The 144,179-nt window shown below is 44.6% G+C and overlaps 2 protein-coding genes across 3 annotated transcripts; one reads left to right on the top strand and one right to left on the bottom strand.

Moving 5' to 3' along the window:
* Nucleotides 1-24,473: 24,473 nt before the first annotated feature.
* On the top strand, nt 24,474-75,290 carry Pfdn1 (prefoldin 1). Its single transcript, NM_026027.3, has 4 exons — nt 24,474-24,516; nt 27,723-27,889; nt 46,579-46,663; nt 74,509-75,290. The coding sequence occupies exons 1-4, from the start codon at nt 24,484-24,486 to the stop codon at nt 74,590-74,592; spliced, it is 369 nt and encodes a 122-aa protein (NP_080303.1). The 5' UTR covers nt 24,474-24,483; the 3' UTR covers nt 74,593-75,290.
* A 699-nt stretch (nt 75,291-75,989) lies between these two features.
* Cystm1 (cysteine-rich transmembrane module containing 1) lies at nt 75,990-130,345 on the bottom strand. Of its 2 annotated transcripts, none has more exons than NM_001368637.1 (3): nt 130,153-130,196; nt 112,228-112,454; nt 75,990-76,472 (listed from the first exon to the last, which is right to left on the bottom strand). In NM_001368637.1, the coding sequence occupies exons 2-3, from the start codon at nt 112,433-112,435 to the stop codon at nt 76,366-76,368; spliced, it is 315 nt and encodes a 104-aa protein (NP_001355566.1). In that variant the 5' UTR covers nt 112,436-112,454; nt 130,153-130,196; the 3' UTR covers nt 75,990-76,365. The 2 variants fall into 2 exon arrangements, with proteins under 2 accessions (NP_001355566.1, NP_001074834.1); NM_001081365.1 differs by lacking the exon at nt 75,990-76,472 and adding an exon at nt 85,599-85,773 and having other exon boundaries at nt 130,153-130,345.
* Between the last annotated feature and the right edge of the window lie 13,834 nt (nt 130,346-144,179).

Raw genomic sequence — 144,179 nt, 5'->3', positions numbered from 1 at the left:
TTCCCCCACCTGATAGTCAATCAACTGATGTGCCAAAAAACGGGTCATCGGGCCCTCGGTCCCAGGGCCCTCAAAGATATGGGAACCGGTTTGTCAGGACCCAGGAAGCAGTCAGAGAGGCGACCCAGGAAGACCCACAAGGGTGGACCTGCGTGCCGCCTCCGACTTCCTATTAATGCCTCAAATGAGTATTCAGCCGGTGCCAGTGGAGCCTATACCATCCTTGCCCCTGGGAACCATGGGCCTTATTCTCGGCCGGGGTTCACTCACCTTGCAGGGCTTAGTAGTCCACCCTGGAGTTATGGATTGTCAACATTCCCCTGAAATACAGGTCCTGTGCTCAAGCCCTAAGGGCGTTTTTTCTATTAGTAAAGGAGATAGGATAGCTCAGCTGCTGCTCCTCCCTGATAATACCAGGGAAAAATCTGCAGGACCTGAGATAAAGAAAATGGGCTCCTCAGGAAATGATTCTGCCTATTTGGTTGTATCTTTAAATGATAGACCTAAGCTCTGCCTTAAGATCAACGGAAAAGAGTTTGAAGGCATCCTTGATACCGGAGCAGATAAAAGTATAATTTCTACACATTGGTGGCCCAAAGCATGGCCCACCACAGAGTCATCTCATTCATTACAGGGCCTAGGATATCAATCATGTCCCACTATAAGCTCCGTTGCCTTGACGTGGGAATCCTCTGAAGGGCAGCAAGGGAAATTCATACCTTATGTGCTCCCACTCCCGGTTAACCTCTGGGGAAGGGATATTATGCAGCATTTGGGCCTTATTTTGTCCAATGAAAACGCCCCATCGGGAGGGTATTCAGCTAAAACAAAAAATATCATGGCAAAGATGAGTTATAAAGAAGGAAAAGGGTTAGGACATCAAGAACAGGGAAGGATAGAGCCCATCTCACCTAATGGAAACCAAGACAGACAGGGTCTGGGTTTTCCTTAGCGGCCATTGGGGCAGCACGACCCATACCATGGAAAACAGGGGACCCAGTGTGGGTTCCTCAATGGCACCTATCCTCTGAAAAACTAGAAGCTGTGATTCAACTGGTAGAGGAACAATTAAAACTAGGCCATATTGAGCCATCTACCTCACCTTGGAATACTCCAATTTTTGTAATTAAGAAAAAGTCAGGAAAGTGGAGACTGCTCCATGACCTCAGAGCCATTAATGAGCAAATGAACTTATTTGGCCCAGTACAGAGGGGTCTCCCTGTACTTTCCGCCTTACCACGTGGCTGGAATTTAATTATTATAGATATTAAAGATTGTTTCTTTTCTATACCTTTGTGTCCAAGGGATAGGCCCAGATTTGCCTTTACCATCCCCTCTATTAATCACATGGAACCTGATAAGAGGTATCAATGGAAGGTCTTACCACAGGGAATGTCCAATAGTCCTACTATGTGTCAACTTTATGTACAAGAAGCTCTTTTGCCAGTGAGGGAACAATTCCCCTCTTTAATTTTGCTCCTTTACATGGATGACATCCTCCTGTGCCATAAAGACCTTACCATGCTACAAAAGGCATATCCTCTTCTACTTAAAACTTTAAGTCAGTGGGGTTTACAGATAGCCACAGAAAAGGTCCAAATTTCTGATACAGGACAATTCTTGGGCTCTGTGGTGTCCCCAGATAAGATTGTGCCCCAAAAGGTAGAGATAAGAAGAGATCACCTCCATACCTTAAATGATTTTCAAAAGCTGTTGGGAGATATTAATTGGCTTAGACCTTTTTTAAAGATTCCTTCCGCTGAGTTAAGGCCTTTGTTTGGTATTTTAGAAGGAGATCCTCATATCTCCTCCCCTAGGACTCTTACTCTAGCTGCTAACCAGGCCTTACAAAAAGTGGAAAAGGCCTTACAGAATGCACAATTACAACGTATTGAGGATTCGCAGCCTTTCAGTTTGTGTGTCTTTAAGACAGCACAATTGCCAACTGCAGTTTTGTGGCAGAATGGGCCATTGTTGTGGATCCATCCAAACGTATCCCCAGCTAAAATAATAGATTGGTATCCTGATGCAATTGCACAGCTTGCCCTTAAAGGTCTAAAAGCAGCAATCACCCACTTTGGGCAAAGTCCATATCTTTTAATTGTACCTTATACCGCTGCACAGGTTCAAACCTTGGCAGCCGCATCTAATGATTGGGCAGTTTTAGTTACCTCCTTTTCAGGAAAAATAGATAACCATTATCCAAAGCATCCAATCTTACAGTTTGCCCAAAATCAATCTGTTGTTTTTCCACAAATAACAGTAAGAAACCCACTTAAAAATGGGATTGTGGTATATACTGATGGATCAAAAACTGGCATAGGTGCCTATGTGGCTAATGGTAAAGTGGTATCCAAACAATATAATGAAAATTCACCTCAAGTGGTAGAATGTTTAGTGGTCTTAGAAGTTTTAAAAACCTTTTTAGAACCCCTTAATATTGTGTCAGATTCCTGTTATGTGGTTAATGCAGTAAATCTTTTAGAAGTGGCTGGAGTGATTAAGCCTTCCAGTAGAGTTGCCAATATTTTTCAGCAAATACAATTAGTTTTGTTATCTAGAAGATTTCCTGTTTATATTACTCATGTTAGAGCCCATTCAGGCCTACCTGGCCCCATAGCTCTGGGAAATGATTTGGCAGATAAGGCCACTAAAGTGGTGGCTGCTGCCCTATCATCCCCGGTAGAGGCTGCAAGAAATTTTCATAACAATTTTCATGTGACGGCTGAAACATTACGCAGTCGTTTCTCCTTGACAAGAAAAGAAGCCCGTGACATTGTTACTCAATGTCAAAGCTGCTGTGAGTTCTTGCCAGTTCCTCATGTGGGAATTAACCCACGTGGTATTCGACCTCTACAGGTCTGGCAAATGGATGTTACACATGTTTCTTCCTTTGGAAAACTTCAATATCTCCATGTGTCCATTGACACATGTTCTGGCATCATGTTTGCTTCTCCGTTAACCGGAGAAAAAGCCTCACATGTGATTCAACATTGTCTTGAGGCATGGAGTGCTTGGGGGAAACCCAGACTCCTTAAGACTGATAATGGACCAGCTTATACGTCTCAAAAATTCCAACAGTTCTGCCGTCAGATGGACGTAACCCACCTGACTGGACTTCCATACAACCCTCAAGGACAGGGTATTGTTGAGCGTGCGCATCGCACCCTCAAAGCCTATCTTATAAAACAGAAGAGGGGAACTTTTGAGGAGACTGTACCCCGAGCACCAAGAGTGTCGGTGTCTATGGCACTCTTTACACTCAATTTTTTAAATATTGATGTTCATGGCCATACTGCGGCTGAACGTCATTGTTCAGAGCCAGATAGGCCCAATGAGATGGTTAAATGGAAAAATGTCCTTGATAATAAATGGTATGGCCCGGATCCTATTTTGATAAGATCCAGGGGAGCTATCTGTGTTTTCCCACAGAATGAAGACAACCCATTTTGGGTACCAGAAAGACTCACCCGAAAAATCCAGACTGACCAAGGGAATACTAATGTCCCTCGTCTTGGTGATGTCCAGGGCGTCAATAATAAAGAGAGAGCAGCGTTGGGGGATAATGTCGACATTTCCACTCCCAATGACGGTGATGTATAATGCTCAAGTATTCTCCTGCTTTTTTACCACTAACTAGGAACTGGGTTTGGCCTTAATTCAGACAGCCTTGGCTCTGTCTGGACAGGTCCAGATGACTGACACCATTAACACTTTGTCAGCCTCAGTGACTACAGTCATAGATGAACAGGCCTCAGCTAATGTCAAGATACAGAGAGGTCTCATGCTGGTTAATCAACTCATAGATCTTGTCCAGATACAACTAGATGTATTATGACAAATAACTCAGCAGGGATGTGAACAAAAGTTTCCGGGATTGTGTGTTATTTCCATTCAGTATGTTAAATTTACTAGGACAGCTAATTTGTCAAAAAGTCTTTTTCAGTATATGTTACAGAATTGGATGGCTGAATTTGAACAGATCCTTCGGGAATTGAGACTTCAGGTCAACTCCACGCGCTTGGACCTGTCCCTGACCAAAGGATTACCCAATTGGATCTCCTCAGCATTTTCTTTCTTTAAAAAATGGGTGGGATTAATATTATTTGGAGATACACTTTGCTGTGGATTAGTGTTGCTTCTTTGATTGGTCTGTAAGCTTAAGGCCCAAACTAGGAGAGACAAGGTGGTTATTGCCCAGGCGCTTGCAGGACTAGAACATGGAGCTTCCCCTGATATATCTATGCTTAGGCAATAGGTCGCTGGCCACTCAGCTCTTATATCCCATGAGGCTAGACTCATTGCACGGGATAGAGTGAGTGTGCTTCAGCAGCCCGAGAGAGTTGCAAGGCTAAGCACTGCAATGGAAAGGCTCTGCGGCATATATGAGCCTATTCTAGGGAGACATGTCATCTTTCATGAAGGTTCAGTGTCCTAGTTCCCTTCCCCCAGGCAAAACGACACGGGAGCAGGTCAGGGTTGCTCTGGGTAAAAGCCTGTGAGTCTAAGAGCTAATCCTGTACATGGCTCCTTTACCTACACACTGGGGATTTGACCTCTATCTCCACTCTCATTAATATGGGTGGCCTATTTGCTCTTATTAAAAGGATAGGGGGAGATGTTGGGAGCCGCGCCCACATTCGCCGTTACAAGATGGCGCTGACAGCTGTGTTCTAAGTGGTAAACAAATAATCTGCGCATGTGCCAAGGGTATCTTATGACTACTTGTGCTCTGCCTTCCCCGTGACGTCAACTCGGCCGATGGGCTGCAGCCAATCAGGGAGTGACACGTCCGAGGCGAAGGAGAATGCTCCTTAAGAGGGACGGGGTTTCGTTTTCTCTCTCTCTTGCTTCTTGCGCTCTTGCTTCTTGCTCTCTTGCTTCTTGCACTCTTGCTCCTGAAGATGTAAGCAATAAAGTTTTGCCGCAGAAGATTCTGGTCTGTGGTGTTCTTCCTGGCCGGTCGTGAGAACGCGTCTAATAACAGGTGGGTGGAGGAGCACCCTCATAGAGGTAGGGGAGGGGGGATAGGATAGGGGGTTACCGTAGGGGAGACTTAGAAAGGAGAAAGCATTTGAAATGTAAATAAAAAATATCCAATAAAAAAGTCAACTTTCTTTTACTCTCAGTTTATATCTCATGTATGCTTGAACCCATTGTGTAGATGAAGATGGCCTTGTCCCTCTGATTATCTCACCTCTGCTTCCTGAGTGCTGAGAAAACGGGCATGTGTTACCATGTCCAGTTTATGTTGTCCTGAGCATGGATCCTAGGAGTTTGTGATTAGGCATAAGCATTTTACCAACTGAGTTATATACCAAGCCTCCTGTGTAAAAGTGATACCCTAACCTTATGCAAATGGCTTTGTGACCTTCACCTGACCAATTAGAGCATCCCATACCTCTGGTCACCGTACCTGGTTTAGAAATAAAGGTGGGGACCAAGGCAGGCCAGGCTGTTCTAATACTGAGATTCTTTGTGAAAGGAAGGGGACATTGTCTCTTTGGCCTCACTTTCCAGCAGAGGCTAAAGTTTTCCAGTGTTTATCTGTACTTATTAGTGGTCACATAGATTAATGATTAACAGGCCTGGTGGTGGTGGTGGTACACACCTTTAATCCCAGCACTCGGGAGGCAGGCAGATCTCTATGAGTTTGAGGGCAGCCAAGTAAGTTCTAGGACAGCCAAGGCTACACAAAGAAACCCTGTCTCCAACAAACAAACAAACAATTAATAACAGAATTGATTGGGCTGGGGCCTATTTTATCTAAGTCCCTTCCTTTATTACTAGGTATTACAGTCACACACACACCCTCTTTTAATTAGCTCCTTCCAATTTTAAATACCTTTATGTAAACACTTACAACGGGGGTGGGGGTGGGGGGGAGGTAGCAGGCATCTCAGTGCGTTCTTGCCTGACATGCAGACGGCCCTAGATTGACCCACAGCACTGTAAAACTAAAACAACAATGAAAGTTTGAGGTGGATACAGGCATGCTCTGAGGGAAAGCCTTCATCGACTGTCTTAGATCCAGCCCCAGTAGAGGAAACATGAAGTCCTCCCTGCTGGTATGCGCTTGTGCCTACTGATAAAAGATGTGTAAGTGCTACAGTTTTGTCCAGATTTCATCTCGACTCCATGGCAGTCCTTTGCTTGCTGTGATGGACCAAAGCCTTTCTGCTGAATATCCTGGCATGACAGAGGTACGGCTTCTCCATCAGGCTAAAGGGATCTCTGCTGTATTCCTTCCCTCCATTACTGGCTCTCCCCTCTAGCAGGTCTCATCCCCTCACTTTCTCTGGAGACCAGTGGGCTCAAATCCAGTCTTTGTTACGGCCGCTGCCCACCTTCCTCGCTTACACAGGTTTAATCATCAGGGCTGATTGATGACACTTTCTTTGGAATTGTCACAAACAGATCACGTGGCAAGATGCCAGGGAAAGGCTGCCGCCAGTTCCTGCTGCTGACGACTCACTTCCTCTCCTTGCAAAGTTTCCTATGACTGTTTTATTTGGTAGGAACAGTGACAACCCCTTTCCGGGCTGTGACCTTGCCAGTCCCAAACTTACTTTGTTAGCTGGAAGGGCTAACTCATGTGTCTTAGCCATGTGTCACTTGGGAAGGGTCCTTCCTCATCTCCCTTTCTTAGAGCTTCAGAGAGTTACCATATAAGCTCAGAAATGTTCCCAGCCCTTGCTGTTCTAATCTTGGGCACACTGTTGTATGGAATTTAGTTTCATAAGTACAGACTGCCCCATTCTTTTTTGGGGGCGCTGGGGGGTAGAGTGCTAGAGATAAAACACATGACACTGCAACTGGCTTTAAAAAAATGGATTCTGGGAGTCAAATTCATATCCTCAGGGGCTGGAGACATGGCTCAGTGGTTAAGAGCGCTGACTGCTCTTCCAGAGGTCCTGAGTTCAATTCCCAGCAAACACATGGTCGCTCACGATCATCTGTAATGGGATAGGATACCCTCTTCTGGAGTATCTGAAGACAGGGACTCTGGTGTGTCTGAAATACATAAAATGAATAAATAAATCTTTAAAAAAAAAGAATGAAGGGTCAAAAAACAAAACAAGAAGAAAAAATAAAAAGGAACCAGGAGGTAAGTGTTTCTAACAGCCATAACTTCAAGTCACTGAAAGCAAACCGAGTGTCCCAGGCATGGTTCTGAAGACTCAGCACAAGTCAGTCGGGTTAATCCCCACAATGACCCTGGTAGTCACGATGCTGTTTTGTTCCGATTTTTCATATGGGGAATCTGAGGTACAGAGCAATAAATAACCTGTTTGCCAACATGTATGGCAAGCTGCCTGGCCTGCAAGCTTCCAGGGAGTCTCCTGCCTCCACACTCTAACTTGCCACAGGAGTGCTGAGATTTCAGACCAGTGTTACTGCATCCCACTTTATGGGAGTTCTAGGGGACCAAACTGAGGTACTCATGTTTTCTCAGCAAGCACCTTACCCACGGAGCAATTCCCCGGGACTAGAGTGCTTTAACCATTATACCACACTGCCTTTTCCTAAAAGCTCTGGGAGTTGTAATGGGAATTTTTTTTTAAAGGTTTTTTGATACAGGGTTTCTCTGTGTAGCCCTAGCTGTCCTGGAACTTGCTTTATAGGCCAGGCTAGCCTCAAACTCAAGTAGATCCATCTGCCTCTGCCTCCCCAGTGCTGGGGCTAAAGGAGTGTGCCACCACACCCGGCTAACTATTACATAGAAATAATAGGAAAGAAGCTGAGTGTGCATGCCTGTTGGATTGCTACTGGTGCAAAAAAAAAAAAAAAAAAAAACAAAAAAAAACAAAAACAAAAAAAAAACAAAACAAACAAACAAAAAAACCCCACCATAACCAAAAGCAAATTAAGAGGAAAGGGTTTATTTCATCATACTGGTTACAATCCGACTTCCAGGGAAGTGAGAGGAGAAACTGACGGCAGGAACTGATGCAGAGGCCACGGAAAGATATTGCTTACTGGAGGCTTGCTCAGCCTGCTTCCTCACACTACCCAGGACCACCTACCCAAGGGTAGCACTACTCACAGTGAGATGGGCCCTTCCACATCAATCGTCAATCAAGAAAGCGCCCTACAGGCTTGCCACAGGTCATTCGAGTGGGGGCATGTTCTCAATCGAGGTTCCTTCTTATCAAATGACTCTAGCTTGTGTTAAATTAACATAAAACTAGCCAGTGCAACCTGTAAGGTCAGCGCTTGGAAGGTGTAGGCAGGTTCAAGGGTTGCCTTGAGTATGGAACCATCTTGGACTCTGAGAAATCCTAACTCAACAAAACAACAAGCCATTATATATTGGCAAAGAAGTTATTTCTCTCTCTCTCTTTTTAAAGTAATGCTGGTCAAAATTTGAAACTTATTCTAGTTTTGTTTCCATTGCTATGATAAAATACCCTGACAAAAAGTAAGTTAGAGGAGGCAGGGTTTTATGTCTGCGTACCATTCCAGGTTACAGTTGGTCATTGTGGGACAGGCGGGAGCTTCAAAAGCAGAGAGAAGTGGATGCTTGCTTGCTTCTTGTGGTCAGCTCAGTTTCTCTGCTTTGTTGCGGCTGCGGCTGCCGCTGCTGCTGCTGCTGCCGGCTGCTGCTGTTTGTTTCAAGATAGGGTCTCACTATGTAGCTCTGGCTGTCTTGGAACTCACCCTGTAGATCAGGCTGGCCTGGAACTCACAGAGATCCACCTGCCTTTGTCTTCTGAGTGCTGGGATTAAAGGTGTGAGCCACCACACCTGGCCCACATTTTATATTATACATAATTTGGTTTTATTTTAGGTGTATCTGTGTTTTGTCTGCTTGCATGTCTGTGTAAGAGTTTCTCCAGTTACAGATGTTGTGAGCTGCCATGTGGATGCTGGGAATTGAACCCAGATCCTCTGGAAGAACATCCAGTGATCTTCACTGCTGAGCCATCTCTCCAGCCCAGTTTCTCCACTTTTTAAAAAATGTTTTTTTTTTATTGTTTTTACTTTATGTGTACCAGTGTTTGCCTGCATGTATATTTGTACATCTTGTGTGTGCTTGGTGCCTATAGAAAGCAGAAGAAAGTGTTGGATCCCTGGGAACTGGAGTTACAGACAGTTGTGAACCATGATGTGGGTACTGGGAATTGAACCTGAATCATCTGTAAGAGCAGCAAACACTCATAACTCCTAGCTATCCTGGAACTTGCTTTATAGACCAGGTTAGCCTCAAACTCATGTAGATCCACTTGCCTCTATCTCCCCAGTGCTGGGGCTAAAGGACTGTGCCGAAATGCCCAGATAAGATCTCCATCACGCCAATTTTACAAAGTTAAGAACACCCTGCCTCAGGGCAGTGGTGGCTCACACCTTTAATTCCAGGACTTGGGAAGCAGAGGCAGGTGAGTCTCTGGGTTCAGTGCCAACCTGTTCTACAGAGTGAGTTCCAGGACTCCAGTGCTACACAGAGAGAGCCTGTATGAGGTGGGGGTTGGGAATTGGTGGAGAGACTACCCCACCCAAGGAGTGAATGGCTGCCCAGAGAGAGCAGGGCCTTCCCGCATCGATGAACATAACTAAGACAGCCCCCACAGATGCACACAGGCCAACGCAATCTAAAGAACCCCTCATTGAGACGCCCTTCTCATGGGATCCTGGGTTCTGTCAAGTTGACAATGAGAGCTCACCATCACAGACTTTGTGTATGCTAGACGAGTGCGCTATTACTGTGCTACCCTGCTTTACATTTTATTTTGAGACAGGGTCTCAATAAGTTTCCTAGGCTAGCCTTGAATTTGCAATCCTCCTGTCTCAGCTTCCTCAGAATCTTGGGTTTACAGGCCTGTGCCACTGGGTTGGCTTGTATAGTTAAGTGTTGTTATTGTTGTTCTTATTAATAATAGTAGTAGCTCTGTGTGTGTGTGTGCGCGCGCGCGCAAGTGCATGGTGCCACAGTACACAAATGGAGACCAGAGAATAATTTAATTTTCAGGAGTTGTGTCTCTCCTTTCCTCTTTGCTGAGGCAGGATCTCGTTTGTTTCTACTGTACTGCTAACTCCAGACTAGCTTGTCCATGAAATTACAGGCCAGTTTCCTATCTGTCCCCCAGGTTTCTGGGTCTCAGGCAGCTCTTTTTGACATGGATTCCAGAGAATGACAGGCTTTCACTGCTAAGCACTTGTACATGCTGAGCCACTCTGCTGGCCCTTACTTAATAATTTTAACTGATGTAGAAGCAGTTTGTTAAGGCAAAACCAAGCAAGAACTAGTCCAAACCAGCATGGGATGTTTGAAAATCTGATGACTCCTGAAGACTGTCTCTTTTTTACCTACCACACTTCTGGCCTCATGGTGTCTGGGTGGCTGCCACAATTTCTGATCTGGGAATCATGCTACATAAATTACCTGTGGTAACCTTTAAAAGGGTAATATGGCCAGTGACTGCCCTGCTTACCACCCCCTATGCTGTCAGTGACAAAGGAGAACTCCAGCTCTTTAGTTTGACTTGGAAGACCCTCCAGCTCCGGCCCCTAGCATTGCTGTGTCCTCTGCATGTTAGAGATAAACGTGTTCCCTGATGTAGCCACAGCCTCACTATGTAGCCCAGTCTGGGTTAGAACTTCTCTTCAGAAAAAAAATGCATTACATCATTGATTTATTTTGTATGTGTGTACATGTGTGTAACATGTGTAGTGTGTGTGTGTGTGTGTGTGTGTGTGTGTGTGTGTGTGTGTATGGGCAAATGCATGCACCATGAAACATATGTGGAGGTCAGAGGGTTTGAAGGAGCCACTTTTCGCCTTCTACTGTGTGCTTCCATGGGTTCAAACTCAGGCTCCCTGCTTTAGTGGCAAGTGTCTTTACCCACTGAGCCATCTCACCAGACCCCCACCTTGTTGATTTTTTTTCTTTTTCTTATTTGCTTTTTTGTTCTTGTTTAGTTTTTGTTGTTGTTGTTTATTTGGTTTTGTTTTGTTGTTTTTATATCTATTTATTTGGTCTTATTTATGTGTTGATGTAAGTGCGGAGGTCAAGAGGAACTTGTAACAACCATAGATTCTCTGCTTCTACTGTGTGCATTCCAAGGACCAGACTCAAGGCGAAAGGGTCAGCAGCAGGCACATACAGAGCCATCTTGCTGACTCTCAGGTGTTTTCTGTGCCACTGAGTTCAGCAGTCAGCTATTCCTCATGAGTCACTATCAATGGCTCAGTGGAAAGAAGGGGTCATTTGCTCTGACATTCTCTGAACCTTTCCAGATCGTCCCGTTCTTTGATAAGTCCTTCAATGTCACACCTTCCACATCTGTCACACTATCCGGAGCTCAGGCCTCCTGATTCACTGGCATGACATTTGTGGCTTCCATAGCTTTATAAGAAGAAAACTCAGGAGCCTTGGAGAGTCACCAGAGCACTTGTGGTTCAGCTTCATTATCATCACAGAGCTGCAGGCTTTCTGCTGGCTCAGTCTCCAGGCCACTACAACAGTATGGATTTTATGCTGCCAGGCCCAGTCTCTGTGCACATCTCTTCCCTTTGAAGCCATGCAGAAGGTTTGCCTCTGTCCCACCTTATCTGCTCAAACATAAACATGGCTGGAAAATATCATTACTATTGCCATAGACAATTTTAACTTTAATTTTTTTCAAACCTTATTTTTACTGTGTTCTTTTTTTTTTAAAGATTTATTTATTATTATATGTAAGTACACTGTAGCTGTCTTCAGACACACCAGAAGGGGGAGTCAGATCTTGTTACGGATGGTTGTGAGCCACCATGTGGTTGCTGGGATTTGAACTCTGGACCTTCGGAAGAGCAGTCGGGCGCTCTTACCCACTGAGCCATCTCACCAGCCCGTGTTCTTTTTTTTTTTTTATTTTAAGATTTATTATTATATGTAAGTACACTGTAGCTGTCTTCAGACACACCAGAGGAGGGCATCAGATCTCATTATGGATAGTTGTGAGTCACCATGTAGGTTGCTGGGATTTGAACTCAGGACCTTCGGGAGAGCAGTCAGTGTTCTTAACCACTGAGCCATTTCTCTAGCCCCCTCAAACCTTATTTTTAATGATGGTTCTTAAATGCTTTAGCCTCCCTTTTAGCACACCACCCATCAGAGTTAGTGGGAAAGAAAGGATACAGGGAAGTGGACCTGTTTAGAAAGGTTCTTTGGAGCAACTCCAGTCTGTGTTGTCTGGAAATTGGCTGTTCAGTTCATAGGTCGCAGCAGCAGCTCGATTCACTCGCAGACACTTTATGGATATATTAATAGACCAGTTCAGTGGAGTAGGGACAGCAAACATGAATCAGCAGCTGTGGCACTACCTAGCAGAGACAGCCAGTCCTCAACCTCAGCAAGAGTCAGCAGAAGTGACCAGGAGGAATGCCAGGAGGAGACGTCCTCAGCTGTGCCTCCTTCAGTGAAGCAAAGATCAGCAAAGACATGAGACCCACACACATTGCACAGCTAGCTCCATAAGCAAGCCAAGCTCAGCCTCCATCACTGCCCATCGAGTCCTATTTATACTCTCCCCAAACATGACGTATACTCCATGGGTCTTGTGTGAGCATGGGCCTGTCTCAGCTGACATTCTGCCAATCAGCTTGAGTTTGAGGAAGCAGCAAGAAACTGCGGCACACCGCCAAAAGTTTTTGGGTGCAGCTCTCTCTATGGAGTTTTGACAAATGCAGCTCAACTACAAAATGTAAGGCAGGCCAATACATTCATGTCGTTAACAAAGAATCCTTCAACAGGTTCCTTTCACGTGCTTGCTTTAGCAGAACATCCTTTCACTGGTGGCTGCTTCAGTTAAATGTTCCTTCATGTGTTTGCCCCAACAAAACACCATACAACCAACTTTCCAAAGAACCCTTAAGTTTCCACTTCAGGCAATCATGTGCCTGGTTAACCACCACAAACTCTGTTACTGTGAAAGAGAAATGGACAACAGATGTAGTGGAAGTGATTAGTTTCTGCTCTAAACTTTTCCTTTATGGAGTCATTTCCTAGTTCACCACGCTTCTTTATTTTCACAGCTTTTGAACTATCTTCCCAGGACTCATTTAGGATGAGAGTAGTTTAGCTGAGTAGTAAGAGTATTTGTATTTTAGTTACTTTTGTGACTGATAAAAGAAAGTGTTTAATTAGCTTACGGTTTCAGAGGGTGAGTCCATGACCATCATGGTGGGAAGCATGGCAGAAGGCAGGCAGGCAGAGAGAGATTACCTATAGGAGAGGTAATTTCCAGGAGGTAGAAAACTCAGGGACCATAAAAAAGGGGTTCCCAGAAATCTTGTCCTTTCAGGGATCAAATGCAGTGCCTGGTTCATGCTAGGCAGGCCCTCAACCATAAGCCACATAGATCCCTAGACTTACCCAGGAGTCTTGCAGGAAGGAGAAGGATATTCTTAGAAGAATCAAAGGCACTAAGACAAGAGAAAGAGATTATCATGGCATAGTGCTGTGATTCCAGCAACCAGAAGGCAACCAGGAGGGTGAAGAGTTCAAGGCCTCCTCAGATTAAGTTATGCTTTCCAGGACTATCTGCTATCCCAAACTATATGAGATACTGTCTCAAAAAAAGTAAAAAAAGAGCCATCCAGATGACTCAGTAAGGGAGGGCTCTTGCCACCAAGCCTGACGACCTGAGTTGTCCCTGGATTTCAGGCCTGCCACCATCAATGCCCGGGCAGTCCATCTTCCTTTTATCATTAGACAACAACTGTATTAGCTGCTGGCTTTGTTGCCATGACAAACTATCAACAAAAGCAATTTAAGGAAGTGTTACTTTTGCCTCACAGTTCCTGGGTGCATCCGCAGTCAAGAAGCAGATAGAGATGAATGCTGTATTCAGCTCATGGTTAAGTCCAGAACCAAAACTTATGAAATGGAGCTACCCATATTTAAAATAGGTCTTCCCATCTCAACTGACCTTCTCTAGATAATCCCTCTTAAGCAAGCCCAGACATGCGTTTCCGTAGTGAGTCTAAATCCCATTAAGTTTTCAATCAAGATTCACTTTTGCAGATACAGCTATTTATTTATTAATTTTTTTCAGACAGGGAGAAGAGAAGGAGGAGGAGGAGGAGGAGGAGGAGGAGGAGGAGGAGGAGGAGGAGGAGGAGGAGGAGGAGGAGGAGAGAAGTGGAAAGATTGGAACACTAAGAAGAGAGGTGAAACTGGAGACTTACAGGTGGAGATGATTCTGGAGTAGCCTACTGTGAGTAGCTTACCCTGCCACATGAGGCCTTGGTGAAGTCCTGGCCCCTGCTGCCACTGAGGGCTGTGTCCAGGTCCATGGTCTTGTGGCAGTAAGGGTCTGTGTCCGTATCACCACCAGAGGCCGTGAGGATGTCCCTGGTCTGGGCTGCTGCCTGGGACCATGTTGATGTTCAAGGGTTATGCAGAGCTGGCCCTACCCCTTACCAGCTGCAGCATTCAGGAAAACTGGCCCTGAACCTCCCCTGGACAGCACAGTAGAGCTGGCCCTGGTGACAGGAGCATGAGAACTGGCCCCACCACTAGTCTGCTTTGTGATAGTGTGGGTGAGAGAGAAATGTCCCCTCCCCTGACATGTCCCTTGCTACCTGCCACAAGTGGTCCCAAGGTCATGAGATGGGAGAGCTGGCCCAGTCCCTCTCTGGCTGCAGCACCTTGCCCAGGCAGTACAGTAGAGCTGGCCCTAAGGGCATGAGAGCAGGAAAGCTGGCTTGCTGGCTCTCCTTGCTGACTGTAGCTTTGGGTGAACTAGCTGGACAGTGCTTGAGAGCTTGCTCTGGTGATGTGCGTGTGGGAGAGCTTGTGGGCTGATCAGCTCAGCTACCACCCAGGCCTAGATCCAGGGGCTTGAGTTGGCTCACCCCAACATCTACATCATCTAAGAACAGCTGAAGCACGTGAAGGGGCTAGTGCAGAGCCAAAGCTGCAGGATCTCCATGGCACAGGGCAACAACAGGATATCTGAGAGGAGTCCTGAGGAGGATCCAGGATGGGTAGTGCATCAGAAGCCAGAGACCTCAAATCAGACTAATGATATATTACAATGAACATTTGCAAGTAAAGATGTATGGACAAAAGGGTATACTGTGGGACACACTGTGACATACTATAGCTTCTACAATGATATGCTTTTTTTTTTCTTTTGGGGAAGAGGTTGTAATGGCAGAAGGTGGATACAAAGGAATGGGGAAATAATTGGGATTGAGGTGAAATTCACAAAGAACCAGTAAAAGTTATAAAAATATTAATTTTGTTTTTATTTATGTGTTTGTGTGTGTGCCTGTATGAGTTTACATGTGCTATGTGTGTGTGTGTGTGTGTGTGGGGTACCCTTAGAGGCCAGAAGAGAGTAACCCATCCCTTAGAACTGGAGTTACAGGTAGTTGTAAGCCACCTGGTGTGAGTGCTAGGAACCCAACCCAGGTCCTCAGACTTCTGTCTTAGTTACTGTTCTATTGCTGTGAAGAAACCATGACCACAGCAAAAAAGAAACATTTAGCTCACAGTCAGCTATTGGATGGATCACATGGCCCCCAATGGAGGAGCTAGAGAAAGTACCCAAGGAGCTAAAGGGAACTGCAACCCTATAGGTGGAACAACACTGTGAACTAACCAGTACCCCCAGAGCTCGTGTCTCTATCTGCATATGTAGCAGAAGATGGCCTAGTTGGCCATCATTTTCCCAATGATGAGAGGTCCCTTGGTCTTGCAAACTTTATATGCCCCAGTACAAGGGAACACCAGGGCCAAGAAGTGGGAGTGGGTGGGGAGGGGAGCAGGGGTGGGGAGGGTATAGGGGACTTTCGGGATAGCATTTGAAATGTAAATGAAGAAAATACCTAATAAAAAATTGGAAAAAAAGAGAAACATTTACTTGAGGGCTGGCTTACAGTTTTCGAGGCTTAGTCTATCATCATCATGGCCAGGAGCATGGTGGTACCTACAGAGGCATTGGAGCAGTGATTAAGAGCTATGTCCTGATCCACAGACAGAGAGACCCTGAGCCTGGTATGGGTTTTAGAAACCTCAGAGCCCACCTCCTGTGCCATGCTTTCTCCAACAAGGCCATATCTCCCAGTCCTTCTAATCCTATCAAAGAGTTCCATTCCTTGGTGACTAAGTATTTGAATGTATGAACCTATGGGGGCTGTTCTTATTCAAACTGTCACACTCAGGAAGGACAGTGTGTGCTCTTAACTTCTGACCCATCTATCCAGCCCCATCTGTTCATTTTAATGTGTTTCTTTACTATTCATTTAGTACTTTGAGTTTTTAATTTTTTAATTTTTTACTTTAAAATGTCAAAAATTACATTAAAAGGTTCTCTCTCTCTCTCTCTCTCTCTCTCTCTCTCTCTCTCTCTCTTTCTCTCTGTGTATGTGTAGGCAATGAAGTTTGTGAGGAGGTCAAAGGACAACTTTCAGGAATTGGTTCTGCCAACTTGTCAGTTTTGGTGGCAAGCATCTTTAGCTGTTGAGATATCTCACCACCCAGGTGTTTTATTGTAAAGACAAGAATGAAGTGAAGTAGGGAGCTGGGACCCTACAGCATTTCCAGGGGATCTGATATCTGATGCCTTCTCTGGGGCACCAATACAAATGGTACACATAAGTTCACACTAGTACACACATGCATAAGAAAAAAATAAAGAAAGGAAGGAAGAAAGAGAGAGAGAGAGAACAGATAGGGAGAGGGAGGGAAGGAAGAAGGAAGGAAGGGAGGGAGGAAGGAAAGAAGGAAGGAAAGAAGGAAAGAAGGAAGGAAGGAAGGAAGGAAGGAAGGAAGGAAGGAAGGAAGGAAGGAAGGAAGGAAGGAAGGGCGGGCAAGCGAGCTAGGTGTGGTAAGTGTCTTTAATCCCAGCTCTCCTGAGACAGAGGCAGGTAGATCTCTACGTTATCATAACCAGAGCTACAGAGTGAAGCCATGTCTCAAAGACAAACAAAAAGAAACAAAATTCTAGACTTATAGAACATTTAATAAGCCTTACCTCAGTCAATATTATTTGTAAAATTCTTTGTGGATTTATATTACTACTATTATAGTACTATTGTTCTATTGGTATGGGTGTTTTGCCTGCCTGTATATCTGTGTACCATGTACATGCAGTGCCCACAGTGACCAGAAGAGGACGTCGGATCCCATGGAACTGCAGCTGCAGAAGGTTGTGCGTGGTCATGTGGGTCATATGGGTGCTGGGAGCCTGGGTCCTCTGGAAGAGCAGTCAATGTTCTTAACCACTCAAGTATCTCTCCAGGTCCTGAAGGGGGAGGGGGAGGAGGAGAGGGAGGGAGGGAGGGAGGGAGAGAGAGAGAAAGAGAGGCTGACACTGAACCTCTGGTCTTCTTGTCTCTACCTCCTAAGTGCTGGAATTATAAGCATGAGCCAATACTTCCTGCTTCGTTTAAAATTTAATGCATTTAAATTCTATTTTGTGCTTAGTATTTTTATAATCAAAGTGTAATACTAAAAAGTCATTTGGGCCGGGCAGTGGTGGTGCACACCTTTAATCCCAGCACTTGGGAGGCAGAGGCAGGTGGATTTCTGAGTCGAGGCCAGCCTGGTCTACAGAGTGAGTTCCAGGACAGCCAGGGCTACAACAGAGAAACCTTGTCTTGAAAAAAAAAACCAAGACAAAAACAACAAACAAACAAATAAAAAACAAAAGTCATTTGATGGGCTGGTGAGATGGCTCAGCGGGAAGAGCACTGAAGGTCCTGAGTTCAAATCCCAGCAACCACATGATGGTTCATAACCATCTGTAATGAGATCTGACATCCTCTTCTGGTGTGTCTAAAGAGAGCTACAGTGTATTTACATATAATAATAAATAAATATTTGAGCCAGAGGGAGCAGGGCCCAAGCAAGCAAACAGGCCTGAGCAAGTGAGCAGGGCTGGAGTGAGCAAGTGGACCAGAGTGTGCAGAGGTCCTGAGTTCATTTCCCAGCAACCTCATGATGACTCACAACCATCTGTACAGTTACAGTGTACTCATATAAATAATAAACAAACAAACAAATAAATCTTTCTTTAAAAAGTCATTTGATTTGGAAAGGGTTTCAAAATAGAAGTACTATCTGATATAGAAAGTAGAATAATTTAAAAAAATCGACAATTCTGTTTTATGTGTGTTGCATTATTTCTAGATGTGTTAAAAATTAGACCAAGAGAAGCTAATAGATAAAACTAGAAAACTATATTGATGTGTGTTTATATCTCAAATGACAGGTATTAGGTGACTCTCTTTTGGTAGTGGGGTGGGGAGTTGAGATGGGATCTCTCTATGTGGTCTTGGTTGTCCTAGAACTCACTATTTAGAACTTAAGTGCTGGTATTAAAGGCATGTGTCATTGTTCGTGGTGTCACTGCTCCTGGCTATTATTGGGCTCTTGACTCTACTAATTATTGCTAGCAAAATTATGTCCATGATATTTTCTAAATTTTCTGTAGTTATGAGTCTCTGTAAAGCTATGTATATTGATGCTCCACCACTGTCCAGCACTTGGGAGTCCAAAGTACAGGACCAGAGTGATTGTAAGACCTATAAGTAAGTAAGTAAATAAATAAATAAATAGATAGATAGATAGATAGATAGATAGATAGATAACTGAATAACACCCCCACACTATAGGGATGGGGACTATCACTCAGTAGCAAGGTACTTGCCTACAAGTCAAGCCCCAAGCACCATACACAGTCACTCATATACATACCACAATAACAACAAAACCCTGTAACCCACAAAGTAACCTGGCACGATGGCACAGGTCTGTAACCTTAGCACTTGGGAGGTGGAGGTGGGAAAGTCAGAAGTTCAAGGCCATTCTTAGTTATATAACAAGCTCAAGGCAGCTTAGATTATGGAGACTCTGTCTCAAAAACAAAACAAAACAAAACAAAACCAACCAAACAACCAAACAACCAAACAACCAAACAAACAACCAAACAAACAAAACATAAAATAAGGGTTGGGGTTTGAAGAGGTTGATAAAGTGCTTGCTATGCAAGTTTGAAGACCTGAGTTCAAATCCCCAGAGCCCATGTAAAAAGCCTGGTGCAGCAGTGTACATCTCTAGTCCCAGTGTTGGGAGGCATAGATAGGCAGGTCCCTAGAGCTTGCTGGCTAGCCAGTCTAGCTTGTATTGTCAAATTCAATGAGAATCACTGATTCAAAATATTAAGTGGAAAATGATAAAAAGATACCTAATGTTGATATTTGACCCCCCCCCCAGCCCTCAACATGTACAGACATGAACACATATAAACATACAGACACATGTACCAAAATTCAAACCTAGAAGGAGGAGGAGGGGGAGGAGGGGGGAGAAGAAGAAGAAGAAGAAGAAGAAGAAGAAGAAGAAGAAGAAGAAGAAGAAGAAGAAGAAGAAGAAGAAGAAGAAGAAGAAAGCTTTTCTCTGAACAAAGAGGATAAGAGAAAGAGAAAGGAGAGAGGGAACTTTCTCTTCTCCTTCCTTCAAGCTAGACTGTGGACATCAAAATGGCAAGAAATCTTGGATTACTTGGATCTGTGTAATACAGAAGGGGCCTGGGGCTCATATACTTGTCTTAGACTGTTTACATGTGCATGGCTGATGGAGAGAGACAGGTTCTATCTTAAGTAGTGATGATTTTGGATCCCTGTTACAGCAGCTGAATCAGCATTATATACTAATGCTGTCTACTCACGATGGTGAGAGTTGTTACTCCTGCCGAGTAGACAGACACTACATACATGGTTTCCCCACCTTGGAGGAAAGTTTCCAGTACTTTGACTAGGTCAAAAGTCTTTTTGTTTTGAGTTAGGGTTTCACCAAATAGTCCAGGCTGGCTTATATAGTTGGCCTTGAACTCACTGTATAGTCCAGGTTGGCCTAAATGCAAATTTTTCATGTGTTGAATGCCACTATACATGGCATTTTTAAAAAAGAGCTTTATTGAGCTAAACTTGACATATAACAATAATCTGAATATATTAATTTAATACATTCACATTTGGGAAGCCAACTCCATAATAAAGCCATAGTTTCAGCTCTCATTACTATCTCTTTACTGGCCTGTTGCAACACTGGTTGTCTGGTTTCCACTCTTGATTTCTCCATTTCATTCCCCATTTAGAACCTACACTGTTCCTTTGAAAATGAGATCATATCAATAATTCACTTGAAATTATTTAGTGGCTCCCGGGGCTGGAGAGACGCCTTAGTTCATAAAGTGAGCAGCATTATCTAAGCATGAGGACCTGAGCTCAGATCCCACAGAACCCACAGAAAAAGGTGGTCATGTAGGCACGGTATGTAACACTAGTGCTGGGCAGGCAGAGAGAGGTGGAGCCCTGGAGATCACTGGCCAGCTCATCCAGCTAAATAAGGAGACTCTTCTCAAACAAATAAAATAAAATAAAATAAAATAAAATAAAATAAAATATAAAAAACAAAAGGCTTGAAGTTGAGAGAAGACACCAACATCTGTGCCCTCTGCACACAGGTACACATAAGCCCATAAGCACATCTGCACACACCAACAGCTACACTATACATAGACTCTCACCACACACATAGAATATAACCCCACAGTATACACAAGAAAATTAAAAAATAAGCAATATGAAATGTTATAGTGGCTTCCAATCACACTCAAAACGAGGTTCTAATCTGGCCATGATCTTATCTCATTCATCTCTCTGCAGCCATCATCTGCCATCTAGACTCATTTATTCTTTGTTTTTATTTTCCAATATGCCAACCTTGCCCCATTTTAAACTGTGTGAGTGTATGTGTGTATGTGTGTGAATGAGTGAACGCAGAAGACAGAGGACAACTCTGGGTGTCATTCTGTAGGTAACACAGAGAGAGGAGTGGGGAGGGAGAGGGAGAGGGAGGGAGAGAGGGAGAGAGGGAGGGCAAGAGTTTTTAACCATGGATGTGTGTGTCTGTGCGGGCACATTCTAGTGTCTATGAAAACCAGAGGCATTAGAGTTCCTGCAGCTGGAGTTGCAAGCAATCATGTCTCCTGATGTGGGTGCTGGGAATTAAACTCAGGTCCCCTAAAGTGCTGAGCTGCCTCTCCAACCCCCAACTTTTTATTTCTTCAAGAGAAAGTCTCTCACTAGAACTTTCCGAATAGGCTTGGCTGGCCGGCCAGCAAGTCTCAGTACTTAGGTTGTCTCTACTTCCCCAAGACTACGAGGCTCTGATTAATTTTTTTTTTTCCATTGATTCTGGGCACCAAACTCAGGTTCTTGTGCAGGGCAAACATTTCACCAAATGAGTCATTGCCTTAGTTCCAAATTCTTCACTCTCTTGATTTCCTCTGTCTGGGATGCTCTTTCGTCAGTTCTTTGCTGGCTGCTTTTAATTTTTTCAAGTCTGGCTTCAAATGTTTCATTGTCCTGAAAATGTCCCACCTTTAAGTGACTCCCACCCACCTATATTTATGTCTATATTTTAAGTGTTCTATGTGTATGTGTATTTTGCTTCTGCTGATGGAGGCCAGAAGAGGATGTCAGATTTCCTACAACTGGAGTTGTGAGCTGCTGTGTGGATGCTGGATGCTCTTGGCTTATTCAAATAAACACACACACACACACACACACACACACACACACACACACACACACACAGATACACATATGTGTGCGTGTATGTGTATGTGTGAAAGAGACACAGTCTCGTGCAACCTGGCTGGCTTTGAACTCTCGATCCTCCAGCCTCTACCTCCCAAGTACTGGGATTACAGGTATGTGCCACCATGGACTGACATATACTTATATGATTTTCTTTTTCTTGTTTGGCTTTCTTCAAGAGAATGTTGCTCTGTGAGGCCAGGGGATTGTTCCTTTTGATATGGCTATATTTTGAGGGCTGAGACAGGGCTCGGCATATATTTAATAAATATTCATTAAACAAATAAAAAATGTATTGCTGAAGGCTGGAGAGATGGTTCATTGGGTAAAGAACTTGCTGCGTGAGTTTCAGAGTTCAGCATCCCAGCACCCACATAGGAAGCTGAGTGTAGGCTCTGTCTGTAATCCTGGTATTGGGGGGAGAAGACAGGAAGTTCCCATGGCTCACTGGCCAACCAGTCTTGACAGTCAGCCAGTTCTTGATCCAGTGAAAGACTGTCTCAAAAAAATAAGGTGGGGAGTGACAGAGGACAACAGCCAAAGTCGACCTCTGGGTTTGAGTCTTGGAACCCACATAAAGAGCGGGGTACAGTGAGCCAGCAATGCTGAGTAGGCCGCACTGCGACAGAAACAAGAAAGACTTTGTTTCAACCCAAAGTTGTCCTCTGACCTACACACACACACACACACACACACACAAGATAAAAAAAAGTCTGGAACACATACATTTCATAAGGTTTTTGGTAGATATAAATGGAAGCCATTTACAAAGGTGTTTCTTTCATTCTTTTTTAAAGGTCTATGTAGTCCTGGTTGGTCTAGACAGAGATCTTCCTGCCTCCATCTCCTTAGTGCTGGGATCAAAGAAAATCCTCACAAGAGAGATCCAGCAGACATCCTCAGTGAGAGAAGACACATCCAGAAAACCACAGGCCCAAGGCATTGTAAAGAAAGATGACAGTACTCACAATGATTATGCTCTAATTACACTCTGAATCAAGAAGCATCATGGAATTATGGGAAAGAGCAGATAGGTTTGAAAATGGCCAAGTGGAAAAATTTTTTTTCTGGATTTTTGAGGCAGAATTTAACTTTGTAGCCTTTAATTTAACTTAGCTGGGCTACGTAGAATTTTTTAAACAGAAGCTTACCAGAGCATGGGAGCACATGGCTAGAATGATAGTGTTTGGGTGGCTGAGGCAGGAAGATGAGGGGCTTAAGGCTAGCCTGGGCTACAGAGGGAAATTCTATCTCAGAGGAGCAAAAACAGACACTAAATTAAAAAAAATTAGAGTTTATAGTTATTGAAGTAAAAACTCAACTGAAGAGTGAAATGACAAATGAGATAGCACTGAAGAGACTGCTTAAATGAGTGGGGCGAGTTATAGAAAGCCATGGTGTCGCTCGCAGAGATAGGAAGGTATGAAACATAAAGCAGAGGCTGAGAGACATGGACGCCTCAACATACTTCAAATCAAACACTGGCTGCACGGTCTCCAGAACTACATATGCCCTGAGATGAAAGAAAGAAGTATGTTTGTGTGCCAGAATGACAGAGCCAAAGCCAAAACAGATCTCCGTATAAGATCTCAGTCTGTATCCTGCCCCTGTCTCTTGGGGTGGTATTCCTGTTTATACACTGGCCTGGTATCACTACCGGACTGCCCTTACATTCATGGTGATCTTTCTGTCTCAGTTTCTCCAGTGCTGGGATCATGGGAAAGGGGCACAGTGCTTGACCCTCGTCTATTGTTTTTGAGTTTTTGTTCTTTGAGACAAGACTTACGTCGTCTGAGCTGAGCCCTAACTCTCTATGTCATTGAGGATAACTTGAACTTTTTAAATTTACAGATTTATTCTTATTCTCTTTAATTTTGTCTACGTGTGTGTGTGTGTGTGTGTGTGTGGGTGGTTAGAGGTCTGCATTCTTCTGGAACTGGAGACACAGGTCGTTGTGAGCCATCTAACATGCGTGCTGAGAGTCGAGCTATGGTTCTCTAGATGAGTATATACTCTTTAACTGCTGACCCACCTCTCCAGGTCCTAATTTTCATTTAAAATTTGAATGTATTTAGTGACTGTGTGTTCATAAGCAAGTGTGGGGATACACACATAGAAGGGAGTCAGAGGATAATTTGTGGGAATCATTTCTCTGCACCATGTGGGTTCTCAGGATTGAACTTTATTTCCTTGTGGTGGCAAGCACCTTTATTCCCTGGGCTGACCTGACCCTGAACTTCTGATCCTCCTGCTTCAACCTACCTAGTGCTTGGATCACAGGTATGCAACGTCATACCTGTTTAGTGCAGTGCTGTGGTTTCAATTCAGAGTTTTAAGGATGCTAGGCAAGCACTCAGCCAACTGAACTACACCCCAGCCAGGAATCTGATTTCAACAAACATATGCGACTTGTCTTGAGAAGCCCTGTGTCTAGATGATATAAGAGGAGGCTTCAGCAAAATTAAGTTCTTTTTGGTTGAACCGTACTTCTAATGGTCTTACAGGCATGCCTGAAGCTGGGGGCTTTATACATCCCTAACAGACAGGGACTGAATGAATGGTTGATAAGCTGACCCTCAAACCTGTTTCAATTCTGCAGCCCAAATGCAGATGTTTGTCTAATTGTATGTGGAAGATAAGACCGAGCCACATCTCAGCAGTTACACGTTGTTTATCAAGTATAATCAGAATTTCAATGTTCAGGGTCACTTGTCTCGTAGCAGAGTGGTAGAGTAGGGTAGATAGATTAGAGTGAGAAATCCGGGCTAGTGGAGGTTCACTTTTGCGCAGGCGCAGAAAGAAGCCTACTAATAAAACCTGAAAACGCCCTTCCCCCACCCCTTTCCGGCTTGCCTCTAGCGCAGGCGCAGAGAGTGCTCCAATATGGCCGCCTCCGTGGATCTGGAGTTGAAGAAGGTAAAGGGGGCTTTTCAGCAGACAGACCCTTCTGTTTGAATGATGAAGCGAGTGAGGAGGAGAACGGGGGCGGGAGGGGGTGAGGCTCGCGTCTCGCTGGAGGAAGGAGACTGTAGGGGGCGGGGTCTGGCCTCCCGGAGCCCTGAGACGGGACCTGTTCTGCTTCAGGTGGAGCCTCTTGGTGGCAGGAGCTGCTTCAGGCGGGTGGGTTGGGTTGCTGGGTCACGCGCGGGCTGGGCTGCAGTGTGTCCTTAGGTTGGAACTTCAGAGACATCTCTCTGTGTTTTGGAGCCGCCGGGACCCCAATTTCCTAGCCTGAACTGAAGACAGCGTCTCACAGTGATGCCCGTCACGGTGCTTGCAGGAGGCGCACCTGCAGTTTGGATTCCTCATTTGATTTGAAAAACTCCAGGTTCAACCTTTGCTTTTAGGTCATTTATTCTATACCATACCTTCCCCATCACCTTTGTAAAGAACTCACACACCACCCCTGCTCCCCACGTAAGCTTTCCAAAAGACCTTTCAGAGGAATTGGATTAGTATGGTTATTGTTATTTTGTTCAATTCATTGCTTAGAAATGGTTTTTTTTTTTTTTTTTTTTTTTTTTTTTTTTTTTTGTGACAGTGTCTCACTCAGTGTGTTCTAGAGACTTACTATGTAGCCAGGCTGGCCTTGAACTCCAGGCAATCTTTCTGCCTCAGCCTCTTGAGTTCTGGGAATTACAATCTTGAGTCAAAAGCCAGTTTATAAATGGGTTGTTATTTGGAAACATTTTTTGCTACTTAACAGTCTGAGAACCCTGACTGTGCTTTCCTTGTGGAGAGTTAGTTATAATTAGAGAGGGCCCTAGAATTCATTCTGCTAAAACTTACTTTTCTAAAGAGGGAAACTTCTAGTGTCTTTTGGTTTGTGGCTTGTTTGGTTTGGCTTAGTTTGGTTTGGTTAGGCCCTGAACCCCTAATGCACTTTAGTGCTGTTGCCTTCTGAATATTAGGGTAACAGATGCGTGCTAGGGTCCCTGGCAAGAAAAGTCTTAAAAGATTGAGCCTCAGGCAGAAAAATGGGTCAGTGGGTGAGACACTTGCCAGGCAGCCTGGCTGGTTAAGTGCTATCCCTAGAATCCATGCCGGAAGGAGAGAACTGCTCAAAGTTGTTCTCTAATGGTTTAGAGGCACAACGAAGTTCACTGGTCCCAAAGCACACACACAATAATAAACACATCTTTAAGACCGAGTCTAGGATTTGGTATTATTGTGGCCTTTTTTTTCAATCAGTAGGTTCTTTAGGTGAGAAACATTTTTGAAAGGTGTGTGTGTGTGTGTAGACATGCTTGCAAGGTGCTTCGTGGAGGTCAGAGAACAACTTATGGGAGTTGCTTTTCTCTCTCTTATGAAGTGGGTCCTGGGAACTGAACTCTTGTCTGGCCTTCTAGGCAAGCTGAGCTGTCTGCTGGCCCAGATTCTGGTCTTGTTTTTTCTAAGAGACCGAGTCTCATGTAGCCTGGGCTGGCCTGGAACTTGGTTATGTAGTTGGCATGCACCCCCACCCATTTTCCCCAGTGCTAGTATTTGCACCCAGGGCTTCCAGCATTCCCAGGACCTCTCACTGGGACCTAGGGATTGCCACTTTGGCTAGATTGTCTGTCTAGTGAGCTTTAGGGACCTTTTTTCCCCCTTGCCTCCATGCCTAGCATTAAACAACAGAAGAAACTTGTATTTTTATGTATGTATCTTGCCTGCACGAATGTCTGTATACCATATGTGTGCAGCCCTCTCAGGCTAGAAGAGGGCTTTGCCTCCCCTGAAACTGTAGTTAACAGGTGGTTGTGGGCTGCTATGTGGGTACTGGGAACCAAACCTGGTCCTCTGCAAGAGTAGCCAGTGCTCTTAACCCCTGAGCCATCCCATCAGCTCCCAAGCTCAGCTTTCTTTGTGGGTCCTGGGGAGTGAACCCTGGGTCAGCTGACTGAACTGTTTCCCTAGCTCCTATAAGTAACATCTTAAGTAGCTGCCTCTGGTTAACCTTTGCCTAAGCAATACAACAGCTGAAATAGCTGTTCCTAATAAAAGACGCCACTTGTTATTGTTCTGGGGATGCTAAGTATGTGGATCTTGCTTTTTGCCATTCTTGTCTTGAAACATGTAAACTTAGCCTTATACAGCATTCTCTCATGCTATAAATCTCAGCCTTTACATTTTCTCTTTCTCTCTTTTTCTTTTTTGAGACAGGGTCTCACCATATGTCCTGGACTTGCCTGGTACTCACTATGTAGGTAGACCAGGCTAGCCTTGAAATCACAAGAGATCCTTCTGAGTGCTGGGATTAAAAGTGTGCATTTCTATGCCTGATATGTAAATCTTAGCTTTATATATAAAGCTTTATATAAAATGTTTTCTCCTTTTATCATGTGAGTTCAGGTTCTAGGGCTGGAACTCTGGTTGTTAGGCATGGTACCTTTACCTGCTGAGCCACCTCATGGACCTCTGTTTGTCTGTCCACCCATCTATTTATCTATAGATAGATTAAAAAATAATTTTAAAATGTTTGTGTGTGCATATACAAGTGTGCTCAAGTGTTCTCTTACTATGTAGTTCCCAGGGATCAAACTTAGGTTATCAGGCCTGGTGGACAGTGCCGTTCTCTGCTGAGTCAATTTCACTGGTCCTAAAAAAAAAAATATCTTTTGTGAGACTAGGTGTCTTGTAGCTCAGCCTGGTCTCGAATATCTTACAAATCTGAGTCCCAAACAACTCCTGAATCTCCTGCTTCTGACTCCCAGTTGTTAGGATTATAGGTGGGAGACACCAGGTCTGGCTCTACAGCCAGGATTTTGAAATAACGTGGGTGTTTTGGATTCTAGTTATGCAATGCAGATGTAGTACGTTGTTTCCTGCTTTGGGTCTCTGGGTTTATCTCCTGAGTATTTTATTTATCCCTTTTATTACTCTCTGGCTACTTGATAAATATGGCTTTTTTTTTTTTTAATGCACATTTGTTTTTGTGTTCATATTGGTCATGCGGTCTATGGATAGGGTCAATGAATAGGGTACATTTAGAATTTGCATAGTGTGATCATTCTGTTGACTTTTATCTATGCTTATCTTGGTAAATCTTACAGCTTTGTCAAGTTAGCATGATCTGTTTTAACAAATCTAAATTTGACTTGAAAGTTTAATTTCCTAAATCAAGCACTTGTTTTTCTCAGGCCTTCACAGAGCTTCAAGCCAAAGTTATCGATACTCAACAGAAGGTGAAGCTTGCAGACATACAGATTGAACAGCTGAACAGAACGAAAAAGCACGCACACCTTACGGACACGGAGATCATGACGCTGGTAGATGAGACTAACATGTACGAAGGTGTAGGAAGAATGTGAGTAAATCAGCGCACCCTTCACGGGGCTCTCTTAGGAGAGGCTTCAGGGGAATTAAATGGCAGAATGGTTTATTTTCAAATTGGGTTACTTAAAAAAGAAAACTTGGGTTAAAATAGAGAAATAACTTGCAAAAGCTATCTTTAAAAAAAAAAAAGGCATAAAACCCCAGGTGTGTGTTTTAAAATTTTATGTTTTTCACTCTCTCTCACTCTCTGTCGGGGCATGGGTATGTGTGCCTGTGCCTGAGACTTCCCTGCCCACCCCACCCCACCCTGCCCATGCCCATGCCCATGCCCATGGAAATGTTAGATCTCTTGGGCCCAGACGTAGGTGCTTCTGAGCCTCGTGATATCGGTGCTGGCAACTGCACTTGGGTCCTCTTTCTGCAGGAGCAGCTAGAATCTTTAACTGCTGAAAGCTCTCTCCAGCCACTCCCCTTTCAAAAATATTTTTCATTGACTATGTATGCATGGTATGGCTGTGTGTTGGTCTTTGTGAGTGAGTGCAGATGCCCACTAATTTATGCTTTGTACTAATTATCAATATAATCTATTAATGCTTTATTTTAAAGCATTCTAAAGGAGTGGAAATAGAGACAGGTTATTGAGAAAGGAAGAGCACTCCTGAGAGTGGGCATGGGCTAGTGAGCAGGGAAGGGGCTGAAAAGCCCTGTTTGTTGACATAATTAACCACTCACGTTACATTCTTTCTATCAAAAACATATTCTTCTCATGAGAGAGATCAAGTCGTCTTTATGTTTTCTGAGAACATGAAGACTGGGAAAGCCCTTGTGTACGGGCCACATTCCATTTCAGTTAGCTAATGGGGAAGAGCTGATTGTCTTTAAGGTGGAGGGGAGGGGCTCTGTGTTTGGCCTTTGGATGTTATGGACTAGGTGGGCCTTTAAGTTTGGAGAGCTTTTAGTTAGAATGGAATTTGACCTCCGTCTTGGGATGACTTCTTTTGTGATTGACTGGGAGGAAGCATAACATGTGTAGAGTTCTGTAATGACTTTAGAATGACATCATGACAAGGTGACCCTTCCCGTGACTAATTTATTCTTTCTGCTGAGGAGTGATGGTAAAGGTTGGAACCGCAGATATTTTCTCTTCAGTTCACATGTTTTTCATTTGGTCTTATTTTAAGAGAACGAGAGCCCCTTTTGTGAGTTCTTGTTTTTAATTTTGAGATGTTCTGTTTCTCAGTCTGGCCTCCAACTCTGTGTAGCAGAGGGTGACTGAACTTCTGTCCTCCTGCCTCACGTCACCAAGGGCGGGGATTACAGGTGCTGTTCAGTATTAGCTCCAGTTTGTGAGGTTGTTAATGGTACAGAACAGAATGGGAACCAAGTAGAACCCTTGATTGTGTGTCACGTAGCAGGAAATGTTGGCATTCACTGCAGGGTAATTTTCATCCCTTAATTTGAGTATCCTTGGGTCTTAAAACAGTGATGCCAGCCTATTACTTGGAATTCACACCATTACTTTAGCCTTTGTTTATAATAGCTAAAGTTATAAAGTTTTTGTTTGTGATTGATTTGTTTGTTTTTTCCAAGCTGGCCTTGAACTCAAAGGGAACCACCACCTGCCTCTGCGTCCTGAGTGCTGGGATTATATGTAGCGCTCCCCCTGACCCCCAACGCTTTGTTGATTTATGAGATGGGGATTCACGTGGCCCAGGCTAGCTTCCTGCTAGCTTCTCAGAGACCTTGCCCATCTGACCTTCCATCTTCCAAGGGCTAGGGTTACTCTGTGTACTTCATTGAAAATAATGTTCTCAATTTTCAAAAAGTTTTAAATTTTAATTGTTTTATGTTTGATTTTAAGAATCAAACCTAGGGCTTTGAGCATGCCAGACAAGTCTTCAGCCACTAAGCTGCACCCCCATCCCTAAAGTTTTATATTTCTTTAGAATAATGACATTTAGTAAGCATTGTGCATAAGTTGTGGGAGTTAGTTTTCTTTTTTCATATTGTCCAAAATTCTACAAGTAGATTGTAGTTCATGCAAAGTATTACAGAGTTTAAAGGCTTACATATGGGTACTTAATGGTAGAATGGTATTATTTTATATAAATTATGTTTCTTAAGAGAAATGTGCAGTTTTAGAGTTTTGGATGAGCCTTGGTTTTAAAAGGAGCTTTGAGTTCTGCACTTGGTTCAGCGTGAGCTTGCCCTGCATTGTAGGGCATGTGAGGTGAAATGCTTCTGTCACTTGGCCAGACAGAGGATTGGTGCCGCGGGGCTGGAGAGACTTGCTGAGTGCCAGTCTGGTCATGAGGATGTTGCCTCTCTAGATGCTAACCCTGGAATGCCTCCTTCTGAGTTTATGGTCTTGAGTAATCTGGAGGAGTCTCATTGTTATTCCAGCCTTTCCCTTCCCTTTTAAGTACTACGTGAGAATTCTGACCATGTGACTTTACCCCATAGTTTATATTTTGAAACAAGATTTTAAAATCCAAAACCCTGTTTTGTTTTCGAGTCTGCAGTAGATTTTTCTACTTTTCTTTTGACCCACAATTAGCAACATTCCTCTTTTTTTTTTTTTTTTGGTAGAATAGGTTTCATGTAGCCCAGCCTAGCCTGAATTTTTGCTCACTTGTTCTTTCTACTCCCAGGCCTGCTCACATCCATTCTTCACCATGCCAGAACCAATCATCCCTCACAGACCCTTTGCTTATTATCCTCAGTCCTTATAAGGGAAAATCTACTCTTGTTAGCCTCACACTCATGGTCAGATACTTCGTTTTTAATTGACCCATCCAGCCTCAGGTCCTGCAGCTTCCTGCTCGTAGATTTAGAGTAGCACAGACATCTCATCCCGTGGTCCTTGTTTTTGTTTTATCTGTTCAGGAGGATTTTGAGACTTTATATGGTTTTTAAATATGTTTTGGCTGATTCGTGATGTCTGTCATGGAGGGCGGGAAAGAGACCCAGCACACGCACCACACATTTTTACCCTTGCCACATGGTTTTTGCTTCTTTGGTTTTTTTTTTTTTTCATGTCATGTTTTGTGGGGGTTTTTGTTTGTTTGTTTGTGTGGGGGGATCTTTGGTTACTCCATTTTTGGCCTTCAGCATTTCTCTTTCCCTTGTGAAATTCTCATCCTTCAAGATATGGCTTAGATCTTGTGATGCCTTTGGAAGTTTTCTAGATGTACCCATCTTTCCTTCAACAATACCAAGGCTCTTTGTTTTGACTGTCAGCAGAGCGTGTCGAGTGTGTCATGGATCTCCCCAACCAGATCGACTCCCTTGAGACCATTACACCTATCGCTTTTGGTTTCTCCACTCTCAGAATAATGTTTGGCACAAAATACATGTTAAATAAATACATATTGACGTGAGTTGAATCTGATTGTTTTTCAGGCTAAAATAACAGCATTTTTTGGGTTCTTTTTTGTTTGTTTATTTGACATAGGGTCTCAGATAGCTTAGGTTGGCCTTAAACTCTGTAGCAGAGAGTGGTCTTGAGTTTCTGATCCTCTTAGAGCCTCTGTCTCCGCATGCTAGGATTATAGGCCTGCACTGACATACCCATCTTCTTGATTCTTTAGAGAAAAGTTATGCTTCGAAGTTATCAGAGGTTCAAGAATTGATTTCACAACCCTATTTTAATTCATGATTTGGCCAAGATGGAATTATAAAAGTAATATATAAAGCTACAAGTGGTGGTAAATGCCTTAAATCTCAGCACTGGGGGGCTGGGCAGGAGGATTGTTGAATTTCAGGCCACTCTAGCCTACAGAGGAGTTCCAGGCCAACCTGGTTACATAGTAATACTGACTCAAAACTGACAAACAAAGTAACATTATGACTAAAGTAGAGGAATTGTTTCTTAACAGAATTACTTGATCTGACTTGATTAATCTGACTAATTTTCAATGCCAGTCAGTTTTAAAGTGTCAAAACTCACAACAAAGAAATCCCTAGACCTCCAGAAAGATGCTGTGGGCACAGTTCTTGGGGAGAACAAAGGCTATTCTGTACAGTGTAATTTCAGTATAATCCTGTCTGCCTCTTTCCATCCTCACATAGCTGGAAGACAGATTTCCTTTTTTAAGGTTATGTATGTATTTAAGCAGATCTTTGCAAGCCCACATGCCCTTCAGCTTATATTTAGAGAGAAGTTTGATAGTGTTAAATAACTTCTGTGTGGCTATTTTGGGGTTAAAGTAAGGGAAGCCAAGCTGTGGGGTCAGAGAAGATGGATTGCTCTCCACTGTAAGCCCCAAGCTTCATCGCTCAAAGCTGTGTCTGTCCGTCTTTTGGGTCGTTGCCAGCACATTTTCGTTCTCTTACTTCATATTCTTCGGAGAGGCTGTTATGTAGCCTGATACTACTACCACCGATTTCTAGTTCTGCTGCCTAAGCTGTTTGTGAGCTGATCTCACCGATCCGCTTTGAGAAGCGTGATGAAAGTTACAACTGTGGGCTGGTCTGTCTGGCTATTTGGAAGTGTTTGTCTTTGCATCTTTCTATCGTGCAAGGAGGGAATTCAGATTTCAAATAAATGTAATGTGAATGTTTCTTCTCCCCCCCCATACAAAACAATTTCTGATCATGTGAGTTTTCCTTTTCACTCTGTATAGTACAGGATGAGAAATTAAAAAAAAATAATTTTAATGTTTTGATAAGAATTGTATTTAAGTACACATAGATAACATTTAACGGTGCTAGTACTTGAAAAGACTGTTTTTACAAATAATAGGCATGTTTCTGACCTCGATTTGATGTGAGGACTGTCCTAACATTTTGTTGAGCAGCGCATAAATAACATTTCTAATTTTCAAAACAGATAAATTGGCCTTTTATTTTTATTTTTTTAACATGGGAGCAACTTGAGTAGATTAGCCTTTGAGAAGAATGATAAGTCCCTTTTTAAAGCGTGACTAAAAATAACTTGGTGCCATATTTAAACCAATTTAGAGGTATGCTTCCATTCTGTGGGTATTTTTTTACATTTAAGGAACTAAGAATGAACAATGGTATAAATCTACCAGCTGGATAAGCGTCTAGCAATGCAGAGGTTGCTGTTGGGGAGTGTGGCTATTTCTACTTGTTGAAGTAATTTTATGGTTGATCTTTGTTGGTTGCAAGATCCAGAAGTACAAACTTAAGTTAAATGCTGCATAGGTAGAGGGTAAAATAGTAGGTGCAAGATAGCCAAGCGCTGCTCTGTGAGAAGCTCTCAAGCACATTTTCAGCTAATTAGGATAAAGAAGTCTGAACTCTTCAGCACAGCTCGGTCAACTTGCCCTCTGTTTAAAATCATGATGTCCATGCTGTTATCTTACTTGCTAGTGTGACTGTTGACACATAATTTCACTTGTGACATCCCTTAAAAGTAGGAGGAGTAGTTAGTTCATGTAGGTTAAGCATCAGTAGAGATAGCAGTTGTGCATCTGAAGTTTTCAGCCCTTTTACAATATCATGTATCTATATAAAGTTTATCTTCCAGTTACGTGAGGTAATTTTAAAGCTGAAGAAAGTTGTATTTTATTTCCAGGAGATTAGGAAATAATATCTAGAAAGCGTAGCACAGCAAACATTGTTGGCATTGTTTATACTGCTGTTGGTACAATAAACATAGCTGTACTATTGCTCTCATAAGAATCAAGTATGTTTGTTTATTACTAGTCTTAAAGATTTGTTTATTTATGTATTTAGTCTGTGTGTACAGTCTGCACACCAGAAGAAGGCATCAGTCAGAGCCCATGGAACTACAGTTAAAGATGGTTGTGAGCCTCCATGTAGATGCTGGGAATTGAACTCAGACCCTCTGGAAGAGCAGCATCCAGTACTCTTAACTGTTGGAACATTTCTCTCAGGCCTAGATTTAGATATTTAAATCTAAGTGAAGGTGGGAAAAAAATGTATAGAATACTTTTGGTGGGAGAGCCCTATTATAAATGCAAATTTACAAGTTCCTTTTGTATTCTTTTCATGGGAGTAACTTGTATTTTTTAGTTTAGAAAGCAATGTAAAGATAATGTTCCTTCCTTCTTTCCTCCCTTCCTTCCTTCTTTCTTTCCTTATTTTTTGTGGGGGTTGTGTTTTGAGACAGGGTTTCTCCGTGTATTCTTGGCTATCCTGAAACTTGCTCTATAGGCCAAGCTGGCCTTAAACTCATAGATCCACCAGTTTCTGCCTCCCCAGTGCTGAGATTAAAGGTGTCCACTACCACTCAGCTGCAAAGATAATTTTCAAAGGTAGTATTTTTATTTTTTACTTTAAAAGATTTTTATTTTTAAAAGAAGAGAGGTTCTTGCTGCTCGGCTACTCTTACTAATAGAACAGGACTCACCCTCCTTATGTTTTTATACAGAGCCATTTAAAGCCATTGCTGTCATTGCTCACAGTTCTGAGGGAAAGAAAAACAACACTTCCTGTTGTGTGGGGAAAATGACTTCAGTTTTGTTGATGTGGAATATGTATAGAACCCCAGATGGGCACATCTCCCTCCCAGATTTAGGACTCCAGAGAGAGGGGACCTTTGAGTAATCTTAATTTCCTTAAGCTGTCAACCACTTAAAAACTTGATGCTCATTACGACTGTCCTCCTGCTGTGTGACATAATTGTTTTTAGGTCACAGAGCTTAGCAGACGTTTGCGTAAGTCTTACATCGTCATGTTTCTTCTGCAGAAGAAGTCTTTAATAATTCCTTCCTGTCTTCCCCTCCCATGTTTCCCAGAATGTAAACATTCTCACTGAAATACAGGAAATTAATTTTGAAAATGTGCTAATTACAATCAATTGTTAAAAGGAAAAAAGTCTCTTAAATAGTGCAAATGTGCTAAAATATATTTTCACTTAATATATCCTTGTTATGAGGTTACTTATTTTTAGGCTTTAACTAAACTTACTTACTTTCTTTCTTTTTCTTCCTTCCTTCCTTTCTTTCTTCTCTTCTCTTTTCTTTTTTTTTTTCTTTTTCTTTTTGTTTCTTTTTAAAGAATGTAATCCATTTATTCTAGTACTTTGCATCTACAATTCCTGACATCAACAGACCTGCTATAGGGGCTGGAGCGATGGTTCAGTGATTGGGAACACTGGCTGCTTCCTCTTCCAGAAGACCAGAGTTCAATTCCCAGCACCTACATGGTAGCTCACGACCATCTATAACTCCAGGGGACCTGATGTCCTCCTCTAGCTTCCATGAGCTAAGGCGCGCACACAGCGCACAAACACCCATACAGGCAAAATACACATAAAATAAAATAATTAGAAATAGTTTTTTAAAAAGACTTGGTATATCTCCCACAGAAAGGACTAAACATAGTTTGCCTCTGTTGCATGAAGGTAGCCGTTATTCAGCAACCTGACAGCAACATGGTGAACCTAAGTTGATGATAAACAAGAGTCAGAATAGTTAACTGGGGAAGGGGTCAGATACCACTGACTTGAAACAACCTGTGTTACTTTGTTACTGAGAAATGATGTTCTAGTTAACTTGAGACAAACAGTAAAATTTAAGTTGTACTAAAGGATTGTCTGATTTTAACTGCTACTTATGTCATTGTGATAAATTTAGGAGCAGTTTGCTGTCTAATCTGTTTGAATGAGATGGCTGAAATGCTTATGTCAAGGACTGTTTAATGAAATGCCCAAAATGGACTTGAAAGAACCGACTCAGTGCACGAGGCTTATACCACTGCATGTACACATAGTTGGTACACATGATTTGTTACTTGTATCAAAAATTGCTGGGCTCTAGGAGTGATGGCACAGGCCTAATTACCAAGTGATGGTAATCCATTGCTGGGTACATGGAGCTGAGACAAAAGGATTGATTCTGAGAGGAATTCTTATTACCTCTCTCTTCCCGTTTTAAAAAGTGTGTGTGTGTGTGTGTGTGTGTGTGTGTGTGTGTGTACCTTGGAATTACAAGTGATTATGAGCTGCCTCATGTGGGTAACTAGGAACTGAACTTGGGGCCATTGGAACTGCAGCAAGAACTTCTAGCCATTGAGCCACTTTTTTCTAAAAAAAAAGTGATTATTTTCCTTACTTAGTGTCTTGTATGTGGGAGCACACTTGGAAGTCAGGACAACTTGAGTCACTTCTCCCTTTCCACCATGTAGGTAGGTCCTGGGACGCACACTCAGGTGGCCAGGCTTGGTGGAAATCACCTGCTGAGGTCTCCTCGGCTTCTCTTGTTTATCAGTTACTGTGAAATGGAGCAGATGTTTGGAAGACATTATCCTTTTGGCTTCAGAGTGGACTTAAATTACTCTGATACCAAAGCCTTGAAGCATCTAGAGCCTGGTATTAAAAACATCTCTAAATAGGTAAGAACTCATGGCTGCTCTCTGCCCATCTTTTTATGTTTGCTGAGACTGAGAGAGTTAGATGACAGCGTGCAGTCTGTTTTTTGTTTTGTTTTGCTTCATTTTGAGACATGTTCTCACATTGTAGCCTAGCCTGGGTTGGAGGAATTCATTATGCAGATGATGCTAGTTTCCAACCGAGGTTGATTTTCCTGACTTAGACGTCCAAGATCTGGAATTGCCACACCAGCTTCCAATATGCAGCCTGGATGGTTATGAATGACTCTTGACGGGTCTTAAACTGTTCTTGATGACTTCCTGTCATCAAATTGGTTGGCTTTCTGCCTATATATGTTCATTAATACTCATATCCTTGATTATCTGCCTGTATATGTTCACCAGTACTCATATCCTTGATTATAGTTTTCTAGAATTACATTTTAACCTACTAGAAAAGTAAAGATTACATTTTTAACAGGAAGGAGCCAGCTTTCTTACATTTCCCTCAGCATTTGAGGTTTGATGAGGCCAGAATAAAGTGGTGAACATCAGAGGTGATTATTTCCCAGAATGCTTAGAACGCCAAATAGTGACCCAAAATAAACGTCTGTTTTAAAATAGATTAGCGTACTACAGCTTCCATTTCAGGAGTTATGGTCTGACTTAAAAATAGACAGTGCTTTTTAAATTAGTACAAACTGAACCTTGCAGTGCACATTACCTGTCCCAACACAGAATGTGCGTAGGTGGGGTTGGGGTCCTCAGGAGCTGTGGACATCTAGTCCCTGGAGTGTACTCCCCGCCCTCACCTGACCCCTCAGGGAGGAGTCCAGCTGCGCCTGCACTTGCGCCTGCGCGCCTGCACCTGTTCTTTCTCCCTGGCTTGACTTTCCTCTAGACCCAACCAGCATCCTTCTCACTCTCAGGCTGTTTTCTTTTCCTTCACATTCGTAAATACTAGATTGACCCTGGGCTTACCAGTTAGATTTTCTCCCCTCTCGCCTTTCTTATATTTAATTGTCTTCCCGGTCCCTCCCTCCCACCCCCTCTGAGATAGCATATCCTACATAGCCCAGGCTGACCTTACGTTTATTATATAGCTGAGTATGACCTTGAAGTTCCATGTGTGTATTGTGTGTGTGTGTGTGTGTGTGTGTGTGTGTGTGTGTGTGTGTATGTGTAGAGCAGCAAATGCTCTAAACCACCTGAGGCATCTTCTCAGCCATCTCCTCAGTTCACTGAACCTGGAATGCACCAGTTCGGCAAAATTAGTTAGCTCCAGGGAGCCTCCTGACTGCCTCCCCAGCCCTAGGATTGATCACAAGGTGTGCACCTTCAGGCTTTTCACATGAGCACTGTGGATCTGTACGTAGGTCCTTAAGCTTGCAGAGCAAGCACTTTACCAGCTGAGCCATTTCTCAAGCTCGGACTTTAAACTTCTGATTCTCTTGGCCTCTACCTCCTAAGCTCTGGGGTTACAGGCATGTGCCACCACCTGGTTTATTCTATTGGGAGATTGAACCCAGGGCTCTTTGCATACCAGGCAGGCCTTGTAATGGCTCAACAACATCACCAACCTCCAAATGCTTTCTTACATACTGACAAGTCTCACATTTTTATCTTTAACTTGGACTGCATTGTGAATTTGTTTATCCAGCTGTCTACTTAGCATCTCTGTTGGTGGTTTAATCGGTATCTCAGAATTAACTTGGCCAACATTAAAGTTCTTGCTCTTTATGAATAAGCCATGTTGCTCAGTCTTCCTCATTTCAGCCAATGGCCTTTCCGTCCTTTCACTGCTTGCAAATCTTGGAGCCTCTCCCTCCCACCCCACTTTACATTTGGTCTGGCAGGTTTTAGGAGCGTTACCATGTTTACAGAAGCGCCGTCAGCATAGACAGGTTCCTCGTTGTTTTGCCGTACCTTTTTTTTTTTTTTTTAAAAAAAACTCATTGTGTGTCTATTACTAAGTAGGCCATGTTGCTAAAATTACTTCCCAGGAGGAGACATAAGCAATGTCTACCCCTTTTCCTAAGGCCCAAGGACAGCTTAGGCACAATTCTGCCCAAGTTCACTCTGGAGAGCCAATGAGTTTATTGGGGTTATCTACAGGGGTGTGAGTGCCCTCCTCCTCAGCAAACTGCACCTGGAAAACCTTTTTCTAGGAATGAGTGTGTCCTTGTAGCTGCATAGATGGAGCCCCCTCCTCTTGTCTTCCCTGGTCTGTCTAATGCTACTCAGAGGCCATGTGCAATCAAATGACAGAGTTACATACAGCCCGCAGTAGGTGGCTAGATACTTAGGTGAGATTCTTCTACCCTCCCCCTCCATGAGGTGGGATACAAAGTTAACAGGCCTAGCTGGGATAATCTTTTTGCCAGGGGTTACAACTGAACTCTCTAAGATGGCAGTTGATATGCTTGGAGGACAGTCACTCATAGCAACCAGGCAGGTCTCGAATTTAGAGGTTCACTTTGTCTGCCTCTGGAGTGTGGGGACTAAAGATAAGGAAGACTCACTGTGTAACTCTGGCTGGCTGGAAGTTGTAGTTCTCTTGCCTCGGGCCCGGAGTGCTGGGATTAAATGTATTTGTTACCATACTTAGGTAATTAATTACTATGTCTTCACTTGGTGAAAATTAGGATTCATCTTAATGAGTGTTTGTTAGTGTATGTGTGTGTTTGTGTCTATGAGATAACTCAACCAGAAAAGTTCTGCCAAATAAGCATGAAGACCTGAGTTTAATCCCTTGAACCTAGGTAAAAAGATGGGCATGCATGATTGTATATACTTACAGTTCACTAAGGCTCTTTAGTCAGTTGGCCTAACCTGATTGATGGGCCCCAGGTCCCAGTGAGAGCTCCTGTCTCGAAAACCAAGGTGGAGTTGGGGATGTTGCCTCACATCTTTAATCCCAGTATTCTGGAAGCGGAGGTAGGTTTGAGGTCAGCCTATAAAGGAATTTTGAGGCCAGCCAGGGCTACATAGGGAGATCCTGTTTCAAACAACAAGGTAGTTTAATAGAATAGCATCTTGTTTCCCATGATTTTGGAAGATCCTGTCTAGAAAGTCATTCTGTGTAGTCTCCCCTCCCCTAGCCTGAAACCTGCTTGCTCAGGGGTGGAGCTTCCTGCTCATTCGTTCTGCCACGCCCACTGCTGGAACCTGCGGAGCCACACACGTGCACCTTTCTACTGGACCAGAGATTATTCGGCGGGAATCGGGTCCCCTCCCCCTTCCTTCATAACTAGTGTCGCAACAATAAAATTTGAGCCTTGATCAGAGTAACTGTCTTGGCTACATTCTTTTCTCTCGCCACCTAGCCCCTCTTCTCTTCCAGGTTTCCAAAATGCCTTTCCAGGCTAGAACCCAGGTTGTGGTCTGCTGGCCGGACACAACAATTCTGTCTCTCTCATTTATTTGGGGTAGGATGTCCAATTTATAATGGGGGCTAGAACCCACTGTGTATCCTAGGCTGGCCTCATATTTGTAGCAGCCCTCCTGAATCAGACTGTACAAGTGCTGGGATTACAGGCGTGAGCCGCTCCCACCAGGACACCCAAATTGTACCAATGTGTTGAAGTGCTTTCTGTTTACCTCTAGAAGTTTAAGAGTGTTGGGTCTTTGATGGATCTGGATCTTTGATGTCGTTTTGTATGGGGGAAATGGGAATCACCTTTGATCTACTGTGTTCATGTTTCCAGTTTTCCCAGCGCCATTTCCTGAGTAGGTTGTTCTTCCTCCAGTGTATACTTTTGGTGCCTTTGAGAACTAGTTGGTTATAGAGAAGTGGGTTTTAGATAAGTTGCTTGTTTTTTGAGACAGGGTCTATGTAGCCAAGGCTTCCCTGGAACTCACTATATAGCCAGGCTGTCTTTAAGCTTCCAAGTGTTGGAGATGGAGCCTGCTGTCTTGTCCATGCTGGGCAGGACTGCACTCTGACACATAGCTATGTCCCAGTCCTTATACTTCTCTTGGTGGAGGAACTATTTGTAGCGTTCCTATGGCATATGTTTGCCAAGATAAATATCCTCAATTTTAGTTTGAATTTCTTTTATTTTTGAAGTATATTTTCACCTATGCTGGTTGATACCAATTTTTTTTAAGCTCTTTGAAAATGTCACACCATTGTCTTCTTACATAGCTTATGTTATAATTCTTATCTCTAATGTGTCATTCTCTGGGTGCCCTTAAGACTGTCATTATCTTTGGTTTGCAGTAGTTTATACTTTGTCCAATTTTATGTGTTTATGTGTTTTCATTTTTTGAAACTGGCTGGGACACCGAGTATCTGAGAGTGGTGGTTGGTTTGTTTTGCTTAAGAAAGTACAAGTTCAATAGAGCAGTGGTGGCGCACACCTTTAACCCAGCACTCGGGAGGCAGAGGCAGGCGGATTTCTGAGTTCGAGGCCAGCCTGGTCTACAGATCAAGTTCCAGGACAGCCAGGGCTACACAGAGAAACCCTGTCTCAAAAAAAAAAGAGTGCAAGCTCATGATCTCTTTATATGTTTTCTCTCTTTTCCTCTGAGGTCTAACTACATTAGAGAACTTGAGGCTTGTGTGTGTGTGTGTATGTTTTAGTTTTCTTTTTTTTAACTCTACATAGATAAGAAAAGGTTAATTATTTTTATTTATATTTATGTAAATGTGCATGGCACATGTGTGTGTGTGTGTGGGGGGGCCTGCAGAGGCCAAAAGAGGGAGTTGCATTTCCTGGAGCTGTATTGTAGATGGTTGTTAGCCAGTGTGGGTGCTGGGAGCTTAGCTCGGGCCTCTAGAAGAACAACAAGCGCTCTTAACACTAAGTAAGGCATCTCTCCATCTCTCCAGCCCCTAGGTTAAGTACTTTTCTTTAAAAAATTCAGATATGTAGGTGTGTGTGTGTGTGTGTGCGCGCGCACGCGGGTGCAATGTAGATGCATGTGTGCAATTTGTACATGCTGTGCCATGAGTACAGAAGTCAAAGAACAACTTGGAGAGTTGGTTTTCTCTCCACCTTTATGTGAGTTCTGAGGATCGAACTCCGGTCCTCGGGCTCCAGAAGCGACTTTACCTGCTGAGCTGTCTTGTTGGCCCTTGGGTGCATTTTATTAGCCTTTTTTTTTTTTTTTTTTTGAGACAGGGTTTCTCTGTGTAGCCCTGGCTGTCCTGGAACTTACTTTGTAGACCAGGACAGCCAGGTCTCGAGCTCAGAAATCCTCCTGCCTCTGCCTCCCGAGTGCTGGGATTAAAGGTATGCACCACCACTGCCCGGCTTAAATAGTTTTGTTTCTTAAGATTTTTTTTTTTTCTTTTTTGGTTTTTTAAGACACAATCTCTCTGTGTAACTTGGGTTGTCCTGGTAACTTGCTGTGTAGGGAACTCAGAGAGCTGCCTGCTTGTTTCTCCCAAGTACAGGAATTAAAGGCATACACCAGCATTGCCCAGCTTAGATTAATTTTTATTGCTTTAAATTTTGTCTATGGGTGGGTAAATGCACATGTGTCAGAGGCCAGAAGTGTTGGCTCCTCCTGGAGCTGGAGTTGCAGATGGTTGTGCGCTGTCTGACGTGGATGCTGAGCATCAGACCCAGGGCCTTTGCAAGAATGATATGCTGTCGTCTCAGCTGGGCCATCTCTCTGGCTCCTGCATATATATGTGTGTGTGTGTGTGTGTGTGTGTGTGTGTGTGTGTGTGTGTGTGTGTGTGTGAAGATTATATGTATGAGTTATAGATGGTTGGTTTTTGTTTGTTTGTTTGTTTGTTTTTGAGACAGGGTTTCTCTATATAGCTCTGGCTGTCCTGGAACTCACTTTGTAGACCAGGCTGGCCTTGAACTCAGAAATCTGCCTGTCTCTGCCTCCCAAGTGCTAGGATTAAAGGCATGCGCCACCACCACCTGGCTATAGATGGTTGTTAGCAACCATGTGAGTGCTAGGAATCAAATCTGGGTGCTGTAGAAGAGCAGAGAGTGCTGTTAACCACTGAGCCATTGCCCCAGCTCCTGGTTATATATCCTTTTATGTTTGTTTTTGTCTGCTTGTTTTGAAAGAGGGTCTCATTATGTAGCACTGGCTGTCCTAGAATTTACTATATATACAAGACTGGCTTCAAACTTAGAGATCTGTCTGCCTCAGCCTCCCAAGTACTGGGATTAAAGACATACACTGCTATGCCTGGCTTGATTTTATATATATATATATATATATATATATATACACATACACACACATATATAAATTATTTATTCATTTATTTTATGTATATGACTACACTGTTGCTGTCTTCAGACACACCAGAAGAGGGCATCAGATCCCATTACAGGTGGTTGTGAGCCACCATGTGGTTGCTGGGAATTGAACCCAGGACCTCTGGAAGAGTGGTTAGTGCTCTTAATCTCTGAGCCATCTCTCCAGCCCTCAATTATATATTCTTAAAAGATTTTTTTTTTTTTTTTTTTGAGACAGGGTTTCTCTGTGTAGCTCTGGCTGTCCTGGAACTCATTCTGTAGACCAGGCTGGCCTCAAACTCGGAAATTCACCTGCCTCTGCCTCCCAAGTGCTGGGATTAAAGGCCTGTGCCACCACGCCCTACTAAAAGATATTTTTAATTTGGTTATTTTACTCACTCCTAAGGTAGTTTTATTGTGTGCTATAAAGAGGCAAATTTATTTTTTTAGTACTCTTAGGCAAAAGGTGGAAACCCTTTGGGAATCTGCCATGAATAGAAGATTCTTCTAGGTGTACTCTCTCTCACCTGTTTTACCTGCTGTTTTCCGTTTTCCTGTCAGTGCAAATACTGAAGACCTTCAAATTTTCTCAGGGATGCCGGGCAATAGTGGTGCATGTACCTAGCAAACTGCGTTGTCACTGGTCCTGAGTTGTATTTCTGGGAGGTGCACAGTACTTTTGCTCCATACTGAATGATAAGAAGTGAAGCGCATCTGTCAGCCCCATAGTGTGATATAAATCACAGCCTGTGGGGGTCCTTGTAGACTGGGAAAATCAGAGAAGTGTGTTATCCAGGTGACATAATTGCAAGTAAATGAGGAGTAAATGCAGAAGGTCACATGGCTTTGCAGGGCCACAGGACATTGGCTTTCAGGTGAAAATGGAGGTCCTTTTCGAAGCCATGACTCTAATAAAGGTTATGTAATCCCAGTTGTCACCTGTACAGTGGCTGCTCATCATTTGTCACAGGAGAATTCTTTTCCTTGTTTTTTTTTTTTTTGATACATTTTTCAATTGCATTTGTTTATTATCTGCTTGTTTATAGAAACAATTAGGCAGAGAATCTGTGAGATTCTCTTCTGGAAACTGTGTATTTTGTATTTGTGATAATATGACTTATGATACATTTTCTCCAAATAATTCACTGCCTCTTAGATCATAGATAACTCATTTGCTAAGAACCTTTCAGAAGTCTTAGCTTTTGGAAGTTTTTCTAATAGCTCTACAGAGTCTGTGCCATACTTTGAATTGAGGGCTCAAACAACTTTCCATACATTTTGTGTTTGAATTGACTTATAAAATACTTACCTTGTTTAAAACCTGAATGACCGAGGTGCTCGAGGTTCACAGTAGTAGGCTGGCTGGCTCTGGCCTGTGAGGTTGGCCAGCCTGACACGGCGACCTCAGGGATGCGTGGCCATGGACAACGTGTTTCTGTTGTTTACTGTTCTTGCTTTCTAGTGACTTTATTTTTTGCTCAAGGGATTTAGTATCCGTTCAGATAACTTTCCTTTTAAAGGCCACATAAAGTAATGACTTGCCCTCTAATCTTAGCCTTGAAAATTTCCCAGACACTAAGGAAGCTGATGTCTAATGGCCTATCATTTGAGAGTACTACTCAGTGGTAGACAGTCAGTGCTGTTTGAAAATTGTGCATGAATGCAATGATTGGCCACTCCTGGACCTTGCCTGTGTGATGCTTCTCATGTCACGTCATTAAGACCCTGTGTAATTCAGACAGCTCTTCGTGAATAACATTCCCTGACTCTGAAAGAGAAAAACCCTCAGTGTGACCCAGCCTTACCTGAAATAGCACTTGTCTCTCTGGTCCAGTAAGAATGTTTAGATATGATGGATTCTATAGGGAAAGACCTACAATTAATTAATTAATCATTATTATTATTACTTTTTATGAGTGTGAACCATCTTCCCAGGATAGAATGAAGAATTGTCAGTTTTGATAGATTTAGGGCTGGAGAGGTGGCCAGGCACGAAGAGCACTTGCTGCTCTTGCAGAGGACCCTGATTCAGTTCCCAGCACCACATGGTAGCTGTTACCATCTTTAACCCCAGTTCCAGGGTCTGATGTCCACTTCTGACTTCTGAGGACCCCAGAAATAGATGTAGTGCACACAGGTAAAACATCATGCGCATAAAAGTAAAATAAATCTTTAAAAGAAGATATATCTGGGTGATTGACATCATGGATGAAGGAGTGTAACAATTACTGGCATGAAAGAGTTTGTGGGACTGTATTAGTATGTATGGTAAGGTGTTTCATGAAGGAGAAGATAAGTTTTTTCTTATTTGTCAGGTCACCAGTTGCTTTGGGAGTGCCCATTTTTTCAGTATCCATGGTAACGGTTTCTTGGTGAGAGGCTACCTAGGCATCATCCTGTTGTTTCTTTGAAGTTGGCAGAGGAAAATCAAATGTTGATACCTCAATTTGTTTGGCTTTTCTGTTAAAAGATAATATTTAGTTCTTTGCTGCTGAATCCTTAAGTGTAAAGAGGTGAAACTGTCAAAAATTACATATTTGAGATTGTTGGGTTGTAGCATTGAGTGGCTCAGTGGTTAAGAGCACTGGCTGCTCTTCCAGAGGACTCGGGTTCAATTTCCAGCACCCCTCTGACACCCTCACACATATACACATGCAGGCAAAATAACAATGCATATAAAAAAATAAATTACCAGGGCTAGAGAGATGGCTCAGAGGTTAAGAGCACTGAATGCTCTTCCAGAGGTCCTGAGTTCAATTCCCAGCAACCATATGGTTTACATCTATAATGAGATCTGATGCCTTCTTCTGTTGTGTCTGAAGACAGCAACTGTGTACTCAAAATAAATCTTAAAAATAAATAAATATCCGGGTGTGGTGGCACATACCTTTAATCCCAGAACTTGGGAGGCAGAGGCAGGCGGATTTCTGAGTTCGAGGCCAGCCTGGTCTACAAGGTAAGTTCCAGGACAGCCAGGGCTATACAGAGAAACCCTGTCTCAAAAAACCAAAATCAATCAATCAATCAATCAATCAATCAATCACCTTTAAAAAGTAATCATAATTGTTACTTGAAATCTATTTTAGCCTAGTTAAATAATCTTGAAAGTTGTTTGAGTAATTGGAGATTTTCCATGGTTCCAGAAGAGAAATACTTCATTCAATTCCCTTTCTTGAGGCTCTGAAACAGTTTGTTCTTCCTTTTCCTGCAGCAAGAATTATGAATTTAATGTCACAATTCAGTGTTAATACATTAAACTTCCCCCTATTTGGACCCTCAATAGCGGTAAATAATGTGCCTGACTGTGAAATGGAAAAAGTTGAAATTGTGTGTTTTGAGCTCTGCAGAGGTATTATACACTGGGAATAGTAATAAAAGACACTACAGCTTATGTGCCTTTGTGTGAGGAGCCCATGTGGACACTAAGGCATTGATCTTAGCACAGTGCTCGATTGTGACTTTAAAGGTCAGGAGTTACTGCTGTTACAAAAAGCCAAAAAGATGGAAGGACGCTCCAATTTACAAATACTGCTTTAAAAAGTCTACACAAAAAGACAACTCAAAGTTACTGGAAAGTTTTGTAGCTTATATGTTGACTTTTTAATACTTTTGCCACTATTTCCTATCTGTAAATATTTTCAACACCAGAATGTCCTTTAAATAAGAAAGCAGAATTTATCTTTATCTCTGTACTTTTCCTTGGCCAATAAAGTGTGAAACCCACCATGGTTTCCAAAGTTTATTTGATAGAACAGGTTTTTTTTTTTTGTCCTGAATCTAGAGGACATCCTCTTTTTTTTTTTTTTAAAGATTTATTTATTTATTTTGTGTATATGAGTGCACTGTGGCTGTACAGATGGTTGTGAGCCTTCACGTAGTTGCTGGGAATTGAATTTAGGACCTCTGCTTGCTCCAGTTGGCCCTGCTTGCTCCAGCCCAAAGATTTATTATTATAAATGTGTATACTGTAGCTGTATTCAGACACACCAGAAGAGGGTGTCAGATCTCATTATGGATGGTTGTGAACCACCATGTGGTTGCTGGGATTTGAACTCAGGACCTTCAGAAGAGCAGTCAGTGCTCTTACCCCCTGAGCCATCTTGCCAGCCCGGCCATCCTCTTGACTGCCATGTTAATTGTGGTTTTTAACAACTGGTTTTGAATACAGTAGTCATGTGGTTTAACTTTCAACTCTTTTGTTTTCTAGGTTTATTCTACAGTCCAAGGAAGTAATTCACAACCAGCTGTTAGAAAAACAGAAAATAGCAGAAGAAAAAATTAAAGAGCTGGAGGTATGCCCAACAGCAGCCATAACGTTTCAGGGGACAAAATCGGTAATCCTGCTGTGTTATACGAAAGGAAAACATGGCCAGCGCAAGTTTAGGTCAAGTTTGGTTTTATCTAATTTGTTCTAATTATGTTAAAACTGTGCAACAGCCATATCTGTGACAGTATTTGAAGGTAAGAAACAAAACTCTTGCTGGACAGTGGTGGCACATGCCGTTAATCCCGGCACTCTGGAGACATGGGCAAGCAGGTCTCTGTGAGTTTAAGGCTAGCCTGGTCTACAAAGAGAGCCCCAGGATAACTAGAACAGGACTACTCAGAGAAGCCCTGTCTCAACAAAGAAACAAACAGAAATAAAACTTTTTTTTAACTTGACAATTTTAAAGATAATTTGTTGATCTGAATATATTTTCTCTGCTGCTTTTTTAAAAAATTATTTTATTTTTTTATGTACATTGGTCTTCCACCTGCATGTCCGTGTGAGGGCGTCAGAGCTTGGAGTTACAGACAGTTGTCAGCTGCCGTATGGGTGCTGGGAATTAAACCTGGGTCCTCTGGAAGTTTAGTCAGTGCTTTTAGTGCTCTCAACCACTGAGCCATCTCTCCAGCCCCCTCTGCTGTCTCTTAGTGGACAGTTTCTTTAAAAAAAAAAAGTCATAAACAAAAGGATAAATTCAAAAAGTCATAACGAAAGAGTAGTGCCTTGTTTAAGTAGTGGACTATGGCTGATGGGCAGGCTCACAGGCACTAGTGAAAGCTTCTCGGGGCCTTCCTATACTGTTGTCTTACTTGCAGTTCTTTTGTCTGAGATTCGGGTTCTAGACAGTGACATGGTAAGAAGCCATAATTAATAAACAGTAAAAACAAATTACTAATTATTTAATATTTAATAAACAATCAGAGGGATGCTGTATGTTCCAATGGGGAAAACAAAACTTTAAAACTTGGGTAAAAGAGGCTAGACTAGGAAACTCGTTTATTATTACAGTTTCCTCATGTGCTGGAACCTTTGATGGGATTTTCTTTGGAGCTTTGGAAAAGGGTTTGTCCTGTATGTCACAGAGGTTACATTAGATCAAAAAATTGGCTGTTTCTTAGGCACCAAGATTTCCTGTGATCAGGGTGGATACATCATGATCTCATAGGCCACGTGATTTAATTTATGTCAGTACTACTGAGGCAGTGGTTTAGACTATGACTCAACCCTCGGCTGGATCGGGGAGACAGCCCATCTAGTCTGAGGGGCTTCCTCAGAGCCACTGCTCTAGAGTGGCCTTGGACTATGTAGTAGCTAAGAAACCTAAGGGTTTCTTAGTTTTATTTTAGTTTTTTTTTTAATTAGATATTTTCTTTATTTACATTTCAAATCTATCCCGAAAGTTCCCTATCCCCCCCCCCCCCCCGCCCTGTTCCCCTACCCACCCACTCCCACTTCTTGGCCCTGGCATTCCCCTGTACTGGGGCATATAAAGTTTGCAAGACCAAGGGGCCTCTCTTCCCAATGATGGCCGACTTATTTTAGTTTGACTGATAATTTTTTTTTGGTGACAGGAATTTTCTGTGTAGCCCAGGCTGACCTGGACCTCACTTTGTAGATTGAGCTGGCCTCAGATTCACAGATCTGTCTGTCTCTGCCTCCCAAGTTCTGAGATTAAAGGTGTGCACCACAACTGCCCAGCTTGGCTGGTAACTTAAACTAACTTAATATATTTGTGTATTAGAAAGATGCAGTGTAAAATAAATAAAACAGAAACCCTAGGGAAACAAGCCTGCCAGCCTGTAGCACCCAGTCGGGTGTCACAGCCTCTGTGTCCCCCAGCTGCTCTAGAGGAAATAGCCTTCCTGCAGCTTTCACTCAGGAAAAGTAAAATATTTGAAAGGCCCAAATGAAGCCTTTTCATATAGGTTAAACAAAAAAATGATTTTTTTGCAGCTAGGCAACAATCCAGCAATCCACATGTCTGCCTGTCCAGCCCCATCGTTGCCGGTGGACACCAGCTTACCTGGCTTTTCCACGGGAGCTGGGGATCTGAACTCAGGTCCTCATATTTGTACGGCAAGCACTTTACCAGCTGAGCCATCTCCTCAGCCCCATTTGGTTATCATTTCATGCAGACAAACCAGAACCAAAACCATTAGTACAAGTTTACATTTTGTTGTGTTATGGTTTTGAGACTGAGTTTTCTTTAGTTCATACTGGTCTTGAACTTGCCACGTAGCGACCTTGAACTCCTGAACTTCCTCTCTCTACTTGTCAGAGTTTGAGATTGAATGTGTATGCCAACTTCCTGGCTTTTGAGTACTTTAAATGATATATAAAGCTAGATTTAAAACTGTTAAGCAGTGGTTACTATCAGGAAATTACTTAAGCCATACAGATAAAATTATTTTTTTCAAAAATTTATTTATATGGTGATAGGGCATGTACATGCTATGGCTTCTGTGTGGAAGTCAGGAAAACTTGCAGGAGTTAGTTGTCTTCTTTTGTCCTGTGGGACGTAGAGGTTGAACTCGGGTCATCAGGCTTGTTAGCCCCAGATTTATTTTTTCATATCATCTGTGTTGAATAAATTGTTGAATAAGTATACATGACTATTTTATGAAAACATTAATTTGTGTGTGTGTGTGTGTGTGTGTGTGTGTGCTGTGACACTTGGGTGGAGATCAGGAGTGACTTCTGAGAGCTGGGTCTGTGGTTTAGAGATCAGACTTAGGCGGTCAGGCTTGTGTGGCAGGGTTATACCCCCTGGTCTTATTTTTTAGCTCTTATACCTAATTTTCAAAGGGGCTGGGTTTAACGGCACACACCTTTAATCCCAAGAAGGAGGCAAAGGCAGACATATCTTTGTGAGTTCAAGGATAGCTTGGTCTATGGAAAGAGTTCCAGGACAGCCAGGGCTACATTGAGAAACCCTGTCTTGAAGGAAATAATTTTCAAGGGGTTTGGAGAGACATTCATGAGTTAAGAGCATGAGTAGGTCCTGCAGAACCTCACATCAAATAGATCACTACCACCCATAACTTCTCAATTATAGAGATCCTCCACGGGCACCTGCATACAGGTGGCGCATATTCTCTCTCTCTCTTCTCTTCCCTCCCTCCCTCCCTCCTTCCCTCCCTCCCTTCCTCCAAGGCAAAATTGCCACAGATGATTTTAGCATATTGTTCAGTTCTAATTAACGCTAGGGAATTAATTAAGTCCATAGAAAACTACTAGGGCGAAATAGTCTCTACTTTAGGGTGTTAAGATTCTTTTTCAGGTCTTTAGTTTCACATGTTATTTATATTATAAAAATAATAAATATGTACTATAAAAAGCAAAAAAGTTAAATGGAAAAAAATTAAACATAAAAATATAATCTTCTTGTTTTCTTGTATTCTTCCAAGTGTTACATGCACAATTTGCTATATATTATTTCAACTTTGTTCAGTATAAGTATTTTCACACATAATATGCATATATACATATACATTAAAAAAATATTCTATGTCACTTGATAATTATCACTAGCCTTCTGGTCTAACACTGTAAATTTGTATTTGGTTTCTTGTTTTGCATCTCTCTTACTGTTGGAGGCTCTTATTGCCTCTGCATTCAGTTATTGCCCAAGCCTTATGTCTGCATTAGTGTACAGACAGGCTTTGAAGATATCCCAGATTTTGGTAGTAATAAAGATGCATTATATTACGGCTAAAATGATCTTTTTTTTTTTTTTTTGGTTTCTCAATACCTATGAGAGTTGTGCTTACATCATACTTTAGGGCACACACACACACACACACATATATATGTATATATATGTATATGTACACATATATAAATACATAGCATATATACATATATATGTATATGTGTATGTATATATGAGTGTGTGTGTATATATATACATTGTGTGCGTGTGTGTGTGTGCACTCGAGCTATTATCTTTTTACTTAAAATTGCATATGCCTTAATTTTAATTTTAAATGCTTTATTGGGGCTGGAAAGGTAGTTCAGTGATTAAGAGCCCTTGTTGCTCTTGCAGAGGACTCAGGTTCAGTTACCAGCACCCACATGTACCCACATAGCAGCTAACTTCAGCCTGGAACTCCAGTTCTACACTCCATCTAACCCCTGTGGTCACCAGGCATGTATGTGGTACACAGCCATACATGCAAGCCAAATACCCATACAACATAAGATAAATGAAAAAAAAAATTCGAGACAGGGTTTCTCTGTGTAGCCTTGGCTCACTCTATAGACCAGGCTGGACTCTGCCTCATGAGTGCTGGGATTAAAGGCATGTGTCACAACCGTATGGCAAAATAAGTACATGAATAAATGAAAAAAAAGTGAAGAAAAATGAAAAAGTAAATGAATAAAAAGATTTAAGAATGCTTTATTGTAGCCGGGCATGGTGGCGCACGGCTTTAATCCCAGCACTCAGGAGGCAGAGGCCGGCGGATTTCTGAGTTTGAGAGAAACCCTATCTCAAAAAACAAAGAACAAAAAACAAACAAAAAAAAAAAGAGCTGAGAAATTACTAAAAATATAAAACCGACTCTGAGGTGTGCATGCAGTAACCATGGAGACTCACACACCTCCCTTTAAGTACCACTGCCCACTAAATTGACAGGTGAAAGACAAATTCCTAAATACCCTTACAGGAGATCCCACAAATCTCTTATCAGCTAACTGAATAAACAGAAGAAAAATCAGAAGCAGAAAGAATATTATAATTAATGTGAGTCTATGCAAGTACACAAGTAGGTTTTAGGCTAAAAGAACAGTCTATTATTGTGTGCAGTTAAAAGAACATAAGCATTTTGGAGTAGCCCTGGGGAGGCATAGGCAAGTGGATCTCTTGAGTCTCTTGAGTTCAAGGCCAGCCTGGTCTATACATCGAGTTTCAGAACAGGCAAGGCTACATAGAGAAACCCTGTCTCGAAAAACCAAAAACCAAAACCAAATCAAATCAAAACTAAAAAAGAACATAAGGATTATTTCAGGAAAAAAAAATAGGAGCCTGTGGTGACTGCTGTTAAAAACAGGGATTACCAAACAAACCAACCAACCAACCAACCAACCAACCAACCAACCAGGGATCACAGGCAGAATGGGAAGTGCACACATCTCATGTCACTGTTTCATAGCTACTGCATTTCCTTTATATACTTGTTCTTTTAAAAACAGTTAGTGTGTGCGGGAGGGTGCACGCCTGTCTGTGGAGGGCAAGAGGACAACCTGTAGGAAATGGCCTCTCCTATACTGGGTGGGTCCCAGGGATTGTCATTTATCTTGGCAGCAAGCACCTTTCCTTGCTGAGCCATCTCACTGACCCCAGCATTGTCTAACAATCCAAGGTTTGTTACAGGGCTGTGTTGGGCATGTGTACTGTTAGCACTTCTTCGACATTGTAGGCTAACTTCTCTGTGACACACTGAAGTAATTTTCAGGATACTTCAAACTTTCTCATTATTATTGTATCTAAGCTTGATAACCAGTTTTTTGTTTTGTTTCTTTTTTTTGGGGGGGGGGTTGTTTTTTGTTTTCAAGACAGGGTTTCTCTGTATAGCCCTGGCTGTCCTGGAACTCACTTTGTAGACCAGGCTGACCTCAAACTCAGAAATCTGCCGGCCTCTGCCTCCCGAGTGCTGGGATTAATTCTCAGTTCTTCTTAAGGAAACACCCCACTTATTTCTGGTACCCATTGTTGTCAGAGTTCTATGTCCGTCCATCTAGTTGTTGTTAATTTGTCTTTTGTCCCTTGCTGCGTTTTACAGGTGTCCTTTCAGGATCTCTGGCTGCGGACTGTTGACTGGCCCTTCTCTCTGGGTTATGTCCAGTTCTAGGCACATCTGTGTGCTCTTTTGCCTTTGCCATTCCCTTCTCTTTCCAACAGTTTCCACCCTTCCCACCACCCTCACTGTTAGCTCAGCAGTGACAGAATGAGAGTGAGGAAATAGAGGCTTCTGACTCAGGGCTACAGTATTAGGGTTGTTGAAACACTTCCCTAGCCCAGGCTGTGAGTTCTGAAAGAAGAAGAAGAATGATTTGAGAACTGGATATGAGGAGTTTGTGATGCTGTGCTTGGCTTAGCTCTGGTCCCTGGTGAGAACATGTTTTGAAGGAATTCCCATGATTAAGGAAGTTTTTCTCTGCCCATTGAGGGTCATTTTTTCCAGAGCACAGGTGGCACCTGGGTGGCTGTCCAGCTTTGCCATATTTCATTTTTGAGCTGGCGTTGGTTGTGATGGCTCTGTCTTTGGAGGTCACTGGAGTGTTTTCAAAACATTAAGACTGAGGGCTGGGGCTGGTGAGATGGCTCAGTGGGTAAGAGCACCCGACTGCTCTTCCGAAGGTCTAGAGTTCAAATCCCAGCAACCACATGGTGGCTCACAACCATCTGTAACAAGATCTGACTTCGTCTTCTGGAGTGTCTGAAGAAAACTATGGTGTACTTACATATAATAAATAAATAAATCTTAAAAAAAAAAAAACCCTATCTGTTTATTGTAGCACAAACTAAGGGCTTTGCTTAGACTTGTTTAAAAAAAAAAAAAAAAAAAAAAAAAGACTGAGGGCTGGAGAGATGGTTCAGTGGTTAAGAGCCTGCACTGTCTTCACCAGGCTGAGTTCAGTTCCCGCTGCCCTCGCAGGCAGCTCACATTGCCTGTAACTGCAGCTCGCATGCACTGGCACTCAAATGCACTCCTCCCTCCCCATACACACATGCTTGAAAGTAAAACAAGTCTGTAAAGACTCCACACAACTCTAGTAATGGAGTTCACCTATTTCAGCTGCTCATATAACTCACTTTAGAACCCATTACACTTTTAGTCTATTTATTTTGTAATGAGATACAGAATTGACATATGTATTAAACATAGTTTAGTGGTTATAAAGAAAATACCCATATAATTATAAGGCTGAGAAATCAAACATGGTCAAGACACCAGAGGTATCACAACACGTTTGTTTCCCATTTCCTGGTTATACTACCATTGCCCTGCCCTCCTCACCGGCAACCACTACCCATACCCCAACCAGTTTTGTTGTCGTTTGAGAGAGGGTCTCACTATATAGCTCTGGCTGGCCTGCAACTCACTATGTAGATCAGGCTGGTTTCAAACTCACCGAGACCCTCCTGCCTATACCTCCTGAGTTTTGTACTTTTCTTTTTATTCCCAAGACAAGGTTTTCCACAAAGTCCTGGCTATCCAGCTTCCTTTGTAGACCAGTCTGGCCTTGAACTCAGAGATCTGCTTGCCTCTGACTCCTAGTGCTGCAGTTAAAGCATGCACCACTATACTTAGCTTGTTAGCTTTTCACCACCCTATCCTTTGAGAGAACTATTTCATTTTTCAAAAAAAGATTTATTTGGGGGCTGGAAAGATGGCCCAGCATTTGCCGCTCTTACAAAAGACCCAGGTTCAGTTTCTAGTATGTCAGCTCACAACCATCCATAACTCCAGTTCCAAGGGGTTCTGGCATCCTCTTTCAAACTTCAAAGGCACCAGGCATGCATGTGTTACACATACATGTGCACAGGGGAAACACATATAAGATAAAATTTAAAAATTTAAAAAAGTTTTAGTTTACTATATTAGATTATTTGTGTGTATGTCAGCTTGTGGGTGTGTGTATATGTCAGTGTGTGGGTATGTGTGTATGTCAGTGTGTGTAAGTGTGTGTGGTGTGTGTGTCTGTGTGTGTATATCAGTGTGTGGGTATATGCATGAGAGTTGCAAGTGCCCGAGGAAGCCAGTGTCAGATCCCCTGAAACTGGAACTCTAGGTACTTGGTGGTGCTGGGATTCAAATTTGTTTCAGCTAAGCCATCTTTCCAGCCTCAACTATTTTCACTCTTCATGGGCCCAGAGAGACAGTTGAGCCATTAAGTGTGCTAGTTGCTCTTCTAGAGGATCCAGATTTAATTTCCAGTACCCACATGGTGGCATGTAACTTCATTCCCAAGGGATCTGATCTCTTTTGGTGTCTGTGGGCACATGATACATAGGTATACATAAAGGCAAATCACCCATGCACATAGAATAAATATGTTACTACCTGTGAATGTATCCTAAAAATAATGTAACTTACTCTCTTCTTGGACTTTATAAACAAAGTCACTCCGTATTCTCTTTTGTCTTGTTTCTTCGTCGGTGCGGTGCGTGCAGTGCGTGCTTGTTTCTAAGATGATTTGCTTATCCTCCCTGGTGTCTGGTATCACGTTACGTAGACGTGCTAGCAGACAGCCCATTCTCATCCGTGCAGACTCACAGCGTGACTGCTTATAACATACTACTCTTGCTGAGGAGGGCCTTCACTCCAGCACAATCTGAGTCCAGAAATATTAAATGTGTCATAAATTAATTCCACAAACTTCTAGCTTTCAGGGGTAACTAGATAGGAGGGAATTTAATGTGTGTATTTCTATTTTATTTTATATTATTTTATTTTATATACAAAGGCTAAGTTCCCAATTAAGGAGAATTTAGATGTGACTAGTTCAAATGGACTGTTCCTTTTAACAAGATAACTCTTTTTATGTATCTGTCTGACAGATACACTTCATAGGTATTTTACACACAACACCTGTGATTCACTCTGTTCCCTGATGGTGTACCTTTATTTTACAGTTAAGGTAAAAAATTTGCAGTAATTGCATGTGCACTGCAATGAACCCCGAGATGAGCTTCCTGCATCTTAATGCATGTTGTGTTTTTTCCTCTCAGATCTAATTCTAGGGAGCTTTGTGTCGTCCTCGAAGTGTTTGAGCCCCTATCAGATCTCCTTTTGAGCACTTCAGGGAGTTACTGACTGCAGCCTGGGCTGTTACACACTGTGGCCACTTACGAGTACAGGAGCCCGACCTTCCTCAGCCCTGTGCTTGAGAGGTCTTCAGATAGCTCTCAGGCTGCCTAGAGGCTTGTTTCTTGTGATAAGTTACACTTTCAGTTTTCTTTCATGTTAGTGAGCAGCTCCCTGTGGTAATCGCGAGTCCGTGGACTTCACTTACCCAGTTCTCATTCTCTCAGTTGCTGTTCTTGCAGGGCAGGAGATATCCAGCTTCAAGTGAGAGATGCTGGCCAAGCCGGGGCTTGGTGCACATCGATAGCCCTACCACTGTGGGAGGCAAGAGCAGGGGATCAGAAGTTGAAGGTTTGCCTTTGCTATGTGAGTTACAGGACAGTCAGGGCTATGTGAGATCCTGTTTTAGACAGACAGATGGACAGACAGACAAAAAGGTACTGGCCAGAAAAGCCAGAGTGTTCAATACTTACTGTGGGGAAGGGCACACCTGTATTAATAAGCGTGTTCATGGCATGACAGCATCTCCTTTCATATTTTTGTAGCAGTCACTTAAGTCAAAGAGATGTTCATATGCTTGAAAGTAGTTCCTACGAGGGCTGGAGAGCTAACCCAGCACTGAGAGTGCTTTCTGTTCTTCCAGAGCTCCCATGTCAGATGGCTCACAACCACAGCTGCCTAACTCCATCTCCAGGGCACCTGCCTGTGTTCACACGCACGAACTCACACAGAGACACATACACACAATTTCTTTATAAATCAAGTTTGTCCTAACCATCACCAGTGTTTAACTGCACTTGCACAAGTCAGCATACACTGGAAGATGCTTTATTCATTTGTAGTACTTTTATGGGCTTACAAATTACACAACCCTTAGAATATTGGCATGTTTGTCCCTGTATAAACTCTGATAAAGAATTAGGTTCGACTGTACCTGTATATTTTATAAATTATATCTTGTCAGTTCATATTGGTTTCAAGTGATTTGCTGATGTAGATGACTCTGGTCTTTGAAGCTTTATTCACCATTTTAATTTCCTGTGCCATTTAAAAAATGGTTTTGTTATATTTCATTTATTTATTTTTAAAATTTATTTATTGGTTTTTCAGGACAGGATTTTTCTGTGTAGACCAGGCTGGCCTTAAGCTCAGATATCAAACTGCTCCTGCCCCCAAGTGCTGAGATTAAAGCTTGTGGCACAGTGACCAGCCCTTTTCTTCCTCTATATTTCATTTATAAATAGAATGTTTCAGGCTGATTTTTTTGTTTGTTTGTTTTTTGAGACAGGGTTTCTCTGTGTAGCCTTGGCTGCCCTGGAACTCACTCTGTAGACCAGGCTGGCCTCGAACTCAGAAATCCACCTGCCTCTGCCTCCCGAGTGCTGGGATTAAAGTCGTGCGCCGCCACTGTGGGCTCAGGTTGATTTTATGTTGCTAATTATGATTACATGGAAGAGGCTCTCCAGTCTCACTTCCTTTCAAACACTTGCTGCCTGCAGAACTCCTCCTCTACTCATTAAAGGCTTCTTTTGGTTTGTAATCATCTTACAAGTGATAGTTTCTAAAATGAACACATATATTCCACTCCTTTAAACAATTATAAAATTATCGCATGTATTTATTTATCTCTGTGTGTGTACTTGCGCTCGTGCACTTGAACATTGCTGTGTGCACGCTGAAGTACACGCATGCAGAGCTCAGTGGATGACTGTGGAAGTCAGTTCTCTCTTTCCATCAAGTGGGGTTTGGTGCTGAAGTCAGGCTTCGGCTGCAGGTGCCTTTGATCACTGGGCTGTCTCACTGGACGGCCAGTCCTGACAGTTTTTTGAGGTGGGGTCTCAGTGTAGCCCTGTTCCTAATGAACTTGCTTTGTCACTGAGGCTGTCCTTGATCTCTGGGTCTGTCTTGTCTTTCCAAGTGCTGGGGTTGCAGAGACTCAGCACCACACCCGGCTTCTGCCTTTGTTTTTAAGAAAACAGACATGAGTATGGACCAGTGCCCAGTGTAGGAAACCTTATCAGTTTCCACTCGGGTTTTATAGTGAAACACTATTTTTATATGTGACTCTAAAGGTTAAACTGTGATGCTGCAAAGATGTGGAAAATGAGTCTTTCTTATGGTTAGAGGAAGTGATAACTTTAATGTTGTCTTTTGCTGGTGGTATCTGATAATCCCCCTCCCTTTAGCTATTCTGGGCATGTTTAGTTGTCAGGCGTTGTCCACTAAATTGCTAAAAATAACAAATAAGGGGAGTGTGTTCTAAGGCCTTCCCCAATGAGCTGCACAGTGTGACGTTCAGTGTGGCTCCTGGGAAAAGGCAAAAGGAACCTGGTTCCATTCTCCCGGAATGGATTTTATTCATCTGTTTGTTTCAAATACCAAGCAAACCATTGTTTGAGGCTCCCTTTTCTCACACCCCAGAGCACTTGGGGACCCACAGCAGTGGGCTCAAAATGCACACTTACTGTTGTTGCTAAAGGCTAACCATTGCAGCTGTAGCCTTGTGCTAATGGCTTTTGATAGTGGGGGGAATGGAGACAGAGGAGAGAGACAGAGAAATTTGAGAGGACAAAGCTATTAAACAATGAGGGTTGGTAATTTGAATGGGAAAGTGAATGTGTGGAAAAGAAATGTACTTAGCCCCAACCAGCTGTTTTGAGTCAGGTTGTTTAAAAAAGCTAACCACACATGTGACTCCAGTACACCTGCATTTAATTTAAAAATTTAAACAATGTTTATTTTGTGTGTGTGCACGTGCCCACACGTGTGAGTGCATGCACAGGCCCCTGCTTGTGGTCATTCGTGTGTGGTGGTTAGAAGACAGCTTGACAGACCTGGGTCCTGGAGACCGAGTGTCAGGCTTAGTAGCAGGCTCTTGGCCTCATTGAGCCAGCTCCATGGCCCATCCTGACTTTGGTTTTAAGCCACAGTGCTCACATGGAAAGCTGTGCCTGGTTTGTCTCTGGAGCTCCGTTCTCCACTCTGCATATTTGTGAAACTGTTGAAGGATCCATAGATGTCTTTCCTGTCCCTGCTGTGGGTTCCAGTGCTGGCTTGTGTGAAAAACAAGTAGACTTTCTTATGCTTCTATTGCTCTGCAGTTTTTCTTGATTTACCTGAGGACTTTCATGGGTTTTCATATTCTCAGGTTACTACCGTCTCCTCAGAAATCATTTTGTTGCATAATTCCTGCTTTGATCTGGGATGAGGAATTGTCTGAATTTGACTGATTTAACACTGGGGCCAAAAAATGGATTGTTTTCATTTTTTGGATGGAGGGCTTGGACATGTCTGAGGAAAGTCTAGTGTTCATGTGAAGCTGTGTGTGTTCGTGTGTGTGTGTGTGTGTGTGTGTGTGTGTGTATGCTGGGAATTGAACTTACAGCCCCACATATGCTAGGCAAGCACTCTGCCACTGAGCTACATTCCCAGCTAGGGACTGTTAGTTTTCAGTCCTGACCTGCAAATACCTTTTCTTGCTTTCCCTTACTCGCTCTGACCCTAGAGCTAGCCACGCCTAGATGGCTGAGGGAAGTAGGTTTGCTCTTATGTGGGTATGCAGAAGGTGAAGGTTGACATCAAGTTAGCTCTGAGCTGAATTATGTTCATGGGACCACCCTGCAGGGAGGGAACAGCAGAAGACATTTAGAATCTCTTTAGGGGCCTTTGACCTTCAGGCATCTTTCCTTTTTTCCGAAAATGCCCACCACAGATTTTACTGAAGACATCGTAGATATCATAGGCGTAGATTTGTGTTTGATGTGTTTATTGCGGTAAAGGCTCACTTTGTTGCCCAGGCTAAACTGGAAAATCTCTGTCTTCCTGCCTCAGCCTCCCATGTGTTAGGATCCCCCACCCTGGTAGCAGAGTTTCTTATTTCATGCATTTAAAACAACAACAACAGAGCAAAACCAAATACTTTTCTCATTATGCAATCACACATAAACATTTTTCTTTATGATTCGAGGATATACTAAGAAAAACTTGAGCGTTCAAATAACTTATTTTACTTTGAAGATCTTAGCCTGTCATAGATGCTCTTTGCTGTGATACACCCAGTATTAATACATGACCTTATGAACTCTTGGAGTAGGATGTAAAAGAACAAGAACCATAACTCTCACTCATTGCTGTCTTGGGTAAATTACTGCTTCTTAGCCCAACACACACTTGTGTAAACAGTTACTGGAGTGAAAGTGAGAGTAAAGAAGTTTCCCACAGGAACGGAACCAGTTGGATGTCAGATGAATATCAAAGTCTCGCCTTTTAAAAAATTAAATATATATCATTTTCATATATCATATATTATATATGTATATATATGTGTGTGTGTATATATATATTTATATATCCTTATTGATGAAGATGAGGTTGAAGAGGGTGGCATAATTTGCAGTAATCATATGGCTTCTGATACCACTCCAGAGTTAGGCGTATAGGCGAAGGGTAGGAAGGACAGTCACAGGTCAGCAGAGGTAGACAGACCCTCTCAAACGCAGAAGGAAAACGTGTGCTTTGCAGATGAGCCTTTTCTCCCATGCCAGCAGTTTCTCAAGACCATAACTAATGGGAGTAGGATTAGGAAGAAAAGCATGTCTTATAAAACATACCGACCCACATATGCGTAAACTATTCAGTACTGTGTGTTGCACATTAGGTTATTATTTATGTATGATATTAGACAGACACCCGCTTTCTGTTGTTTTGTTTGTTCAGAGACAGGGTCTCAGTATGTAGCACTGAGCGTCCTGGAATTCGCAATCTAGACCAGGGTAGCCTCGAACTCAGAGCTATTGCCTCTGGAGTGATGGGATTAGAGGTATGTGCCATTTTACCAGCCTTCTCACACCTGTTTACTGATCCTGCATATCACCATAAAATGTTTATAAAAGTTTTTTTTTTAAATTGGAAAAGAATCACAATGCATAGATATGCAAAATTTAGTCAATGTCAGGGACTGGGGATGTAACTCAGTGCTGTTTGGTCAGCAGTGCCATTTAGACCAGGTGTAGGGACACAGGCTTGTAATCCCAGCGCTCAAGAGGAAGGTCAGAAATTTAAGGTCTGTCTTGGCTAAGTAGTGCTTTTTGAGGCAAACATGGGTTATGTGAGATCCTGTCTCAACAAACGAACATGTGGTCACCACTCAGAAAGAACAAATGAAAACTTTCCTTTTCTCCTTTGGCAGTGCTGGAGAGTGAACCATGGCCCTCTCGCCTACCAGGCAAGCCCCTGCCACTGAGCCACATCCCAGCCTCTGCATTTCCTAATGTTTATTCACTACTCTGGAGGCAGAAGTAGGCAAATCTTTGTGAGTTGGAGGCCAGCCTGATCTACATAGTGAATTTTAGGCCAGCCAGCCAGGGCTACACAATAAGACAAAACAAAATGACTTTAAAAATCCAAACAAGCCCCCTCCATACACAGAAGCCTACACCACCACCAGAACCCAACCGTACTGATGAGATTGGAGTCTCCTTGTTTGCCAGAAGCAGCTACTGTGAAGGTGCTGGCTGCTTTCGTGGCATATATGCGTGGTGGATAACATGCCACTCACATATTTTAACAACTTAGGTTTGTTCGCTCAATAGCAGGTTTCACAGTGCTAGCTACTACATAAATAGATGTAGCTCGTTGATTCTACACGGTTGTAGAAAGTCCACAAGAAAAAGTCATTCTCTCTATTTTATTTGAAGAATCGAGAGTTGATACCATAGTTTACCCCACATAAGTGTGGCCATGAGGCTTTAAGACTCTTCCAAGAAACATGAACTCCTGGACCAGGAGGACTGACTGGATGTGGGCATGAGGACGTCCATGTGATATCTGCTGCTCTGATTTCTTAGTGGCCATGGGCAGTAGAGAAAAACCATCTCATGAATTGGTGTATTTTTTTCATAGTTTGGAAATAAAGATTACCTGTGCTTTGCAGTGCTAGAATCATTCAGAGAAAAGGAGGGATACCAGAGTGTCTGTGTGTCTGTGTGCACGTGCGCATGTGTGTGCACGTGCGCATGTGTGTGCTTGTGGAACTTGGTTCTGTCCCACTGTGTGGGTTCCAAAAATCTGTAGTCGCAGGCTCCTTTCTTTACTGAGTTCTCTGTCAGTCCAAGATGCAGGCATTCTGGTGGAATGCTTGAATTTTCTAGGATTTTTGATCTTTTTATAAAATGATAATTGGCTTGAAACATCAGCTCTCAGAAGAGATTGTGCGTGGTTTCTATGTGGCCTACCACCTAGGGGTTGAAGAAAGGACAAAATGGAACCACCCCTTGAATCATGTTTGCATAGAGAATTGTGCCAAGGACTCTTTTATTACTCTTAAGTCATTATAAATTTAATTGGTATTATGTCAGTACTTAGATCAGAACTAATAGCACATGAAACTCCAATCTGTTTACACCAGTTCCATGGTAGCAGGGGTGGGTGTGGAGTTGGGGACAAATAACAACTGTGACGTTTGGTCCATTGAATGGTTTCATCATAGTCTGAACTCTGCATCAGTCACCGTGGACGGAGAAGTTATGATGTGGACCCGATCTTCCCGTCAGAGCACTTGGCTGTGAACAAGGTCCTGCATGCTTGTCTTGCCTGGAACGTTAGCTTAGAGACTGAGCAGTGTTTCCTGGGATAATGCCCACAGGTATAGCTGTGAGCTTCCTTCCTTTCCATCTGAAGCAAGAGCCAGGGTTTTTGGAAAGCTTTATAAATAGCCCTTTGATATCGGAGTGGATTTGTAGTCTCCACTTCTGCCCTCTGTTGACCCACGCAGACCAGCCAGGCGGTGCCTGTGACTCATGCAGCTGTGCTTGCCGTGGCTTTGAGCTTGTTTTCACCGGCTCCAGGTCCATTTATGGGTTTCCGCTTGCCGTATCTCTATTTTTTCAGTTGTATAAATATGTTAACTCCATTGGAGAGTAGTAGTGAGATCACAGCCTTGATTGTCCGTTGGCTCTCTGAATTCCATAGTAACTTGCTGCTCTGAGTGCTTAGTACTTCTGTTTAGAGCATTAAGGTAATTTTCAGAAATCAGTGTGTCAGCCTCTCTCCCCCTGGCCAGTCTGTATATGAATCACTTAAGTTTCTGGGTGGGCTGCGGGCCAGTTGAGGTACCACTGAGCAATAATCTGCTAGAAACTTCCTCTCTGCTGTACCTGTTTTCAGACAGAGGCTGCAGCTTTACCTGTGTGGTGCATCAGTTTGCGGTTACTTTTTGTAGTTGAGTTAAAATGCACTTAAAGCTGTTGTGTAACCACCACTTCTGCGCCCCAGAATACTTGCTCCCCTGTGACCTTCCCCCCAATTCCATCTTCACACGGCAGCCCATCTCTTTCTGACTCTAGATTGTTTTTTTGTTTTTTAATTTCACTACACTTTTATGTATTCATTAATGTGCATGCACATGTATATTGTGTGTGTGCACTCATGCCTTGCCGTCTCTGTGGGGTCAGAGGACAGCTTTTGTGAGTCTGTTCTCGCCTACTGTGTGGGTTCCAGGACTTGAATACAGGCTGCGTCGTGCTTGGCGCGCCAGCCCAGCCAGCTTTACCTGCCGAGTCACCTCCGCGCCCTGGGTTGATGGATTTTGATTTTTGTGGAATGTGGCTTTGGGGGTTAGTTTAATTGAGGTCAGGGATAATTTGTCAGTCTATCCTTCCACCCTGTGAGCCTGGGGACTGAGCCTAGAACATCTGGTTTGCCTTCTGGATGGTGCAGTTACCCTTGGAGCCACCTTGCCAGCCCTTTTGATTGTTTTTTAATTGCTCTTTTGTTGTTGAATTGTAAGAAGACTGCAGTTCTTCATTTATTTGTAGCCAAGAGCTGGGAGCTGGGCCCCAAGTCCACATACCTGCAGGAATGAGTCCTACCCCCAACTGAGCTGAGTCACTCACACCCCCACTTCTAAGAATGTGAGGTGTTGGCTTTGCTTCCTCTTCCTGCCTTGGCACACCCTTTTCGTCTCTGCTTTACTGGACCTTTGGTCCAAACACTTGATTCTGGTTCCTTCTATGACCTAAAGGCAGGAACTCACTGGCTTTATTATTGCTGCTAAAGTTTGATAGTCCCTCTGTCCTTTTTACTGAGACCATTGTTTTCTTTAAAAAAAACCTTTACAACAGTTTCTGTGTGTATGTGTGCCTGTGTACTCGCATGCCATGTATGTGAAGTACCCAGAGAGAAAAGGGTGTCTGATCCTCTGGAGCTGGGGTCACAGGTGGCTGTGAGTCACCAGACAGTGTGGGTTCTGGGAACTGAACTGAGGCTTCTGGAGCAAAGTACTCTTAACTGCTGGGCCCATGAGCCCCTTTTAATACTGGAAAAATAAAAGTAATATATATTAAGAACATTCTTGATTTATTAAAATGAATGTCTGCGTTTTCCTTATTACAAGCAGGTGCTCCTATTTGTCCCCTTGAAGGGACTTGAGTTGTGACGTGTAGGCATGGTCAGCTGAGAAGTCACGCTGCGCCCACTCGGTGAGATCCATGGGCTCTCAGTGGTTCTCTGCTGACCTCAGCAGTTCTCTGCTGACCTCCTTGTATGGAATGGGCTTCTCAGCCTTGGCCTTGTCGGGTCTCTGAGGATATTGTCTTGGCTGCTTTATTTCCTGAACCAAGCATTTCAGCCTCCCAGCATTTGCTAGCTGTAATTATAGTCATGTGCTGAGCAGGCTGGGGAAGGCCCAGTGTCTCACTGGAAAGATCTTGACACTTAAAATATTACCTGATTTCTTTCATGAAACTTTGGGGTCAGTCCTCAGGGTAGAAGATATCCTAGAAACTGGATATGGCACCCCTCCCTTCCCCCACAGCCCATCTTCCTTCTCTGCCCCCCTTCCCTCTGCCCTCCCTCCTTCTCCTTTTGTTCTGTTCTGTCTTTTTTAGACAGGGTCTTGATATGAGGCCCTGGTCAGCCTGACTTTCTAGCTTTCTGCCATGGCCTTCCTTATACGTGTGTGTGTGTGTGTGTGTGTGTGTGTGTGTGTGTGTGTGTGTGTGTGTGTGTGAGTGTGACAGAGAGAAAGAGAGAGAGAGAGATTGATTGATTTCTCTTCTTTTAGTGGTACTGGGAACTGAATTCAGGGCTCCACATGTCCTAGGCAAGTGCTGTGAACTACATACATTACATAGCCAACCTCCCAAGGTAACAAGTTATCCAAGTTATACTCCCTAACTCCCCAGCTTTCTGGTTTTGTTTGTTTTGTTTTGTTTGACAAGATCTCTCTATGTATCTCTGCCTAGCCTGGGACTTCAGTCTGTAGCTCAGGCTGGCTTCAAACTCGGATTCTCTCGTCTGCCTACTCAGTGCTGGGATTAAAGGTTTGCACATTCTTCGTTTGTTTCTGTGGGTGCACACACGTGTTCAGCGGCTTTTGTGCATGCACATGTGTGTGTGGAGACCAGAAGTCAGCCTTCATATTTTGAGACAGGATCTCTCCTGGGTCTGGCGCTCACCCAGGAGATTGAGTTGGCTGGCCTGTAAATAAGGACCCACCCGCTCTTCCTCCCCAGGTCCACATCAGGCAGTTTACTAGCCGAGCTATCTCCCCAACCCTAAAAATTACATCTTTAGCCTAGCTATCCTTCATGACTTCAGATCAGTCTAATTTCATCTCCTATCATCCTGGGTATGTCATAGGCACCTTATACATAGTAAAAATAAAATTCATAATCTTTCCTCCCAGTCTTGGTCCTGATCCTAGAGTCCTCAGCTCAGTAAAGGGTGACACCAGCCAGCCAGCCTGCAGGCCCAAGCTAGGCGAGTTGGTTGGGAAAGCATTTCTGTCCGTTCTTCTTCCCTGACATCTGATCCTAGTGCAGGTTACAGCGAGGGACTTGGTGAGGTTCTGTGGTTGCTCTTTCTCCTCGTATTTCTTAAATCCCTCTGCTTTTCTTTATGTGTTCATTGTTCACTGTTCGATATTAAGGTGCTGTCTTTTGTTTTTGTTTGTTTGTTTTGGATACAGGGTTTCTCTGTGTAGCTCTGGCTGTCCTGGAATTTACTATGTAGATCGGCTGGCCTCGAACTTAAAGATCCAACTGTCTCCATCTCCCAAGTGCTGGGATTAAAGATACTCAGATTTTTGTTTGTTTGTTTGTTTGTTTGTTAAAGACTATTGCAACAACCTCTAACACAGTGGTTCTCAACCTATGAGTTGAAACCCCTTCCACAGGGATAACCTAAGACCATCAGAAAACACAGATATTTACATTATGACTCATAACAGTAGCAAAATTACAGTTATGAATTAGCAACAAAAATAATTTTATGGTTGGAGGGTCACCACAACATGAGAGACTGTATTAAAGGCCACAGCATCAGAAAGTTTGAAAACCACTGCTTTAATAGATTTTCAACACTTACATGTGTGTTCTATAATCCTGTACTTAATAACATCTCAAAACTGCAGATCTCAGACAACTGTATTTGCACATCACAGACAACTGGACCAGATGCTTAGCCTCAACGGCAGCTGCCCTGGAACCACTGGGCCTCTGGGGATAAAGCGACCTATCTCGAGCATGCCTGTTGTCTGGTCACAACGCATAGTCCCTTCTGTGAGAAGCTGAGTTTTCATTTTGGGCTTTAGTGAGAGGAGGTGCTGTACTCACTAGAGTTTAAAATCTAGTGGCTTCACGACAAATGTTGAAGCAGGAGGACCACTGTGTGTTCCAGATGCCCAGGTAACTCTCCTGTCTCTGTTGTAGGAGTGCCAGGGTTGTAGGTTCAAGCCAATCTGATCTCTTTTTTTTGTTGGCTCCCAGGGCTGTCAGCTTATGTGGCAAGTGCTTCTCCCTGTTGAGCTGTGTTGGTGGCCCAGAGGAAACATTTTTCAGTATTTCATTTTAATGATTTTTCTTGCCAAAATGGATCTTAAATAGCCTAGGAAGAAAGAAACGTAGCTGGGAGTGGAGTTTCTGGGAAGGCACACAGTGATTCGGTGCTTAAGTAGGAGGCTGGTTTTGATTCCTGTAGACACGGGGACACTGTCCGTTCTTACAGTGGGGAGAAAGGACAGGCACACCACAGGTTGCTTCGATTCCACAGCAGAAAGCAGAGTAATTACTACATTTCCCCATTGGTGAGCTGAGAGACAGTGGAGTATAGTTTGAGAATCAGAGACAAAAAGTGTGAACTTGTTTTGGAGTGTGAACAGGTGGATAATAGGGTTGCTGGCCACAGAGTGTCTTTTGAGGGCTATGGTCCGTGGAGTGTTTTCTTCCAGCAGTTCCTAGCCACTATAGGCATGGATAGGTTTAATATACACTGGCATTTTGACAGATAGATGCAACAGGGGGAGAGGGTAAAGGAGGAAAGTGTGTGCATGGAAAATAACCTTTTTTTTTTTTTTTAAAGAAAATTTACAAATCCTTTGCTAGTCTGTGGCAGCTAGGCTAGGTAGGTAGGTAGGAAAGGGAAATGGTGGCTGGCATTCTGGACATGGTAGAGTGTGGTGTCAGACATACAGAAGGTCGAGGCTGGGCTGTTAGGAGCAGGCACAGGAGCTGTAGCTGTGCAGTCCGGTGGAGCGCCTGAGCTGGGTGGCTGATGAGGAGCATGGGTTAGTGTCAGTGCGAGGGAAGGCTGAGAGCCCAGGGAATGAGGCTTACCCGGGCGGTTGGGAGTGGGGTGCTGAGAGTCAGACGGACACCACGATCGCCGAAGGAAAAAGTGGGCAGAGCTGTTCTGTGAGCTGAGTGAGAGAGCGAGGGGGTGGAAAAGGAGTGAGTGGAGACTGTCGTGTCTGTCAGCTCTCACTGAGTCTCTACCACCCAGGAGAGAGGTTAGCAAATCACAGCTGCTGAAGGGCTGGCCTGTGTCCCTAAAGGCCAGCTGTGCTGCCCCTTAGATCACAGCACTGGTCCACACATTGTCGACGGCGTCTTCTTTTGTTCCGCAGTTGCAGACAACCCCATAAAACCTAAACTATTTATTGTCTGGCATTGCAGAGGAAAAACTTACTGATTCCGATTTGGACAGTGGCTCCCAGACCTCAGCAGGTTTTGGAATCACTGGGTGGCTGTAAAAACACAGATTACTGGAATCGACCCAGAGTTTCTGATTCAGTGAGCGGTTGGGGCATTTCTGGCAGCCCCCTGCCGATGTTTACTTCTGGGGTGGGAAGCACAGGGTTTCGTCTCTTCCTAGTGATGGTTCTTTGGCTGAGCTTGTTGGTGCCATTTGCTTTGGACAAGCTGTCCCCACTGCCTCTGCACTCCTGTAAGCCTTCCTTCACCCTTGTCCCTCCCGGGGTATCTGATAGCCTGGGTTTTTGTACAGCTTAAATGGAGGTTGTCAGGGAAGGTAGCCTTGGAGGTCACATAGCCCCAGGGAGCCTGAGGGGGTAGCCTGGGGTTTGGAAGAAGAAAGGCGCTAGAGCAGTATGGCACTTTGTCATGGTGGATTGAGTTGAACAGGGAGCAGGGGATCCGGCTGGCTTGGTGTGTGACCCACACATGGGTGCAGCGTCAGCTTCTCCTCAGGAAAGCCATACTGTCTGCTTACTGAACAAGTTGCAGGCTCCTGTCCTTCAGCACAATAGCTTCCTTCCAAAGGCGTTCCTAACATAGCTTCTAGAAGATGCAGGTACTGGACCCTGCTGGGGCAGCTGCTTGCCTTCTTTGAGCTTGTCCCTCCCTCAGTGCTGTAGTTGTGCAGTCCCCATGGATCCTGGCATCTTCGGTGGGAGTCGCAGATGGTCATTACCTGTTTCTCACATAAAACCCTGACTTCCTGCCTTTGTGATGTTGTCTTCATCCGTTCAGGTCATGGACGTCCTTGATGTGTCAAAGATGCTCCCACCGGCTGCAGAGGCCTTTCATTCTGTCTCCTGACTTCCTGCTTGTGCCTTCTGTCTGTTCCTTTTGCTTTCTCTCCCCCTTGCCTTCCACATTGGTTTCCTGTCTGCCAAGATAGACTCCCTTACCTTTTTAGCACAGCTTGGCCTTTTTCCAGCCTCACTGTGGTGGGCAGCTGCCATGCCACCCTGTGACCAGCTGCACTTCTAAAGACTGAGAATAATCAAGAATCTGTGGCCGTGTTTGTGTGTGTGTGTTTGTGCATGTCCGCCAGTGTGCGTGAGTGGAGGTGGAGGCCAGAAGTCAACATTGGGTATCCTTATTAGTTGCTCTCTACCTTATCCTTTGAAGCAGGGTCTCTCAGTGAACCTGAGGCTTGTAGATTTGCCTGACTGACTGGCCAGGGGTCATCCTGTCTCTTACTCTCTACTGCAGAGATATTAGGATCCTGGTGCTATCTATATGAAGTATGTGCTGACAATCCATACCACCAGCTGAGCCATCTCTCCAACCTTTTTAAAAATTATTTCTTGTTCTTCCTCCTCTTCCTCTCTTCCTTCCTCTTCTTCCTCCTCTCCCCCTCTCTAGTCTTTGTTTGTTTGTTTGTTTGTTTGTTTGTTTGTTTGTTTTTGAGACACGGTTTCTCTGTGTAGTCCTAGCTGTCCCGGAACTCACTCTGTAGACCAGGCTGGCCTTGAACTCAGAAATTCACCGCCTCCGACTCCCAAGTGCTGGGAATAAAGGCATGGGCCACCACGCCCAGCCCTTCTAGTCTTTTAAATAACAATCAAGTGCTAGGTTCATAGGCATAAGCCACCATGCTTGTTTCTTAGACTTTTAATCTGAAATGTCAAGGGACAGATGAGGATGAAGTAGCCTTGCCTTCAAGTTTTCTGATTAGTAGGAAAACTTGAAGTTGGCAGATCCCCGGATTCACCACAGGAGAAAGTGTGTTGGCTGTGGTAGGACAGATTCAGAGCCGAGGGTCTCTGAGAACAGGAGTCTCCCCAAATCTCTGATGCAGAAGAGTCGAAGACGGTCTTGTCTGTTGCCCCTGCAGCTTGAATTGGAGGCACAGGGCTGGCTGGAGGCTTTGATCCACTGTGTCTTTCCTCTCTCCATATCTCCATTTTATGTTTTACTTTAATGTTTAAGAGTCTGTGGCTGAGGGAAAATTGAGAGGCATAGAGAGGAGAGATGTCAAAACCCCCGAGGGGAGAGGATCAGAGAAAAGAACCTGATAGCTATAGTGGTGCTGCACACATAGTCCCAACACTTGAAAGGCTGAGGCAGGAGGGTTGTGAGTTCAAAGCCATCTTGGACTAAAAACCAACAAACAAACAAACAAACCAAGCTACATGGTATTAGAAAGAAAGCCCTCAAGCCCTTTTTTATACCCCAAGGCACAATAAGCAGGAAGGAAAAAAGTGCAGGTTTAGGAGAAAGTTCCTAAGAGAAAAACCTGGAGAGAGTCATGGGTGAATTACCTCAAGAGTCTAAGAGACTGTGTCATGTCGGGGAAGTTGTGGGTACTTGAACCCTGTCCCTCTGATGAGACTGAAAGGCCAGTCTCAGATGTCCCTCTGTGGGCAGTAAGTTCAGCAGTGGCACCTCCCTAGCTAGCTATGCTGAGCCTCTCAGGAAGTCTCAGAAATTCTTAATCAAAAGACGGTCCCACAAGAATGTCACTGTACCCAGAGCTCTGTGGTTTGATGGCCCGAGAGAATTCCCTAGGGAAGGGTTGTGAAGGGAACTGTGTGCCAGGCAGGTGACAGCTGCAGTCAGGACAGCACATGCCTTTCCCAGGACTGCTGTGGGAAGGTGGGTTCAGGGGTCCCTGGAGCTTACAGGTGACCACTGTCTGTGTGCAGTCCACAGAAGCAGAGGCTCTGGCACCAGATGGGGTAGTTTCTTACAGATCCCAGAGTCTAAACTGCAGGAACTTGAAAAGGTTTGCTTTATAGCTATAGCTGTTGACCTGCTAAAGCCTAAGGGCCTGCTCTGTTGTAAGATCAAGGCTCTGAGGTCTCTGTTGATATCAGAGAAGTTTTAGTTGTAAATCTATATATATCCAGGCGCAAACAGGAAAGCTATTGTGAAGAACAATCACTCTCTGCCTTTGCTTCCTCTGGTGCATGCTCCCTATTTATTGAACTTGGGAGGGAAACAAAAAGAACCAGTGAGTGACCAGTACTCCCAAGATGCTCTTCCGTGAATGCACCACTTCAACCAGCATGAGCTGCTGCTATGCAGGGGCTGGCCACCCTGGACTCTAGCACCCAGGCACAGACAGAACCAAATTCTGCCCACTAGACATTTCCTTCTCAGATAAGGTGACACTTGAGAAAGGCCTGGAAGAGCTGGTTTGGGAAATGATTAGGTCATGGGGGTAGAGCCCTTTGGATGGGATTAGTGCCCTTATAAGAGACCAAGGAGCTCATTTCTACACTTCAAGAATGTCTGTGAGCCAGACAAAGCCAACCAGCCTTAATCTGCATCGGTCATGGCCCTAGCCTGCAGAAGATTTATGTTTGGCTTTAGCAGCCCACAGACTAAGTAGCTTTGATTTTTACTCTAAGATGGAAAGCTGGTGGAGAGAAAGTTTTGAGTGTAAAAGGAAGACCCCAGCCACAATGAGGAGGTCAGGAGAAGACAGTCACTTCATGAAGGTTCTGGATACGTTCTGAGACAGGGCTAGCAAGGTGTGACAGACTCACCGATGGTGCACAGTGGCTTTGTCCAGAATCAATGCAAGAATGGAGCTGCTGTCCCAGAAAGGGGTGGCCCTGACTTTGTAATCCTTTTAGGAAGTAACTACAGAAAGTCAAGGGAGAAAAGGTTAGCTAAATCTTGGTTCCTTCATTTTCTTTATCCTCTGTGATGGTTTCGTTTACATTTTTGGTTGGGTTTGTTTTCTCACAGTTGTTTTTGAGAGAAGTATGATTCCAGCATAAAAATGTTTATAGAGACATTTGCCAATTGATGTGGCCAGAAGTATAGGATCCTTTAGGTCCAGAAGAGCCTTTGGTATGAAGTATTTGTAGACACATCTCTTCTCATGTTCTGTGTTGATTTCTTAGCTATAGTCACTACAAATTCATACGTTTAAAAAAAATCTTTTCCCATTTCTTGGAGGTCAGAACGAAGGCCAATGCTTCTTTTGAAGGGCTGCAGAAAGAATGCTTGTTTAGCTCCTCCAGCTTTCTTACAGTCCAACCACTCAAGTGTCTACTTAGAGCACACATGCCATTCTCTCTCTCTGCCCTTCTTTATACCACCTGCTTTCAAGGACATTAACTGCACTTAGACTCCATGATGGGATGGAATCTGGAGCCTTCTGTTCCTGATTAAGAGTTTTCAGGGGTAGCAGCAGGGATTAGAACTTCAGGGCCCGTTTTGTGAGATAGTTTACCTCACAGCAGTTTACCTCACACAGTGGGTTGGATATCATTTGGGCTTAGTTATTCTTGATGTAGAGACAGGAACTATTGAAATACTTAGAAAACCTCCATTATTGAACTATTTATTTATTTATTAATATTTTTTATTAGGTATTTAACTCATTTACATTTCCAATGCTATCCCAAAAGTCCCCCATACCCTCCCCCAACTCCCCTACCCACCCACTCCCACTTTTTGGCCCTGGGGTTCCCCTGTACTGGGGCATATAAAGTTTGCAAGTCCAATGGGCCTCTCTTTCCATTGATGGCCGACTAGGCCATCTTTTGATACATATGCAGCTAGAGTCAAGAGCTCAGGGGTACTGGTTAGTTCATATTGTTGTTCCACCTATAGGGTTGCAGAACCCTTTAGCTTCTTGGGTACGTTCTCTAGCTCCTCCATTGGGGGCCCTGTGATCCATCCAATAGCTGACTATGAGCATCCACTTCTGTGTTTGCTAGGCCCTGGCCTAGTCTCACAAGAGACAGCTGTATCTGGGTCCTTTCAGCAAAATCTTGTTAGTGTATGCATGTTTATTTATTTTTAAAGAATTGTCCACTAAGTTTATTTAAAGATTTAAACTGATGGTACATACCTGTAATCCCAGCCCTTGCAAGACTTGAGGCAAGAGGACTGCTACAAGTTCAGAGCCATCCTAGGCTACACAATGGAGTACCAAGGACAGTTTAGGTTACACAGGAAAATCCTGTTTCTAAAAATAAAAGCCAACCAGACAATGAGTCTTAAGGAAGATAAGCTAATTTACACTATCTTTTAAAAAAATATCTTTCCATACCGTGTGCACGTGTACTTTGTTTGCATATATGTATGCATATTATATGTGTTCCTGGTGCCCAAGAACATCAAAAGAAGGTATTGGATCCCCTGGAACTAGAGTTATGGATGGTATTGAGTTATGATGTAGGTGCTAGGAACTGAACCTGGGTCCTCTGCAAAGAGCAGCCAGCCAGTGCAGTGCTCGTAACTGCTAAGCCAGGTCTCTAGCCCCCAGTCTGCCTTTGATTGTTTGTTTGTTTGTTTGTTTGTTTGTTTGTTTTAAACTTGAAGACCTTGGGTTATACTAGTATAAAATTCATGAAAGAGTGAAGAAATGCTCTGGGATATTGTATTGATGCTAAGGATTATAATCTGCATTTGTTTGGAAACCTGGGCAGGATGAAGTGGCCCTTGCTGATTTTCTAAGTTTATGTTTTTGCCATCTTTGTCAGCAGTTTGTCAGACCAAAAGCACCAGACCCAGGTCTCTGAGCACTAGCTATGGCTGGGAAAGTCCTGCTTCCTCTACCAGCAATGTCAGCACCCAGCACTTCTCATGAGGCTGGGTCCAAGGTGCCCAGGTGGCATGTGGCACTATGACTGCTATCCTGTGTGGGCACATTCTTCAGTGATGATCCAGCAGTCATCAGTATGTGCCTCTTAACTCACAAGTAAACTCTCTGGGCTGTTTATCAAAGGAAGTTCAGTCCCCAGTCTATCACAGTGATAGGCCATATCAGTGTTAGCAGTGTACTTAAGGAAAATTCCATAGCAACAGTACACAGTTGGGGCCTGATGGCTTTTATGGGGCTCTTGGTGTTGTAAGGAAGTGGGTGCAAGTTGGCAGATGGGAAATGAGTCAGGGTAAGGTCAGGTTAGAGATGGGCTCACAAGAGCTGGTACAGATTTGTGTTTTGCTTCTGCAGAGTGAGCCTTGGAATGCGTGGTTTGACACCTATCTGACCATAGTGGGAGAAGTTTAAGGCAGAGACTTATAGACCATACATTAGAGCTTTGGTGCAAATGAGCACCTTGTAGATAGGCTCTTTTCCCGTCAGTACCTTCATGTCCCAAGCAAGCAGGTCCGGAAGGTCTGTCAGCAGGTTGTGATGCCTCTAGAAGGACAATGATGTGTGGCCACCAGCCCTCCACTGGAGACTTCCCCTGGGCCATATAGGCACCTTTTGTGAAATGTGGAGGGCACCAGTGGCACCTGGATCAGCTGTAGCAGCCCCAGTGCAGGTCCCTCCATCATATACATGGGAGTGGTTCCGAGTATTCTTTGAAGACGGGTACTATTCCTCTAATGGGCACTGTCCTGCCTCCTAAGAGGGAACACAGCCACAACTTTGTTCCCAGGGCAGGAGCCTATGGTAAAGCCACCATGCTTTTGGGATGAGCACAGGACAAAAAAATGTATATACATCATTTCCTTTGACTAATCTTTGTGGTCCCAGCCCTGATGTGGCTTCTGAAAGTAGTTGTTTCTTTGTGGAAGTTGAGAGTTTTACTTTAGGAGAGAAGATCAACTTCCACCAGCCTGCTTTTCCCATGTGTCACTGTTCTGGGTTGTGGCAGCAGCAGACTCATTAGAAAAGCAGATTGCAGCCTGACTCATCTGCCTGCCTGAGTGAGACGTGCAGTAGACTGGGCTCACGGATAGTGTGGTGCATGCTGTCTGCTCTGTACACCAGAGGCTATGGGTGCCTGCCTCAGACCATAGAAAGCCCTCAGAGGAGACAGTCCATTGTAGGGCAGGAGCTTTGTCCTGGAATTTCCTGGCCTTCATTTGTATAATGTCATGTACTTACTTTAGGGGAAAAGGTGCTATGGCCTGCCCTCTACAGGGCCTTTGTGCTCCCTATACCTGGCCAGGTCCTCCCAAGGTCTGAGCAGGATGCTGTAGACAGGTGAGCTTACCTGTCTCTTATTTGGTAGCATGTCTGCTATCACTGTCCACGGAGGACACCAGAACCTGTGGCTGTAACGGCTATCTAAACCTGCTCACATTGGTCCTAACCCTTCTCTCTCATATTACAGCAGAAGAAATCCTACCTGGAGCGGAGCGTCAAGGAGGCTGAGGACAACATCCGGGAGATGCTGATGGCGCGGAGGGCACAGTAGGAGCTGCTGGGAAGCGCCTTCCGTTCTGATCCCTCACATCCTGTCACGGCAGGGGCTGTGCAGGGTACTGCCCTCCCTCTGCCCAGCAGCCCCATCTCTCCATCACCCTGAGCCCCTCAGGTCCCAACTGAATGTCTGCCAACCCCTGCTCAGGACACTCTTCTTTCCTGGGGCAAGCCAGGAGCTCTCAACAGAGGGAGGACTGGAGGGCAGATGGAGAAAGCTGTCCAAGCCTGTCACTAGGCATGTGGGTTAGACCAGGTTAGACCAATAAAAAGCTATGTCTTTACTTTATGGCATGTGCTTTTCTCCACCGGAGGAGAGAGAGGCAAGTGTCTCCCTCAGCTTGTGTCCCTTTTTTCCTCCCCTTTCTGTCCTGGGCCTCTGTGTAGAGCATGGAGGAAGAAGACGACAAGTTGATAGGTGTGGTGGACAGAGGCACAGTTGGCTTCAGGGTTCCTTCCCTGTTTTCTCCCCAGAATTCTAAAACAAAGTTCAGTGGCGAGCAGCATCTCTAGGCTCTGGTCCTGTCTGGCCATGGTGCGCCCGTGGCCCTGCCTCCTAGTGCTCAGGACAGCTCATTCTCTGTGCAACTTTCAGGAACTTTACTGCAGGTCAGTTAAACACAACTGTTACTGAAAACTAGATGTAAACTTAAGTATTTAGAACAAAAACTACTAGTAAATACTCAGAACTCCTCCCTTCCTGTTGCCTTGCATTTGGCCATTAGACAAACTCCTGGGATAGTTGCTGAGTGCAGCCAGGGTGTTATATGGTCGTGGGCTTTAATTGGGAGCACTGATCCAGTGTGTAAAGATATAACATTGTTTCTTGAGACATGAGTTCATCTAGCCAGGTTCAACTTTCACTTTCTAAGGGATGGAAGTACACCCACCCCCCCACGCCCCCCCAACCCTGCCTGCCTTCCTCTGCTGTTTTAGATGACAGCAGGCAAGGCTGCTCTGTAGCCAAGGAGACTGACAACTAGCAACACCCTGTGGCCGAATGTGAGAAGAACAGGTTGGTTAACTAGGAGTGTGGGTGGGAACAGGAAGAGCCTCTGAACTGTTTACTCTGTGATTATAGACTCTGGAGAGCAGCCCTGGGCAGTCCACAGTCACCCAGAGGTCCCTTTCCCAGGGCCTGAGCAAAAGCGAGTCTAAGTGGTGTTGGTAAATATGCCTGCCTGAGCCATCTTTGACACTGGGTCATGGACTGCGTACTTTTAGGAGGCAGCCAGAATAGAAGAAAAGCTCCTCTTTGTGAGTGGATAGTAGGTATCACATGCTGACCTGCTCACATCTTACGAGCCTTGGTGGATGGAATACAGCAGAGTCTGGGAGGTACAGAAGCACAGCCCCATGGTGAGTTACATTACCTGGAGTAAGTCACACAGCCAGATTTTGGACAGATTTATTGAAACATAAAGGGTATGAGCAGAGAGATCTAGTAGTGTGTCACATATTGCCATTACCTTGAGTGTATAATTTAAACATTATAAATATATATTTCATAACTAAGCCTTTGGCCAAAAAAGTAAATTATTTAGCACATTTTTTAAAGATCAGTAAGAAATGAGTTTTGAACATTAAAAAGATCAAGTCACTGAACTAAATAGCAGTAACCCTCACTAATCTAAAACTCCATAGGACAGAAAGTAGAGGTGTCTGCGCAGAGCTAGCCACTTTATAGCAATCAGAAGAGATGGGGCCAGGCACACTTATCGGAGGTGGCACAGAGCGGCCAAGCGGAAGAGCTGGGCTCATCAGGTGATCAGGTGAGCATGTCCCAGAGGCAGCAGCAACACAGAGCAGTCCAGCAGGCTGTGAGGCAGGTGGATGGGCCCAGGTCGTCTCTTCTTTGGTCTTCCACCACATACACTGGAAAAAGAAGGAAGGTGAGAGTGAGATGGGTCTGGTATACACCTCAGGCCTGCAGTCGCCTCCCAGGAGCAGAGAAGAGTGACAGGAGTGGCGCTATGCAGCCTGTCTCTCCTGTGTTTGCCCAGGACGCACAGAGGAAGGCGGCCTCTCTCCTCCCATCACTCAAGAACAACCTTCCTCCTCCTGGGAATGAATACAAGGGACACTATAGAATGACTTAACCAAGGCAGTGAAGCTGGTGACCCTTAAATAGCTGAGAAGCCAGGAAGCACTGTCCCCTACACTACATAGGGGTGTGTGTGTGTGTGTGTGTGTGGTGAGGGGACACTCCTGCAGATTCAGCTAAGCCAAGCAGAATTAAAATCTGTATTTTAAAGGAATGATCTGGATTAAAAAAACAAAACAAAAAAACCCCACCAAGCAGTGGTGGCACATGCCATTAATCCCAGCTCTCAGGAGGATATCTAAGTTCCAGGACAGCCAAAACCCCACAGAGACCAAACAACAATACCCCCTCCCCCGAAGAATAAAAACGAGTGATACTCAGCTGCAAATTACACTGTAAAGCACATGGGGCAGGGAATGCAGACTGCAGGAAGCCTTCAGAATGGAGCTGCAAGTCTGAGCCTACATTTGATAACACCTCCATTACTCTTGCCCTAGGGGCAAGCTTAGAGCTTAGAACCCTCATCAAATCCATACCTTCAAGCTTGCACAACAGAGAATTTGTGGATTTTATGAATCAGACCAGCCGTGCAAGTTGGCCTTCAGCTCTAGTCCTGTGTTTTCTATTTACACCTTAGCAGCTCTGGGACTGGTGTAGGAGAGTGCCCTGGCGTATTAGGGATCTGGGACTGGTGTAGGAGAGTGCCCTGGCGTTTTAGGGATCTGGGACTGGTTTAACCCTAGACCGCTCAGTCTCCAGCTTTTAGCCATCGGGGAGGTTGCTCACCATGCCAAGACTTAGTGAAAAGCCCACCGCATAGTGTCATCCAGCCCTCGCTCTCCCTGAGGGGCAGGCACTGGGCACAGTCCTGCTGCCCCTCCTGTGAGACCCAGTGGACCTTGAGCTTGCTCAGCTACATCAACACAAATACCAGGTCCTGCTTCCTTCACTGCAGATCAGCCAAGGTCACTGCTGCCAGGTGTCGTCTCACCAGTGCCTGGAAACCTCCAGCTCGTCCCTCCCAGACTGCTGATGGAGGTTAAAAGATACCCAAGGCACCCATTTCCAGAAGACGACAAGTCTTCCAAAAGCTTTTCTGACTCCCCCTCCCTGTCACAGACGCTAGGAGGATGGGATAGGGACAAGATGGGGTCTGAAAGTCTCCTACCTGCCTCTTGCTTTCAAGTTAACCAAAGCAGCAGTAACTGACCCAGAAGTAAGTTGGAAGAAGGCCTTCCAGAGCTTCACAGCATGGGCCTAGAGATGGTAAATCTTCCAACAGCATCTTCTAGACACCCACCTGCTCTCGGGAGAAGGCTTGCATTTCCAGAGGGTGTCTTTACTGACTGCAAAGCCTGGTCTCTGCCTCAGGACTCTCTATCCACCCAGGAGCCTCACGGCTCTGTATTCTATGTTGTCACTGTCCCTGTCACCTCTATAAGGGAATATGCCTTCAGAATTCTCACACCTTCCCACTATCAAATCAGTCATGTATTCTGTACTCGGTGGGCAAGTCCTGAAGCTGAGCTGAGAATGCCAGCTGGTCAGATAGCAGGTGCTGCCAGAGAGATGGCTCTAGCCAGATGTTCTGTACCCGGTCAGATGGACTGTCCTGGTAACTGCCTTTTACAGCTTGTTCAGTTGGAGATCCTCCTTGGAGATCAAGTGCCCCCCTGTGGTCAGACTTGGGACAAAGGCTCAATTCTAGGTCCTGTGCTTCTAGGACTTAAAAAACTGGCTTCCATTCATTTCAATCAAAGGACTAACCTCATTTATTCACTAAGGTCACAGGGGTTATTCTGTTTAACCTCTAGTAGGGGCCTCTGTATTGGTCCCAGGCAAGAGGGTCTGTGAGGCTCTATTCCCAATGATTAGGCTAGGGTGACATCAGATCTAGGCTCCCTTACTGCTTTGCCTCTTTTGTTGAAGCCATCCTTCCAACTTGAACCAGCTGTCAGTCTTCTTGGCCCCAGCCTGGTAGAGAGTCTTCAGAAGGTCAAGGACCTAGAACTGTGCCACCTGGGTGTAAATACAAGAGTTGGTGGTGGGGTAGGAGCGCACAGGGTGGGACCCAAAGGTCAGAATGGCCCCAGAAGCCTTGGGTGCAGAGCAAATTTGGGAGGACTCAGATGGTTATTATAGGCAGGGCCTCTTGTCTTTATGCTAGATGGGCCATGCCAGGAGGCACACAGTCTCCTGTGACCAACTGCCTATCCAGCAATCCCCGGGGTTTTCCTCCAGGCCACCTGACATATCACACCAGAAGTCCGTTGGTTCCAGGATAGTCCCCAACCTCACAGGCTTCATTTACAAGGTTAGACAAGTAGGACAGGGCAGGGATGAGTCACCAGAATGTGAGTGAAGGCTTCAGGTGATGTCAGCGTGACATCTGAAGCCTTCACTTGCTCTACTCTGACCTTCTAAATGATTAATCAAAGGCTCTGGTATGCTAGAGTCTCCAAGTCCTTGTGCATGCTTGTGAGTACATCTGAACAGTCTGGCCTAAGCACGGAGGAGGCCGGGTGGGCGGGTGGACAGGAAGCAAGAACCTTCACCAAGAAGACTACACTTTGAAGCGATGTGTTCCAGCCCAGAGACAGGTTTCCTAGAAGGGTTTGTCCTCTACTGTCAGGAGCACACAGGCAGTGTCCCATGAGGAGTGCCACTAGTGGAATCTTGGTTGCCACCACCCCACATAAGGCATACAGACAGACAGATGGCAGCTAACTAGTCTTCCTGAGGTTACAGAAGATGCCAGAATGCTTCTCAACCATGTAGACCAAGAGGCAGATAAAAGGAGAAATCTTAAGTGTTATCATTATAGAGCCTCAAAACAGGATGGCTTGTACCTCTCATGCAGGCCAAAGGGGCACCCCATGGAGGAGGATACTCAGGCCAGTGACATTATTTATTGCCAGCACAAAGGTGCCCCATTGCTTAAGGTACCTGCTCAGCCCACAGCACAAAGCAAGCATGTGAGGGAGGGTATGCGTGGCCACAAGGACTGCAGTGGGATGCCCCCCCCCCCCCCAAGAGCTCAGCTCAGCAGCTTGTCAGTAATGTCTCCTCTAGATGCCAAAGGCTGAGGGTGGGAGAGGTTAGGAGACCTTCCACATGCAGCCTCAGCCAGGTTCCATGACCACAGAGCCCTTCACCCGCTCAGTCTGGCTGTTCTCAGTCCCTGTGTCTTTTCCACTCTTCTGTCTCAAGCTGCTCTCAGAAGCTTCACCTCTAACCTCATGAGCTCTTCAATGAAACTGAATCATGAGAAGCCAGGTCTCCTCAATTACTCTCTCCCTACTTCATTGTCCCAAGATTCTCGGAGGCAGACCAGACAGAGCCGGAAGGTAGTTTCCCACTGACTGGGACTCCTCTGACTGCCTGCCACCACTTGCTTCCATGGTCATGGACTGGTGTGGGGAAGATAAGCACAGAAATGGGCCCTGTCCCCAGGCTCAACAAGTGTAGCCGAGAGGCTAAAGTAAACTAGAGAACCCCGGGGTCATCCAGGTGAGCCCCAAAGCAATCCTGCCAGGGCTCAGTCACCAGGTCAGCTTGCTAGTTAGCACTCTGCACTCCCACATCTGTGAGCACCAGTTCTGGATGAACAAAACAAAGGCAATGGACAGTACAGCACCGAGAAGCCCAGCACATGAAAGGCTACACTACACAATGGGGCACTGTCCCCAAACTCTAAACCACAACTGGGTGCATCTGTACAAGTATCGCTGGCCTAATATCTAGGTCTGCACTGCCCCCTCTAGCCATGCATAGGGACAAGATTGGTTAGAGTCTGAGGCAGCTGTGAGCCTCCAAGCTGGAGACAGATGCCAAGTGATGTGTAGAACTGAGATCGCCTTGGCCATGTTAAAGATTCGGAGTGTCAGAAAGTCTGCTGAGACTATATAGTTAGTTAAAGGCAGATCCTCACCTGTTCCTTCCACCCTACTGCCTCCTAGACCTGGGCTGTGCACATCAGTCTGGCTACAGTACAGGTGCCATGGGAAATGCTGTTGTGGAGGGAGAAGCCGATCTCCTTCCTGTGCCTCTGGTTCCCCTTTGAAGCTAACGAAGGACAGCATGTTGGTCAAGATCTGGCTCCCCAGAAAATTTCCTCTAGGCCTGCTGACCCTTCAAGGAAGCTTTCCTCAGCTGCCCGACTCCTCGTTGCTTGGTTCTCTGAGAATGATGGTGGTTATGCACATATGCTCCAGTTCCAATCCTGACTGCCACTGACGCACTAATAACATGGAAGAAGTCACAACTCTGACCTTATAACCAGAAAGTAACACAGACAAAGTGCATTATGAACAAAATGAGGTGAGGTGTTTGGTGGGACCTGGTAGGACACCACAGGAACTAATAGGTGACACCCTATAGGAGAAATCATGAAAATACAGGTTTCCTTTTTCTGGGTCTGTGAGGAAAGGGGCTTCCAGCAATTCGTATTAAGACATATTTATAATAAGTGTAGTTTCATGTGATTAAAGGGTGATATAACAGTCTAGGCACAAGGTGAAAGGAGTGTGTGTGTTGGGGGAAGGGACACAGACAGATAACAAGAGATGATCAGGGTAGCAGGCAGATGCACACAACTTTAGCTGATGGGATCCTGCAGGGATCGGGAGGGTGAAATACTCAGACATTTATTTCCTTGGATGAAAGAAAGGGGAACCTCAGACAGATGCATGGCAAGGCAACATCTTCCTGGGTGTGTTGTCTACAACTATCACTAATGCAGATACTAAGTTCTAAAGAAAACAGGAAACTGATCAATTGATGTCAACATTTAAGGATAAGGAGATGGCTCAGGTGGTAAACTGTCACACAGTTGTCACACATGAGTCCCATCCCCAGCATCCCTGTACAGAAGCCAAGTGTGATGGTATGTCCCTGTAATCCTAGCACTGGTGAGGTGAGACAGGGCAATCTCTAGAGCTCACTGGGCAGCCAGTCTAACTGAACGGGTGAGCTCTAAGTTCACAGAGGAACTTTGTCTCCAAAAGAGAGAGAGAGAGAGAAAAAGGAGGAGGAAGAAGGGAGGAGGAGGAGGAGGAGAAAGCAGCAGCCAATACTGGCTTCTGGTCTCCACATACAATGTAGTATGTGAACACACATCTTTAAAGGTCATTACAGAGTACAGGGTAAAGTGCCTCTAAAGCACTGTCCCCCAGAGTCCCACCTGACTACGAGCATGTGGAGGCCAGCTGTTCTCTATCCCTCTTCTAGTGCGACAGCGTGCACGTGGAGGTCAGAGAACAATGTGCAGGAGCTGGTTATTTTCTTCCACGGTATGGCTCCTGGGAATCAAACCCGAGCGGTCAGGCTTGGCAGCAGACTCCTTTACCGCCTGAGCCTTCTCACTGGCCCCTCTACCTGAGTTTTTGGAAGATAAGGTTTCACTGAACTTGAAGATCACTAACTGGTTATCACTAACATGATAAGCGGGTATTTAAATAGAGAAGTTAAGGAGGGACCTTTTGCTAGGAGTTGACAGGACTGAGTAGATGTCCTGGACCTACTCTTCTATAGCAGGGGCCCGCAGATCAATTATGGGACCTCTTTGAAAAGTCTCCTGCTGTTCTACTAAGAATCAGATGAAGTTATGGAAACTATTGCCCAGGATGCTGTGGAAGAAAAGGCAGTATGAAGACAGGTCAAAAATGAAGGTTCTCAACATGAAGAAATGTAAAGTTTCCTCCCCGAGTTTCTCAAGCAGCATTCAGAGGGTCTTAAAACACTGCACTGTTTGTCTTGACAGCGCTATTGGAGAGTGGAGGGCCCTCCGGTTTAGCACAGGGCTGGCTGGTTTGCATGCAGATCTTGGCTTTGCAAATGGCAGCAAACATCATTGATAAGGCCCTCACACTACGCCACACCTGGCGCACAAACTGCCTGAGACTCTATATCCAGATATGCTTATAAAATGAAAGGCCTTTTGACATAAGTAAAACAAAGAATTCATTCTGCTTTTGTATTTCTGAATTTTCCATGCTGTTGGAAGAAGGAAACAAGCCACAAAGAGAATCCCAAATGGCCGTTTCCTGCTTGGCGAGCACTCAGATAAGCCCCAAGGGGAAGAAATCCTTAGCAAATAGTGCTTCCGTTTAGTGAGACAGAAAACCAGAGTCCTTTGATCCTGGGGCCAGCCGGGACTTCATGGGAGGGGACAGGAGAGCAGCAACTACTCAGTACCTTCTGGACCACAGCTGGCACTCAGGTCAGATTAGAGGAACCGTGAGTGGGAACCAGGGAAGACATCGCTGTGAGGATCAAAGAGGAAGGAGTCAAGTATGGGAAGCTACAAAATGTACTCTAGTGCTCCAAACCCAGCGTGGGGGCCACTACAGCCGACGACAGAGATCAGTGTCTCACATCACATATATATCCTAATGCAGGACTTATGTTGGTTTTTGGAACAGGGTTTCTCTATGTAGCCCGGACAGGACTACCACTCACGACTGAAACCAAACTGGCCTTAAACTCACAGAAGCCTGCCTGCCTGCCTGCCTCTGTGATTGGAAGCTTGTGCCCCCACACCTGGCTCTAATGCAGTTTTTAGAGAAATAATTATGGGTGTGTCTGTTAATCAAAGCTGCTCATGTTTCCTGCACAGCAGTTCTGTGTCCTGACAAGTCCTCATGAACCTCGTGTGCTGGCCCACATCAACAGAAACAGCCTCATCATGATGGGGCCTCAGCTCCAGTCACCACACACAGCAAGTGAGAGCAAGAACATACACAACGCTGGAAAGACCCTAGTTAAAGACTTGTCAGGCTGGGGTCTCGGCCAAGGCGACACAGTAAGACCCTGCCTCAAATAAGAAAGAAGGCCAGGCTCCACAATGATCTAGATCAAATGCAATTCCAATAAAAATCATAAGACATATCATTGATAAAGTTTATGGAAATACAAAAGAACTGTGATATTTAAAACAAGATTCCCTATAAAGTACAGTAGTCGACAGTTAACTGTACTCATGATTAGTGTCTATGTCTCCTTGGATCTAGGGATACAGAGATAACAGAAAAAGGCTAGCACAAACATGGCTAGCTGGTTCACAGATATGCAGAGCAGGCCCTGAAAGAGGGGGGTGTTTTCCATAAAGAATGTTGAAAAGAACTGGGATGCAGAAAATAAAACAATTCTAAATATCTTTTTTTTCTTTTTCTTTTTTTTCTTTTCTTTTCTTTTTGTTTGTTTGTTTGAGAATAGCCTTGGCTGTCCTAGAACTCAGAGGGTATGTACATTACACCTGGCCCCATCCCAGAACTAAAACATTTTATTTTAAAAATTAATTTAAAATGGGTCATGATTCTAAATATAAAATAGGAACATTTTTAGGGAGAAATTTTAAAATCTCCAGTACTTGGGGTTAGTTTCTATAAAAGAAAAATCAGTAACCTGGATTTTTATCAAAATTAAAAGCTTTTACTATGTAATACAGTGTTAACAGGATAAAATAGTAGACATATACCTATAATCCCAACATTTGGGGGATAGAGGCAGGGATGTCAGGAGTCCATGGTTATCCTTGGTTCCATAACCAGTCCAAGGATAGTTGAGGCTACATGAAACTCTCTCTAATACATATCCACAGGGGAAAAAACAAAACAACCACCAAAACAAAACAAAACAAAACCCCAAGAGTCTGGGTTGGGGGATGGTTCAGTAGTTAAAAGCCCTGAGGACCCAGTTTAGTTCATAGCACCCACATGGTGCTCACAACCATCCATAACTCCAGTTTCAGGGGACCTGAAGCTCTTTCTTCTGACCTCGGTGGGTACCAGGCATGCACACAGTTGCATATACAGACATGCAGGCAAAAACAGTTACATGGAAGATAAACCTTTTTTAAAAAAAAAAAAAAATTTTTAAAGTTGGGCATGGTGGTGCACACTTTTAAATCCAGCCTTAAATTCCACAAGCAGATCTCTGTGAGTTCAAAATCAGCCTATTCTACAGAGCAAGTCACAATACAGTCACTCAGGGCTACATAGAGACTCTGTCTCTAAGAAAAGAAAAATACCTCAAGACAACCAAACAGATATACAGCAGACCTGTGGTCACAGCAATATAGTCTCTGAGCGTGACTGGATTCCTTTTCCAGTTAAAGAATGAAAAGGAGCTGGCAGAGTGGATAATTACCATGCCGTTTATATATGGGAATTTGGCTAATGGCCGGTCTCATCTCAAATTAATGGGGAGGAGGAAAGTAAATCCTTGTGAGTTTGAGGCCAGCCTGGTCTACAGAGTTAGTTCCAGGACAGCCAGGGCTACACATAGTAAGACCCTTCCCCTGCAAAACCAAACCAAACCAGGATTCTCTAAAAACCAGTAGGAAAAGACAAATTCATAGGAAAAAAATGGTCTTAAGAATATATACAAGGGCCGGGCGTGGTGGCGCACGCCTTTGATCCCAGCACTCAGGAGGCAGAGGCAGGCGGATTTCTGAGTTTGAGGCCAGCCTGGTCTACAGAGTGAGTTCCAGGACAGCCAGGACTACACAGAGAAACCCTGTCTCGAAAAACCAAAAAAAAAAAAAAAAAAAAAAAAAAAAAGAATATATACAAGGGACCAAAGAGATGGCTTAGTGGGTAAAGGCACATGCTACCAATCCCAATGACCTGAGTTCAACCCTAGGATCATGTGGTGAATGGAGAAAACTAACTCCTGAATGCTGTCTCTGACATGTCTCCACATGTGTGTCATGGCACAGACTCGTGTGCTCACATACACCTTAAATATATAAATATATAAAATTTTATACACACACACACATGCATACACACACACATATAAAATGCATATTTGGGAATAATAGTTCAAGGTTAATGGTAATCTGGAAGGAAAATGAGAAATACTATTTCACACCCATTTACAGATGCTAAACTTTTAAAGTCTGCAGATGAGGTTTTGTGAGTTTTTTCCAAAGAAAGAAAAGAATTGGTCTTGTGTAACACTAGTTGTTTATTCAGCAACAGGAGCAGCGGCTGCGAGAGAACTGGGTCTTGGCTACTCAGTCCAAGCTGTCCAGGAGGCAGCAACAGCAGAGCGCAGCCCAGCACGCGGCCAGGACTGCCTGACACCCGGCATCCGTGTTCGTCTTCCTTTCCCGTTCCAAAATGTACACTGGGGAGGGGCAGGCGGGGGAGAGAGAGACCAGTTAAGAAGGCGCTCAGAGCAGTGGTGGTCTGGCAGCACTTACCACACTGTAAGACTTACACACACAAGACCAGGGCAGGGCAGGGGCCACTCCAGTGCCTGGCACACATCAGAAGTTGTCAGACCACTGTTTCCAATCACCTCACCTTCATAAGTTAGGAAACCCCACCCAGCAACCTCACTTGATATTGTCCAGTTTACAACAAAAATTCAGTGAGTGAGCCAACTTACAGCCCTTGTCCTAAGCCTGGTGTGGGTGGCACTGGAGAAGCTGTGCCCACTCTCATTTAATCCTCACAACCATGTTTACCACAGCCACGTGGTGACAGGAGACATTTTCATACACCTTTATAGTGTGTGTACGCGGTGTGGGGAGACAGCACTTGCAGGGAAGGAAATCTGTAGGGATGCGCTATAACTACTTAGAATGAGGGGAAAAGTGAGTATACAGAATGTATTTTGGAGTCCAATCAGCTAAAGTAAGGCAGAGCATACACCAGAAAGTGGCAGAGAATGCTAGCTATTAAAGAAAGCTAGGTAGGCCTTTGTGGGGCCAATAGAGTAAGCATGAGGGGATACATATCTTTATGTCTTTACATTATACGGAGAGTGTAATCCACGTTTCTGAGATAATATGAGAAACTTAAATGCCAGAGTGTGGGGGAAGAATAGAGGTTTTTACTTCCCATTTTCCACTTTTCTTAAATCTGTGTGATTGAAGCCACACTCAAAGGTGCTTCTCTACCCAAAAAGGAAAGGAGGGAGGGAGGCAGGGAGAGAGTCAGCTCCAGCAGGAAGGTACCCATCTGACTATGGCTGCCTTGAACCCCTCACGTCCTCTCACTGACAGTCACTCACTGCCTCCGTGGCCCTGGCCTGGCCTGCTTCCCAAGTCACTACCATAAACTACAAGTCCCACTCAGCCCAGCTCCAGCCCAGGCTTCCAGGCTCACCTCGAAGCCACACCCAGCAGTCTCTGACCCCTGCTCCCAGCTACTCAGTAAGCCTAGTTCTAGTCAGACTCCTCAGACCTTGCTGCCCATGGGCCCTGAGAGAATGGAAGGACTCAGGCCAGGCAGCAGGAACCAGGCCAAATTACTGACCCTCCCTCTAAGAAGCTTGTGCCAGTGCTAGAGCTGGGCCCCCGTGAGTACAAACACAACCTCCCCTGTTGGTCTGATGCTACGTATACAAATGCTGAAGTCTGAGCTCCAAGATCTGCTTGCTGTCTAAATGAGTGCATCCTCGTGGATACCAGCTTTTAGTGTGTAAACATTGCTCCCCGATTTAAAGCTGACTAATAAAAGGCTAGAGCCTGTGATTAAGCAGGAAGAGAGGAGGGCAGGACCTGAGGATCGAGTAAGGAGAGGCTCAGGAGAGACGGGGTAGGGGGGAGCGGGGGTGGGGGCGGCAAAGGAGAAGAGAGAGGAGGAGGAAGGAGAGGGCATTCTTATGAGACTGGAGGGTCATGAGCATGTGACCAGGAGAAATGCATCCTGAGGGCAGGCTGATGGAACAGAGGCAGCCCAGGCAAGACTCCAACAGCAAGTACCAAGGGGCACACAGTTTGGATACAGGTTAGAACAGCATAGAACCTGACGGGTCTAGGCATAGAGCTTGTAAGTAAAATACCAGGTTTCTGTGTCTGTTCTATGGGCTAGCTAGAGTAAGAAGGTAATTCCTTTACACTCCCCTAGATGCCAAGTTTTCTGTTGAACGCTGCTCCCTCCCCAAAGCAGCACTCATTGTTATTACCACACAGCCCCAGCCTCACCCTCAGGGTTTTTCTAGGGAGCTGAAAGCTCAGCTGATCTGGGCCATGGATGGGGAGGGCACAGGAAGCAGTGAACATCTGGGAGGATTCCAGGTCCTGGATTCCCTTTTCCTGCTCACTACAATATAACCAACACTATGTTCATCTCAACCTAAGCAGAGTCCCTGCATCTCAACTCCAGTTACAGCTGCTCTCCACTGCTGCAGGCCTGGGTCTTCAGGGGTACACTATCAGGACAGAGCCTACTCACTTTCCATCCACCAATGCTGAGGATATATATATCTGCTGCAAATATTTCCTTTTGACATTTCTTCTAGGTGGCCCTCCAACATCTGGAACACTAGGATACAGGACTGCAGTCTCCAAGTCAGCACAGCTGCCTGCATCCCCGACTCAGCCATCACAATTGCCATTACTGAGCCCAGGCAAGGAGGTGCTGTGCATTAGCCAGCATATTGTGGTCTGATTTTATGGAGGAAGAAACTGCTTCAGATAGTCAGTGTTTCCTCCCAGCTAATCTGCAGGGAGCCCACACTTAACTCACCAGCCAATCACACATTTGATCAACAACGCCTAGGTTCCCTGTCATAGCACTTTTTCCTTTGCTGCCTGAACTATTTAGACTCCATGGATCCCACGGGTGTGGAGGGCCTCAGATACCTCCAAGTCAAATGCCCTTCCTTGAACTTGTAAGACTTTTATTTGACCTCTGTCCCCAAGGCAGAGTTGCTTAGCAGCTTGACAAGAGTGTATAGCACTTAGAGAATTTGCAGCAATCACAGAAAGTATTATAAATGTCCCCTCTTCATAAGAGTAAAGGAACCTAACTATGGGCACATGTACACTGTAAAAGCAAGTACTAGGCTGTATGAATTTCATGTATAAAACTGTTTCAGGCACTAAGGACTGTATTTGGTAGTGTGGAACTCTGTAGATAGAACTCTGGTCTCTGAAAGCTGGATGATGGCGCTGCTCTGAGGCAGCCAGTGTTTATATCAGAGATTAAAGGCATAGTCTGCCATGCCAGCATCCAGCATGGCGCACAGCTACGCCTGGCAGTGTGTGCACTGCCATACCCTCGAGTGGCTCACACTAGCTCTCTGAGTGTAGAGGACATAGAAGTATCTGAAACAGTATGTCCTGTGTCTCACCCTGCAATATGCAAAAAGGCGGCCCCCTAACTGTGTTCTTGAAGATGCCCCTGTCTCTCTCTATCTCTCCGCTCTTCTCCTTACCTCAGGAACCTGAGGTGCAGCAGGAAGTAGTAAGCAGGGTAGGGGTGACTGCCAGGACTCTGCTGATGGGCATTCAGATAAAGCAGAAGAGACCCTCACTATCTGACAACTGTATATTTATGGATGTGACATTCTACTATTGAGTTCTGGCCCACAGTCCTTGGCTCCTAACTCCTGCCCAGAGGCAAACCACAGAACCAGGACTCCTCTCTCCCCTAAATCAGGTTCACAAAATCCTAACCCTTCCCCACCTCTCTGTGCTGGAACTGGCTATTAAGAATGAACTCCCTTAAGGGATGGGCATGATGACTCATACCTTTAATTCCAGTACTTGTGAGTTCAGTGCCAGCCTGGTCTACAAAGTGAGTTCCAGGATAATCAAAGCTATATAGTGAGGCCCTGTCTCAATAAACAATCAAACAAAAACCAAAATAAAACAAAGGTGAATTCTCTGGCTTACCCTGAATTGGGTCAGAAGTTCTTCCTTGTTCCCTAAGGGTCCTGCCCAACAGCCCTGGAGGGAGGAGTGCTGTACTGACAAGCCACGATGGCTTCCCCTGCTCTATTTGGGTCCTAGCTGACCCTTTAGTCCAAGGGTTCTCAACCTGTGGGCTGTGACTCCTTGGGGGTCAAATGACCCTTTCACAGGGGTCAACTAAGACCATGGAAAAACACAATATATTTACAATTCATAACTAGCAAAATTACAGTTATGAAGTAGCAGTGAAAATAATGCTATGGTTGGCGGTCAGCACAAAATGAAGAACTCTATTAAAGGCCACAGCATTAGGTCACTACTGTAGTCCAATCATGGGTGCCTGTGCAGTATCTCCATAAAACATTCCAAAGGGCAGAGTTTGGGCCTTCTAGTCAGCTCTAATCTGATGGCATTCCTGGAAATGTCAAGACCTGGAGAGGGCAAAAATACAACTTTCTGCACTCTTGTGTTCTATATCACTTTATCTATGTCTTTTGTACTGGCTTTTATAATAAACCAGCAAACATAAATTCCCTGAGCTACTCAAGCAAACAAATAACCTGGAGGAGGGAGTCATGGGAACTCGTGTAAGCAGCAAGTTGACTGGCAAAGCAATAGAGACTGAGACTGGCATCTATATAGAAGAGCACATGGAGAGACTGAGCCTTCAACCTACAGGGTGCCTTTCTGGGTGGACGACTTGAGGAGTGGCTCAGACGATGCCCAGGCTGGCGCCTGGTGCTACAGAACCAGATGTTTGCTTCTTTGATGGGGAGACTCCCCAAGCTGTTGTTTGAGGTCACAGAAGTCTTCCTTATTGATGAGTAATAAGGGGATAAGGGAAGGTACAAAAAGGGCCACTTTGGATTTCCCGGGCATCCTAAAGGGATGCTGTGTTGCTTTTGCCAACCTGACACAAGCTGAATCACCTGGGAAGAGGGGGCCTCAGTTGAATTGCCTGGAATGTAAGCAAGTCTATGGGACGTTTTCTTGGTTGATGGTTGCTGTGGGAGGGCCCAGACCACTGTGGGTGGTGCTATTTCTGGTCAGGTGGTCCTGGAATGTATAAGAAGTCTGGCTGAGCAAGAACTAGAGTCTGAGGTAACAGGAGCAGCATCCCTCTAGGGTCTTGCCTAGCTCCCCTCAGTGACAGACTATGATCCAGACATAAAGACAAATGAGCCCTTTCTTCTCCAGAGGCTACATTTGGTCTTTATTACACCAGTAGAAAGCACACAAGGACAGTTGTCCTCAATCCAGGTCATAAACCTCAAGACTTCATGTCTCAGTTTTGTTGGAGGTACTACGTTCAGGATTTTAGAATAGTAATTTAATAAAACATATTAAACTGAATTTAGATATGCAATCTACTTCCTAGCCAAGTAACCCTGGGTAGTTAATAATCTCTCTTAGCCTCAGTTTCCTCTGTCATAAAAGAGGGATAATATTGGCGATCTGCAGCCCAGAAAGTTGTGCTGGCACATTGTGACTCACTCAGTAAACAAACTGAACCAGTACTATTCGCATGACTGTGAGTTTTCAGACAGGGCCCCTCTGGATCAAATGAGGAATGATCTTGCTGTGTAGCCCAGGCTAGCCTCAAACTCTCAATCCTCTGGCCTCAGACTCCCAAATGCTGAGATGACAGCCATGTGCCACCATGCCAGACAAAAGTATGCTTCTTACAGGCAGATCTAGATAAAAAGACTAAGAGGGGCTCCCCTGGACTCTGGGGCAAAGCTTCTGAAATAAACAAGAGGTCAGGAGGCAAAGCCACATGCTGTTCTAGAATCAAGGGGCCCCACATAAGTAGCAAAGAACAGTTCGTGTGTGGGGGAAGAACTGCCACTCTGCGGGAAGAGACAATGGACCAGGGCTGCTGGACTGTGGGAGGAGAATGGAAGAACCTTGGGTTGCAGGTAGCCTTGAAATCAAGCTCTTGCCTAGGTATCTTCCCTTGCCCCAGTGCACACACATCCCCACACAGTTCTTGTCCTTTTTTCCTTTGGAGTCTAGGTCACACTTTTAGGAAGTCCAATGCTTAGAAGCCCAGCGAGGTCCAGGTAGAGTACTTCCAAGGCAGTAGAGGGGATCTTTACATACTGAACCTGAAACAGAGGAAGCACTGGTAGGGAGGCAACGGGGACTATAGACATAGGTAGTCAGTCAGGCCCATGCCCAATAGAAATACGCCTCACCCCCTGAAGGCCTGGATCTCCTGGGCACTGGAACAGGAACTCTGCTCCTCCCATGGTTTCATCTGCACCTGCCTAGACCACCTGCTAGGTCTCCCCTCCCAAAGATACAGAGTGGGCAGGAGCACCTGTGAGCAAGCACGCCCATCCACCTCCAGGAACTGGTCTGGCTGCTTATCTGTTGAACAACCCTTCTTTTTCCTTTCCTTGTCAAAAGCATATCCTGTCAGGCCCAGGAAAGTCAGCTCCCAAACCACCTGCCTGGCTCATTAACTGGCTCCTGCCAAGGTGATGTCAGAGTCTCAGTTCAAGGTCGGGTCACCTTGTGAAAATATCATCCTTACCCTCTGCCCCATGAAACCTCTGATCCTGAGAGTTATCTGCTTGTCCTCTATAGCATTCCAAACACACTCAAGACAACAGCAGAGTACAAAATCCAGGCCACAGTCCTGACAGGTCCCTTATCTAGCTCAACCCTGCCTGATGCCCCTTCCTTCCCTAGTTCAGCCCTGCTCCTAACTTGGACTGTCCTTATTCTTCTCAGAATTGATATTGGTGCTTTGTAGTGAATGCCCAAAGATGAAAATGTCTTGTCAACAAAATATCACTTGATTATCTTCCTTTCTCTACAGCCATGTGCCTGAGAAAAGTCAAGGAAAGTCTCTGCTTTGCCCCATCCAAGTCTTGACAGCTCCTTGGAGGACCTTCTGCACCTTCTCCAGACCATCAAGGCTCTTTCAGGCCAGCACACTCTCGCTTGCAAGCAGGCAAAACCAGCCTTATCAGCTGAGCTCTGAGGCAGAGAGACAAGTCAACATCAGATGAGAAAGGATGACTTCAGACCAGCCCAAGCTGCTTAATACATCGGCGAGAGCAGAGTGAGCTGGAGTCAGAACGCTATCGCTGGTGATGCTTTCCTTTTTCTGAGTTCCTTGTTTACACACTGGCCCCACGAGGCCGGAGATTCAGGGAAGGGTGCCAGGAACATGGGCCAGCAGGATCTTTGCACCATTCACATGGGCTGCATGGCCCACAGTCTCGGTCCTTACCGTGTCTGTGGCTATGCAGAAGAAATCTGAGTGGTTCATTTGTGAGTCTAGAAAATTTCTAATTAACAAAGAAAACACCAATGGCCATTAAGACCTCAGCTTCACACAACTAGCCATCTCTACTTCCTGCAGTAATGCCAGCCAGACAAATACAGAGACACCCAGGCCCAGGAAGCTTTCCTGTTCTATACATTACAGCTGCAGCTGTATAAAGCCTACTCTCAAGCAGGTGTGTCATTAGCCGGTGCAACCAGTTGGGTGGCAATTCCCAGGAACTTCACAAGTGGACCATTTTCCTAGGGAATATCTACATGTAATTCCACTTATGTTCTACAAGAAGCAGATGAAACAAAAGCAGATTATCAAAGCCAACAGACACTAATGTGCCTACACAAGGCTGCTGAGAGTCCTTGGGCTTCAGCTGCTCCTGGGTTCAAGTCTCAAAATGGAGCCATTTCTAGGGACAAGCCCCCATCCCCAAAAAAACCCCAGCAGGGTTCTACTTAGCCCAAGGCTACCCCTGCAGTTACAAGGAACTCACCGACTCATGAGCTCTTAGTGTAAAGTGATATGTAAAACTGCAGCTGTAGCCTGTTATGAAAGCCGATCAAATATCAACGTGTAGTGTGGTGCTGAGATGCCCTCTCAGGGTACACTGCAGTCTAAACTTAGAAGGGAGTGAAGCCGACTTTGGTGGTCTGAAAGTCAAGCCCTCAGTGGAGAAAGGTAATTCATCAGCAGCTAATCTTTAAAGACATCTTGCTTTAATACTCTCACCCAAAAAACCGACTGCAAGGACCTGAACAAATATTGTATACCAGTGATTATTATTCACACTATTTGAAATCATTTACAATGGCTGAAAGGTGATTACAACTCAATATCTACCAATGAATGAATAAACTAAATGTGGACTATATCTTCAATGGAATATTACCCAGCTTCAAAAAGGAAGAAAAAAGTGGATAAACGCTAAAGACAAACCACATGAAGTCAGCCAGTCACAGGAGGGCAGATACTATGATTATTATGATCCCATTTATCTGAATTACAGACTAGTCAAATCCACAGGCAGAAAGAGGAATGGGGTTGTCAGAGGCAGGACAAAGCGGGGCATGGGGATCTTATTCAAGGGGTGCCAAATTTCAGTTTGGGAAGAAAAGACAATGACCGAAAAACAATGTGAATGCAGCTAACACCAAAAAGCTATGTCCTTAGACATGGTCAAGAGAGCAGATTTTATGTTATGAATATTTAACTACATACATCCTTTCAAGGATACTGAGTGATATCAAAATCTTCTTCAGGCTCCTACTGATTCATGAGGCTTCCGGGGCTCTTCAACATTCAGGACACCAGAGCTTAGTTCACAGCAGTAAAGTTCTTTAAGCTGGTGGCACTGGGACATTCTGTTCCAGCAGTAGCTGCAATTCTCCTTAGCTTGGACTCCAGTCAGCCAGAGGCATGTCACGGTTACCAAAACCCAAGTCTGCTCTCCCTGGGTGTCTGCCTGCTCTCCTGGCCTGTAGACTCTCCCAGACTGCTCCCTCCGAGTGCCTCTCACACCCAGGGCTCCAGGAGAAACCAGCGGTGGTTCCTCCTCAGCCTCCCACCTCAATGCTCACTTCTCTTTTCCTGACACAGCCAACCCTGGAGTAGAGTCCAGAAAAAAAGAGACTAACACAGGGAGCTCGCAGAACAGTTGGAGGGAAGGAATGAAAAAGCTGCACACAGGCGCATGCTAGGATAGGGAGAACCAACGGGTAACACAACTGAAACTCTGTATCAGGACAGGGTCCTCCGCAGTGAGCTGTGGGAGGATGGAGGTCAGTCCTGTCTCACTGTTGACTGGCCCTGGCGAAGGACTGGAGATGCAGCTCAGTAGTAGTAGAGTTTGCCCAGCCTCTAATGTAGGTGGCCCTAAAAATAAAACTTTTACAATGATTTTAGAGAGCTAATCAGAAATCAGGGAAGCCGTTGGTTTGGGGGGTTTTAGTACTAGAACTATAGGAAAAGGGGAAATGGAGAAGGTACTGTGAGGAGAGCCAGCTCTTTGGAACCTGCCCAAATGGGCCGAACCACCAAGGAGGAAGCCGCTGTCTTACCTGCTCACGCCCAGGCACAGAAAGGTACAGGCCGCTGTTATCAGCAATGTCAGCCTGACTCATACGCAGTGCCAGCCCCATGAGCCTCATTCAAACATTATCTGCCACACTCTCCAGGAGAGCAAACACCGCCATATCATTTCTACTGAATGCAAAGCATGCTTTATCTTAGGTATACAGACCACAACTGGCTTCTACCGGGAACAGATTTCTAGGTTACTAATTAACAGCTCCCACAAATGTATTTATGCAAAAACACCCCAGGCTGTTTTCTTCCTTGACCAACAGACATAATTATATGACAGTAAAAATAGCTGTTTTCTCCTGAGTGCAGTTAGAGCCCTGAACCCAGTGAGTTCTGAAGTCAAGAATGAGACAGGATGACATTGTCACTGAATGTGAATGTGGTGACATGGCCCAGCGCTCACTGGGAAGAACTGACTGGTTTGTGTCTTCTCTCTGGGGACTGAGCACACCACCTGGAGTTAGAGGATGAGGTTGTCTTTGCACATCTGGAAAGAGCAGTGTCAGGTGCTCTCTTGGTCATAAATGCTGTTTTTCTAACTATGACAAGCCAACATCCACCTGAAGGTCAATGACAAAGGGTCCTGCAAGCCAGTCTCTTTCTCACATAGACACACTTCTGCGTTAAAAGATAGACCACAGGTTTCCCAGTGGAGAAAGGGAGACAGGGGGTGCCAGACTTTGTGACTGGAACTCTGCTAGCCTGGGAGACAGAGCCAGCATTTAGAGAAATACCTTTCTCCCATGAGCAACACTATCAGTCTGGCCAGCTTGTCACTAAGGCATTCAAAAGATCCACTACCATCACATTCCCACTCAAACAGGCAATAAAACCCTGAAATAAACTCTTTTCAATAAAACTCTGAAATGGTTTGGCCTTGGAGGTAAAGCATACACACTTGGAGCCTCTGCTCTGCCAGGAAGGCTAGGACACATTTGATTTTTCCCAAACCACTGAGTAGAGTTCAGCTGCCCAAGGCAGAGTGGGTTTATTTATAGTGCCACCATTTAGAGAAACTGGAGACAGACAGAAGCACTCTCAGAGAACTCTGGAAGTCCACCATACCAGACTCTCACCCTAGGGAACACTCTTGGACAGTCTGCAACATTCCACCATCTATTTACCTGTATACAAGCAGACCAGTATCTCACCTGGCAACCAGCCCTGTCAAGGAACACAGTGCAGAGAAAGGAGAGACAGCGGAGGCAGGCACCCTACACCCACCATCAAGGTCATTCTTAAAGCAACAGTTTCTCCCAGCTTTAGTTTCCCCATCTGTAAGACGTAGCTGTTTCACTGAATACACATAGGCCAGTGTTCGGTACGCAACAAGTGTTCAGGTTACATTAGCAGCTAATGCTGCTCCCCAGACAGACACTGAAAGAAAGCAAGGTAGAGCCCCCTGGGGCTGAAATAACTGGAAGCACCATGGGCATTATATAAATCTGGTAGAGCCTATACATATATTATATATCCTATATAATAAACTAGGGCGCTTCTTAAGAACCAACAAGAGACAAGGGAATGGATAAAAGAGGTATCAATGCCTGCGACTGGGTGACGATCCAGAAAGGTCAGAAGTGTTGCCTTCCAATTTAATAAAACGCCTAACCACAGAGTCATCCTTACCACTTATGCCCACAGTACCTGAAGGCCAGAGCTAGCTGACACCAAGAACCCTGTAGTACCCCTACCCGACCACTCATGACAGGGTCGTGAAAGGGGCAATGATCTTCTTTAGGAATTCCTTTTGATCTTCAAGAAAAGATCTGGTGAGCTCCCAGCTCCTGGTTCTACCTGGATAAAACTGTTCAGGACTTCAATGCCATTGATCACTCTTTGCCCACAACCTGCCAATTCAGTAGGCCTAGCACACAGAAGACACCAAATGAATAAATGAATAAGCAATTTGTTTTATGCTTACAACTGCCACTAGAATACCTATTCAAGCCTCACTTGAAAGCAAGCTGCGGGCTGGGTGTGGTGGTGTACTCCTTTAATCCCAGCACTCGGAAGGCAGAGGCAGGCAGATTTCTGAGTTCGAGGCCAGCCTGTTCTACAGAGTGAGTTCCAGGACAGACAGGGCTACATAGAGAAACCCTGTCTCAAAAAAACAAAAAACAAAAAAAAAAAAAAGAAAGCTGCAGGTACAGATTTAGCAAGCTGCTCTCTGAAGAACTATAAATATTAGTAAAAGCAACAAAATCAACCAGCCCCAAGTACTAAAAGAAGACAGTTAATCATAAAACTTTTTTTTTTGTTTTGAGACAGGGTCTCATTAAATAATCCAAGCTAGGCTCAAACTCACAATCTCCCTGTGTTAGTCTCGGGAGTGCTTGAGATGGCAGGCATCTGCCACACAGTCCCTGCCGTTCCTCCTATCTCAGCTCAAAAGCTTTAAACAAGATCTGGGTAAACCCCAAACTTCTCAAAAGGGGCTGATGGCAATCCCTGGCATCCGAACCATCACTTTAGACTCAGGAGGATAAAGCAAGCAAACGGAGCTGAGAGCAGAGGTGCTGCTTAGCAGTTAGCCAGGGAGGGCAGGCCTTGAACCACAGAACACCTTTCCATGGGACTTTTTGGAACATTTTCTTCAGTTCTATAGCCCAGAATGTTCCTGCCCACAGCCATGGGAAATTTACAGTTACTCAAAGGCTGACAGAGGGTCCTGGACAGGATTTTTTGGGAGACCTCAGTATAAACCAACATCTATTCCTGAATACTCACAGTCTCTGCGGCCCAGATGCAGCCAAGGTAGGCCTTGACAATTTAAAGTGTTAACAGAAACAAGAACAACAGAACACCCAGCACACTCTTATGCAGTACAGGATTAGTCTAAAATATATCCCCTGGATAAATACCATGTATTAGATGAATTTCAAGAAGAACTGCATCATGGACTGATGAGATGGCTCAGCTGGCCAAGGTGTCTGCTGCCAAGCCTGATAACCTGAGTTCAATTCCTGGGACTCCCATGGTGGAATGAAAGTGCTTGCTGGTCACAGCTCTCTACCACTGACCCAACCTACGCTCTACCTTTGTCCTGACTCAGGAAGATACAACTGTGTACCTTACAGTGTTATTTTAAAGGATTTATTTTTACTATTTTAACTGTGTGTGTGCATGTATCTATATACGAGTATATGCATGTGAGTGCAGAGGCCCATGGAGACTAGAGGCTCTTCATGTCCCTAGAGCTGGAGTTAGGGAGGTTGTGAGCACCAAGTATGGGTGCTGGGAATGGAGCTCAGTCCTTCAGAAGGGCAATACTTGCCTTTAACCACTGAGCCATTTCTACAGAAAATTATTAATTTTTAAGTGGCTAGTTTTCTTGGTGTAAGAACCTAGGTATAACCAGAGGCCGAAGCTCTGACTGTTAGGAGAGCCAACTGAGCCGGGCTTTAGAAGCGCCCAGCTCTTAGGTCACGGATGAGTCTGGATTTGGCCTTCACACAGCCACTGTCTGCCGGGCTGAGTCCTCACTCAGTAGTGCAGACGCCAGTCCTTGCAGCCTAATGATAATCATCCTGTGGCTAATCCCAAATTTTAGATCATCTCAACGTTGGAGAGCCACAACAACGGTGGAGTGCAGACTTTTGAAAAGGGACCATTTCCTGGGTAGCCACTTGTCCTGAAAGTGACTTCCATAAAAACCCACGGGAGACTTCAGCTGTAAAGAGGTTTTCCTCAGGTTTCCAGTATGGCTAACCACAATGGCCGCCGGGAGGATGGGGCTAGGTGGCTTTGGGCATTGTGCCACATGGGCAGCTGGTGTGACAGGAGCTACACTGCCCTGTGCAACCTCTGGAGCCTAGCTCCTCGCAGTGTAGCTAATGCCTTACTACAACTCAGAAATAGCTCTATAGGGGAGATCCCTGTCATCCTGGTGTCCCCATAACTAATGACTTGAAGCCCTGGTCTTACTCAGGAGGGTGAAGCTTGCAAAGAGACATTCCAACAGGGAGTGCTCAGCTAGTCTTTCTGAGACTGACCCACTCCATCCCACCCACAGCTTAAACTTCCTCAGCTGCCTCTTGCATAGAGCAGTGTTTTCTCTGACTCTTTTCCTTGCCCCCCAAACCAGTGTCGACATTGTTTCTTACTGGCCCAATACAGAAAGCTCTGTGAAAAGTGAAGCGTGCATGATCATTCTGTTTCAAAATGAGGTAGAGTGATAGTCGAGCAGAAAATCCAGGCTGTACATGGATGAAGGGGGCCAAGAATTCAATGACAAACTTGTCTCAAAGACTCAGCCTGCTTTCAGCCAGCAGGCACTGGATATACCCACCAGCCAGCCAAGGAAAGGAATATGCATAAAGCAGTTGTTATTCCACACTCCATTACCTCTGAATACTGGGCGAGCCAAGCCAGCCCTTCAAGAAAGAGACACAGAGAGATCCATCTGCCTCCGCCTCCCAAGTGCTGAGCTTAAAGGCGAGCACCAGCACACGCTTGGCTAAACTGTCTTAGCATAACCAACAGGTCCACACGACTTAGCTCAGTTACCAAGGAGACGACCCTTAAAGTTTGGACCCTAGGTGCTGGACCTAGTTGGTGCTAAGTCCCTGAGAGACTCCTAAAGGTCATTCTCACCTGACTTTGGGATGCTGTCCCCTGGGTGTCACCACAGGGAATTCATCCACAAGTCCTTTTACAACTGTGTGCTGTTGCTAATGCTGTATTTAAAGGCTATTGAAACCAGAGAGAAGTGGGTTCAAATCGGGCTCACCCAGCTACTATTGCAACAGACCATAGGAAAGTCATTTCCTTTTCTCTCTCCCTGGGACTGCTGACAGGGTTAAGGAAGATAATGGTGACAAAGTAGGTAAGAAAGGTCTGATGAGACACAGCAACACTTGTGACCAGCCCTGAGTTACAAGATACATGTACTGGCCAAGAGCGCTGATTGCAGGGTTATAAATGTTTCAACCTTTTAGAGTATGTTTCTGTGGGGATGAGTGGACAGCCTTGAGGGAGTTGGCTCTTTCCTTCACCACGTGGTCTGGGGCTCAAACTCAGGTCAGCAGGCTTGGTGGTAAGTGCATTTTCTCATTGAGCCATCCCTCTCTCCCCATAATTTTTTTTTAACTTGTGCATGGGAGACATGATACATAGAAGCAAGGCAGACTTTTCACCCGAGTGACCACAGCAAGACCTTATAGCATCTGTAAGTCTCTGGTCTCACATGGATATTACCATGTATCCTGGAAGACTGTTAAGAAATCAGAAATTACTGGGAAAGTGGTAGTGCACACCTTTGATCTTTGAGCACTCAGGAGGCATAGGCAGGTAGATCTCTGAGTTCCAGGCCAGCCTCTCTCCCAAGTGAGTTCCAGTACAGAGAAACCCTGAGAAAGAAAGAAAGAAAGAAAGAAAGAAAGAAAGAAAGAAAGAAAGAAAGAAAGAAAGAAAGAAAGAGAGGGAGAGAGGGAGAGAGGGAGAGAAAGAAAGAAAGAAAGAAAGAAAGAAAGAAAGAAAGAAAGAAAGAAAGAAAGAAAGAAAGAAAGAGTAACAGAAAGGGAAAGGGGAAGGGGGAAGAAAGGAAAGGAAAGGAAAGGAAAGGAAAGGAAAGGAAAGGAAAGGAAAGGAAAGGAAAGGAAAGGAAAGGAAAGGAAAGGAAAGGAAAGGAAAGGAAAGGAAAGGAAATCAGAAGTTAGCCCAGGACCTCTTAGCCCAGAACCAGGGACTGCAGTAAGTGCTCTGTAAAGTGGCCACTACTAAGGAGCTCAGGCTCCAGATGGCCACTGCTGGGTCTGAATCTCAGCTTTACTGACTTTGCTGCCCAGGGTTATGTAGGCCCTTTCACTTCTACTTATCTATACAGCAGCGATAACAAGAAGGCTTGCCTCAGAGAGTTGTCCTAAGGACTAAATGAGTTAGCAAATTAAAGCACCCAACATACATAACTAGTTGGCAAATGTTTGCTCTATTATTTAAATAGTATTTACTCTTTAACAAAAGAGCTACTGAATGTTTAATATTAAAAAGAAAACCCACTGGCCTGAAAATGTTTGTTCTAATGGCTTTAATAGAGGAATGGGTAGCATCCAGTTTTCTAACCCTACACTACACAGAAATGAAACCTGTCCAGTCCACAAGTTCTACACAGTTCCAAATCCTGAGGCCGCCTTCCCCAGCAGGCCAGCGCCTTCCCCAGCAGGCCAGTGGAACCTCCTGTGCTGACCAGGAGCTGACAAAGCTGGTTAGGAAGGCCTTTTCCTTCTCTGGACACAAAGGCAACGATCCACTCAAAGTGGGTTTTTTTGTTTGTTTTCGAGACAGGGTTTCTCTGTGTAGCCCTGGCTGTCCTCGAACTCAGAAACCCGCCTGCCTCTGCCTCCCAAATGCTGGGATTAAAGGTGTGCGCCACCATCGCCCGGCTTCACTTAAAGTTTTAATGATTTAGACTCTACAGCAGTGGTTCTCAAGGGAAGGTGCTGAGGACCCTTTGAGTCCATTTGGTAAGAGCTAGAGACATAGCTAAAGAGCATCTGCTGCAGCTAACACAGAGGAGGCCTGCTGTGCTGCACCCTGCAATGCTGCAGGAAAGCGCCCATAAAAGGTTTCTGGGAGAAAGGTCAATGATGCTGAGAAATCCTGGCCTATGGGGAAGTCGCTTGTAACAAATACACAATGGCGTCCACAGTGTAACAGCACAGCGTCAGCCGCTACAAGGGGCATGCGCATGCCAGTAACAGCTGCCCAGGAGACACCACGGAAACGAGTGGAGACGATGGATGATTACAAATGGAACTTTTTAAAGTCCCGAGACTATTAATAGTATTTTCTGAGCCAGAGGTTCACTCAGCCAGTTCACATTCCTCACACATTTGTGACTGCTGGTGTCCTCACAATGCTCCAGGCTGCCACCATACTGTAAACACTGTGCTCTGGTCCCAGACCAAAAGTGAACAGGGTAAGGGAGGGAAGGTACTCTATTCTCTGGGTTATACAACTTGGCTCTTCCAGTTTCACTCTGTGCTATCCTACATCTCTCTAAACTGTTTTCTCTCCTCCCTCCCATATGTGTATATGTATGTATGTTTGAGCTGTCCTCAAACAGTGTGCCTGCTTCTGCCTCTGCCCCGGTGCTGAGATGAAAGCCGTGAACCACCACACCCAGCTAACATTTCACAATCACTTTCAAATAGTTACCGTGGAACCCAGCGGTCAGTTAAATTGGACAAGATCTATCATGGTGCTTTTAGATTAAAGAAAAGAATTCTATAACTAAAGGCAATGCTATAAAATTCTGAATGAAGACAGCTGAGTGAAGGACAGAAACTTAACCCCAACTAAGAGGTGAGCACAGCCATGTCTCAGGACCAAGCTACTGAGAAATGCCAAACCTTCCCCATGCCCCTCAGAAGTGGCAAAAGCCTTTCTCCCGTCCAAGTGTGGATATTTAGGGAAATTGAACAGTGAGCACAAAAACTAGCAGTGGAGCTTCTTCCTCCCAGATGTTTGCCAGGACTAGCTCTCACTGCGCTATAATAATGACGCTGAGGTTCCAGGCTGTGTGGTAGCTCGTGCCACTCTATCAGAGTGTACACAGCCCATCTGACCCCAGCATTCTGTATGTATGACGACTGCCCTTTCTTCATTCCTTTGATGCCTCAGTCTGGATATGTCAGAAAGAGGTGAAGACTGTCTCAAGCAAGACAGAGGAGATGGCATCGGTAAGAGATGAGTAGGAATGAGTGCCTGGTGAAACCAAGGAACAAAAACTGAGCCTGAAGCAGGGCAGACCAGACAGGTCTCAGGCCTTCTGAATCCTGGCAATTATTTTAAGAAAAAGGAATCCATGCTATGGGTGAAGCTCCCACCTTAGGAGGGAGGGCAACAGAGCCCAGGAGGGAGGAAAGCGAGGGCTTTCTCCCACACTGCGGATCAGCGAGTTTCTCTGGTACAGAGGAAGTTTCTGAGTTGACCATGAGGGTGAACTAAGGTGAATGCCCTTAAGAAGGATCACAAACCCTGGGAAGAGCACAAAAGCAACCTATCTTCTTCCAGATGAGAAGCCAGAGCAGTCCGTCCTGGTGGCCACCAAGAGCTTCATGTCTCCACTCTAGCACGAGTATGTGTCCAGACCTGCACGCTGGGTCAAGAACCACAAGCTTCTCACACCTGTGACATGCCCAGGGACCATCCTAAAGAGATGCTGTCCAGGCCTAGGTAAGACCCAGGGGAGCAGGGCACTGGTAGCTCATGCCATTGATCCCAGTGCTCGGGAAGAAGAGTTGGAGGATATCTATGAGTTCAAGGCCAGCCTGGTCTACAGAGTGAGTTCTAGGACAGTCGGGGGTACACGGTGAAACTCTTCCTCAAAAGATAAATGAAAACAAAGAAACAACAAAGGAGTTTTGGAACACTCAAACGAATGTCCCAGGATAGGAGTAAGAGCTAGAAAGGCAGGGGCTGGAGAGATGGTTCAGTATATAAGAGAATACACTGCTCTTCCAGAGGACCTAAGTTCAATTCCCAGCATATCAGGTGGCTTAAAATGGCCCGTAAACCCAGCTCTAGGGGACCTGACACCTCTGACCTCTGTGGGCAAGCACATTCATGTGCTTACACCACCACCCCGTAGGCCATTAAGTTATTAAGATAACAAAAAAAATTTTTTTTAAAAAAGAAGAGACACTAGAGACTAGTTTGAGTACTATACAAAGGACCAAGGGAGGAAGAAGCAATTGGGAGGAGGAAGAGTATGAGGGAGGAAGAGGAGGAAGAAGAGGAGGAAGAGGAGGAAGAGATGATAGAAAGACTTTTCCAGACTTCTACCCAGCGTAGTAGGAATGACCAAGGGAAGAGCTTTAAGGAGGCTGAACAGGGTAAACTAAGGAAGATATTTAGCACACAAGCCAAGTCTTGCTACTGAGGAACTGACCAGGATGAAGTCAAAGGCAGAGGAGGAAGCAGCACTGGGGGCACAAGGCACACCGAGGGCAGCTGCAGTCAGATATGGAGTAGGAAGGCAGCAATGGAGTAAAGAGATCAAATGGTGCATACCTTGGAGTGGGTGGGGGCAGCCGAGGCGGTGACTGCAGAGAGCAGGCTCTAAGCCAAATACCACTATCAGATGCCAGCTCTGCCCTCTGCTAGCGCACATCTTGAACAAACCAGCTACTGTCTGCCGATTAAACGATAAAGGATATGCATATGCAATGCTCTGCACTAGGACTGACTCTTGGGAAGGCCCGAGGGGGAACTCACGGACACCCTGAGGGGACACTTGGCCGGCCACTCAATCAGTGCTCAGAACTCAGTGGTGACTATAGCATGAAGAAGCCCCTGCAGAGTTTGATGGCACATGTCCTTAGGGCAGCCTAATATACACAGCGAGTCCCTATCTCAAACAACAACAACAGAAGCCTCTGCCTTCAAGGAGCTTACATTACAGGGGGGTGGGGGTGGGGGAGCAGCCAATACACCAGTAAATAGTATACCAGGGAGGGGAAACAGTAGACAAAGGGGAACACAAGGCCTAGTTTGAGTACTATACGCAAAGACCAAAGGAAGGAAGAAGCAACTGGAAGACCTTTCTAAGCTAGGTAACAGATAAGCAAGACCAAAGGACAGTAAGGCAGACAGAGCCTGGGGGATGGGAACAGCCTGTGCAAAGCGCCTGTAGTGAGTCCTGGCAAGTGCCCAGGATGGCCCTTTGACTGTCCCCACCTCCCCTTGGAAATCTCATAAAGGCAGTTTCTTCTCTTTTGTCTCTTCTAGAAGAGTGCTGAGTGCTTGGTACACACACACATACACACACACAGACACACACAGACACACACACCTGTGCAGAGCAAGCAGCAGGCTGAAAGGCGAGAGAGTGGCAGTACCCTGCAAGGACCTGGTTTGTTTTCACCTGAGTGAAATGGAAGCTACTTAGGGGTCTGGGTAGGAAATACATAGCAGGGGCACAAGCACAGGTGGGGAGACCAGCTATGAGTTACAGTGACAGAGAGATGCCAGGGGCAATCAGGCCTGCCCTTAGCAGCCAGTCTCCTCTCCTCTCCTCTCTGGAGCACCCGTGCTCTCCCACTTGTGATCATGAACTACAGAGAAAGTTAACCCTGCCACTGATGTGTCATGAGCTGAGCAAGCTGCATTCCTTTATTTTTACCATGGGCCTATAATTCCATTTTACAGGACAGGAAGCTGTCATCCACAAAACTAGATAAACAAATGCTACTTAGAGTACTAAATCAATGTGGGTTTTGGTGGTTTCAGTGTCCTGGCCAAAGGAAAAAAAAAAGACAAAAAGAAAGGAAGGGGGGAAGGGGGGGTGGAGAAGAGAAGGGGGGAGGGAGGGGGAGGGAAGGAGGAGATCCACCAGACTGTCCATGCTGGAGAGGCTTCTCAGAGAACCAACCTCACGATCAGGGTTCAGAGTTTCTGATAAAAGCAGGCACGGAAGGCTCACACAATCCAGGCTGCAGTCCCACACAGGCCAGTTATCCAGAGAAGTCAGCACGACTACATTGCCATCCCGTCTATCCTCACAGTAACTGATGAAAGCAGCCAGACATCAAGAATGGAGCACAGAGAGAGAAACGTGGGTTTCCATCATTGCCACCCCCCCACCCCGTTCTGACAATTATTGCTAGCCAAGAGAAATCAAGCCCTGAAAAGAAAGGCACCCCCATTCCTTCCTTCAGATTACAGAGATGGAAAATGGGGTCAATGGGAGGCTCCCAACTTAGAAACCTAATTCTAAGGCCAATTGGGCTTTGTAGCTCCACGTGGGCATCCCAAAGGACAGCGCCGTAAGTAGAATTCATTTTAAATCCGTATTTTGCCAGATACCATAGTCCTGTCCTAGAACACTATGTATAAAACCAGGTCTTGTGGCTAAAAAGCAAGGAAAGGATCTCAAAGAGAGAGTGGGGAGGGGCCCACATAACTAACAAATTCACAGCCACTTTTTGAAACATTTCCATTCACCCAATACATATGTATAGAGTGTATATACATGCATGTCAGTTCTACATACGTGTGTGTGTCTCTGTGTGTGTGTGTGTATGTGTGTGTCTGTGTGTGTGTGTGTCTCTCTCTCTGTGTCTGTCTCTCTCTGTGTGTGTGTGTCTGTGTGTGTCTGTGTGTGTGTGTGTGTATACCAAGCACTCAGCACTCTTCTAGAAGAGACAAAAGAGAAGAAACTGCCTTTATGAGATTTCCAAAGGGAGGTGGGGACAGTCAAAGACCAGGGAGGCTAAGAAACTTGCCTGGAAGCAAATATGTGGTGGCGCAGGCCTTTAATCCCAGCACCTAGAAGGCAGAGGCAGGTGGATCTCTGTGAGTTCAAGGCCAGCTAGGGCTACATAGTGAGATCCTGTCTCAAAAAAGAAAAAAAAAGGGGGACAAAAAGGAGGAAGATGAGGAGGAAAAGGGGGAAGAGAAGGAAGAAGAAGAGGAGGAGAAAACTACTAGCCTATTATAATTACTAGATAATTTTATTTCATTTGTTTGTGCTGTGAGGGATAAAGAAAGAGAAAAAGCTGAAAGAATATTTTCCTTTGGTGGGTGTTTCAGAATTTCTGGCAAATCTGTGCTGGATCTTCGTAGCAGAGCACAAGGAGGTTATGTGCTTAGCTTGAAATCAGAGCCCTCTGTTTTTAAGTCAACACTTGTGGTTCTTAGCCAGGAGCTATGCCTCACACCAGTAAGCTCAATCAGGAGGAGGCTAGCCTTGGCTACAAAGAAAGACCATGTCTTAACACAACCGAATTCACCCAAACAAAAGAGCTCACTAATCCTGGCAAATCACTAACGGTTTTGTGGTTATCAGTTTCTCTAACAAGAGGGGATTGGCTTAGTAAGAAAAATAAGATAACTGGGTCCATGTAAAACTCAAATGTACTCAATAATGGCTGCCTAGCAAGCGTGAGTGAGGATTCCAAGGCCAAATCCATGCAGCGCAGGAGTATGTATCAGTGATGTTTGCTGTGACCTAGGTAGCTCTGCTGCTCTGATTAACCTGGGGTCACCTGCACAGGATTCTTTCAGCTCTCAGGACGGATGTACCTGAATGAGTGGGAGTCACTTTAATTTAGGGAAAGTATTACAATCCCTTTTTCATTCCTTCTAACAGTTTACAGAACTTTCCTTAAAGACCAAGTACTTATTTTCTCTGTAGCCTTGGCAAGCCTTGAATGTGATCCTCCTGTCTCAACATCTCAAGTAGCCAGGGTGACAGACATTCTCTACCAAGTCTGGCACCTGTTTTCTGACACAAGATTAGAGAGATACAATTTTGTTTCATTAACTTAACTGTTTCCACTACTGTATGTTCATAAGAAGCTAGAACTGTCACTTAGGATGCCTCACTGTACAAGAATTCACCTGCCACCACTAGAACTGTTTCTGAAACTGGGCGGTGGTGGCGATCGCCTTTAATCCCAGCACTCGGGAGGCAGAGGCAGGCGGATTTCTGAGTTCAAGGCCAGCCTGGTCTACAAAGTGAGCTCCAGGACAGCCAGGGCTACACAGAGAAACCCTGTCTCGAAAAACCAAACAAAACAAAAAACTGTTTCTGAAGACCTTCCATGAATGTGGCATTTGGTAAAATGATGCCACCATCTTACAAAGGCGTGAAGTCTACTTACTCACACCCCTTGGAATGGAATGTATGCTTGAGAGCTGCAACTAAGAGAGTCAGGGATGCATGTCTGAAATCCTAGCACTCAGAAAGGTGAGAAAGACTAGGCTGAAGACCAGCCTGAGCTACACATACATAGCAAGATCCCACATCAAAGAGTATGGTAGAACAATATCATTCTTGGCTTATTGAGAGTAAGAACATAACAGATGACTGCACTGTGAGGAGACGTGGCTTGGGGAAGTCCAGGTGATCTGTATTACTTTTGCAATGTTTATATGTGTCTGAAATTATTTCAGAATCAAGCTAAATAAGTATTTTGTTTATTTTTTTTAAAGGAAGATTTGGGACCTAACCACCCTGAAGCTGCCCACGGAGGGAGGGAAGAGAGAGGGAGGCAGGGAGAGGGACATCTAGGACCAGAGCACTTCAACTGCCCAACCAAGATGTTTGATAGGTAACTTGTTTATTTTTTATGGAGTTCTGGTTAAAATAAACCAGAGTACAAATTCCCACCAAAACTAAACCTCTTGACATAGCATGTGGCTCAACTGAATGAAACCTTTGTTTTTGTTTTTGTTTTTTTGGTTTTTCGAGACAGGGTTTCTCTGTGTAGCCCTGGCTGTCCTGGAACTCACTTTGTAGACCAGGCTGGCCTCGAACTCAGAAATCCGCCTGCCTCTGCCTCTGAATGAAACCTTTAAGGAAACTAAAAAAGCCAAACAGCCAGTTAGAGTGGAGAAGCCCGAGGCTGGTGGGGAACACACAAGAATAAAGACTTTCAGGTCCCCTAAACAACAGAATCTCCTTAGCTTTCTGAAGGCAGTCTGCCGTCACGTTTCTCTCCCTCTCAGCCTCTTGAAGATGCTCCAAAGAGGAGCAGCTGCACCTCTTCCCCGCAGTGCAGGGTAAATTAAACCAACAGCACCGCCAGATAATGATGCAAAGCCAGCAGCAATGTTTATAAAACTTACTACAGGGCAGACAGGGTGCCTGGTGTCTGGCATGGTGGTGCAGGTCTGTAAGCCAGCATTTGGGAGACAGAGGCCAGGGAGTCAGGAGTTCAAGGTCATCCTCCGCTACATAGTGAGTTTGAGGTCAGCCTGAACTATATATAAGACCCTGTCTTAAAAAATGGGCCAGGGTTGGCCGGGAAGCAAGCACACTGTTATTATGATCTGTGTTGCAGCCCTAGTAAGCAGCATTCAGAGAAGAGATGAATCAACCTTCCTGCACAGTCCTATCTAAACTACAATTATAACCTCTAATTGCTCAGATGACCAAATGTATACCAAACTTCCACTAGCAGCAAGCCTTAAATTCTGCTTTGGCAAGACTCTGGTTTGCCAAATCTGGGTCATATTTAATCCTGTGCTGGGACCTTTCCTATTCTTGGCTAAGTGCTTCTGTCTTGAGCTTCCTTTTGTTCAGCATCCTGCTTATTTACCGCCCATGTATCTTAACCGTATCCCAGGCTTTCCTCCCCACGGTGTGGTCGGTGGCTTTCTGCTCCCTGCAGCCCCCACTCCCAGACTTCTGTTTTTTCCCTAGTTGGACCACCACCTTTATTAGGCAGCAGGCAGTTCTCTGTTGCTCATTAATAAGGGCTGAGGTGTCACGTGTGCCCCGACAAGTCTTGACTGAAAACAGTTTCAGTCAAAGCCTACATACACTACTACGTAAAAGTGAGGCCACTTGAATTTGGGCACTGAGGAGCCAGACGGAGTATAAAATGAAAACAGAATGTGGGGAGAGGAGATGCTTTTGAGTCCATTCGTGTGCTGGTAGAGTATGGCTTAGGGGATGACAGGTGTCAAGCACGTATTTTATTTTGATCTACAGAGATGTATAGAGCAGGGCGGGGCAAAGTGGGGGTGAGGAGCGAGTGTGAAGGTAGCATGAGAAAGATTAGTAAGAGGCCTAGTCCACAGAGGCTACTTCAGTGACGGATTTTTTTTTTTTTTTTGCCGTATGCATGTCTATGCACTGCACATGCCTGGAGTCTGCAGAGGACAGAAGAGGGTATCAGATTTCTGGAACTGGAGTTACCTATGATTATGAGCTGCCATGTAACTGCTGGGAATGGAACCTGGGTCCTCTAGAAGAACAGCCAGAGCTCCTAACCGCTGAGCTTCCCAGCCCCTCAATGGTGGATCATTTAAGCTAATGTAGTTATTGGCTAAGATACCTGGTAGTCTTGGATATGAATCTGTTTAATTCATGGGAGAGATAAGAACAGCAAAACATATCTACTTCTAAGACTGGGAGGCTAGTCTACCCAGTGAAGGGAGATGTGTATAGAGAGGCTCATGCGAGCAAGCCAACACTCTATTCATGAAAGAGAGAGACAGTCTTAGACATCCCAGCCCCCACCAGGCTAACAGCTGAATTAATCACGTGATCCCACAAGAGAGTACATGAAGCAAAAGAATCTCCCTGCCAATTCACAAAATACCAATAATAAAATCATCATTGTTTGAAGTGGTTGATTTTGGGGGATATACTGTGCTATATACAATAAATAGCTGTAGTACAATCTCGATAAGCCTCAGACTCCACCTCTGTGGCATAGGGCCGATGTTACAGGGCTGCTGTTGACATTGCTTGAGGCTGATAGTGAGCATAATATAACAAGGAATACTTGTTATAGTTAGGAAAAATCATACGAGATCCTAGATGAAGTTGCAGGCATCCCTTTGGGGAGCTTTGTCCCTTCAGACATGTCCACTTAGGTGATTTCAAAAGGCCAGGTTTCTGAGACAGATGAAAGGGGTTTTTGTTTTGTTTTAGTTTAGTTTAGGCTATAATTTCTTGCTAAATTTTTGTTTGTTTGCTTGCTTGCTTGTGTGTATGTGTGCGCACCCCCATGCCACAGCTCAGGTACCTGAAGGTCAAGGGACAGTGTGCAGGAGTAGGTTCTTCCATTCACCATGAGGAGTCTAGGGGATATCAAACAGGTTGTCAGGTTTGGTAGCAAGCTCCTTTGCCCACTGAGCCATTTTTCAGGCCCTTGACTACAAGGCCTGAAAAATAAACTGTATATCATAAATAGGTGACCAAAGAAAGCTCTTAGATCAGCTACCTGCCCATGCATGCATCACATCCACGTTAAGCCTTTAATAATTACCAAAAGTCAATTAAGAATGGCTGAAGGAGCTGGGTGTGGTGGTATTCGCCTTTCTCCTAGCACTTGGGAGGCAGAGGCAGGTGGGTCTCTGCGTTTGAAGTCAGCCTGGTGTACAAAGTTCTAGGACAGCCAGGTCTGTTACACAGAGAAACCTGTCTCGAATGGCTGAAGGATGGCCTCCTGGCTTTGCAGAAGACACTCCACTTGTGCAGCTATTAGTCGAGAGAACTACAGCCTACACTTGAACTTCAGTAGAAAGTGAGAGCAGAAACAGGTAAATCTAAAATCTTCTAACTGGAGAGAAAGGCCTAAATTTCTATATAAAGCTCAGACACATAACAGAACAGCAAATGATTCTGAGTGGAGATCCCAGAGACAATACCAAGAACGAGGAGTGAAACGGTGCCCAACAGGTTCATTCTACAATGAAGTCACCTCCAGAATTCTGTCCACAGGTCCTGGGCCCTAAGTGAAAAAAGCAGCTGACTGGGTGCCAGTGCCTGCTTTCCTCGGGTACATAATGAACTCGGGTAGTTAATAACTCACAACTGCAGGCAAGCATGTTAAATAACTTTCACACAAACTTGTGAATTATGATTGCTAACACTTTTGATCTCCAGAATAAAGAAACCTTTTCTTAAAACGGCAGTTATCAATATTAATTAAACCAACAAAAAGAAACTCAAATCTGTATTTTCTGCAGGAAGTCCACATAACCTAAGATGCACTTGTTCTAGACAAACTGAATAAAATTCTAAACTTATCAAATGCACACTAGAGAGTAAGCCTGGAACTGGCAAAGAGTGTTTTGGGTGAAGGATGAAACACCAGACGAGCATTCATGAATTTCAGTTTGGGCAGAATCTACTAGACAAGCCAGATGCTGGACTAATTTCTTTTATCCTTTTTTGCTGTGTTGGCATATAACACAGTAAAGTGCAAAACCCTAACTGTCCAACTTGAAGAGGTGTGCACCTAGATTAACCCTAATATATGACAGGCAGGGGGACCATCTCCGAGGTAGCACTTGTGTAGCATACACAAGGCCCTAATTTTGCTCATAGAGTTGTTGCAAGGATTAAATGTTGATATACATAAAGCTTTTAGGAAACCATTTGGTAAAATTAACCGTTTTTAAAAGCCGAAACAGCTGTTCTGTAAACCAAAGGGTTATAAAATAGTCACAAGACATGTATGCAGCACAATGCTTCTCGCCGGGTTTTATTTTTAATCCTGCACTGATTGATAGCTTTTATATAAAGAGTGATTATATGCCAGCAATGTCAAGTTGCTCTTTTTTAACATTTGCTCCCACTTTCTTGGGTTCTTGCAGTCCAGTAAGTTTACTCTTCAATAAATGAACTGCCTTGAGTAGCACTGCTCGAGCATACAGACCCAGCAAACAGGGGCAATCTCAAGCGATAGACTGATCAGAATTATGAAAATAGTAAGAAAACCAACCTCAGCAGCAAGGCCGGAGGATGACGTGAGGGCCAACAAGCTAACATAAAATAACCCTAATAAGCTAAAACAAACAGCTGCAAGAGGAAGACACCAATGGCTATTTTCCCCACCAGTGCTCAAGGAGGAATCCCCTAGAGAACATGTCAGCCAGTACGTCATCCCCACAGAGGGTACAAGAGGCACGAAGGAAGAAGGCAGAACTGACTGGGGCCTCTTGAGTGAAAGCCACTCTGAGCCAACAGCATCAAACCTCAATCAGAAACCACAAAGGTCACAATTTCCTTGGTCTCTGCCAAGGAATCATGCAAACACTCTCTTTGGGGGTGTGGCACCAAGACATGCACATTTGCATATTCATACGCGCCTACCTGTGGTCTTAGGAGGCTCCTGAGGTCCACCCTGCCAGCCGTACTGTGGGTATCCTTGATAGGGGTACCCCTGAGGTGGTGGGTAGGGGTACCCCTGAGGAGGTGGGGCTCCCATAGGCCCCATTGGCCCCATTGGCTGTTGTGGATAAGGTGGGTATGGGGCTGTTGGCCCGGGGCCCGGATACGGTGGAGGGTTCTCTGGGTTCATCGGGAACCTGGTGATGCACCTAAGGGACAAAGAGAATAAAAATTATTTGCATATGGAAACCACTAGAAACAATTTCCAACTGATGAGATCATTTACTAAACGCCTTAAAGGCGCCTCGACAACTCTGCGAAGCTGAAGCCTTGCCCATCTTGGCTCCTTCTCATCCACACGGCTATTATCTTACTGTCTGCTTGTCCTCACTTCTATCCCAGAGAGGAGGCTGTGACAACAGGATCCATCAAGTCAGTTCTGGATCACCACCATGTCCTCAGAGGCTTGCTTAGTGCTGGAGTCTCCTCAATGAATGTGCTGAATGAGTAACATGATAAGTTGTTTTTAAATTCCCTGAAATGTCCATAAATGTGCCTGGCTAGCTTTAAGATAGCAAAAAATCTAATAACACTATCAACCAGACCAGAAGATGCTGGTCCAATACTAAAGAGCCCTCCAATAGACAGGCTTGGGCTACAGTGGTGTCTCCTAAGAGGCAGCATTGCTACCAGTGACCAGACACACCCCTTGTCTTGGCTCCAGGATAATATGGTTGTTCTTTCCAGACCCGTGACTCTAAGCAGTGAGCTGTCTATAGAGAAAGAATACCGAGCAAAAATTTCCTCCAAGCTTCCACACTCCCAAGAATCTTTGGAAGACTCACCAGGAATCTTCACTGTGCTCACAAGTTCCTGTCCCCAGTGGTTTGTTTCTACGAGGAGCCTATGCTTCCTGGGCCCCAAGCCTATTAAATATTCTCTTGACTGGGCCTGAAGCTTCGAGGGCTAACATATTGCTTCCATCATCTCTACAATCACCTCAGTGCCTGGCACAGAGACGTCCAGATTAAAAGCAAACAATTCATAACTGGGGAACAAGGTATACTCTCCATGAGTCACTTAAACAACACGATTCCTGCGATACCATACTGCCTCACTGTTAACTATAGCCTGCACTAATATTTAACCTATTTTGTCTTCTAACCCCAATTAAATAGTAGGAAAGAATCTAGTAACTACAAATTAGTAATCCCATTAATTCTTTTTTAGAATAAGTAATGAATAAATTCTTAAGTGATTTTATAAAGGCCAGAATAATCTTTTAAGATTCCCTAGGGATTTTGGATTAATGTAACAGATTACTTATATAACTTTCATATTCTTCCTCCCAAATAGTATCAGATTTCCAGCTAGATACCATCAGCTCTTGCTACAGTCCATGTGCTTCACGAAAAGCTCATCTAGTCCCAGCTCTAGGGGAAGCTCCCAAGCTGCTACACTAATCAAGGTCAGCATCTTCCTTTTTTAATCACAAATGACTCAAGGAACCCAGAACTGAGTTCATCATAAATGCCATTTCCTGGTCAGCAGGACAGACTGACGCAGTTCAGTTCTTTCAGTAGCTGGTTCTAACAACCCAAGCTTCCCTTGCCATTAACACAGGCACATAAAGGTCTATGAAAGCTATGGCCTACCAAATTGCTACTAGCCAATCAGCAACTGTTAGCCTTAAGATACAGTGGGTATTACGAAAGACTGAACTAACCTAACCTACTGGCCTAACCTAAACTACTTCTATAGCTCTTCTAATCCTGGGAGCCAATGATGAGCAAGCATGTCAAGTAACAAGCAAGGACGTACAACTAAACACACATATAGGAAGTGGACTAAATAGTGAGGAATAGCTATCAGTGTGACTCAAACTCGCTTTGGACAAATGGTTGAAAAACAAATACAATGACTGCTAGAGTAATGGCTTAAACCTAGCAGAGGAAGTGGGGGTAGAGGGAGTGTCCCTTGAAAGCAGTTAGGATCTGTTTTACCACATATGCATTATGCCTCCCATTTTAAAGACTTACTTTTCCAGAGTCTAATAGAGACTCTGGAAAAAACCAAAAACAAACCAAAAACAAACACCCAACTAGTGCAGCTAAGAAGGACTTGGTATGTGTGCTCAAGCATGAGGACGTGAGCTGGACTCTCCAGAACCCACACAAAGCCAGGCTCAGTGGCACTTACATGTCTGTAGTCCTCTATAACAAGAGGGGTCCTGTTTCAAACACTGTGGAGGGTAAGAGGACCAACACTGAAAGATGTCCTCCACATATGCATCATGGCAAGTGCGCATGTGCACTTACACACACCCCGCACATCCCAAGAATAAACAACAACAGAAGCCACCCTTGATTGTTCCTGTTCTCTCACCTCTGTTACATGCCAGTGTGACACCCATCCTAGTCTACAAAGCCTTTCCCCACAGTGACTGACACTACAAGCATCACCTGATGGGAAAACACTGACCACTAATGCATTTTGTCTCTTCTCTCCAGCAGGAAGCTGATTAACACAGAAATCATTCTTACTAACTTGCAGATGGCCATTCCATTATGTATTTTTAAGTCGCCAAAGTAGAACACTTGTAACTACTCTGCCCTGAAATTCAGTATACATGACCTACCTTCATTATAGCTGTGGGTTTAACCTGGTCCATCCAGCAAGCCTATACATTAATGGAAATTCTCATTCTAGGCAAAGCCAAAGCTATCTTTCTCGGACGATACTGTCCTGAGAACAGTGAGCAATGGAGAAGAAAACAAAACCCAAGAGGCTCAGAACTGCCACACTCGGCACCTCCGTGCTTTGCTGCATGCTCCGTGACTGTTCTTAACCGTTTGTTCTCACTCCTCCCTGTCCTGTGCGGTTCTCTCTGAATGCCCTTCCCCCTCAGTTGTGTTCCCTCTTCACTTTTAGCATGAGTCTTTCTCCGTTATCCAAAGAATAACATGTCTAAGGAGGAAGAAAATTATGTTATTCAGAGACACCTACAGAAAACATAAGCCATACAGTAGTTCCAGCAACCATCGCTCCCTTCCCTCCACACTTGCTCCTGCATTTCCCAGGCAGTCGGCTTAAAGAAACAGAGATAGATCTGTGTCCAATTTCTTCTAACAACAACAACAAAAACCCACTCGAAACAAAAGAACAGCAAAAGCTACACAAAGAGAGTCTGAATGAAATCAAAGGTCCTAGAACTAGAATTTGAAAAGCAGGACTTCACTGGGGAAAAACTTATTGTTCTCCAGCCACCAAAGAAACAAACCGGCCTGACAAAGGTCACCTAACACAGTCACATCACTACAGACCACACTGCATAAGCAAAGAACTAATGAGTTCTAAATTTGAGATGCTGGACTTATCACTTGACTGGTTTCCCTCATAAATTTGGTAAAGCATAGGCCTTGCTAGAGTAGAGTATATACTACAGGTTAACGGTAAACAGTATGAGGCATTAAAGCTGAACAAGAGCTTCGAAGGGACGACCTGAAGGGGTGCAACAGCCAGGATCCATTCACAGACTAAACTGCCCACTGTCCTCCCAAGATCTTGTTCTAGACACAAAAACACACTCAACACAGTCACAAGATTACAGTCATTCTCCAGTGTAACAAGAAGGGCAGAAACTGTTTGTGAAAGTTGTTTTCAGAGATAAGATGCTCTAAGGTCTCATCAAAATAGATAGCCAAGAAATAAAAATATAATAACCTTAAAAATTATCACTGTTTGCATCTACCTGGCAGCTGCTGACTCGACTCCTGTAGGCAGTGTGGTGAAGACAGTTCCTCCAGAGAAACTGAACAATCTCAATGGTAAAAAATCAGATACTGGCCCATGCCCTTAATCCCAGCACTGGGGAGGCAGAGGCAAGCTAAGCAGATCTCTGAGTTTGAGACCAGCCTGGTCTACAGAGTGAGTTCCAGGACAGCCAGGGCTACACAGTGAAATCCTGTCTCAGAAAAAAAAAAAAAATCAGATACTGATACAGAAGAGGACAACAAAGAAATAACTTCTTCAGCCAACTATGGTAAGACCATGCATAGAGGACTTCTGACTTTTTATTGCTTCATATATAAATAAATGAACAAAGATTATCAGACACTGGAGGGTGAGGTCTTCAACATGAGAGACCAAAAAGGGCCAGGCAAGAAGGCTTATTAGCATGTAAAAGTGCTTCCTTCTACGCCTGATGGCCAGAATTTGATCTTTGGAACTCACTGGGTGGAAAGAGAGCACTGGCTCACACATTATCCTCTGACCTTCTTACTGGTACTAAATAAAGCAGGGGAAAAAAATCACAACGTACACACCTACACAAGAAAAAAGTTACTACGGTATGTCTATCTAATTAGTTTCTCTGTGGGTGAGTTCTGTTTTCATTTCTGTGTGTTTATCTATGGGGTCTAGTGCTGAAGATGGAACCCCAAACCTCACACATGCTAGGCAAGTGCTCTATTAAACTATGCTCTCAGCCATCAGTTCTATGCTTTTGAAATAAAATATAATGCTGTGCAGGGAAATTTAGGAGCCGGTGAGGGGGCTCAGTTGGTAAAGAGCTTACCAGGAATGCACAAGGACTTGAGTTCAATCCCAGAACCCATGTAAAAAGCTACGCGCAACACCCATGGCTTTACAACCCCAGGGCTGGGGATGAGGAGAGAAAATGATGGGGCTTCCTGGCCTGCTAGTCTAGCCAAATCGTGAGTTCCAGGGAGAGTGAGACCCTGACTGAAAAATAAGATGGAAACAGAAGAGAGGAGGGAATATGAGACAGGGTAACGGGGTGAAAAGGACTACTCTGTGTGTGTGTGTGTGTGTGTGTGTGTGTGTGTGTGTGTGTGTGTACATAAAGCTGTTAAAGCAATAAAACAAAAGATGGAGACTAGAAAAAGACATCAACGTCTGATCTACTCATGTACATGCACACATGCATATCATATACATATGTACAAAAGGAAGCTATATAATCTGCACAATTTTGTTAAAATAAACACTAATAAAAAGATCAATGTAATAGAACAGTCCTGGGCTGAAGACATAGCTCAGTTGTAAATTGCTATGCAAGCATATGACCTCCACATGTTTTATACACACACACACACACACACACAAATAAGTATAACAAATTTGGGCAATTGCAATAAACATTGAACTTTTACTATTTGTGTGTGTGTGTGTGTGTGTGTGTGTGTGTGTGTGTGTGTGCATGAGTGCGTGTTGTGAGCATGAGTATACCATGACATGTATGAAAGTGAGAGACAACTTTTGGGGGTCAGTTCTCTCCTTCTATCATGTGGGTCCCAGAGACTAAACTCAGGTCATCAGGCTTGGTGACAGGTGCCTGTTCCTGCTGAGCCATCTTGTTAGCCCCTAAAGTAAACTTTAAAACATTTAAATTGAATGACAAGTCCTAAAACAAATTCACACAGTACAGTCACTTAATTTAACATAAGGATACCACTACCATTGAGAAAGGAAAAGATCGTGTTTCCAGTAAACAGTCTGGATTTAATTGGCTATTTTGAGGGTGGGGGTGGAGAGTCTCCTAGCCTTATATACAAAAATAACACAACACATCATAGAACTATAAATAAAAACTAAAGCATCAAACTTTTAGGAAAATGTACGTCATATGTTCAGTTTGTCTGATGACTCAGCAATTCTTGTCCTGATAACCGGTTATCCTTACTTAACTGCAGGGTAGTTCTGAGAAATCAGGGAGGCAACAGTGTCATGCTTTGTTTAAATTTCAGTATAACTTCTGAGGAACTGTGTCACTGGTGACTCACCTGTACAAACATGACAGAGTATCTTTTTACAAATTTCTACTATATATCACTAAGTGGGCCACTGTGGTTTTATGCAGCAGTTGTTGGTCAAAACATATTCAGCATGTGTGCTGAAGGAAGAAATGCAAAAGCCCACACAGACATACACCAGAGTAGCTTTGAATTATAACTGCTTCAAACTGGAAACTCTCTAAATCAGCAGTAGAACAGATTAACTATGGCACATTTATATGGGGCAAACAACAATATCCTACCAGTACTCAATGAAAGAACTATTCCTGTGACTCCCGGAGACAGGCAAGCGAAATCCGCGGGAACAAGCACCACCATGATGGTCTATGATTCTGTTCACCTGAGAAAAATGGTCTGTATTTTGAGCTGGGTCATGTTTGCATAAGAAATATGAATCCACTGGGTTGAACAGTCAAGTTTTCATATTCTACATTGTAAAGCAAACAGATAATACTTAGCTATAAGGGGAAAAAATCTATAATGGTTTGCTTAGGGTTCTGAAATTAGAGGTAGTTTATTATTATTATTATTATTACTACTACATATTATTCTATATAATAATAATACTTTTAAAAGGTGGCTGGCACTTTAGTAAGCTTGGGAAAATTAATTTTCTTAGTGCTTTCTGATATGTTCATGAGGTTTGCTCCTTTTTAATGTCCACCTTCACCTCTTAAGACTGCCTCTTCTGAGAAGCCAATTTCCCTCCCGGTTACCAGCTTCGCCTCAGTAACTAACTACCCCACATCTGTTCCTCACTGCTTTTTTTTTTTTTTTTTTTTTTTTTTTTGCTGTGGCTTTTGTAGTCGAGACTCTTTTTGTCATAACTAAGAAGATGCTTGGCTAGGTATATGGCAGGGTTAAATATGGGTTACACTCACACTATTGAAGCATGAAGTCAGGATACTTCTAGCCTGGCAGCTTGTATAATTGTCTTTAAAGTTAAAAACCCACAAGAGGGGCTGGAGAGATGGCTCAGCGGTTAAGAGCACCGACTGCTCTTCCAAAGGTCCTGAGTTCAAATCCCAGCAACCACATGGTGACTCACAACCACCCGTAATGATCTCTGATGCCCCCTTCTGGTGTGTCTGAAGACAGCTACAGTGTACTTACATATAATAATAAATAAATCTTTAAAAAAAAAAACCCACAAGAACAGATCATAACCTAAAGGCACCTATCTCTTTTAGCTGCCCTTCTAAAAGGACCTTCATAAATAGACTGTTTTATGTTCTAGGCTCCTCAACTTTTGAATCTGCCCGCTTAATTTTGAGTGTAGATTGTTGAGCTTAAAAATGGCTCTAGAATTATTAGTTTTGTCTTTCTCCATGATTTATAGTTTTCACTTAACTGTACCTTTGGCGTGTTGCCTTATGCTATTCACACAGGTCATTCATCCAGTCCATGAAAATGTCCCAGGACATCAAGTGTAACTCAACACTAGCAGTTCCAGGCCTACTGAGATGGTGTGTGCATGAGTTAGTTCCTGTTCAGACTACAGAGACAGACAGACAGCAGCAGCCATTACAGACCAACTTATAAGACGGGAAGCAGAGTACTATGTGCACAAAAGTAAATAAGCAGTCAGGGAAGCTCAGTTTCTAAGCAGAAGTGGCGAGCATATCATTAGTCAGAGGCAACAATCTGGGAAGTAACAAAGAAAAAAAGTACATTTCAGAAACGGTCAGGGGTCACTACGGTGGGGGGCTGTTGTACAGAAGAGGCTAAAGGTGAGACAGTCGCTCAGGATGCTTTTATATAGCTATTCTTTACTGAATCTTAGAACTTCATCTGCATCTGCTTGCCAGGTACCACCAGCCGACCCAATCACTCAACCACATAATGAAGTAACTACTGCAGAAGATGTCTAACATTAGTGTGGGCTTTACCAGTCTTCTCCATTACTGCATCAGGAAGGAAACTCTGGAAGTTTTCTAATTTCAAAGGTATTGTAAAGTAGTCTGCTACTGACTGGACAAATTGGAGTTAGGAGCCCAGGAGCTATATTTCAGAGCTACACAATGAGGTAGAAGCAGAACAAAACCCTCGGTAGGGAAGTCAGACTACACCAGTAAATGTGCAGCTAGCTGAGGAAAAGATCTCAGATCCAACCCCAAACTCACAAGCTAAGGTGTTTACTGAAGGACTTCTACCTTGCTTCCTCTGACGTCTCCCTATATGTAGTCTGGGCTAGTCTGAAACTTGAACTCCTCCTGCCTCAGCCTCCCAAGTGCTGGGATTACAAGTGTGTGTCACTATGCCCAGATCATATTTAAAATTATACCTCAGGTAATTAAATGAACATATTATCTTTTGAACTGGAAGGTCTGCCTCTAGGGGTTTCATCTCACAGATATATATTACAGCAGTATGCTAAGCTTCTAAAACTTTACATACATCTGCACGGGTTTATTGTTGTATATTCATAACAGGTATATAACACACACACATGATATATAGCATCCCCAAAAGTCTACCGTTAGTGAAGGCAAAATAAACCCAGGTACTCGCAAACCATAGAAGTAACACTGCTACCTGAGACCCTTCAGAACAATGAGACAGAACTACATGGGCCAGTGTAGTTAAACCGCAGCAGCAACCAAAAAAACTAGGCAGCATTTGCAATGCCATGCATTCACTTAGCTATTTGGATTTAAAAATAAAGTTTTAAGTCAGGCATTAATCCTGGCGCTTGGGAAGAAGAAACAGGTGGATCTTTTGAGTTTGAGACCAGCCCGGTCTACATAGCCAATTAAAATCCAGACTGGCCAGCAATACACAGTGAGATCTTCTCTTAATCAATCAATCAATCAATCAATCAATCAATCAAGTAATAAGTAAGTAAAAGTCAATTTCTATTGTCAAAGACTATAATGCTAACACTTGAGAGAACTAAACAGTAAGATTACAAGTTGAAGACCAGCCTGCCTACTATATCCAGGCTACATTCAAGACCCTTTCATAAAACACGAATCAAAAACAAAAATTAGATCACAATAAATGGTTATGTTACTGAATACAACTATAGAGTACATTGTTTATACGTTGTACTTTTTTGAGGCAAGATCTCATTCTATAGCCCTAGATGGTCTACACAGACCATGCTGGTCTTTTATTTTAGTTAGGTTTGGGGTTTTTTTTTAGACAGGGTCTCACTTCGTGGCTTCTCTGTCCTGAAACTCACTATGTAGACTAGACTGGCTTTGACTTCACAGAGATCTGCCTGCCTCTGCCTCTGGAGTGCTAGGATTAAATGTGTGTACCACTATGCCCTGTATGGCATATTAGCAATAAAGGTTCAAGTTCCTGCTGACTACCCTTGACTAAATGTCAAATGGCTTTTAGGGGAAAAAATTATTTCTTACTTTACTGAGAAGAAAAGGATGCTTCCAACGACAAGGAAAATAGAATTTGTTCCAGAAACCATCTGGGAACATCTGGCTGCAAGATAGGACTAGTAGGATCCCAGGCCACCTTATCACCCATCTGTTCCAGCCTTCACTGTGGCTGGTCCTATGGCAAAACCCATAGGTTGTCTGAATGCAGACTACCTTTGCCTTGAGCTTCCAAAAGGAGTCTCTAGGGGCACAGCTTAGCCCCTTGTCTGACTAAGAACTGTGGAGAGAATCTCTTATAAACATTACCTGTCAATAAAAAAGGTGGTGGTGGGGCTGGAGAGATGGCTCAGCAGGTGAGAGCACTTACTGCTCTTCCAAAGGTCATGAGTTCAAATCCCAGCAACCACATGGTGGCTCACAACCATCCTTAATAAGATCTTCTGGTGTGTCTGAAGACAGCTACAGTGTACTTAGATATAATAATAAATAAATCTTAAAAAAAAAAAAGGCGGTGGTGATCAGTGTACAAAGTACTGCTGGGAAACCCACACCAGCTTCACACAGGCCGTTCCTGGAGCCTCCCTCAGGCACTCAGCTCAGACTCTGGGTCAGAGCCTGTCAGGGCTGCTATCTGAGGGGCTATGGCAGGCTGCTCCTCAGAGAAAAAGGACAGGGCCTCTGAATAACATCCAGTCACAGGACAGCACTAACTCTAAAACTTCAAACAAGTCAGCCCTCAAAGTGAAAATGGAGAGAAAATGAGGCCCAGTGAGAGAAAGGATCAAAAGAGGGGGCAGCAGTGAACAGAAGGGAAGGGAAAGGGGGAAGAAAGCTGTTAACACGGAAAGTGAGTTAGGGAAATGAAAGGAGAGGTTAGAGCAGAGAAAACCAGAGAGAAGGGAAGAACTCTGCCCCCTGCCAAGTTGAGAGGACACACTATAAAGGGACAGGGCCATCCCTCCCAACCAGTCTGATAAAGCCACTTCCCAGGTCAGGTCCCCCACCAGCACAGCCCCTGAAAGGCAGGTTCCACCAGCCTCCCAGAGCATTGGACTGGGCTTTGTGGGAAAGCTGACATCTTGATGGTTCAGTAAAAGGCCCCTACAGCTTAATGTGCTGGCAATTTAACTAAGCGCTCCTGACTCCTGATGAATACCCAAACGGCCCTCTTTGCTCCACTATGAAAGCCACTTTTCTAACCCACACAGAGAGCCACAGCTCTGTCAACGCGGCAGGTAGCTCTCTTAACAGACAACAGTAAATTTCAGTTCACTTCACGCCTGCAGTAGCACCGATGCTACCACCCCAGCATCGAGCACTCTCCCATCCTGGCTTCTAACACTGTTAAAGGTATAAGCACTATGGATAATAAAGACTAGAAGAAGTAAATTCTAGATGACAATTTTCTGTCACTGTGAACACTTACAAAGAACACTCAACATGCAAAAAAAGACAGAGGGTTTAAAGCAGTTAATAGCACCAGCGAAACTAGAAACTAATTGCATAAATAAAACCTGCATTTTCCAGGGGCACACTTGCATAGAAAGGACAGTACTGCAGCACATCATCAATAAAGTAAGGCTCTACCAGTCTACCAGAGCATTAGATTGGCTTTTCTTTTTTTGGAGACACAGTCTTGCTATGTAGCCTAGTCTGGCCTTGAGCTTGTAATCCTTTTAACTTGGTTTCCTGAGGTAGGTTTGCTGTGTGCTACTTAGTCTCAGTAACTAGATTCTTCATTTTGTGGCTTTCTTAGTATGCACAAATTTTAGGACAAGGTTTAAGGAGACTTCTCTGAAGGTCTGCCTACCCAAACCAGCCCTACCACCCACTGACTGCCACCTGGAAGACTCACCACAGATGAGTCATCTCATTGGGTGAATATGTACGCACTAAGATTTAGAGATCATGTACAATTTTAGCTTATAATATTCACCTTCTATTTGTGGCAGGTGATACAGTAGTTTTCAACTTAAAGGCAGTGATAGGATAGTTTCCCTTATAAATAAAATTTCAAGTTAAAAATTTATTAATTTATTTAGTATGTGTGTCCACACTCCAGCACACGTGTATCATAGGGCACAGGATACGCCAGTAGAAGTCAGAGGATAACCTGTAGGGGCTCATTTCTCTCTTTCTACCATGTGAGTCCTGGGATCAAAATTTTCAAGTTTTAAAAACTGAGATGAAAGCTGGGCGGTGATGATGCACGCCCTTAATCCAGAACTTGGGTGGGGCAGAGACAGGTGAATCTCTGTGAGTTCGAGATCAGCCTGGTCTACATAGCAAGTTCTAGGACAGCCAGTGCTACACAAAGAAACCCTGCCTCAAACAAAGTAATAGTAATAACAATACTAATCAGCAATAATAATGGTCCTTTAATAATGGTCAGACCAAGAATAGGCTAATGGCTCCAAAACGTTTCCTAATGCCAAAGCTCATGGGTACAGCATTTTTAAAGCCACAACTCCCAATTGCATCAGTGTTCGAGGGGGTCTGAGTAGCCTTATAACATTTGTCCTTTTGCTGGGCTTAGCAGCATTTTCCACACAATATAAAACAATTACTTTGATTTGCACTTCCTCTAGTCATTTCAGTTTTGTTTTAGCTTGCACAAACATTAATTATTTTGGTTAACCTCTGGACCATGGTCAGGGTCATGTGCGGTCCCAAAGGCAAGGTGAATGTGGTTATTGGAGGGTGGAAAGCTGAGGAGTGTCTAGGCACGCACAAAATAGTTAGGACAAGATGTGTTACCCTAGTCACTTAAGAGTCACTTTGAAGGTGTTAGGGGGCTGGAGAGATGGCTCAGTGGTTAAGAGCACTGGCTATTCTTCCAGAAGGCCCAAAGTAGAAGATTCCCAGCAACCACAAGGCAGCTCCCAACAGTCTTTAAGTTCAGTCCCAGGGGATCCAATGTCCTCCTCTGCACTCCATGGGCAGCAGGCATGCATATGATACACAGTCATACATGCAGGCATACACATAAAAAATATTTCTGTAATGAAAAATGTCTTTAAAAAGAACAGCAAGGAAAGCATGTAGATAGGACAGAAATCACACATACGGAACACAAAAGAATCATGAGAAACACCTGGCGTTTCCTTTTTTTCTCTTGAAAAAGTTGGTACCAGTAGTTTCATATCCACCCTCAGACACTGATGAATCAACAATCTTAATGCAAGAGTCAGAGAGCCAGAAGGCTGAGGCTGCCTACTGACTTCCTGGATCTGCCATTAGTGTGACAGTGGGCCTTGCTGGAACGGCTGAGTGAAGGAAGATTCACAAGAGCTGGAGCATCCAGGAGGCCACTATGGCATCAAGGACAAGACTTAATGACTTGAGACAGGCATGTTCCTACGAGTGTCTGCTCCTCACACATCTCACCGACTGCTCCCTGCCTCCAGTCCTGATGCTGAAATGAATGTGGAAGATGCCTAGGACGGCCCAGGTTCTCCCCTCCCCCAGAAACTTGTGCAGCTCCACTGTTCACTATCCCTGCCTTTCTCTTGTCACTGAGCATGTCTAGATAGTTTTCAAATGTGATAGGTTTTCTAGCCAAGGCTCTTGGGACTAGGTAACAATTCTTAAGCACAAGTCATCAGGGAACTAATGATAGGCATCTCTGGATAGAGAAAGCGTTTACTCCCTAATGAGTACACTCAGGTAAACTATCCTCCCACCATGACTACCAACACTCCCCAAAAACATCTAATTAAGAGTTCAGAAAACTATCAATCACTCCCGCTGTCTGCGGCTCATAGGCCAGACTCAAACTATTTGTCTCCTTGTTTTAGATGTGAGGATCCCACTAGTTGTACATATTTGGCTACGAGGCCTAACTCAGTCCCAGCGTTCCTCTGCTTATGATGGGGTTACACTCCGACAAACCTATGAGTTAGAAATATCATAAATTTAAAAATGCAGTTACTATTGTAAATACCATAGCTTAGCTCAGCCTACCTTAAATGTACTTGAATTACCATTAGTCAAAAGTTGTACAAAATCATTCAAAAAGCACATTCTATAATCAAGTATTGAGAGCCAGGCATAGTGTCACATGGCTATAATCCCGGCACATGGGACATAGAAGCAGGAGGACCAGATGTTCAAGCCTAGCCTCAGCTATATGGCAATTTGAGGTCAGCCTGTTTGAGATGAGACCCTGTCATCTTTTAAAAGATCTCATTTTTTTTAAAAAATGGAAAGAAAAAAAAGTGTATGTAGCAGGGAAGGATATTGAAAAATCTCTTGTAATTTACTGAACATTATAATTATACTAAAAAAAAATCCAAGAATAGTTATATGGGTAAAATGTTGTCCCACTATAAAGTAGGAAAATGTTAATTTGAACCTTGGTAGATGGGGTACTGATATTCCACATTTCCTAAAACCTTCCTATTGTTGAGCCCGTTTTATCCAGTTCTCAACGGGGGCATGAACTTTTGCATATGAGGCTAGAGAGTCCACTCCTATCCCATGCTCCTATCCTGCTGTCTGTAATTGCTAACTCCCATTTTATAGCCAAGCCAATTATTTGCCTTGGACAAAAATAGGGAGCTTTGAGGACTGGGACATAGCACTCAGCTTAGCTTGAGGAAAACAGAAGTCTCTTCTGTCTAAATTTCCCTCAGGTAAGAAAGCTTTACTCAGGCAACAAATCAGAAATATGAAGGCTAACCTTCATATTTCTACAGCTCCTTCATATTTCTACATATTCTACAGCTCCGTAGAGTCCCTGCAACAGCAAGGCCTGAATCTCACTATAGCCAGACCTGTGGCTGAACAAGACAGGAAAATGTCAAAGATAACTATTCAATTCTCACCCAATTTAGTGAGCAGTCATGCAGACGTCTCTACCTCTGATGAGCTTTAAGTAAGGACTATCTGCCTAACTCCCTAAGGGCTGAGACAGTTTCCAGTAACAATCTTGCTGTCAGAGGATCCTGGCTAGGAAGCTGCCAGCTCCACAGCCTACCCTGTTATTGCTTTACTGCAAATGCTTGACAGAATCAACACGTGGTAATAGAGAAAGAGCATAAGAAAATGAAACACGTATTTATTTGCACATGAAATAAAAACAGGTGTGTGATCTCTAGATCTTGATCATAAGTTGATTCGTAACTAATTCTAAAGACTCTGAGGGTGGGAAGAGGGGCAAAAAGGACTCTAAGTATAAATGGTATTTCAGCAAAAGTTTGTAACTTTCACTTCTTTTTAAAAATTTGCTACATCTCAAAGTACAGCACTCATCCAGGAATTGAAATGTCCTGCTTTGGAGCTGTTCAAATCTCATATAGCTTCTTATTAATTACGTCTCTGTGAAGAGGGTACAGACCATAACAAAAGGGAGTGACTAAGGTGAAGGGCTCAAAATATACCAGTTTGAGTCTCTCACCTTAGCCCAATTCTTTTGATTTCTCACTTATTTCATTTTATTTTATTTTTGAGACAGTGTTACTGCATGGCCCAAGTTTGGCTCAAATTCAGTATATAGCCCACCTGGAACTCACAATTTCCCTTATCACTGGAATTACAACATGTTGAGGTTGGGTCTGTTGCTGTTTATTGTAATGCTGGCCACGGTTTCCTGCAGGGATGAGGAAATCTTCACGTAAGCAAAATGGTGCCGTGTAACCTTGCTCATTAATTTAAAACTATTGGTTGAATAAAGATGCCTACAGCCTATAGCTGGGCCGAAGAGAGAGAGGTGGAGTTTCGGTTCCTGGGCTTGGGGTCTGAGGCAAGACCAAACCAGGAGAAAGAGAAGAAGGTGGAGAGAGGAAAGGGAGCCATGGGGTAGGTGTTATGAAAACATGGGCATGAGGGCTGGCTAATTGGACTTAAGAGCTGCTCAGATGTAACATGGTAAGTTCTGTTTGTTGGGTTGGTTTTTCGAGACAGGGTTTCTCTGTGCAGTCCTGGCTGTCCTGGAGCTCACTCTGTAGACCAGGCTGGCCTTGAACTCAGAAACACACCTGCCTCCGCCACCCAAGTGCTGGGATTAAAGGAGTACGCCACCACTGCCCAGCGCATGGTAAATTCTAACTCAGGGTTATTGGTAGGGAAGTAGACATAATAGCTTAGAGAGTGAATATCTGCCCAGCTCTAGTGCTTTTAAGGCTTATCATAAATACAAGTTTTGTGTCTTTCATCTGGGAACAAAACAAAAACAAAACAAAACAAAACAAAAAACATCTAATGTGGAGCAGGATTGAGATTAAATTATTACCACAACAACAAACAACTTTTTCCACTTTGGTGTGGGAATAGACCCCCATGTGGGTCATGTGGGCTTGGCAGGCACTCTGACAGTGAGCTACATCACTAGTCTTTGGCTCCATTCCATGTAAGGAAAACCTTGTGTCTTGAATGCTGGAAGGCCGGCCCTGGTGTTTATCACAGCCTGTGTTTAGGAAAGCACACTAACATTTTTTTTTTCTCCTGACAATGAACTCTTAAGGTCTCTACCAATGAGAAAACATGTGGGGGTGGCTAGGGTGAATGAAAGTGGAAAAATTCCAAAAAAGCTCTCAGCCTACTTAACTGTCCTGACAGCTCCCAGTGACTGGGAGAGGGAAGATAGGAGGAAAATCTGTTTCTTTCCAAAGGAGGCAGAATTAGTTCAGCAGCTGAAATATGATCAGAAATTTGGAAAACTGTTTATTTATCAGGAAAAAATTTGATGTGCCCCAAGGCATCTAATTTCCAACAATTCTTAGGTTCCTGCAGAGACACTTAAGTACCTCCATGGCACTCACCTTTAACCCAGCACTTGGGAGAGAGACAGACGGATCTCTGTGTGTTCCAAGGCAGTCTAGTCTGGTCTGGTCTACAGAGCAAGTTCCAGGACAGCCAAGGCTACACAGAGAAACCCTGTCTCAAAAAAAACAAAAATAAACAAAAAAGAACCCCTGTGGCCTTTAGGCACACTGCAGTTTTGTGGTTGAACCTGTTTTAAAATCACCTCTCAGGACTTCATTTACAGAGACCAATCTCACTGAGTGGACGGACTGGAAGCAGTTCATTTTCCCTGTCTCAACCACTCTAGATAGGCTCTCCAGAGTGCTGTACCAGTTTCTACATTTACACACAAACCAGCTGAGGACACCTTCCTAAGTTCTCAACAATTCCCTAAACTGCTTTTCACTGTACAAAATCCCCAGAGGCCCAATTTTGTTTTCTGAAGTCAAACAAATACAATACAAATTGGTTTGGTCACTTCGATTCTTTACAGAAAACAAAATACTTGATGTTTCAACAGCATCAATATATTTTAAGGAATACAAAAAATATAAATCACCAAAGCATTCCTCCTTATAAACCCAAAATACACTTTTTGGGCTTCTCAGGAAGTCAAAATAAAATACCCTACTATTTAAACAAAGTTTAAGTGCTTTGTTTATGGTGTGTGCCTATAAACCCAGTACTTGGAAGGTAGAGACAGGACGATGAGGTGTTTAAAGCCTTGGACTCAGCTGTATGAGGACAGAAGCCAGCCTGGACTATGTTCGAGACTATCTCCTCAAAATCAAAACCAGAAACACACACACACACACACACACACACACACACATCCTTCATACGCAGTAAAGTTAAGTAATCTTACTCTGAGAGAAGTTGGGCAGGAAAAAAAAATTGAGCTAAAAAAAATCCATCTTAAAATTTACATTTTACTCAACGTTCCATATCATAGTTTGGTGCTAATTCCCTTTAGTAACTTCCCACATTAAAACTCCTGTCAATCAGTTTGGTTTGAATCTCACCCTAGGGTTAGGGGTATTTTTTGCAAGACAATCTGAAGTCTCTGAAATGTGCTGAGAACATTCCAGTCTCCAAGCAAATAGAAAGAAATATATATCTCTCATCTGTCATCTGTCCAGTCAAATGGAATACAAGAAAATAAGACACTGTTGGGTATGTCCCTTCTAGAATAAAGACAAAAACCTGATGAAATGTTACCGTCATTTCGGCTGCCTGAACCCTGACCAAATCTATTATAAAATATACTAGAGTTCAAGTGTTGTCACCTCTTTTCCAGAATAACACCAACCACTTCAGTGTGTCCTTATCATGGTGTTCCCACTTCCCAAACCAGTCGATGTCTTAATGGCTCCCTAGGGCATACAACGCCTCAGCTAGACGCCCAAGCTTTTTCCCAACAGGTCCCAACTTCATACTCCAAACTCTCCATCCCAGATATACCCAGTAAACACTCCTTGAAGTTCAAGGCTCGGGTCTTTTTCCTCAGAGGGCCCCTTTTACCTGTCCTCACTCAAAACCCTCTCCGGTTTCACCTCCTCAACAGGTGTACACTCGGATCCTGCGCCCTTAGCAAGCGGCCCGGGTTCCCTGCGCCCACACCTACTCAACACCGGCTCACCCCAGCACCGGGCTCCCACTCCCAAGCAAGCTCGACCCTACACAGGTCGGTCGCGGAGCTACAGAAACCGCAGCCTAAGGCGAAGAAATCCAGCAGCTTCCGGCCGACATCCCTGGAGACAGGGTGGGGCGAGTCCCGCTCAGTTCCCAGCCCGGGGACTCCCGAGCCCAGCGGGCCCAGCAGACTGCGGGAGACACTCAGTCCGCCCCAGGGCGCCGGGCGAGGGCAGCAGTGGGGTCCTCTCTCCTCAGGAGCCGCGCGCCCCAACCCGCCGCTCCGCGGTCCCAGCCAGCTCTCCCCGCGCAGCCGCCCGCGTCTCCCAGCGCCCTAACCCAGGCTGGCCGCCCCACTCCAAACCCATAGCCCTCACCTCTCTGCTCCACGAAGCAGCCGCTCGCTGACCCCGTCCCGACTGAAGAAGACTGGACCGGACTACGCCAACAGCGCCGCACCTGTCGCGAGCCACTGAGCCGCAGCGGCGCGCCTGACGTCACCCGAGCCTCCTGCGCTGGAAGCCCGGAGTCACCTGATCTCCCTGGCAACGCGCGAGGGGGCGGCACCAAGCGAGGGCGGTGTCATAGCGCGAGCCCGCCCCCTCCTCTCTGCATCACGTTGGGGACTTAAGCCTGTCCCTTAGCTCCTTGTGGTCCCCGATCTGTATCTATAGTTTCACTCCGGGTCCTTGCGAGCACCCGGCCCCACGTCGCTAGGACCGGAGATTGGGAAAAAGGGTAGGGGGGCTGAGGACCAGCTTGGTACACATCATGTAGGGCTGCTGCTGCTGCTGCTGCCTGACCTCTTCTCCGCTGCTAGGTTCGGGGCCTGCTATAGATCTGTACGGGAGAGGACGAGAGCTGAGGCTAATGACTAAATCGCACTTTGGCTACTTCCCATAAACCTTGCTGCAGTAGTGTGACCAATGCATGAGAATGTAATGAGACGAATTGCAAGAATCCGAAGGGTAGGGCCAGAGTCCAGACCAGGACCTCTTGTTCCTCAAATCCCCTATTGCCACAAGGAGAGAAATTCCTGAACCGGTCGTGGTTCCGGAGAACACCCTATAACAAGCTTCCTAGTTCTACTGGGGGTGGGGGGAGGGAAGCTTAATTTTTCATTTTGGAAACTGATTTTTCTGGGCTGGAGTGTAAGATGTACTTCAGTGGTTGAGTACTTGGGAAGCATGTGCAGATCTAGACTGATTCCCTAAACCTGCCTAGAAAGGAGAAAGTGGTCCAAATTCCTCGAGTTGGTTGCTATACTGGTATCTCTACACCTCTGTCACTACCCAGTCCTAACAAATAGACCTGACAATGTAAACAAATGAGATGAAAATCTGGACAGGGCCTCACTGTTGCTGACTTCCACTTCAGCTTTAGCCTCCCACTCCCTGAACCTCCAAAAGAGGTTTTCTGTCCGTCGTCCCTGCCTTTCCCACAATAGGATCTTTGACCAAGAAGTTAATTTACAACTAACTTCTACTGAGTATCTTTAGAGGCCAGGCTGTTAAGATATATAGCAATGGAAAATCAGGAATACCTGGCCATAGTTCATATCTTTTTTTGTTTTGTTTTGTCTTGTTTTTTCACGACAGGGTTTCTTTGTGGAAAAGAGCAAGAACCCTGGCTGGCCTGGAACTCTGTAGACCAGGCTGGCTTCAAACTCAACATCCACCCGTCTCTGGCTCCAGAGTGCTGGGATTAAAAGCATGTGCCCATTTTCTTGGTTTATTTTATTTATTATGTATTAATTTTGAAACAGGAGCTCATGTTTCCCAGACTGGCTCTGAACTCCCTATATAGCTGAGGATGGCAAATTTATGATCCTCCTGCCTCTACCTGAGTGCTAGGATTACAGTGAGTGAAACTGTACCTGCTTCTATTTGCTAAGGATCAAACCATCCCATGCCGGGCGAGAACCCTACCAACTAGCATATCCTAGCTTCTACATTTAGGTTTTGTTAATAACATATACATGGAAGAAAGACAGCTGTGGAAAACAGAGGAGCACCACAGCTGCACTAAGAAAGAGCTAAAGGAGAAAAGAGATTGAAAACAGGAGCCCTGGACTATTATTCCAGCGTGAAAGGTGGTGGGGTAAGAGGGTCATCAAAGGTTCAAGGTCAGCCTGGGCTACAGAATGAAACCCTAGTTTGTTTATTTTAATAAAAAAGAAAGGAGCCGGGTGGTGGTGGCACACACCTTTAATCCCAGCACTTGGGAGGCAGAGGCAGGCAGATTTCTGAGTTCGAGGCCAGCCTGGTCTACAAAGTGAGTTTCAGGACAGCCAGGGCTATAGAGAGAAACCCTGTCTCGAAAAAAACAAACCAAAAAAAAAAAAAAAGGAAGGAAGGAAGGAAGGAAGGAAGGGAAGGGAAGAGAGAGAGAGAGAGAAAAGAAGAGAAAAGAAAAGAAAAGAAAAGAAAAGAAAAGAAAAGAAAAGAAAAGAAAAGGAAAGAAAGCAAGCTTGAGTCCAGGAGGAGAACGGTGAGGAGGAAGTGGGTAAGGGTCAGAGGCAGGCAGCCTGGGGTGTCTGGTGGAACAGAGGAACCCTCCACCTAGACAAGTCAGAGCAGAGATGAGAGGAGTGAGTTGGGCCAGAGTGAGGTTTGAGGGACCCTGGGGACGGGGGAAAGGAAGAAGTGGGAAGTGATTTTGGCAGCTGAAAGGGAAGAAGAGGTAAAGGCAGGCTAAGAGGATCACAGGACAGCAGAGAGGCTGCAAGAGGAAGGCCTGAAAGGAAGGAAGAAACAGGCTCTTCAAGACAACAGCACACACCTGTGGCGGCTGACGTGGCTTCAGGGCCACATGATAGGCTGACAAGAGCAGCTGTGTTCATTAGCCTCTGAGGACTAAAGGTCATCCAAATGTATCCCCAAAACTCTCTCTGGCATGTCATGTGGTTTGAGCCACTCTGCAGAACTATGAAGCAGGGGGAAAAGCAAATGTGGAGGTATCCACAACTGCATCCTAACAACTGCATCCTGACAACTGCATCCTAACAACTGCATCCTGACAGTATTCATCAAGACATGGTCCTGACAATTCTGTTCATCTAGAGAACCCTGACTAATACAGGCTTTGTCTTTTTTGTCCGGAATATTTCTAGGCCCTTGCTAACATGTCTCCTTGTCTCTACTCTGGTGAGCAAGGGGGAGATGAGGAGGAAGTGTGATGGCCTTGAAAGAGAACGTCATGACATCTGTTTAAGGCTGGGACACAGGAGGGCTGTTCTGAGGAAGAAAGGGCATCTTTTCTGTATGGCTTCTGACGACTCCCCTTTTCTGAGTAGGTAGGGTCACAGTGAAGAGACCGTTATCAAAGAAAAAGCAAAACATCCATTACCCTACCTCTGTCAATGATGGAAGGAGCTGCTAGCTTGTGAATAAAAAAATACAGGGTTGCTGCTGACAGGTTCCAAGAACCAGTGATGTGGCCAGCAGGGGGCACAGCCACATGCCTTTCTCCTCAGATTTGACCATGTCCCAGGATAAGCATTAGGCCCTGTGTAAAAGTTGCTGGACTTTCATCAGGTTTCTTCACAATAGCAGTGGGTATGTTTCTGTTCCTGGGGAAAAAAAAAAAAAGAAGTGTGGTAAAGCGTATGTCTTGGGAAGTCCACTAACCACAGAGGTTTCCACATGTGTTCATGCATAGCAGTCATCCAAAGACTATGGAGGCAGCATGGGTCAGTGAGAAGAATCTATGCTCTGAGGTTTGTTCATCTGGGAACTTGGGCAAGTCTTGCTTCTCTCAGTAAAATGATGCCACCACTTACCTCACAAGACTGTTGTGAATTCTAAGTGACTCCCAGGGCACAGGAAACCCAGATTCATAACTTTGGCTCTATCACTGAACTACTCTCCCAGAGAGTTCACACTTATAAAAGCCTATTACAAAAACCATTCTAGGAGTTATGGGTGTAGTTTGGTGGGTAGAATGCTTGGCTAGCGTACATGAGGCCCAGTATTTGACCTAGAACCACACAAACCAGGCATGGTGGTGCACATCTGTAATCATAGCGATTAGAATATAAAAACAGAAGGACTCAGAGTTCATCCTAAGCTATTGAGAATTCACAGTGAACATTTTTTAAAATTTAATTCTTGGACGAGGGGTGTAGTTACGTTGGTAGAGTGCTTGCCTGGCATGCATGAAGCCCTGAGAGAGATTCCACATAAACAGTAAATAGTGCCGTATAAAACTGGCAGTGGTCGTACATACCCGTAGTCCCAGGAATTGGGAAGTAGAAGCAGGAACATAGGAACTCTTGTTCAAAGTTGTCTTCAGCTACATAGCAAGTTCTGGAGCAGCCTGGCATACATAAGACCCCATCTCCAAAGGAGGAGAGCTAGTTTCTAGTTACCCTGGCTGGGTCCTCCAGACATCCACCACCTGCAAGAATACCAGGCATCGTGGGAGTTCCCCGTCCACAGTGAAACTGAACTGTAAACTGCCAAATCCTTTGTGCCCTCGCCATTCATGGAAAGAGCACCATGCCAGTTACGTTGGCTAAGGTACATTCTAAGAAAGGGAGGGTCTAGACCAATGCCTCGGTAAAGGTGCGTATTCTGGGTCTCAGAGCATCTGCATCAGGGGCTCAATGAGTGAACAGATAGAGGAACAAGCAAAGGTAACTGTGATTTATGATGATGTAAGCTCAGGCTGATGGATCCTTTATTGAGTGAATAAAGGAGTGGATGAGTGATTCAACACATAAGCAAAGATGACAGAGGAATGGTAGACAGCCAGAAGACCAATCTAAGCAGATGTGAAAACCAGGAAGTTCTGGAAAAAGAGACACTGAGCAGATGGCGAGGAGTTTTTGAGATAATGGATTCTTCTGTTAGGCACACGGGGTGTGGATCTGGAAGGACAGGATTTTAGTGGGACACTGTGACTTACTGGCCATGTGACCTAGAACAAGTTGACTTAACTGCTGAGCAATTGTTCCCTAGATTGTAAAACTGGAGATAAGATTGTTAATTGCTTTACAGCAACCCTGAGCATTGACTGAGAAGCCTATGGAATCAAAGCCTGGGGCCCAGTAAGAGTTTTATTAAGAGCTAAACAGAAATCACTCAACTTCCTTGAACTGGGAAATGGGAACAGGATGCACTGTTTTATGAAGAAAGCTTTGGGAGTAGAATGCAGGTTGGGTCTGTAGGTCATGGCAAAGGCTCAGCCTCAGAGGACCAAGGATCAGTAGCTAGAAGCCACAATGCCCAAGAAAGGAAGCCTGCCCCCACCCCTGGTGGACCCTGTATGGGAGTTGGAGCCAGGCACACAGCACCTTCAGGAACCCTATTATGAATGTCAGTAGCTACATAAATCGAACATCTTGTTGGCTTACAAGGCCAACAGGAAATGCTGGAACATTTCTCCTCAGTCAAGCACAGCAAATTTTAAAGTTCAAGAGAAGTCTACCAAGACCTGGCTCATTTCAGTGCCACTCCCACTTCCAAGGGAGGCAAAAGACAGATGTGAATGTGACCAGGCATGTTCAAAACCCAGGGAAGAATGGCCAGAGTCTCCCTCTATGAAGTAGGTTTAAAGAAATGAAGGGGGAGGGGGGATCACTTCCAGGCTGGTAACAGGCCTGTAAACTCAGCACTTGGAGGTGGGGGCAGGAGGATCAGAAGTTTGAGGTCAGCCTCAGCTACAGAGTTTGCGGCTAGCCTGGGCTATACAGCCTGTCTCCTCGTCCAGTGCTCTGATGGAATTTAAAGTGCAAGTGAAGGAACGAAACTCAAAGTTGCTGTCAGCCTCTGGCTGTGGTCTTCATCTCTACAATAGGTCTCAGTTTTGTGCCTTCCTATAATCTACATTTGCAAATTCTGACCTTCAAGTCACAGCGGCCTTTGCTGCAAGTGCCTAAGGACTAGTCTAATCACTTTAAGCAGAAGTGATAACGTGTGAATTCCTGAAACCAAAAGTCCAAACATTCATCTGAGCGACAGCTCTACCTGGATCCAGGTGAAACCCCGACAGCAGGAATCTCCTCTCTGGTTCTCTCCCTGTTTCTTCCAAGTGTCTTCATTCAGGACTACTGAGGCAGGCAGTCCCTCAGCATCTGAGGACTTTCTCCCAGCTGAGAGTCTCATAGACTAAAGGCTTCCAACAGCACCCGGGAAGCTCCAGGATGGAATCTTGGGTTTGAATGGCGTATGGAACTGGCTTTCTTCTGAATGCGTGCTTGTAGGCAGGGGTGTGAAGCCTTGGCTGGTCCTGTGTTCTCCTCTGGAGCTAGACATAAACTCATTCTCCTTAAATTTCACAGGAGGAAGAAATGGCTTCCCAAGGAACGTGGGAGTTCAGTAGCCAAAAGTAGGAGCTGACCCCTACAGGCCGCCAACACTACAAGCATCAGCCCATTGAAAATTCTAGAAGGCTTATGTCATAGGCTATTCTAATAGGCTTCGATTCACTTGAGAATCACTCACCTTCTCTGGTGTTCCAGCAACGGGACATCCAATGGGGAGGCACCTCCGGCACTCGGAGACAGCCACTGAGAGCCATGGACTGGGGTTTGGCTTTACGGAAATGTATCTTTCTCTGAAAGCATAGTTTCTGAGGAAGGCACTTCAAGGAGCACTTAATGCCCTGAGTGTGTTTGTACAGCCTCTGGGGCTCTCAAGGGGTAGCACATAAATGCAGGCATTTCAAACTCTAACCCTCTGAAACATTGATTCCTACATGGCCCGGCATCCTGATAGTGATCTTAGAGGAGCCAGTCCCAGAGGAGTGCACATTTTTCTCCTGGGCTGGGTCTCAGCTGACTACAATAAAGCCCCAACAACTCTGAAACATCTTCCTGCTCTTTAACCTTTTAAAGAAACAAAAAGGAAAAAGAAAGAAAACCAGCATATATAATTTGGAAATGGTAAACCTTTGCATTTCTATTTAAAAAATAAGCCAAGGATAATGTAGTATGGGACACACTAAGGGTAAAGGTAGGGAGACATTAAATCCACATATCCAACACGTTTGCAGAGTAACAGCCATGTGCCAGGGGTTATATCAGGCTCTGGAAATGTAGCAACGAGGAATACAAGTTAGCCAGTTGCGGTGGCTAAAATGAACTGTCAGCATTGGGGAAGTGGAGACAGGAAGATCAGGAGTTCAGGCCATCCTTGGCTACATAATGAGTTGGAAACTAGCCTGGGATACATGTGACCCTGCCTTAAAGGTCAGAAAGGCAAATCATATTCAGAGGAACATGGAAATTAAGTGGCAGGGTGGAGGCTGAGGTCCATAGACCCCTACCTGCCTTTAGCTTTAACTTTCTTCTAGCTTGCAGATGAGAGATGACTGGGGGTGGAGGGGACTACAGTAAACCGGAGAACAAACTTTATGCAAAGGAGGCAACTGCTCTATTTAAGTAGCAGCAATTTGTCAAGGGGAACATGGCTTGGGGAGCCAGGCTCTCTGATTTGTTATAGTGGTTTTCAGATAGGGTCTTGCTATTTAGCATTAGCTGGCTTTGGTCTCAGTCTGTAGACCAGGCTGACTGTGTTGATCGTCTCCTAAGTGTTACCACCCAACTCAGGTTTTGTAATATCCCTCTCCTCTCCTCCCCCCGCCCCCTGCCATGTGTGTGTGTGTGTGTGTGTGTGTGTGTGTGTGTGTGTGTGTGTTTGTGTGTATGTCCATTGTCAGTCCCTATCTTCTATCTTTCATCTCGTTTGAGGCAGGGGTTGTTGGTGTTCGTTGTGCACACCAGGCTGGCTGGCCCCTGAGCTTCCATCTCTGCCTCCCATCTCACTGTAGGAGGCCTAGAATTACTGATGTGTGCCTGCCACTCTGCTCATCATGTGGGGTACAAACTCATCTTCATGCTTGTGTACACTTTCTTTACACATGGAGCCATCTCACCAGCTCCCATTTTCTTTTTCTTTTCATCAAAACCCAGCAAACAGTATTTAATGGAAAACAAAAACAAAGCAAAACCAAGTTTCAAAATACTGTAATAGTCAAACAAAATCCACGGGGTCCCTGGAGTGGCAGGATTCCAGACCAAAAACCTGAATCTAACTATGAGAAGAAACTAGTATAGGTGATGCTTATCTCTTGTGTTGTTGTTGTTTTGTTTTGAGACAGGGTTTCTCTGTGTAGCCCTGGCTGGCCTGGAACTCACTCTGTAGCCCTGGCTGACATCGAACTCACAGAGATCTGCCTGCCTGTTTCCTGAGTGCTAGGACTAAAGTCATGCATACCACTACTCAATCTCTTAGGTTGATTTTTTTAGAAGACTAAGGTAAGAGAGAAGCAAAGGCCTTTGGGAATGGTAACTGGGGGCGGAGGGTGGGGGAGTAGCTGGAACATTCCAATCCCATGGTATGGAGGAGGTTGGCGTAGAACCATTTTATACAACGCTGACAGGCCATGCTTATCTGAAAGGGAAAATTTAACTTTAGGGCGGACTTCATGTTATATCTGAGGCCCTAATAATGATCATTATGCTGTCAGCACGCAAGACTTGGTTCAAAATAATTCTCTCTTGCAAGTCACAATCTACCCACTTCTTGGTCCTTCCATGTCGCCTCTGTCTGCGGCCTCCCATACCTGGCAAGCTTTTCATTCTTGCTGGTCCGTTTGATAAGAGATGGTAGCAACAGGGAAACATAGGGAAGGTTTATCCAGGGTGGTCTGTAACTGGAGTTGCTCTCTGGTGGTGCCAGGGTATCTTCCTATTCTAGTCTTTGGAGAGAAAAGGAGAGGGGAGACACAGAATTGCTTCTGCTACCAATAGAATAGCTCCAGCTGGCCTTGATGGAGAATGCCTGTAATCCCAGCACTGTGGGAGGTTGATGCAGAAGGGTCATGAGTTCAAAGCCAGCCTTGGCTATCTATGGAGTTTAAGGCTAACTTTGGCTTCATGAGGAGATCCTGCCTCAACAAAAAACCACCACCACCTTGGACTGAAGAGACAGCTCAGGGTTTAATAACACTGCTAGCTCTTTCAGAAGACCCAGGCTCAGTCACCAGCACCCACACAGTGGCTCACAGCTGTCTGCAACTCCAGTTCCAGGGAATCTGACGCCCTCTTCTGCTCTCTGAGGGCCCCTGCATGCACAGAGTACATACATACAGACAGGTGCACACATATATACTATCTATCTATCTATCTATCTATCTATCTATCTATCTATCTATCTGTCTATCTATCCATCCATCTATCTGTCCATCTACCTATCTATCTGCATCAAGCCCATGGATTCTGGCCCATGCCTGTAAGCCCAACTTTATGGAAGCTGAGACAGGAGAATTACCCAGCAAGCAGCACTCAAGGCCAGCCTAGGTCAACCTGAGCTTCAGAGAGAAACACTCTCAAAAACAAAACAACAAAGCAACAAAACCCCACACCATCAACAGATAATTACTCCACAAGAAAGTATTCATACTTAAAACGTATAAGGGACGAGGCTGGAGGGATGGCTCAGTGGTTAAGGGCACTGACTGCTCTTCCAGAGGTCCTGAGTTCAATTCCCAGCAACCACATGGTGGCTCACAACCATCTGTAATGGGATCCCATGCCCTCTTCTGAAGACAGCTACAGTGTACAGTGTACTCACATTCATAAAATAAATAAATAAATCATAAAAAAACTTATAAAGGAATCCCATCCTTGGATCTTAACAAGATCAGAAAACCTCTGTTTACTAGAAGAATTGTTTCAGAAGGAAATGAGATCTGGCACAGAAAAAAAAAATCCCAGTTCTATCAGCTCTCAAGATAGTAACTTTACAACCATCTGCCAGTGTGTTTCATCAGAGCAGAACAGCACTGTGGAGCAAGGGGACAGCTTTGCTATTGCTGCTGCTGCTGCTGCTGCGGCTGCCTCCAACACCTCCTTCTGTTGCTTGGATAGAGCACCGGCATGTGGCTCTGCTGCGAGATTCTTAGAAGATCCAGACAAGTGCTGCTGGCTGCAGCCTTCTATTTCTGTTTGCACCATGAGGCTCCAAATTCCAACGCCTCTGGGATCTTCTCCTAGGAAGCCACTCAAACCACACACAAGGAGGACTTCCATACCTTCTGGGAGGCAGAAACATAGTTTACACACACACACACACACACACACACACACCCCTTCTGCTGTGGAAATCATTTGATCACCCTATGGCTTCTCTTATTCTGGGGGAGGGAGCACAGTGCTATGCAGGGCTAGGAGTGTCCAGGGGGCTGTGGTCTTCTATGTTCTCACTTTGGGACCAGAATCATTAACTTAATCTTTTTGAGCCTCAATTTTCTCATCTGTTAACTGGGAATAAGGAAAGGACCAACCACCTAGAAGGCTCAGGTTCAACCACCAGTGTCCCAGGAAACTTCTGCTCAGTCCATTCACACCATACAAGTTAAAAGGTTGTAGTATTTAATTGCTGGGTCTCTTGGTTTGTTTTTGAGACAGGCTCTCATGCATCCAGGCTGATCTTAAAACTCTCACCTTGGGGCTGGTGAGATGGCTCAGTGGGTAAGAGCACCCGACTGCTCTTCCGAAGGTCCAGAGTTCGAATCCCAGCAACCACATGGTGGCTCACAACCATCCGTAACAAGATCTGACTCCCTCTTCTGGTGTGTCTGAATACAGCTACAGTGTACTTACATATAATAATAAAATAAATAAAATTAAAAAAAAAAAAAAAAACTCTCACCTTGAAGTTCTGATTCTTCTGCTTTCACCTCCCAAGTGCTATTGTTACAGGAACGTACCACCATGGTCGTTTTATGAAAGATGATCAGGAGCCATTGTGATGTGGGGTGGCCAGGGCCAGTCAATTGCTATTCTTTAGCTGCAGCGGTAGAGACACAACTTTTGTTCATGTCACATCCAGAGCTTTATATATGCTGCTTTTACCTGGCTCTCTGGCCACGTTAGCCTCTATCCAGGTGAGAGTGGGGCCATTCTGCCCCCAGCTCCAGGAGCCTGGAGAGGCTAAATTGGCAGCCACAAGATGTGGAGCCCACCCGTACCAGAGTAGGCACGAACCACCACACCTGGCTGGAGGCAGATCTTACATTCGGTAAGTTGCACATCTTTTAAGGAGCACAGTTAATGGATTTTGACACATCCCCTGTATCATCACACCACTTAAGTAATATTTCCATAGCCTGCCATATTTTCCTGTATATGGATTCCTGGGTTCCATCCAGAGCCTCTGAATCCAGAGTTCGGAGCCTATGGATCTCCTGGTGTGACGAGCCCTTCTCAGGAGCAGGTGCATATCAACCTTGGCAGTTATACCCTCTGGGTCCTCAAACTCTGCAGCTCTTTTCCTCCATCTAGATGGGCCAACTGATGATTGGCAGTTTGTCACTTCCCCAGGCCCCGCCTCCACCCCTGTTCAGGCCTTCTCCATTATCTCACACTACACCCTGGTTCCTGCTCTCTGCTGGCCTAGGCTGGAGATCTAGCTTGAAGTATAACCTCACACTGATTCTCCCAGACTTAGAGGGGTCCATGCCCTGTAGAATCTAGGCTGAGAGATCAAAGCCTCCTGTCTCCTGCAGGAAGCACTTTAATAATACAACATGTGAGGTCTAGGTAGACACAGTACCTTCCATTGCACCTTAGACATAGTACCCTACACTGCACCTTAGACTCAGTACCCTCCATTGCACCTGAGACACAGTACCCTACACTGCACCTTAGACACAGTACCCTACACTGCACCTTAGACACAGTACCCTACACTGCACCTGAGACACAGTACCCTCCATTGCACCTGAGACACAGTACCCTACACTGCACCTTAGACACAGTACCCTACACTGCACCTGAGACACAGTACCCTCCATTGCACCTGAGACACAGTACCCTACACTGCACCTTAGACACAGTACCCTACACTGCACCTGAGACACAGTACTCTCCATTGCACCTGAGACACAGTACCCTCCATTGCACCTGAGACACAGTACCCTACACTGCACCTGAGACACAGTACCCTCTATTGCACCTGAGACACAGTACCCTACACTGCACCTTAGACACAGTATCCTACACTGCACCTGAGACACAGTACCCTCTATTGCACCTGAGACACAGTACCCTACACTGCACCTTAGACACAGTATCCTACACTGCACCTTAGACACAGTACCCTCCATTGCACCTGAGACACAGTACCCTCCATTGGAAAGACCCATCCACTCTGCCATTCTCCTGCTCTCAGGTAAAATGTCACCTCTGCTATCACCCGTGACTGTGATGTGTACCCATCTGTTTCTGCTCTTTAGACTGGGAGGGAGTTACATTTTCAAATTCTAAGTCGTTATCAGGGCTGATAAGTTCTTGTAGGAACTTTTGCTCCCTCTGTATCCTCTCTGCCTGATCCTTCTGGTCAGTTACTACAGCCTTCAGACTGTGCCTAGACTCACCAAACTTCTTCCTGATCCCAGAACTTTGTCCTTTTTTATTTGGTTTGGGTTTTTTTGTTTGTTTGTTTTTAAAGATTAATTTATTTTGTTATTTTTATGAGTACACTGTAGCTGTTTTCAGACACACAACCAGTAGAGGGTATCAGATCCCATTACAGATGGTTGTGAGCCACCATGTGGTTTCTGAGGCTTGAACTCAAGACCTCTGGAAGAGCAGTCAGTGCTCTTAACCACTGAGCCATCTCTCCAGCCCTGGTTTTGGTTTGTTGAGACAGGGTTTCTCTGTGTAGCCCTGGATGTCCTGGAACTTGCTCTTTAGACCAGGCTGTCCTTGAACTCACAGAGATCCACTTGCCTCTGCCTCCTGAGTGCTGGGATTAAAGGCGTGTGTGTCACTTCCAGCTCAGGACCCTTTGGCTGGAATGCCCTCCACCTTGTTTCTGCCTGGGTGGCTCCCTCCCGACACCTACTGCTCAGATGTCACCTCTCTCCCTGGCTGACACCCACTGTTCAGATGTTGCCCTTTTCCCTGGCTGGTCAATCACAGTCCTTCCCTCATTGGTCACTCTCATAATACGACCTTTCTTTCCTACTAGGACTTATTACTGATACCGCTCATTCATTTTGTTGCTTTGTTTGTTGAGATAGGGTCTCCTGGCCTCTTTCTGTCTCCTTTCCACAGTTTGACTTGTTGGTTGAAATATGCAGTCTTCTTTCTAGCTTCTTTGAGGTAGTGTGTTTTTGAGGTTCACTCATTGTATTAGTTGCTTTCTGTTTCAGTAATAAAACTCTGATCATTATCAACTTGGGGAGGAAGGGTTTATTCGGCTTACATTTTCATGTCACAATCCATCATCAAGGGAAGTCAGGACAGGAACTCAATCAGGAACCTGGAGACAGAAACTACCGCAGAGGCCATGGAGGATGCTGCTTATGGCTTGTTCTTCCCAGCTTGCTCACCTGCTTCCTTATAGAACCCAAGACCGCCTGCCTAGGAGTGACACCACCCACGGTGGGCTGTGGCCTCACACATGAGTCATTAATCAAAGGGGGAAAAAATGCCTTCCAGACATGCCCGCAGGCCAATCTGATAGAAGCAATTAAGAGGCAATTCTTCTATTGAGGTTTCTTCTTCCCAGATAACTCCAGTTTGTGTCAACTTGACAAAATGAATCAGCATACTCACAAACTCCTGTTGTAGCATTCGTCGGTCTGTTGGTCCTTTTTATTAGTGAATGATAAGCCGTTGTTGGAATCTACCGTAATCTATTCACCGTTGATGGATACCTGGGCCGTTTCCAGTTTGGGATATTATGAGCAAAGCTTCTCAAACAATCCCTGTCTTTGTATGACCAGATATTTTTCTTTCTCCTCTTAGTGAATGTTTATTATTGAGCTTGCTGGGCTTATGAAAAGAGTATGTTCAGTTTTATAAGGAGTTCTAACTTTTCCCAAAGTAATTGTTCTAGTTCATACTCCCTTTTTGTTTTTGTTTTTGTCTTTTGAAGACAAGGTTTCTCCGTGTAGCCCTGACCTTCCTGGACTAGTTCTCCTTCTTGTTAGCAACATGCAAGCTTTCTTTCTTTTTTAACTTTACTATTTATTTTTAATTATGTATATGTATGTGTATGTGTATCTATGTGGTTATGTGCACCTGAGTACAGCGCCCTCAGAAGCTGGAGGCATTGCATCTCCTGGAGCTGGAGTTACAGGTTGGTGCTGGGAACTGAACTCTGGTCCTCAGGGCAAAGCCGCAAGTGCTATCATTTCAGCCGCTACGCTAGAATTCTAATTGTTCCATATTCTTACCAGCACATGTTATTTCTAGTTCTTTTTTAGAATTGCTGCTGTTGTTGTTGTTGTTGTTGTTTGTTTGTTTTCTTTGAGAAATGATCTCACTATGCCATCCTGGCTGTCTTGGATATCACTATGTAGACCAGGCTGGCTTTGAATTCATAGAGATCCACTTGTCTTTGCCTCCTGGCTGCTGGGCTTAGAAGCATGTGACATTTTCAGTCTT

This window comes from Mus musculus, chromosome 18 (assembly GCF_000001635.26).
Source record: "Mus musculus strain C57BL/6J chromosome 18, GRCm38.p6 C57BL/6J".
Taxonomy (NCBI): Eukaryota; Metazoa; Chordata; class Mammalia; order Rodentia; family Muridae; genus Mus; species Mus musculus.
The sequence above is the reverse complement of the archived record's forward strand: the minus strand, read 5'-3'. Positions and strand labels throughout refer to the sequence as shown.

Coding starts and splice junctions, on each gene's coding strand:
- Pfdn1 (NM_026027.3), top strand. CDS start 24,484: ATGGCCGCCTCCGTGGATCTGGAGTTGAAGAAG. Junction 24,517..27,722: donor TGGATCTGGAGTTGAAGAAG/GTAAAGGGGGCT, acceptor TGTTTTTCTCAG/GCCTTCACAGAGCTTCAAGC. Junction 27,890..46,578: donor TACGAAGGTGTAGGAAGAAT/GTGAGTAAATCA, acceptor TTTGTTTTCTAG/GTTTATTCTACAGTCCAAGG.
- Cystm1 (NM_001081365.1), bottom strand. CDS start 112,435: ATGAACCCAGAGAACCCTCCACCGTATCCGGGCCCCGGGCCAACAGCC. Junction 85,774..112,227: donor GGAGCCTCCTAAGACCACAG/GTAGGCGCGTAT, acceptor GCCCCTCCCCAG/TGTACATTTTGGAACGGGAA.